This window comes from Eublepharis macularius, chromosome 10 (assembly GCF_028583425.1).
Source record: "Eublepharis macularius isolate TG4126 chromosome 10, MPM_Emac_v1.0, whole genome shotgun sequence".
In the NCBI taxonomy this organism is placed as follows: Eukaryota; Metazoa; Chordata; class Lepidosauria; order Squamata; family Eublepharidae; genus Eublepharis; species Eublepharis macularius.
The window spans coordinates 11618979-11744842 of record NC_072799.1 but is presented as its reverse complement, the minus strand read 5'-3'; the positions used below and the strand labels follow the sequence as shown (position 1 = coordinate 11744842).

Here is a 125864-nt window from a genome sequence, read left to right as displayed (position 1 = left end):
CAGGCTGAAATATTTTCCCACCCATTTTAAGAGTGTGAGCACTGTACCATTCCAATGACAGCATTCCTGTAACCTTTAAAATCTGAAGTAGGAGGAAGGGGACCATAAGAATTGGCCAGCTGAATCCTCCCTAAGGCTTGTTGGGCTGTCACACCCAATGGTTGGGTTAGATGACAATCTGCCTATAGAGACAGCCTCTTAATTGGGAGGTTTCGTTTTGGCATGGTGATAGCCATTGATAGAACCGTCTTCCATTTATTTATTTGACCCTCTTTTTAAAAACCTCGTGTCCAATCAACCTTCCACAAACATTTCCTTGTATTTGTCCTGAATTTACATCCAATCAGTTTAAAGGGATGATCTCTCCACCACCACTGCCGCTTCTTGGCATCTCTCCAAACCAGCGCCATGTCCGCAGCAATTATGGAATCAGGAACTGCGACTGTTTGATAATACTACCATATAAACTGGGTCGAAGCAAAGCTCGCTTAACTCCAGATAAAGCAGCGTGTCTAGGTAAGTACTAGTGACACTTAGGGTGAGATCCTGATCTCATTAAAGCCCTTGGCAACGTTTTTGTTGTTGGCTTCAAAACAAACGCTTCTACTTTTTTTTTGCAGAGGAGGAGGAACTCCTTCACCCCACCCCCACCCTGCAACAGGTCTTAATATTTCTACAGTTGCTGTTTGTATAGGACTAGTTTTATAGCACAGGTTAAAGATATGGACTGAGGATTGACTGGACATCAAACAATTTTTTTAAAGAAATGGTCCTCATCATAATTGCTACCAATGTTTTTCATTATTTTTATATATGTATTTATATGTTGTTAATCCACTCTGATCCCTCTTGCGGGGAGAACAGACTATAAATAAATAAATAAATAAATAAATAAATAAATAAATAAATAAATAAATAAATAAATAGTCTAAACATGCACCAGGGACAGGTCCAAAGGAAGGGAAGAGATGTGAAGAACTGGAACCCTGCCCCATATATTGAAACACCCTGTCTGAGTTCTGGTTAGAGATGGGCACGAACTGGAAAAAACTCAAACCATGTGGTTCGTGGTTCATCAAATTTCATGAACCACGAACTTTCACAAACCTATCCCTGGTTCGCGAACCGGTTCATTTGGTTTGTGAAAACGGCACATCCACGGCAGAAAATCATCACTGCCAGGTCAGCAGGTCACTTCCGGGTTAGCAGAAGGTCTGCAGGAAATCCATCCCTGTTGCCTAGGAAACTGATTGATTGGCACCAGGCTGTCTGCAGTCACAAACCAAACAAACCAGCCTAAAGTTCGTGGTGGTTCCATCAGAAATGGGATCTGACGAACCGTGGTTCATGAACCACGAACTGGCCTGATTCATGCTTAATTTTGGTTCGTATTTCAGTTTGTGCCCATCTCTAGTTCTGGTAATTTGGACGAAAGAAAAACATGAAGACAATGCAAAAACTGCAGGGAGGTGGTAGACTGGCTCAGCGGTAGAGCATCAGCTTAGCTTGTGGAGGTTTAAATAGTACTAGGTGGGCCCTTACTCATGCTTTTTCCTTGGATTGTAGCTATGGGTACATTTAACTCCCTTCTGACTTGCTATAGCTCTCCAGGGTCTTCTTCAACTGCTGTGTGTGTGAGCTTTGGACTGGAGATGGTAGTGGCTGAACCTGGAACTTTCTGCATGCAAAGCAGGAGCCACGGACCTTCTCCTGGCATGACAGGACTATGTCCTATCTCACCCTCATGGATTGCTAGGAGTTTGAGACCATTCATTATGTGTCTACCCATCTTTATTCCTACAAGGAGCACAAGGCGGCCTTACGGTTGAGCCTGGCAACCAGTGCGAGGGCCGAGGGCAGGGACATGGAGGGTGCAATGTTACTAACATCACTATGTCACTTTCAGGTAAAACCCAGAAGTAACAAAGGATACCTCTAGGAATCAGTGAAAACTCCATGGCAAAACCTTTTTCCAGTGATTCCTAGAGCTATCTTTTGTCACTTCTGGGTTTTACCGAAAAGTAACCTAGCAACATCAGTGATGTTGTTTTTGTTCAAAATTTTCTACCACTGCCATTTGGAACAGTGGCCTGTGATTCCACAGCCATAGAAGGAGGCTTGGCAAGCTTAGATGGCAAATATGGTTCTTGCCTCGTCTGTTTTATCCTCATAACAATCTCTGTGAGGTGAGTTAATATTAACAGTGTGTGCATATACTGCCCTTCTGCACAGATTAGTGCTCACTCAGAGCGGTGAACAAAGTCAGTGTTATTATTATCCCCACAATACAACTGGGGAGCTGGCGCTGAGAGGAGTGGCTTACCCAAGGCCACCTGCTGAACTCAGGGCAGTAGTGGGAGTCGAACTAGCAGAGTGCTGAGTCACAGCCCAGCCATTTAACCATTGTGTTATAGCAGGGCGAGTGAGAGTCTCTGTACACAAGACATCTTACACGGGGACACTCAAGTGAAAGATCTTATACTTGTTCTCCCGTTGTGGATACACGTGCACTGCTAGGGATACTTGAATATAAGACCACACAGAAAATAAGTCACTTGAGCATCCCCGTGTAAGAAGTCTTGTGTAGAGAGACTCTGAGCGTGACTTAAAAAAGGTCAGCCAATGAGTGTGGATTTGAACCTGAGTCCAACATCTTGAACACTACACTCACAATGGCTCTGTGATACGTATGAGAGACCGCATGCCTCTGTAGATCCCAGGGAGTAAATAAATCCATAACACAGCAATACCTCTGGTGTTAGACAAGTTTATTTCCAGATCCATCCAGTACAGGAGTATTCACTTTATCCTAACAACAATATAAAAATAATAAAACTCTGATTTCTTAAAAACTCTGCTCCAAAGCTAAGATTGAAAGGAATAAAACTATCAGTATTATTACTAAAGCCTTTTGCCATGGTTATAAAAGCTGCCTATCACACTGACCCAGAGTTCAAAGCCTCGAATACCCTGCATTCTGCAACCTGTACAGATTATGAGCAATTGACTATTTAAGCATAATTTATGCTCTGTTTGCCCTGCCTCTCTTGGTAGTCAGAAGTCCTGCTCTGGCTCACCACTCCCCTTTTCTCCTCCTTTCTGAGATATCATCAGAGAACTCCCATACGTTTTGATTCCTATTGTCACATCCACAGGGTCTCGGAATTTCTGTATCAGTTTGCCTGAGTGATCTGTGGGTGGAACTTTCCTACAGGAACTCGGATTGTCTGTGATTAGGTTGGCAAGGAATTGCCGGAGGCTATTTCTCAACCACTCCCCCCACCTCTGGGGCTATGGAACCCCCTCCCTTAAGAGGCAGAGCTAGTGCAACCTTTGGACTAGTTTCCCAGAAGGCCTTTGAATTGCCTTGATGATTGTTTTTACTGCTTTTAAACTGGTGTTGCATTATTATAAGTGCTTTTATGATAATATTTTATACCTTGGCAGCCACTCTGGATGTATCACTTAGAGGCAGAAAGGTAGCATGACAATTTTCTAAATAAGTACTCCCACACCTTTAGGACGATGAACTCTGAACACAACACACATTTTCTGTGTCTGTATTTTGCAGCTATGTTGCAGACACTGCCCAGTATTCATTGCGTTTTCAAAAGAAGTATTTGGTTTCCTTCTTCTTTTTCTGGTTTAAAAAGAGAGAGCAAGGGAGAGAGAGGGAGAGAATTAAGTAACACGTGCATCTTCTTTAGCTAAGTGCCAAACACAGTCAAACTCCCACTGCCAGAAAAGCACTTCTAAAAATGCATTGAAGGCCTTTTGAATTAACCGCAGCGTGCGCTTGCTTGCCTCCGGTGTATGCCAAATTTGACAGATGCTTGAGGAAATGTACATCCCCACCTGAGATCATTGGGCAAACTCAACACAATGTGGTAGGTCGATGAGTTTAAAAACCAGGCTATTATTACTAATTCATCTCAAAATCAATAGGAAAACTCCCGCCCAACGCAACAGAATCAGTATTCCATCACTTCCAACCCCCCTCCCTTCGCCCCAAGTTAGTACCACAATTGTTGTAAGCCAAGAGCTTTAATATAGCTGTTTGGCAAGATACTTGCTGGGATTTGAGGGGGGAGGGTAGAATAAACAACAACAACAACAACAACAACATTTGATTTATATACCGCCCTTCAGGACAATTTAATGCCCCCTTAGAGCCAGGCTACAAGTGACGAATGACGAACAGTCTCACGTGTATTCCTCCCTGTTCACTTGCCATTCACTTGCTCTCCCCTTGATCAAGTGGAGTGCAAGTGAATGGCAAGTGAACAGGGAGGAATACACGTGAGTCTGTTCACTTGCCAGGCAAGTGTCATTCGCCACTTGTAGCTTGGCTCTTAGAGTGGTCTACAAAGTATGTTGTGATTATTATTATCCCCACAACAATCACTCTGTGAGGTGGTGCATGGGGCTGAGAGAGCTCTGAGAGAGCTGTGACTGACCCAAGGTCACCCTGCTGGCTTCAAGCAGAGGAGTGAGGAATCAAACCCGGCTGTCCATACTATAGCCCTGCCACTCTTAACCACTACACCAAATTGGCTCTCCAATTTGGGGGAGTGGTTAAAACAAAAGTTTCTGGTCAATACAGAGCACGTAGACGGCACGCAAGCAGAGCTTTTCCCACTCGAATTTGTATGATTCTCCTTCTCACTATAGCCCCAAATTCCATGCTTGTGTCTTTTGTCCAGTTACAGCCCAAAATCTTGGGCAGTTTGCAGTAGTCAAAATGGGCTCCCTCCTTCGTCTATCAGTAGGTTTTATGCTAGTGACAGACAGCATTTCTGGGTATTTGGATGGAATTACAAGAGCCCAACTTGTCGAAACGGTTCACACGCAATAGTATCATAACTTACACATTTTCACGCCAGGAACCTGATTTGTGTCATGTACTTGTCTGGCGCTCCAGCACTCATTACAGTGGTGTAAATTGTGCGGCTGGAAAAGAATATGACAGACATAATGAGATAAATGGCATGCACAACTTTCTCACTCAGATCTATGTAATAGGACAAAATAAACTGCAACAGAAGGTCTCTGGTACAGCTTTCCTTGCTGGTTTAAGGATCTGCATGCAACAAGCAACAAAGATTTTTAAAAGTTCCATAGTAGAGATATATCCCTAGTGAGAATGCACAGGTAGGTGGTTTTATGCATCTAACTTGACGACAAAACCATTATGGTTAGCAATAAAACTTACTTGTTCAAGACAGGATACATTGACAGTATCTGAAATTAAAAGACAAAGGAATCATTTTTCTCCCTCACCATTTATATTTCACTCTCCTTCCAAGGAGATAGGGGTAATATTTTTTTCACTTTTTAAAAAATTAATAACAAATAATAAATAACAAACCAACTGTGGTTGTTGGGGGTTTTCCGGGCTGTATTGCCGTGGTCTTGGCATTGTAGTTCCTGACGTTTCGCCAGCAGCTGTGGCTGGCATCTTCAGAGGTGTAGCACCAAAAGACAGAGATCTCTCAGTGTCACAGTGTGGAAAAGGTGTAGGTCATTTGTATCTACTCAGGAGGGGTGGGGTTGAGCTGAGTCATTCTGTAAGAGTTTCCCAGGGTGTGGAATGCTAATGGCGGGAGGCTTCACTGTAACCTGAGGAGGTTCTTTTGCATATGGATTGGTGCTTGATGTGCTAATCTTCTCTGCAGGGCTATTGTCGGGTGTGGAGTGTTTTGTTGGCCTGGTGTTTTTCAGAACTGGAGCCCATGCTCTGTTCATTCTTAAGGTTTCTTCTTTCCTGTTGAAGTTTTGCTTATGCTTGTGAATTTCAATGGCTTCCCTGTGCAGTCTGACAAAGTAGTTGGAAGTGTTGTCCAGTATTTTGGTGTCCTGGAATAAGATACTGTGCCCTGTTTGAGTTAGGCTATGTTCAGCCACTGCTGATTTTTCAGGCTGTCCAAGTCTGCAGTGTCTTTCATGTTCTTTTATTCTTGTCTGGATGCTACGCTTTGTGGTCCCGATGTAAACTTGTCCACAGCTGCAGGGTATACGGTATACTCCTGCAGAGGTGAGGGGGTCTCTGCTGTCTTTTGCTGATCGTAGCATCTGTTGTATTTTTCGGGTGGGTCTGAATACTGCTTCAAGGTTATGCTTTTCCATAAGCTTTCCCATCTGATCAGTAATTCCTTTGATATATGGCAAAAACACTTTTCCTGTAGGTGACTGTTTTTCCTTGGTTGTTTGATTCATCCTGGGTTTGATTGCTCTTCGGATTTCATTTCTGGAGTAGCCATTTGCCTGAAGTGCGTGGTTTAGATGATTAATTTCCTCATTGAGAAAGCGCGGCTCACATATCCGTCTTGCACGATCCACTAATGTTTTCATTATGCCTCTTTTCTGTCGGGGGTGGTGATTGGAGTTTTTGTGTAAGTACCGATCAGTGTGAGTTGGTTTCCTGTAGACCTTGTGACCTAACTGAAAGTTAGGTCTTTCAGTTAGGTCACAAGGTCTACAGGAAACCAACTCACACTGATCGGTACTTACACAAAAACTCCAATCACCTGAAAGTTAGGACTTTCAGTTAGGTCACAAGGTCTACAGGAAACCAACTCACACTGATCGGTACTTACACAAAAACTCCAATCACCACCCCCGACAGAAAAGAGGCATAATGAAAACATTAGTGGATCGTGCAAGACGGATATGTGAGCCGCGCTTTCTCAATGAGGAAATTAATCATCTAAACCACGCACTTCAGGCAAATGGCTACTCCAGAAATGAAATCCGAAGAGCAATCAAACCCAGGATGAATCAAACAACCAAGGAAAAACAGTCACCTACAGGAAAAGTGTTTTTGCCATATATCAAAGGAATTACTGATCAGATGGGAAAGCTTATGGAAAAGCATAACCTTGAAGCAGTATTCAGACCCACCCGAAAAATACAACAGATGCTACGATCAGCAAAAGACAGCAGAGACCCCCTCACCTCTGCAGGAGTATACCGTATACCCTGCAGCTGTGGACAAGTTTACATCGGGACCACAAAGCGTAGCATCCAGACAAGAATAAAAGAACATGAAAGACACTGCAGACTTGGACAGCCTGAAAAATCAGCAGTGGCTGAACATAGCCTAACTCAAACAGGGCACAGTATCTTATTCCAGGACACCAAAATACTGGACAACACTTCCAACTACTTTGTCAGACTGCACAGGGAAGCCATTGAAATTCACAAGCATAAGCAAAACTTCAACAGGAAAGAAGAAACCTTAAGAATGAACAGAGCATGGGCTCCAGTTCTGAAAAACACCAGGCCAACAAAACACTCCACACCCGACAATAGCCCTGCAGAGAAGATTAGCACATCAAGCACCAATCCATATGCAAAAGAACCTCCTCAGGTTACAGTGAAGCCTCCCGCCATTAGCATTCCACACCCTGGGAAACTCTTACAGAATGACTCAGCTCAACCCCACCCCTCCTGAGTAGATACAAATGACCTACACCTTTTCCACACTGTGACACTGAGAGATCTCTGTCTTTTGGTGCTACACCTCTGAAGATGCCAGCCACAGCTGCTGGCGAAACGTCAGGAACTACAATGCCAAGACCACGGCAATACAGCCCGGAAAACCCCCAACAACCATCGTTCTCCGGCCGTGAAAGCCTTCGACAATACAACAAACCAACTATTTACATAGAATGTAAAAGCTTGACTACAGATACAAATTTGGCAATAGTCCTTACATGAGGGATTAGGTACATATGCAATTAGTAGTAAAGATGAGAAATAAATACATTGCTCGTTCAAAGAAGTTTCAAAAGATTATTTGCAGATATCAAAAGTACTCTACAGTGTGCCCTTGTATTCATCTCCAGGTAGGTATTTTACTAATCATAGGTTTTGTTAGGTAACAGCTGTATGAATGCAGTCTAATTTTACTCATTATCAGATGGTTGTAATAAGTTATCTCTAGACATATATTCAATAATTGGGTCCCATTTGGTTGCAAAGTCCCTAGAGAGAAAGGGGTAATATATACGGATGGGGGTTGTCCTACCCCCCTCCCAATCACAGTAATCCTGTGGGTTAGAGTAGACTAACAGACAGCAACTGGCCCAAGATCACACTTCATGGCCAAAACAGGGATTCGAACCCAAGTCTCCCTAGTTTAAAATCCATTACTCTAACATCTGCTGCACATCCTGCTGGCTCTCATTTTAAAAAGGCCTCAGACAGGTAATGCTGAAGACCCTGTTTGGCTCATGATTTAACCTGAACTGAAGGCCACCAGAGTTTTGCTCTGGACAAAACCCTCACGGCTCAGAACTCAACCCCAGAAAACCTGCAGCTAGTTGTAATTCAGGCTTGCAATTAACGGCTTATTTGGTTGCTAGTGGGAATCCCCCGTAACACCCAATTCTCCTAGCCAAATGCATGTCTAGTTAGAAAGGGTAATATTTAATGCAATAAAAGTGAACACACACTCACTCACTCACACTCACACATACATAAAATCATACCATTATAAACACTAAATTGGATCCCACCAACTTTTTCATTTAATCTCACTCAGTTCCCTCCCCCACCTCCAAATCCCTCAAGGTTTTTCTTCATGCAGGTCCCAGATCCCCAGCATAGCCATTTCAAAGAGGACCCTTTTTTTCCATCAGCAGGAAAGCTGGCTGGATCCAGCCATTAACTAGAAGGTTGAGCATGTGTAGAAAACATTGTTGCTTGAATTGCATTTAACATTTTGCATTTTATATCTGTTGTGCCTCTATGCACACACACACCGATTTTATATTTAAATTTATATTTTAAAAAAGGTAAAGCACTGAGTCATTACTGACCCATGGGGGGACGTCGCATCACAACGTTTTCGCATCACAATGTTTTCTTGCCAGACTTTTTGTTATGGGGTGGTTTGCCACTGCCTTCCCCAGTCATCTACCCGTTACCCCCAGGAAACTGGGTACTCATTTTACCGACCTCGGAAGGATGGGAGGCTGAGTCAACCTTGAGCCAGCTACCTGAACCCGGCTTCTGCCAGGATCGAACTCAAGTTATGACTCATGAGCAGAGCTTGGGCTGCAGTACTGCAGCTTACCACTCTTTTATATTTATTGTCCAGGGTCTGAGGCTCAGCCCCTGGACTTGCTGGGAGGAGGGGATGGGAGGCAGCAAGGAGACAGGTTCCCAGCCACCCCAACAGACACCCAGGGCCAGAGCCCACCAACACCAGAGGGAGGGAAAGAAGCACCCAAGCCTCAGAGGGTTAGACAGGGCAGGTGGAAGCCGGCAAGCCCCATCCCTCCGGTGGGAGGCTAAGGGCCCAGGCAGAGAGAGTGGGGGCAGCCAGGAGGGGATCAGACCAAAGGGAGAAAGCCCAGGAAGCAGGGACAGCCAGCTAGCAGCAAGACAGCCAGCAACCTTACCTGCAGTAGAGGAAGGGCAGCACAGGGCCACGCCCCAGCCTGCAGGCAGGCTAGAAGGAATCAGCCAGAACCAGGTGGGGCTGAAAGCAAAACAGCTACAGGTGGGACTGCCTGAGGCCCTTAGTAGACAGAGCTTGGCAGCCAGCCAAGGAGGCACAAGTGTGACAGCTCAGGGCAGCCAACAGAGTAACCCCAGGTGCGACAGCCTGATCCAGCCGGGGTCATGGCTAGAGTGCAGGAAGGGGGCATGGCTGACAGGTGGAGCAGGGAATGGGTGAAGGGATAAAAGGGAAGTCCACCCACAGGGCAGGGTGGGTTGTTGTGTAGGAGTGTGGGGGGGGGGAAGGAGTGAGAGCGAGAAGGGGAGAGGAGGAGGAGGAGGAGGAGGAGGAGGAGGAGGAGGAGGACCGACAGCTGGATGGGGACAGCTTTCATGGAAGACAGCCGGGACAAGGTCAGGTTGAAGGGACCTGTGAGTGGACTGAGAGGGTGTGAGGGCGAGGTATATCCCCCCCCCCTCCTTCCACAGATCGGGATCCCGCATATTCCCTGAAGGTCCTTTAAGGCTGAAGTCAGGCAGGACGGCATCTCACAGGACGGCGCCCTTGGCAGAACCTGACATTTATATTAAATACTTACATTTTATATTTAAATACTTCCAAGTGTGGTTTCTTGTCATATTTTTGTAGATACTGTAACTAGAACTTTAAAAAAAGCATGGAAGTACCACCAATCAACATTCCCATTTGGAAATGTATACCTGAGGCCATAGGGAATTCCAGCTCCATGTTCTGGTTTGTTGCTTGCGCTTGTGTGTATGGGCACACACATGCGCACATGTTTTTACAGAGTGCTAAATCTCTGGAAAATGTACATGTGGTTTACACACTACTTTTCTCTCTAGATATTCAATTTCTGTTTGGTGTTGCTATAGAAATTCCACCGGAAGTCTCTCATAGCAGAAACCTCTCAAAAGTATAGCACTTTAAATTTAAAAGAGAGAGAGAGAGATGAATACATAGAAGAAATAGACCATACATTGTAAAGGGACTCAAGATTAATATTTTTTTGTCCGGTAGCATTCATTGCTCTGATGGCTGGAGTTCTGTAGAATAAAACAAAATATTTAACCATTAATACAGCTGATCTCACAAAAATCGAGAACACAGAACCCTGAAAAAGCTCCCGACAAGACTACATCTGGATTCACAGGTTGTTTTTTTTTTTAGCAAAATCTACACTTTCAGATATAACATTGTTCCTGAGACAGTATTGTAGCACACTGTAGGTAGGGGATGTTGGAATATTCCCTCCTGCCACCAGAATCTCCTTTCCTATTGAAAAAGTTAGCATGTTAGGGTGGAGGTGCCAATCTAACCTCTTCACTGATGTGCTAGCTTTTAAAAGCATGAGCTTGCCAGAGGTTTTTTTTTAAAAAAATTATATATTTAGATATGTGTACCCTTCTTCTCAGCAAGTTTCTCAGAGAAACCGTTAAAAGCAACAAAAAATTAATTGCTAACATAAAAATATTGCCAAATTAACACTTCAGTGATAACAGCAGCAACAATATTTAATAGCAGCAGCAAAAACATAACATTAAAAACATAACAGTATAAAAAGAGAAATTTGCAGTGCAGTCCTTTTTTTTTTTTTTTTTTTTTTTGAAAAAATTTTATTGGGTTAGAATCCATTATTTCCACATTTACATTCAATTTTCCCCAATTTTTTCATCTCTAACCCCCTCCCTTTCCCCCCCCTTTTTGTTGACTTCCAACAGCTTTCCAACCCTTTGTCCCCTTTCCCTTACTTTTATTAGCTTCCTCTATCTAAAACAAATATATATTCTCCATTATTCTAAGCAGTACATCCTTAACTATTTTTAACATTATATGCCCAAACTGTAAGCCTTTGTTTCTATCTTAGATAAACAATTTATCCCAATTTTTCAATTTCAGGTATTTCTATATATCATAAACCATATAGATCATACATTCGTTTATATCAAACAATTTGACTTATTCTCTATATATATTACTCATTCTATCTTTTTATAATAGTTCTATATATCTCTCCTCACATAGTCAATCAATTTGACCCATCTATATCTTCAGACATTCAGTTTGGTACAAAACTTGTCAGAAAAAAAAGAAAATATTGTTAGTTAATCGCTCCTTATATTTAGTCCTTATAATTAATTATTTTCTCTATGTTCTGTTTGTTAACCTATATATATCTATATATATGTCAATCTATTAATCTGACTGCTTATTAATTCACATTTATCTCTTCTCCCCCCGGTAAAGTCTCCCCCCTCTACTTCAATACTTCAGTAGTTCTCAAACTGCCACAGTTTTCCTCCCACCTCCCATTTCTTCTCCAGGTATTGTTTCAGCTTCTCCCAGTCTGTGTTGAACTGCCCTGAGTCCAGATCTCTCAATTTTCTTGTCATCTTGTCCATTTCAGCCATATACAGCAATTTGTAAGTCCAATCTTCAATAGTTGGCACTTCTTGTACTTTCCATTTTTGCGCATACAAAAGTCTAGCTGCTGCTGTCATATAAAATATCAACGTCCTGTGTTGGGCTGGAATTCCCTCCATTCCCAAGTTCAGTAGCAGGAGTTCTGGGTTCTTATTAGTTTGAAATTGTAAAATTTCACTCATTTCTCTTATTATTTCCCCCCAGTACTGCCTGGCTACCTCACACGACCACCACATATGATAGAGGGAGCCCTCATGCTTCTTACATTTCCAGCATTTATTAGAAGTATTCAAATTCCCTAGCGCAATCTTCTTTGGTGTCATGTACCAACGATAGATCATTTTATGAATGTTCTCTTTGATATTAATACATGTCGTTGTCTTCATTGTAGTTTTCCACAAGTATTCCCATGCCTCCATTGTTATTTCTTTATTAAAGTTTATAGCCCATTTCACCATTTGTGTTTTAACTATCTCATCCTCGGTATACCACTTCAACAGTACTTGGTATACCTTGGATATTCTTTTCTTATCTTCTTTAAGAAGGGTCTGCTCTAGTTCCGAATTCTCTATTCGTATACCTCCCTTTACAGAGTCCGAATTATATAAGTCTCTGATCTGTCTATACTGGAACCAATCGTAGTTAGGTGATAGTTCCTCTTGTGTCTTTATTCTAAGTTTGGATGCTTCAGTTTTAGTTATTTCTTTATACGTTAAACATTGTTGTTCATTATCAACAGCTCTCGGGTCTATCACCTCATATGGAACCACCCACAAAGGGGTTCCTTCTTGTAGATAAATTCTGTACTTCTTCCAGATTATGTATAGACTTCTCCGAACAAAGTGATGCAGGAACATCGAGTTGACCTTTACTTTGTCATGCCATAAATATGCGTGCCATCCAAATATTTTTTTATATCCCTCTAGGGCTAATAGTTTCTTGTTCTTTAATGTCATCCATTCTTTCAACCAAACTAGGCAGATTGCATCATGATAAAGTCTCAGATTGGGCAGTTGCATTCCGCCTCTTTCCTTTGCATCTTGTAAAACTTTCACTTTCACTCGAGGCTTCTTGCCTGCCCAAACAAAATCTGATATTTTCCTCTGCCATTTTTCAAATTGTTTGGAGTCTCTGATGATTGGTATTGTCTGTAGCAAAAACATTACTCTTGGTAACACATTCATCTTAACTGCTGCAATCCTACCCAACCATGACAAATTCAATCTATTCCATTTAATCAAGTCTCTCTCTATCTGAGTCCATAGTTTTTCATAATTGTTTTTGAATAGATCTATGTTCTTTGCAGTTAATTCGACTCCCAAATATTTCACTTTACTTGTTACTTCACAATCCGTTGTTTCCATTAACAATTGTTGTTTCTGCTTAGTCATATTTTTGCATAATATCTTTGACTTCTTTTTGTTAATGAAGAAACCTGCCAAGTCTCCAAACTCCTTGATCTTATCTATCACTCTTGGCATGTTCTCCAATGGGTCCTCTACAATTAACATTATGTCATCCGCAAATGCATTTGCAGTGCAGTCCTAAACACAGTTACACCCTTCTAAGCCTGTAGACATCAATGGGTTTAGAACTGCATAACTCTGCTTAGGATTGCATTATGAAAGGGTCAGATTAATTAGCCATGGGGGAAAAAATAATAACTAGCAGTGAACAACAATTACTATCTAGCAGAAACTTAAAAATATGAAAAGCTGAAGAGAAAGTTCTAAGAGATGTCAAAAGAGCAGGTCAAATGATAATGAAGACAAAAACTGAAACTTAAGCTCGGGATTAGTTAAACATGCTTGGAGGAGGGGTTCTTCTGCAGGCAAGGAGCCACCACAGAAAAGACTCTACCTTGTGTGAGCCTCCAGCTTATTTCAGATAATGGTGTAAGGGACAGCTTGGCTGCAGAATATTTTTTTTAACACAGACCTTTCCCCAGGCAGACATCATGCTCCCATCCCCATTCTGTCCTCACCACATTCCTACAAGATTGTTTGGGCTGAGAGTTTGCGTCTGGTCACTTACTGAGCTTCATAGCAGAGTGGAGATTCGAACCTCGGCCGCCCACTTCATAGCCCAACGCTCTAACCACTATACAAAAGAGTCAGAAGATGACCATTGGCTCTCGTAGTTGACAAAGCACATCTAGAGGGTCTTCTTTTCACCCTATTAAAAAGCCATCTTGATACAGTCGCTTCCAACAACACGTACCTTCGATCATCAAAAGGTGGAGGGGATTTCCAGTGATCGTAGTTTGTTTCTACTCGGTACCACCTACAACAGAAAAACAATTAAATACAAGCACTTAATCTGGTACAAGGTACTCTATTTAAGGAGGAAGAAGGGAATGTATTTATATTTATTTACGTCATTTATACCTCACGTTTCTTCCCATTCAGGACCCAAAGCAGCTTACATCATTCTTCTCTCCTTCAATGTATCCTCACAACCACCCTGTGAGGTAAGTTGGGCTGAACATATGTGACTGGCCCTCAGTTATCTAGCAAGTTTCCTTGGCAGACCGGGGATTTGAACCTGAGACTCCGAGATCCGGTTCCAACAATCTAACCACTACACTTCTTCTTTGTGTGGAACTTAGCCTGTCAGAGAGCAAACCCCACAAATATCCTTTGGGGCTACAAACTTTGGCATTAATCCTGGGAAGTAAGGCATTTCACTATAGCTGCCTCTATGTATTACAATCCACAAAACTGAATCCATGGCTACCTCCAGGTTGGAGCAGACTTGCAAAGAGTGTTGTCTACCTAGTCTTCTTCTGACAGACACATGCCCTTCCTCGATTAAAAGCCACCAAGGAACAGAAAGGCATGCTCCTCTGTCAATTAATTCCCCCATATAGCTTCTTCCTGACCTGGATAGCCCAGATGAGCCTGATCTTGTAAGATCTCAGAAGCTAAGCAGGGTCGGCCTTGGTTGGTAGTTGGATGGGAGACTTCCAACAAAGGCCAGGGTTGCAGAGACAGGCAACAGCAAACCATCTCTGTTCGTCTCTTGCCATGAAAACCCCACCAGGGGTCGCTGTAAGTCAGCTACGACTCGAGGGCACTCTCTACCACTCCACCATACAGCTTCTTACCCTCCAGATGCAGGGTCCAAGGGCCAAATATCAACCGCTCTTCTTCTGCTCCTTGTGATGACCATGCCTTCCTTGGGCCTTGCGCCTCCAATGATGTAATAGACATCGGCGATTATGGGTATCTCGGCCAGCATACGGGCGGCAACCTGGAAACTTTCAGCTTCAGCCAGAACCTAGACAGCAGCAAAAATAGAGGGGGTGGAGGGAAATCACATGTAACTTTAGTGGACCCTCTTGCTTTGGTGGGTGGATAACACAAAAAGCATCTTGTATTTTTTTTCTATTTTTTTGTGAATTTTTTTATTAAAACTGTAAAACTCACGAAAATACAGTAAGATAACAGTGTAAAACAACAAACAATACAACATAGCTTTCTGAAGTACAAGAAGATACAGCTGGTTGTATAAGTACATGTTCAGAGAGAATATTAGCAGTATCCAACTTGGTAGCACAAAGTTATCTATCTATCTATCTATCTATCTATCTATCTATCTATCTATCTATCTATCTATCTATCTATCTATCTATCTATCTATCTATCTATCTATCTATCTATCTATCTATCTATCTATCTATCTATCTATCTATCTATCTATCTATCTATCTATCTATCTATCTATCTATCTTGAAAGCCTAAATGAAACATATATTTATATACATGTTAAAAGATTTTCAATCCAGGTAAGGAACTATTATTTTCTATATGATCAAAGAACAGAAACCATTTCTCAATAAAGTTCGTGGTGTTCGGAAAATGCTCTATATGATATATTTTGTCCTATAGTTTTTCAGAAATGAAATGATCCCAGATTTCAGAATACCAATTATCAACTTAGGGGACAGATTTTGTTTTCCGTAATGTAGCTATTGCACTTTTCGCAGCTACTAGCAAAGTGCCTATAAGATCTTATCTGGGGAATCGGGGTCTGGATTTTGTCCCATTGGTCCAGGAAAAGAATCTCTGGTGCAAGAGGAATCTCATACCCTGTTATATGCTTGATTTCTATTTTTCTTGTATTTTTAATAGTTTCTCAGAAGGTGGAATCTCATCAAAGGCAGCTGATCAAAATCACACTACTTCAAAATTGGTAGGGATTTTTCCTCCCACCGAATTCATAGAGGTGCAAAGGCCTGTTTGGGGTCTGAAGGCAGCAAGTGTATGTGCCAGGCAAAAGCCTATTAAAAGCCTGGCAGCCTGTTAGAATCCAGAAAACGCAGGAAATTTCTAGCCCTCAATGTTGCACAGGTAAGGCCAATTTAGACCTAAAAACAATTGTTTTTCACTGACACAGATTTACCAATTTGAAGAGACTTCACAACACAAAGTTGACTATGAGGAAATTGAAATTATTCAAGATTTTCTATTCCTTGGCTCAATCATCAGCCCAAAGGGAGTCTGTACTGAAGAAATCAGAAGACGACTGAGACTTAAGAGCAGCTGTGAGGGAGCTAGAAAAGATCCTAAAGTTAAAGGTGTCTCGCTGGGAACCAAGATTAAGATAGTCCAAACTGTGGTATTGCTACAAATGGATGTGAAAGTTGAACGGTGAAGAAAGCTGACAGGAAGAAAATTGATTCATTCAGTTTGGTGTGTGGTTAAGAGGGCGGGGACTCTAATCTAGAGAGCCAGATTTGATTCCCCACTCCTCCGCTTGAAACCAGCTGGGTGACCTTGGGTCAGTCACAGCTCTCTCAGAACTCTCTCAGTCTCACCCACCTCACAGGGTGTTTTGTTGTGGGGATAATAATGGCATACTTTGTAAACCACTCTGAGTGGGCATTAAGTTGTCCCGAAGGGCGGGATATAAATCGAACGTTGTTGATGTTATTGTTATTTAGTGCCAATAGCGCAGCATTGTCATCACACTTTGAATAATGACACATACGTCATCCACCTAACAAACATCAAATGGCCAAATCTGCCCATTTTGAAACCTGATGTCCCAATTTAGCCAGTCTGAGTTTTAACATTAGATTTCAGCTGTTTCAGCACGGTTTCTGCTACGTATCAGATTTCTGCTTTTCAGATCTCTGCATATTTGCATCTGCATTCCCTTTTGCATTGTTTATTGACTGTTGAACATATTGACTTACATTGTGTAACCTGCTTTGAGTCTCAGGGCCAAGCTACAAGTGACGAATGACACTTGAATGGCAAGTGGATTGAGTGGAGGGCAAGTGAACAGGGAGAAATACACTTGCCGTTCAAGTGTCATTCGTCACTTGTAGCTTGGCCCTACGTGAGAGACTAGATAACATAAATATATAAATACATACAAATAGTAGTTCTCATTCCCTACTGAAATGAAGCCTAAATACATTACGTTTCCTCTATTTACAGGCCATTTTCACACGGCCACGTGCCCGGATCACGGGAAACTCACGTCTTCCTAGCATGATTTCCCGGCACAATCCCGTTTAATGGCCTTTTTTCTGACGTCATTGGGCCATTAAAGGGGATCGTGCCAGGAGATCGTGTTAGGAAGACGCTTCATGCTGTGAGTTTGCACAATCTCCTGGGGAGTGTGTGAAAATGGCCACATTCATCTGTCTCCCTTGAACTCCATACTGTCTCCCCGTGTTCAATTTTAGATTGCAAATTCCTGGGGCATGGCCCTATCTTCTTATTTCTCGGTCAGTCCAGCACCATGCACACTAATGGTGCTAAACAGAGGAGTGAATTAATATCTCAAAATTTCCTCCCCAGTAACACCGCCGGAACTGCTTCAGATATCAATACAGCAGTCACACGGTAACAGCCAGACTAGACTACTGTAAAATGATTTACGTAAGGCTCCCCTCAAGACTGCCCAACATTTTCCAGTAGTTTGGAATGCAGCAGCTGCAATGCTAATGGGAGCTTACTGCAACGAACACACAACACTTATTTTGTAACAACTACACTGGTTCCTAGTCTACTTCCACACTCAACATCAAGTGCTGGTTTTGATCTTTAAAGCTTGAAATGGGTTCAAAGCCCCTGAAAGACTGCTGCCACTTGTAGATACCTGCTCAAACAGGACACTTAGGTGGTGGCCCCTCTCAAGACCCCCAAGATTTTTTGGAACTCCCTCCTGTAGGATGGACACCTGGCCACTTTGTCCTCTCAATGTTCTTTGAAGACTTTATTTTAGGAGGCCTTTGAATTAGAAGCTAACCCTTTCTTTTAAATTATCATTAAATTATCATTTTTATTGCTTTAACTTTTTTTACTGCATTACATTTATGCTGCTGTTACTGTGAGCTGCCTTAAGAATTTTTTTTCTGGGAAGGTGACAATATTCTAAATAGAGTAACTTCATTCATGGTATCAAGGGGGGAAATACAGAATAATTCAAGATTGGAGTGAGCTTGTGATAGAGATCAACGATTATTTTAACAAAAGGATGAAAATGTGCCCATGTACCGTCCTAACAAGCCAGCTGACAGGTGTGTCTCGATTTAAGAAAGCCGCTATGGCGTTCTCCCACCATTTCCCATTATCTACAAAAACGGAAAAGAAAAAAAATACAAGAATCAACAAACCATCATGAATTCTGAATCATTTCGGCACAATAGGTCTCATCTTAAAGGGTCAAAATGATTACCAACAGTTTAAACAAAACAGTAACTCATGAAATGGCCTGCTCAAGAAAACAAAATATTTTATATCATATTCAAACGATGCCATCTCAGAGTTTCTGGCTATCCATAGATTTTTATCCCACCCTTCTTCAAAAAAGCTCAGGGTGGTGCATATGTTTCTTCCCTCTCCATCCTTTTGTCCTCTCAAAAACTCTGAGGTTGGAGAAGCTGCAAAAAAGAGTGTCTAGCTGAGGATTGCCCAGTGAGCATCACAGCTGAGTGGGAATTCGAACTCAGCTCCTATTACTGACACGTTAACCAATACCCTACCATGGCCACCAAACACAGCTTCAATAAGCAGACCTTACAAAAAGGAAACCAAGGCCGTTTCCAGACGGCCCCCCGCCTCGCGAAATGTCGCACGTCGTTGCGCAGAAAACGCGCAAAACTCTCGCGAGAAAACGTGATATTTCGCGTTTTCTGCGCAACGACGCGCGACGACGCGCGACGTTTCGCGAGGCGGGGGGCCGTCTGGAAACGGCCCATGTGAAAAGCTGATATAAGTGAACTGTACAGATAGAAAGACTGGTACGAATACAATATTTACTTTTTCAGGTTTCTAACCCTCATTGACATGGAGAAAAATCTGTAAATTGTACAGTCAGCATCTGCTTTGAGAAAAATGTGTGTCTCACTGTACAATCCTAAACAGATTTACGCCCTTCTAAGACCATTGATTTCAACAGACTTGCATGGGTGTTAACTGTTTAGGATTGCACCGTCCGCCTCCTGGGGCAAAATTTTTTTTTATAACATATCAGAGCATCCATCCCTTTAAATTTTCATCATAAAGTCCTGGCACACAGATGGAAGATAACTCAATCTCACCTGGTAGATATTACTGAGATAGCAGCTTGGCTGAAACCACTTAGCTTTTTCCTGACAGCATTCACTTTGAAAGAGGGTACTTTTATCGATGGATAGTTTTTGCTGCCCCTGCTAGAACACTTTTTATCACTGCTGTGGTGCTCCATTGAAATTATTCTCAGTTGCTGACAGCTGATTTTTACTTATTTACGTGACCCACTCTTCTTATGCCTATTGAGGTTGATAGCATTGATCGGTCTTGCTTTTAAGACTATAGTACATAGTCCTACAATTAACACCTGGTTCAACAAGATATGGGATTTTCTAATAATGGAAAAAATAACAGAAAAGCTATACCTACAGAAAAACCCCACTGGTACTTCGAATTTTTATGTTAAGTGGGAGCCTTTCCTCGAATTTCTTTCTAAAAATGATCTACTTTTGACAAAGCTACCTTACCAAGAAGTTATTGATATGGAAACGTGGGGATTGTGGTGACCTTTTGTGCAGATTGTTATATTACTATTCATATCTCTACTGTTAAGATTGTTCTGTTTGTTACATACTTAAAATAAGTATTAATGGTTTCTTGTATTGATACTGACAAACTTGTATCCATCTTTGGTTTTAATTTGAGTATATTGTTGTTTAGTTTGATGATAGCTGTTAATGTTATTAAAATTATTTTAATTTTTTTTTAAAAAAAGGAGAGCCATATATATTGGCTAGGTTCCAGCTGATGTTATCTTCATTAACAGAAGGATGATTAGAATATTCCATACATGTCTTGCTTCCATTACTGTAGCAACAGCTGAGGATTTTTCTACTTATTAGTTGCTCATGGAAAGATTACAAGAATAAATATCTTTCAGATATATGAAAAAAAAGACGATAGTACATAGCAGTGGTTCCCAACGTGGGGGCAGGGAATCTGGGGGGGGGGGGCACAGAGTTATTGCGAATACATATGCATGCAAAATGTTGTCATTTTGATCTTTTTGTCATTATGCATTTTCTCACTCCATGAACACTTAATAGTACAACTACGATCATGTGGGTGGCCCGGAAAATTTTTTGATGTTAAAAAAGGGTCCTCATGCTCAAAAAAGGTTAGGAGCCATTGTGATGCTACTAAATGGATTTAGTTTTGACGTGGGCAAGCAGCAACATGGGCCAGAATAGCATGTCAGTCTCCTCCTGCGCTGCTGACAGCTAAGAACTAGCCCACCCTCCGCAGTTCATCGGCCCCCTCCTCACTGCACCACCCAGAACTAGGCCTTGCTCCAACTGTCTCCTCAGCCCGAGACACCCCCATAGAACCTTCCTTCTGGGTCCTTTGCCATACCAATTCTTACAGAAATCCAAAAGGATTACAATCAACGCGCGTTATAACACAGTTCACAAAACAAAGAGAAATTGGAGTGTCAGATTTCAGTGTCTGTAACACAGAACTTGTATTTCTTGAACCAAATTAGACCCCGCCCTGGTCAGAAAGAAGAACCTTGCCTTACCTCGCTCATCCCCAGAGATTGTAAACTTGTATGGACTTTGTCCTGTCCATAAACCTATGTAACCGAAAAATGTAGTACCCTGGTACAATACCTGTAAAGTAGAGAGGAAGTAAGAGCCTGCCGTTAATCACAATATTTTAAATGCAAAACAAATTCCAAGACAGCATCAGGCCTGTGTAATTTAACTTCATGAAACATACAGCTTTGAAAGATTAATTAAGAACTCAATGCTTGCCTCAGGATTTAGGGAGAGGAAATTAGACGTGAGAAGTTACTCTAGTTCATCTACGAGTGCTAAAAGAATAAGGGGCAAATGTGGCAGGTCAAAGCACAGGCATTTATTAAATAGAATTTTGTATCCAAAATTGTTTCCTTTTATCCTTACATCAACCTCACATGCTAGCTGAGAAACCTTCCCTGACACATCGCAATTGCCTCCAAACAAACCGCTGTTTTCCATTATATACAAACTCTGATTTGTGCTTGCCTTTTAAAAACCAGGCTCAGAAAACTTGGTACACTCACAGTTCTTGCTTGGAGGTGAATGCAAACCGGAGCTTGATAGTTTGTATATAATTACAAATCGGTTTGCTGCAAAGGGAGGGAACTGGAATGTGAGCCCAAGGCCCATTCCTGTCATATCACCTTTGCTTAAGGAAATCCACCAAACCTTGAGCTCAAGGGGGAATAACTAGCCAAACCACTCTATCAAAGTCCAGCTGAACTACCCACGATATCACCCAAACCTTTTTTTTAATTTTTATTTTTAATGGCATGATTCCAACCGTTTAATGTTGGCTTTGTTTAGGCTGGTAACATATGAGCAATCAATATTGTTGTGAGTACCTGGGACTGAAAGCCAAATGTGCACATTTAGAATTATTATATTGTGCAATGTAACATATATAATAAAAAATTGCCTTCTGCCAGTAGGTGAAGGCTTTTCTATTTCATTTGGTGTATCTCCAGTAAACTTTTAATGGCCCTCTGTCCTGTTTGTGTTTGTAGGTCTATATGTTTTTATTGTATTGCTAAATATTTATATATTTATTTTAAATGCTGTTTTAACATTTTAAATATCCCCCACGCACAATATACCTCCAAAAATCCTGCATAAAACACTGCCAAGGAGAAATCTCGGCTAGATCTCTCATTCCTGATGGGCTAGCTTTCTGAAATACGAGAACATTTAAATATACAGTCCTCTACCTACACTTTGAAGTAGGAAAGGTGGTGTTGTGTGATACGCCTAAGCGTGTTGTCTGTTGCTCAGATTTAGAAGCATCATTAAACTTTGCTCCTGAGTGACTTTTCATGGGCCTGATCAAATATTTCAAGTGTTAAAAAGAACAGTATTAAATTTCTAGGCAGCTGAGCCGTGGGAACTTTTCCAGAGAGTAAAATATTGGTAGACAGTGCTATAGAAACCGAGGTGGAGAGATTATGGATTTTTAAACAATTATGCAATTTTTAAACAGTGTTCTTCACCAGGCTCATTACTAAACGTACAGAAACCAAGGAAGGGAACACCCTGGGAACCCCAAAAAACACTACAAGGTGTCAATAAACTTATTTACCAATGTAATCAAGTGAAATATAAATATTTATAACTTGATAAACCACAATAAATACACCATTACAAAATTACATGAATCATGATACATCTACACAGTCCACCATATCTTCAATGGAACTACTCCTTTGCTTCTTCACTGGGGTCAACCCGTCAAAACTCCACATCGATGTTCTAAGCTCAATGGCTGTAATAAGAACCAAAGCCCAATAGCTATAGTGGCACAAAGTCTGCAAAACGGCTTTGCCCCAAATGTATTTATATTTCCAAAGCTCAATGGCTTAGATGGCTGGGAATCACCAGGAGGCTGGCAACGAGTCTGCTAGCTTCTTGCTCCACTTCTTCACTTCTTCTTCACAGCCAGTAATTGTGCTCAGCCAGCATTTACAATTCCCAAAACGGATTGTATGTCCTGTCATAATCAGTCAATGTAATTCAAATGCGGGTCTATCCAGGTGTGGAAGTTTCCCTGCATTCCTCTCTGTTCCTCTGCCCCTTCTAAAAATCATTCTGGGGAGCAAAAGATCAGTGCAGAGAAACAGCCACGTAGGGAGGCAGACAACAGGTAGGATGGTGGATGGGGAGAAGGAAGCAGGGAAAGGTGAGGATATGGGGGTTGCCAGGAGCAGGGAAAGAGAAAATAATGTGGGGGGTGGGAAACAGGGAAAAGTGGGATTCTCCCTGTCAAGTTGTTGCAGGTTCCTCAGTGTGCAGCTGGGCCCAGCCCAGTGGCCAGCCCTGTGCACCTCTGGCAGACATTTCCCATGGAGATGTTACCAGGAGTAGAGGAGGGAAAACTTGGCAGCTTGGCAGAGGCCCCCACGTGAATTAACGGCAGAGAGGAGATCTGAACCAAGGACTTCCAAGATGACAGCTCATTTCCTTAGACATTATGCGATACCATCAGTGATTCTCAGCCAAGACCACGGCCCTCTATGTACCTTCCCATTCTTTAAGAAGTCTACATCAATGGTAACCTTGCGCAGAACATCTCCAAAAGGGTAATCCAGATTTCGACCATGGTATATGTTTCCATTATTATCTTGGGCAACGATGCTGGTGCAATATCTGTGGGAGAAGAACAGAAAGAAGAACTGGGGGTGGGAAATTGATATAAACACCCACATGCTTTTCTAGTCTAGAAGTCTCATGTCTCTGAGGAAACAAGATGGCTGCCTGTCTCTTGGAGGACACATCTCGAGAGCAGCTCCTTGTAGGCAAAGCAGTTCTGATATGTAAAAGAAACTCTTCCACCTTGGCGGAGGGGCCATGCCGCAGTGGTAGAGCAGGCCAAAAATCCCAAGTTCAACCCACAGCATCTCCAGTTAAAAGAATCAGGCAGCAGGTGATGTGAAAGGTGATACCCTTCCACTTGATACCCTGCCAGTTTGAGTAGACAGTACTAAACTTGATAGACCAGCATAAGGCAAGCGTCACTTGTGTGTTTATGTGTTCACCTACAAGATCTTCCCCACTCACCAGTGGAAGGAGTAGCTTCATACCCACATCAAAGGAGGCACGTACAGAGCTCCCTCACTACTGAAAGTTAATAAGGAAGCTTCTTTGCACAAGAGCATTACCCACACATCAAAGCTCACACAGAACTCTAGTCCCAAACAGTGTAATTTTATTGGCATATTAATTTGGTGGAACCATTTGTCTCATCACAAAGAAATTACCGGATTACATAACCACTATGCTCAGAATTCAGCACTGTAAAGCTGCATCCTCATGTCGTTGGGCTCCAGCAATTATTTGCCACTGGGTTTTCCTAGGTGAAACCAGTTGCAAACGATTGCTATAGCAGAACAATAGTGCAATATCCGAGAATGTGTATCTAGAGCTGTGGCTGGGGACATGAGTAAATAGGGTTGCCAACCTCCAGGCAGGATAAACACAGATATCACTGTGCTAGGCTAAACTTCAAAATATTTGTAGTAATCTCTGTCTTATACTTATGTTTACAATTATGTTTACGATTACATCAGTACACAATTTCTCAACAGAATAATACAAATTTCCACAGACAAGTATAAAGGTAGTTGGAGTCTCTAACTGGTGTCTGAGATCCAGAGGAGTTAGTCTGTAGTAGCAAAATCAAAAAGAGTCCAGTAGCACCTTTAAGACTAACCAACTTTACTGTAGCATAAGCTTTCGAGAATCACAGTTCTCTTCATCAGATGCATGGAGGGTAAGAAGAAACTGGTCAGATATATAGGTGTCTGGTATTCTTCCAAATTCTGGACAAGAACTTCCAACTCCTCAGTGACCAATGAGCCACTGGTATGTGCACATTTTCATGTGTTTCCTCAAGGCTTATCATACGAGAATATTTTACAGAACTATAAATACAATAGTGTTAACACAACACTATATACACAAAATCCATGTTTAAAACCCCTTATAACAACCTGTGTTGTAAGTCTAAAGCTTTGACTATTGTTTCCTAACAGCAATTTGCTCTTCAGAGGAATAATTCTTCCAAAAATAAAAGAAACTGTCTACTTCCTTCTGCACCGGCCAAAAGGTTCTTAGGCTGAACGGCCACTAGCTAATTTTTAAAGGTACAGCTGTCCGTAATGGAAAACATTCTATGTTACAGACCTTGTTGTGTTTGAAGTGATAGGCTGATTCCGCACACGTTGGATAATGCACTTCCAATCTTCTTTAGAGATCATTTGGAACTGAATTTTTCGAGTGTGGAACAAAAAATCCGCTTCCAAACGATAGCTAAAGTGCATTGAAAGTGCATTATCCAACGTGTGTGGAATCAGCCATAGTCTCATAATTTAGAACCTTGCCATTTTTCCAGAATGTCAGTTACATTCAAACTCCAGGTAAGGCCAGGAACCCTCCCAGAATTACAACTGATCTCCAGTCTACAGAGATCAATTCTACTTTCAAAGCAGGAGTCCCCAGTAACCTTGAATAGTGCCGATCATCTGGTTGGAGTGTGGGGAGGGAAAGGGAGTTATAGGGCAGTGATGCTCTGTATTCTTGGTGTTTGCGGGGGGCAATCAGTGGGAGGGCTTCTAGTGTCCCTTCCCCCCTGGCAGACCTCCTCAGGACACCTGGGTTTTTGGCCACCGTGTGACACAGAGTGTTGGACTGGATGAGCCATTGGCCTGATCCAACATGGCTTCTCTTATATTCTTACTGGAGAAATTGACTACTTTGGAGGGTGGACGCTATAGCATTATACCCTGCTGAGGCCCCTCCTCAGGCTGCACCCCCAAATCTCCACAAATTTCCCAACCCAGATTTGGCAACTCTAGGAGTAAATAACAGAGGAGGAGAGTTACTCTCCGTTGCAGCTTGTGAGATTCTTAGCAAGACGCACCTTAGCAGGTGCTCTTGGGAGATAGAATGCTGAACAAGTAAAGTGGGTTTCAGCCTGCAAAGCACTTTGTGTTGTCTCATGCTTAGGGTTTTAAATCTTGCTTCTTCCTGTGACTATTTAGCATAAGTGCTTTAATTGCCAGAATACTGCTGCATATACATTCTAGGGGAGCTGTAAGTTGCGACTTGCTTTGAGTCTTCAAGGCAAGAAGAAGCAAGACCAACAGATATGTGGGCCTGTATATAGCAATGCAGAACAGCCAGTTCAATCCCACAAGGTAGCTAATTGGGCAATACTGTACTGTGCTTGCAGCAGTGAAGCCCTGGACACCAACTGGGGTGACAAAATAGAATATTCACAAAAATTCCAACTTCCAGGGAAAGAAGGAAGTCAGAATGTTTGCAGCACAGTTGCTGCAAGGGAAAGGAAAGAGGTCAGTTTACCCGGCCTGCAGAATTCACACAAGAGCTTTCAGAGAAAGGATTACTTTTGTGAAGCAGGGAGGCTGATGGCACAGAGGCTGAAGGAAAGGGCAGGATCGGTGAAAGGTGGCAGTGGGGCGGGGGAACTTGAGAAAGAGGAAATGAGGCAGCTGAGACAAGAAGCAGAATTTTCATAGGCTGATTTGAGCTACTTAGCCAATTTGTTGGCTGCAGCATTCAGGCAACAAGCATATTAGAGCAGAAATGTCAAGAAAAGAAGTGAGAAAACTTCTGTTTCCACTAATATATTACAGAGTCATCCTGAAAGTTAACCCAAGCAGGGTTAAGAAAGTTTCTTTCAAGATCCTCTGCAGAGAATCCCATGATCACACAGGTGGCAATGTGTATACATTTTTTCAAAGCAGGCGTCCCCAGTAACTTTGAATAGAGCTGATCATCTGGTTGGAGGGAGGGGAGGGAAAGGGAGTTATAACACAACCATTTTTAGCATTTTATGGCTTTTTCAGTGTTCAAGAGCCTTCGTCTGTCATCAATATAATCCTTACAAAGAGCCCTATACAGCAAAGTCTCTCCTGAAGAGGTCTTTCAAATCGTCTTCTATCCAATCCTTTTTTTGGAGATGCCAGAAATCGAACCTGGAACCTTCTGTATGCAAGCCAGATGCCCCACCAATGAACAACAGCCCCTCTCCCAGAACACTCTCTTTTCTGAAATGCTCATTTCCAGGGCTTTTTTTCTGGGAAAAGAGGTGGTGGAACTCAGTGGGTTGCCCTCGGAGAAAATGGTCACATGGCTGGTGGCTCCGCCCCCTGATCTCCAGCCAGAGGGGAGTTTAGATTGCCCTCTGCGCTGGCACAGAGGGCAATCTAAACTCCCCTCTGTCTGGAGATCAGGGGGCGGGGCCACCAGCCATGTGACCATTTTCAAGAGGTTCCAGAACTACATTCCACCGCATTCCCGCTGAAAAAAAGCCCTGCTCATTTCTAAAAGTTTATATACTTACGCAGTGGATTCATAAGCCATATTGAGTAGCACCCCATCCCCGACATTAACTCCGAGTGCTTGGCACAGTCCCCGTATCTCTCCAGCAAACGGTTGAGGGATGTACAATTCGATTTCTTCAGCAATAGGCCGAATAACAGCGTGGACCCACTTGGGGACAGCTGCACTGGAAGAGAAAACAGAACATAGAAAGGGTCACTGACTTTGAAGGGACCCACAGTTCAGTGACAGAACATTTGCTGCTCATGTTGAACAGCTTCAGAGTGTCAAAGGAAGCACAGAACCGCTTACCCACAGAACGATCATTTTTGCAAGGGGACATTTTTCCCGCTTTTGGCCCCATACCTCTTCGGGTTTTCTTCCGAATTCCAGACACTTAGCTCCCCTTTTTGAGCAGGCAGAAAATTTGGAAGAGAACCCTTGAAATGTCACATTGAAATCTGAAGGGGTTGCTGAGCATCCAGAATTTGGAAGAAAAAACCCAAAGAAGCAGGGGACCAAAAGCGGAAAAAATCGCACGTGCAAAAAAGGAGAACCTGCGTATAGACCAAGATTTTTTTTTTAAAAAATAACTGTTTTAAACTAACCAAAACGACAACAGCCATAAGACAGAGGTTTAATTTATTTTGATACTGACACCTCGCTTTCCTCCCCAGAGGGGACCCAAATCAGCTGACAATATCATTTTCCCTCCTTTATGTTAGCTTCACGACAATCCTGAGAGGTAGGCTAAGCTGAAAGAGAGATCACCCAGTTTGCTGCTCTGACAGCGTAGGGGTTTAAACCTGGGTTTCCCAGATCTTAGTCAGAGAGGAAAAGCCACAATATACACAAAATCCCTAGTAAAGATTTTTCACCCACCCTCTGCAGCTGAATAATCAGAGCTAGGCACACTGATGCACCAAATAAGCCATGGTTTCTGGTTTCCATATACCTTACCTCTGAAGGCAGAGAGAGGAACATACTGAAAAGGGCAGTCTTCTCGATAGATGGGCTAAAAACGAGGACTTCCGGCACATGCACAATGTCCTCACAACTGACTAAGTACAGTCCATGCATGCAAATCTAGAATCAGGTGTGAGGTGCACATGTGCATGCACGCGCACACGTACGCATGGCGCCTAAACTGTCATTAGTTTCTCATTTATAAGATTCAGCTGTTAGAAGCGCCTCTCTCCTTCATTCCAAAAATCTTCCCGTTAACACCTGGGGAGGAACTCTCTGCAAATGAAAACATGCATTCTGTACCTTCTCAGGGGAGCTTTACCCTTTCCCCCACAAGTTCCAAAGTTTGGCCTTGCTAAACTAACAGGACACTTATATTTTACATTTAGTGCTTAGCTCATTCTTAATTTATTTACTTCATTCATATCCCACCTTTCATCCCAGTGGGGGACCCCAAGCGGTTTACATCATTCTCCTCTCCTCCATTTTATCCTCACAACAACCCTGCGAGGCAGGCTAGGCTGAGGGAGTGACTGGCCCAGGGTCACCCAGTAAGCTTTCATGGCAGAGCGGAGATTCGAACCTGGGACTCCCAGATCCTAGTCTGACATTCTAACCACTACACCACACTGGCTCTCTCATTTCTACGCTTTTTGTTTTTTTAAGTCTGGTATTTCTGGCTACAGAGCTGCTTCTTGGTACGTTTAATAAAAAAAAAACCCTGTAGCCAACCTTTTAAAATTTTAAAAACTGAGTCACGACGGATTCATGGAGACTCCAGGACGATGGGGTTTTCAAGTCAAGAGATGAGCAGAGGTGGCTTGCCATTTCCTGTCTCTGCAAAGCCACCCCATTCGTCCTTGGCGGTCTCAATCCAAGTATTAACCCTGGTCAACCCGTCTTATATTCCTGGGCTTACTGGTAGCAAACAGTGAAGACATGAAATGAAGACTGGTGAAAGTTAAAGGAGAATGTGACAAAGTAGGATCACAGCTGAACATCCAGACGACAGAAGTAATGACTACTGAGGAATTACACTGTTTTAAGGTTGACAGTGAAGAGATTGAAACGGTTACAGATTTCCTACTCCTTGGCTCAATCATCAACCAAAAGGGAGACTGCAACCAAGAACTCAGAAGGAGATTGAGACCTGGAAGGGCAGCCATGAAGAAACCACAAAAGACCCTTCAGAATATGGATGTGTCATTGGGAACCAAGATAATCCACACAATGGTATCCCCCATTTCTATGGATGGATGGGAGAGTTGGACAGCGACAAAAGCTGATGTAAACCCCATGAACTAGTTGGTTTAGCCTAGTAGGGGCAGAGGGCCAAGCTACAAGTGACGAATGACACTTGAACGGCAAGTGGATTGAGTGGAGGGCAAGTGAACAGGGAGAAATACACTTGCCGTTCAAGTGTCATTCGTCACTTTTAGCTTGGCCCAAAGTCGCCATCCGGAGCCAGGCAGCTGAGGAAGAGGCAAGGTTGGGGAGCTAGATAAAATTTTACGTGCTCTTATCACCTTGAATAAGGTAACTGGAAACACGGTATGTGAAAACTATTGAGTGAAAGTATGTCTCTGTGTGTGATATTTACTTTGGAGTTATTACTGGAATCGTATTATTATTGCACGGCTGCAATTTCTAAGCTGAAGACTGAACCCTGGGATCTAGTTCATTCCTATAATCACCTCTAGCAAAAAAACTCTAGCACTTGGCGGGCCTGAAAAGTTGGACTTTTCTCACCCCAAAGTGGTGCCAAGAGACGAGTTACTTCGTTGACCTCAAATACATTATTGGCTACAAGTTTCTGTTCTCTGTTGCTTATAAAAATCTAGTCATATGGTTCTGGCTATTGAAAGGTTTTGATTGAAAGAAATTTCTTAGCTTGTCTTGCAAGGTTGGTTTCTAACTTAGCCCTGTAGAACCCATACATACAGAGGTTATACCAACAGGAAGAAAACGGATTCATTTGAAATGTGGTGTTGGAGGAGAGTTTTACAGATACCATGGATGGTCCAAAAGACAAATAAGTGGGTTCTAGATCAAATCAAGTCTGAATTCTCCCTAGAAGCTAAAATGACTGAACTGAGAGTCTCTTTACACAAGATCCAGAGGAGTTAGCCGTGTTAGTCTGTAGTAGCAAAATCAAAAAGAGTCCAGTAGCACCTTTAAGACTAACCAATTTTATTGTATTGTATTTTATTGTATTTGACCAGTTTCTGTACCATGCATCTGACGAAGAGAACTTGATTCTCGAAAGCTTATGCTACAATAAAATTGGTTAGTCTTAAAGGTGCTACTGGACTCTTTTTGTTTTTTCTTTACACAAGATATCTTACATTTGTTCTTCCATTTATAGATACACATACACTGCTAGAGAGACATAGTACACTTGAATATAAAACCACACAGAAGTAAGTCTCTTGAGAGACCCCATCTAAGATGTCAAGCTACAAGTGACGAATGACACTTGCCTGGCAAGTGAACACTCACGTGTATTCCAAGTGGAGCGCAAGTGAATGGCAAGTGAACAGGGAGGAATACACGTGAGTCTGTTCACTTGCCAGGCAAGTGTCATTCGTCACTTGTAGCTTGGCCTGTACTTTGGTCATATCACAAGACAAGATTCACTAGAAAAGATGATGCTGCGAAAGGTGGAAGGTGTAGGAAAAGAGGAAGACCCAAAATGAGATGGCTTGACTCAATAAAGGATGCCGCAGCCTCCAGTTTGCAAGATACGGGCAAGTCTGTTAATGATAGGATGTTTTGAAGTTCACTATAGGGTCACCAAAAGTCAGAAGTAACTTGACAGCACATAACACATGCACACAGTGAGGGCTGGGAGTCTGCTAGCCGACCCTTTTAAGAACCTTTTAGTTTGCAGCAATGAGCAGACGTCCATCTTTAGAGCTTGGCTTTGGAAAGCTTCGCTAGCTGATTTCTGTAGATCCCAAACTCTGAAAGGCACAGGCCAGTGGGCAACTGTCACTGAGCCCACCCCACCACCCCCAGCCCCACTAAAAGCCAGTTTACGATCCTGCTCTGTTTTCTTACAACAGGATTAGAGTCCAGTGGCACTTTAGAGACCAACAAGATTTTCAGTACATAAGTTTTCAATAGTCAGAGCTCCCTTCTTCAGATACAAGTAGCTTCTTCACATCTGAAGAAGGGAGCTCTGACTCTCCAAACCTTCTACCCTGAAAATGTTGTGGGTTTCTAAGATGCCACTGGACTCAAATCCCATCTGAAGATGGGAGCTGTGACTCTCCAAAGCTTCTGCATCTGACCAAGAGAACTGTGGTTCTCGAAAGTTTATGCTACAGTAAAGTTGGTTAGTCTTTTCTATTCTCCAAAGCGTGTGTCGGTCTCTAAAGTGCCACCGGACTCAAATCCTGCTGTTCAACTGCAGACCAACACAGCTACCCACCTAAAACCTCTTCCTTCCAGCCCACGATTGGTGAACAAGGCGCCAGCAATCGAGGGACCCCCTCCCCTCCCCAACACACCAGCAGCCCCCATCGCAGTCCCAAGCGAGCACCGATCCCGCATCTCCCCCGGCACCGAGTCCTGCAGCCCCGACACTCACTCAATGACTTGCGCGAGGGCTGAGCGCAGGAACGCCGGGTCGAAGTGGCGCATCACCTGCACCCAGCGCTGCTCCGGCGCGACGTCCAGGCTCACGTTGCAATGGAAAGGGGCTCCGGGCCTCCAGGCGGCCGCCCTGGGGTCGCACAGCAGCGGCAGCAGCAACAGCAGCGTCGCAGCGCTCCAAGCCGCTCCTCGCAGCCGCCCCATGGCTGCTGCCTGCCTGCTAGCCGAGCGGCTGTCGGCTGCGAGAGCCCGGAACCGACACTGGGGGGGAAAGTGCAGGGGAGGAGCAGAAGGGGAGGAGAGCGAGCCGAGGGCGGGGAGAGGAAGCGCTGCAGCGAGAGAGAAGCCCTCTGGGCCTGCCCTGGAGCCTCAAGGCTGGTCAGCAGGCGCTGGAGATCACGCTTGGAAAAAATGTTTTTTTGTGTGCTCTTTAGAAACTGCAAAGCAGGCGGCGGCCCGACAGGGTTGGTGGCGCTGCTCCGGTTGGGTTTCTACCTGACACACACCCCTTAAAGGCACTGGCGCCCTAGCTGTCTAGCTGCTGTACTTTTTATCCAGTCCTTCCTTAAAGGACAGTCTAGGCAGTGTCCAAGGATTCCCTATGCATTTTTTGCATTTATTTATTTATATCCCGCTTTCCTTCAATTGGGAATTCAAAGCAGCTTAGAACATCGTTATCCCTCCTTTCCTACAACTCAATGAGGTAGTAGTAGAAAAGAGCAAGAATCCTGTAGCACCTCTAGGGGCCAAACTACAACTTGAATGGCAAGTGGATTGAGTGGAGGGCAAGTGAACAGGGAGAAATACACTTGCCCTTCAAGTGTCATTCGTCACTTGTAGCTTGGCCCTAAGACTAACAAAATGTGTAGTAGATCCAGAGGAGTTAGCCGTGTTAGTCTGTAGTAGCAAAATCAAAAAAAGTCCAGTAGCACCTTTAAGACTAACCAATTTTATTGTAGCATAAGCTTTCGAGAATCAAGTTCTCTTTGTCAGATGCATAGTACAGAAACTGGTCTTCTCTCTCCTCCCCTCCTCTTCTATATTTGACCAGTTTCTGTACTATGCATCTGACGAAGAGAACTTGATTCTCAAAAGCTTATGCTACAATAAAATTGGTTAGTCTTAAAGGTGCTACTGGACTCTTTTTGAAAATGTGTAGTAGGGTATGAGCGAAAGCAAAAGCTCATACCCTACCATAAATTTTGTTAGAGGTGCTACCAGACTCTTGCTCCTTTATTTATTTATTTAACTTATACTCTGCTCACCCCACCAGCGGGCTCAGAGCAGATAACACCGTAAATAATAACAACATTCGATTTATATATCGCCCTTCAGGACAACTTAACATACCCACTCAGAGCGGTTTACAAAGTGTGTTGTTACTATTATCCTCACAATAAAACACCTTGTGAGGTGAGTGGGGCTGAGAGAGCTAGAAACTGTGACTGACCCACAGTCACCCAGGTGGCTTCAAGTGGAGGAGTGGGGAATTAAACCCAGTTCTCTAGATTAGAGTCCTGCCACTTTTAACCCAGCACCAAACTTGCCGTCTGCTACTGGGAGACTAACAGGGCTATCCATCTTGACCTGTGAAGTAGGCCAGGCTGAGAGTTGCAATGGGCCTAAGGTCACCCAGTGAGCTTCCGTGGTAGAAGTGAGGATTCGAACTCCAGTCTCTCCAGATCCTAGCACTACACTCTATCTACTATGCCAGTGCTGACCAACAACAAAAACCTTGTGAGGTAACCTGGGCCAAGAGTCTGAGTGGCCCAAGGTCACCAACCAAGCTTCCATGGTAGTGGTAGGGATTCGAACTCTGGTCTCCCCAGTTCCTAGTCCACACTCCATCCCATCCACCACTGCCAGCTCTATATTACGCCAACCTTATGAGGTAGGTGTGGCTGAGAGAAGTTAATTGGTCCAGGATCGCCCAGATCCAAGCACATCACTACACTAACCTGCTCCTACCAGAAAAAAAAAATTAAGTGAAAAGGGGAAATCCCATTTTAGTAGGGAACATGTGTTCCGCAGTTCCAACGGCAGTGCTGTAAGGGCACACTAAAAATGAGTGAAAGGTGTATTTGCATTGCACGTTTATTGCTAGTTGTAAAAGTGTTCTACAAAGTACAAATTTAATTTCCATCCTACTTTCCTTGAAGGTTCAAATGAAGGCGGCTTAACAAGCAATAACAACAACATAGCCAAAAGTAGCTCTGTCTCATAGTCAAGTATGGTGGCCAGGAAGGGCGTACACTGGTTTGGAACCTCTCAGACTTCAGCCCTGTTCATCAGTTGTAATGAACACACAATCTGTGTACCGTGTACACTTGACTGTTCTTTGTATGTGTTGCATAATTCTCACGTTACATTCAACACATGTATAGCTGAAGCCCACATTTATTGAGGTCTCCGTTCTTATTTGTAAAAGCCCTATTCACATGTGTGTGATCACACATACTTCTGGCTTGTACGTGAATACATCTGTTTGTAAGAAAAAGCCAACCAGTGTTCAGTTTATAAATGAAACTGGGAGCCAGTGCCTGGATAAATGCATGGTTTGTATCACACGCTGCGTTGACAGTAATATGAGAATTATTCAATGTGCATACAAAGAACAATTACGTATGTGTGTTCAGTATAACTTCAGGGCTACTGTGAATGCACATTGGCTCTTTCTTACAAACAGGTGTACACAAATACATGCAGGTTGTATGGGTGTTCATCGTAATGTGAACAGGGCTTTGGTATTCCTGGGTAGAGGACATCTAAGCCACAGACTGAGGTCTGAGTAGTAAAAGCTCCAGAAATACTAAACTAAGGGCTAAGCTAGAAGTGATGAATTACACTTGAATGGCAAGTGAACAGACTCACATGTATTCCTCCCTGTTCACTTGCGCTCCACTTGATCACATAGTGATCCATAGTGACCCACATAGTGATCGAGTGGAGCACAAGTGGAGCGCAAGTGAACAAGGAGGAATACATGCGAGTCTGTTCACTTGCCATTCAAGTGTAATTCGTCACGTCTAGCTTGGCCCTAAATTGAAAGACCTGAGGGAATCTTGTGTGTTTTACCCTCATACAGTAGACTGGCAGTTTCCGGTTGGCTCTTATCTCGTAACGTCTTAGCCTTTAGTGAAACTCTTCCCCAGGTTAAGTCTTGCACCTGCTACGATTATGTATTGCTTATTCTTCAATACCAAAACCTTTCCTCCCCCTATAGGGAAATAAAGTTTATTTTTGTTCATTGCTGGATTCTTCCTTAGTATGTCAGAGTGGACAAGGTTCCATACTAAGCCAAGGGGGAGAGTACGCCAGAGGCAGATATGTACAGCATCAATTACTTATCTCACTAGTGGCTACTGTCAGGGCTTGCCGCCGCTGCCGCTGGGCGTGGCACTGGGCGGTCTGCTCCTGACGTCACAGGGGGGCCAGGGATTCTGCAGGACCCTGCTCTGTGGAAGGAGGGGCGGTATACCTCACCCAGACTCCCTCTCAGTCCACTCGCTGGCCTGCTCAACCTGGCCTGCTTACCCTCTGCGTCCTCCTTCATCTCCTCCTTCCAGAACTCTCCTCCAAACCTCCACCCTTGCATCTTACTGCTCTCACTCCACATCATCACTCCTCACTCACACCCACCACCACAGGGCTCTTCCCAGCCAGCTTTTATAGGGCTTCCTTCTACTGCCCCACCCCTCTTCCAGCCTGGCCTTGGGCTGCACCAAGCAGTTGCAGCTGGGGTAGCTGATCTGGCCCCACTGACCAGCACCAGCTGTGCCTTGTTCTCTGGCTGCCCAGCCTCCCTGCCTTGGCTGATTGCTGAAGGCATGTCCAGCTGCAGTCCCCTGGCTAGCAGCCCAGCCTCCCTGGCAGAGCTGATGGCTGAAGGTGGGTCCAGCTGCGGCTCCTTGGCTGGTTGCCCAGGGCTTCCTGCAGAGTGCCTCCAATAGCCCCACCTGGAGTGGCTTGGCTTTTGGCAACTCCTGGGCCAGGCTACTATTTTCTAGCTGGGGCATGGCTTTGGGTTGTTGGGGCTGCTGCTGCTTCTCCTCCTCAGGTAAGGTCTTTGGGTGGGTGACTGCTGGGCTCCCAATCCCTCTGCCCTTGCCCCCTTCCGCCTTGCCTAGCCCCCTTTCCCTCCCTAGGGGAGTGGGACTCGCTGGCCTCTCTCTGTCTCCCCCTGCCTCCTGAGGCCCTGGGCTTTTGCTCCTTGCCCCTGGCACCGGCAGGTTCTGGCTCCATTTGCCTGTGGGAGGGGTTGACCTGCTGTCCCCCAGCTGCCCCCTCTGCCTGCCAGTCAGACCGGTTGACCTGCTGTCAGCTGGCTGACCAGTTGACCTGCTGTCTGCTGGCTGCCCCCTCTGTTTGCCCATCAGCCCGGCTGACCTGCTGTTCCCTCCTACCAAGTCTGGGGGCTGGGACCCAGACCCCGGACACACACCCCCGCTTAGCTTTGAGTTGTGGGGGTCAGGGTCAGACTCAAACATGCGGGACATGAAGTCCGCATCCACATGCTGCGCCCCCTTGCGGTACTTGATGGTGAACCGGAAGGGGAGGAGGGAGAGGTACCACCGCAGCACACGGGGGTTGTGTGCCTTCATGTGGTGGAGCCACTGCAGGGGCGCATGGTCCGTTAGTAGGACAAAGGGATTATTGGCCAGGTAGTATTGCAGGGCCCCCACTGCCCACTTGACCGCTAGGGCCTCCCGCTCCACTGTTGCATAGCGCCTCTCTGCGGGCTGCAGCTTCCGACTCAGGAAGAGGATGGGGACGTCGGTTCCGTCACGTTCCTGAGTCAGGACTGCCCCAAGGCCGGTGTCAGAAGCGTCTGTGGCCAGCGTAAAGGGTCGGTCAAAGTCCGGGTTCCACAGGGCTGTGGTATTAGAGAGGGCTGACCGCAGGTCCTTGAAAGCTGCTTCTAGTGCTGGGGTCCACCGGACTTGGTTGGGCAGCCCCTTCTTTAAGCAGTCTGTCAGGGGGGCGGCTCGGGAGGCAAAGTGGGGGATGAACCGCCCGTAATACCCCAGTAGTCCCAGGAAACGTCGGACCTGCTTCTTGGTCCGGGGCTGGGGGGCATCAGCTATTGAGGCCACCTTGTCTGGTGGTGGGCGAACTCGGCCTCCCCCGACCACAAAGCCCAGGTACTGGAGTTCCTGGAACCCCAGGTGGCTCTTCTTTGGGTTAGCCCGTAGTCCGGCTCGCTGGAGGGCCCTCATGACAGCTTCCAAGTGTTGGAGGTGGGTGGGCCAGTCCGGGCTGAAGATGATGATGTCATCTATGTACGCCATTGCATACGCCCGGCACTCTCCCAGCACTTGGTCCACCAGCCGCTGAAACGTGGCAGCTGCCCCGTGTAGACCAAACGGCATCTTCTTGAACTGGAAGAGGCCTCGTGGGGTGGCAAAGGCTGTCTTCTCCCGGTCCGCTGGCCGCACGGGCACTTGCCAGTAGCCCTTCGTCAAGTCTAGGGCCGACAGGTAGCGGGCGGACCCTAGGTGGTCTACCAACACATCTGCTCGGGGCATGGGGTATGCATCGAACTGGGCCACCTTATTCAGTTCGCGATAGTCGATGCAGAATCGGGTGGTCCCATCCGGCTTGGGCACCAAGACTATCGGGCTCCTCCAAGCGCTTCGCGAGGGCTCGATTACCCCAAGCCTGAGCATCTCGTCGGTCTCCTTCTCCACTGCCTCCCACCGCTTCCTGGGGATGGGGCGCCAGGTAGCCCGGGCTGTCTGCCCCGGGTCCGTTGGAATGGCATGTTGGATCAGGCTCGTGCTGCCCGGCCTGCGGGAGAAGACCCCGGGAATCCGAGCCCAGAGGTCTTGTAGCTGGGCCCTTTGAGCTGGGTTGAGCTGAGGGTCCACCTTGGGCTCCTCAAACTCCGGGGCATCAGTGGTCCAAGGCAGCACACTGTCAGGGAGCTCTAGCGGGTCCTCAGCCACGCCGCACTCCTCTTTTGGGCGCTCGTGCCACTGCTTTAGGAGGTTCACATGCAGGGTCTTCCGCCGACGCCGGCCGACCCCACACTGGACTTCGTAGGTGGTGGGGCCCAGCACCCTTCGAATCTGGTAGGGACCCCTCCATGGGTCCCCTTCCTCTCTTGGGAACACCGAGTGGTGCACGAGGACCTTCTCTCCGGCCTGGAAAGTCCTCATCCGCGCACCCCGGTCATAGGCGGCCTTTTGCTTTGACTGGGTGCGAGTCAGTCTGCGATTTGCCTCCGCTTGGGACTGTTGCACCCGGTCACGGAGCCGGCTCACGTACTCCTGTATGGGGGGCGCGGGGCTGCTGGCCCGGGGCCCCCAGCGTTCCGTCAGCCGGGAGAGCATCCCCCTTGGCTTGCGCCCATATAGCAGCTCGAATGGGCTGAAGCCAGTGGAGGCCTGCGTGGTCTCCCGGAGGGCGAACATGAGCGGGTCGATGTACAAGTCCCACTGGTGAGGCTTGTCCCGCGTCATCTTCTTCAGAGCCTCCTTGACGGTCTGGTTCAGCCGCTCTGCCAACCCGTCTGTTTGAGGGTGGTACGCCGAGGTGAACACCTGCCGGATCCCCAAATTCCGGCAGAGCTGACGCATGGCTGTGGCACGGAACGGGCCCCCCCGATCCGTCAAAATTTCATCTGGCAGCCCCACCATCGCGAAAAACTTGGACAGGGCCCGTACCATCCCCGGGGTCTGCATGGTCTTCAGCGGGATGACCTCGGGGAACCGCGTGGCATAGTCCACAATCACCAGGGCAAAGCGATGGCCCCGGGGTGTGCGTGGCAGCGGTCCGATGAAGTCCATTGCGATGCGTTGGAAGGGCGTCTCCATGACGGGCAGCGGGGAGAGGGGGGCCTTCGGCGGGCGGCGGGCTGCCACTCGCTGGCAGGTGGGACACGAGCGGCAGTGGGCCTTCACGTCTGCATTCACGGAGGGCCAGAAGAATTGCTCAAGAACCTTCCTCAGGGTCTTGTGGTGCCCGAGGTGCCCGGCCCAAGCATGCTCATGGGCCGTGCGGAGGACTTCCGCCCGATAGGCTGCTGGCACAAGTAGTTGGCGGACCTCCCCCTGGCCATTTGGGGCACGAGCTATGCGAACCCAGACCCCTCCTTGCTTCTCGATGCGAGGGAGCCGTTGGGACCTCCGTTCATCCCGCACTTGCTCCTCCTCACGAGCGGCTGTCTCTCGCAAGCGCTGCAAGGACTCATCTGCCCCTTGGGCATCACGGAATGGGCGGTCTGCAAGGGTTCCAGCTGGGCCTCCAGCCCGTGGTTCTGCCCCTGGCCTGGTGGAGGGACCCTCTCCCGGGTCGTTGGCCTCCTCCACTTGCAGAGCGGTGGCAACTTGTGGGTCTGTCACTTCCCCTGCCGCCTTCAGCCGAGACCCGGCAGTCCCTGGGGTGTCTCTTCCCAATTTCTTCGCTGCCTGCTGGAGGAGCCTGAAGAACCCTGGGGCATCTCTTCCCAGCAGTATTGGTACGGGTAGGTGAGCTAACTGGGCAACTTCCATTTGGTGGCGGACCCCTAGGTACTCTATCGTGATTAGGGCCGTAGGGTACGGCTGGGTGCGGCCCATCACATCCGTCACTGGGATCCAGCGGTACACTGGGGTGGCAGCTGGGAGGAGCTGGGGCCGAATTGCTGAGACTGCACTCCCAGAGTCCAACAGGGCTTGTAGGATCAGCCGGCCTATCTTCACAGTGGCACATAGACTCTGCACCTGCTTGCCAGGCGGTGGGTTATTTTCCCAAACGAAGGCGCAAACCCTTGGCAAGGCCTCAGTGAGCACGCCGGCTTGCCTCTGCAGCTCCGCTGTCTGTGCTAGTTCTACTGGAGCGGCTGGGTAGGCTGCCTCCAGCTTTCCCCACATCCTATCCTGGCGTTCCTCCAGCCACGGTCCAAGCTCCGCTGGGGCGGCGGCCTTGGGAGGCCGCCCCTTGACTGGTGCCTGCGTTGGAACGTCTCTCCCCGTACGGGCCACCAACTTGTCAGGGCTTGCCGCCGCTGCCGCTGGGCGTGGCACTGGGCGGTCTGCTCCTGACGTCACAGGGGGGCCAGGGATTCTGCAGGACCCTGCTCTGTGGAAGGAGGGGCGGTATACCTCACCCAGACTCCCTCTCAGTCCACTCGCTGGCCTGCTCAACCTGGCCTGCTTACCCTCTGCGTCCTCCTTCATCTCCTCCTTCCAGAACTCTCCTCCAAACCTCCACCCTTGCATCTTACTGCTCTCACTCCACATCATCACTCCTCACTCACACCCACCACCACAGGGCTCTTCCCAGCCAGCTTTTATAGGGCTTCCTTCTACTGCCCCACCCCTCTTCCAGCCTGGCCTTGGGCTGCACCAAGCAGTTGCAGCTGGGGTAGCTGATCTGGCCCCACTGACCAGCACCAGCTGTGCCTTGTTCTCTGGCTGCCCAGCCTCCCTGCCTTGGCTGATTGCTGAAGGCATGTCCAGCTGCAGTCCCCTGGCTAGCAGCCCAGCCTCCCTGGCAGAGCTGATGGCTGAAGGTGGGTCCAGCTGCGGCTCCTTGGCTGGTTGCCCAGGGCTTCCTGCAGAGTGCCTCCAATAGCCCCACCTGGAGTGGCTTGGCTTTTGGCAACTCCTGGGCCAGGCTACTATTTTCTAGCTGGGGCATGGCTTTGGGTTGTTGGGGCTGCTGCTGCTTCTCCTCCTCAGGTAAGGTCTTTGGGTGGGTGACTGCTGGGCTCCCAATCCCTCTGCCCTTGCCCCCTTCCGCCTTGCCTAGCCCCCTTTCCCTCCCTAGGGGAGTGGGACTCGCTGGCCTCTCTCTGTCTCCCCCTGCCTCCTGAGGCCCTGGGCTTTTGCTCCTTGCCCCTGGCACCGGCAGGTTCTGGCTCCATTTGCCTGTGGGAGGGGTTGACCTGCTGTCCCCCAGCTGCCCCCTCTGCCTGCCAGTCAGACCGGTTGACCTGCTGTCAGCTGGCTGACCAGTTGACCTGCTGTCTGCTGGCTGCCCCCTCTGTTTGCCCATCAGCCCGGCTGACCTGCTGTTCCCTCCTACCAAGTCTGGGGGCTGGGACCCAGACCCCGGACACACCCCCCCGCTTAGCTTTGAGTTGTGGGGGTCAGGGTCAGACTCAAACATGCGGGACATGAAGTCCGCATCCACATGCTGCGCCCCCTTGCGGTACTTGATGGTGAACCGGAAGGGGAGGAGGGAGAGGTACCACCGCAGCACACGGGGGTTGTGTGCCTTCATGTGGTGGAGCCACTGCAGGGGCGCATGGTCCGTTAGTAGGACAAAGGGATTATTGGCCAGGTAGTATTGCAGGGCCCCCACTGCCCACTTGACCGCTAGGGCCTCCCGCTCCACTGTTGCATAGCGCCTCTCTGCGGGCTGCAGCTTCCGACTCAGGAAGAGGATGGGGACGTCGGTTCCGTCACGTTCCTGAGTCAGGACTGCCCCAAGGCCGGTGTCAGAAGCGTCTGTGGCCAGCGTAAAGGGTCGGTCAAAGTCCGGGTTCCACAGGGCTGTGGTATTAGAGAGGGCTGACCGCAGGTCCTTGAAAGCTGCTTCTAGTGCTGGGGTCCACCGGACTTGGTTGGGCAGCCCCTTCTTTAAGCAGTCTGTCAGGGGGGCGGCTCGGGAGGCAAAGTGGGGGATGAACCGCCCGTAATACCCCAGTAGTCCCAGGAAACGTCGGACCTGCTTCTTGGTCCGGGGCTGGGGGGCATCAGCTATTGAGGCCACCTTGTCTGGTGGTGGGCGAACTCGGCCTCCCCCGACCACAAAGCCCAGGTACTGGAGTTCCTGGAACCCCAGGTGGCTCTTCTTTGGGTTAGCCCGTAGTCCGGCTCGCTGGAGGGCCCTCATGACAGCTTCCAAGTGTTGGAGGTGGGTGGGCCAGTCCGGGCTGAAGATGATGATGTCATCTATGTACGCCATTGCATACGCCCGGCACTCTCCCAGCACTTGGTCCACCAGCCGCTGAAACGTGGCAGCTGCCCCGTGTAGACCAAACGGCATCTTCTTGAACTGGAAGAGGCCTCGTGGGGTGGCAAAGGCTGTCTTCTCCCGGTCCGCTGGCCGCACGGGCACTTGCCAGTAGCCCTTCGTCAAGTCTAGGGCCGACAGGTAGCGGGCGGACCCTAGGTGGTCTACCAACACATCTGCTCGGGGCATGGGGTATGCATCGAACTGGGCCACCTTATTCAGTTCGCGATAGTCGATGCAGAATCGGGTGGTCCCATCCGGCTTGGGCACCAAGACTATCGGGCTCCTCCAAGCGCTTCGCGAGGGCTCGATTACCCCAAGCCTGAGCATCTCGTCGGTCTCCTTCTCCACTGCCTCCCACCGCTTCCTGGGGATGGGGCGCCAGGTAGCCCGGGCTGTCTGCCCCGGGTCCGTTGGAATGGCATGTTGGATCAGGCTCGTGCTGCCCGGCCTGCGGGAGAAGACCCCGGGAATCCGAGCCCAGAGGTCTTGTAGCTGGGCCCTTTGAGCTGGGTTGAGCTGAGGGTCCACCTTGGGCTCCTCAAACTCCGGGGCATCAGTGGTCCAAGGCAGCACACTGTCAGGGAGCTCTAGCGGGTCCTCAGCCACGCCGCACTCCTCTTTTGGGCGCTCGTGCCACTGCTTTAGGAGGTTCACATGCAGGGTCTTCCGCCGACGCCGGCCGACCCCACACTGGACTTCGTAGGTGGTGGGGCCCAGCACCCTTCGAATCTGGTAGGGACCCCTCCATGGGTCCCCTTCCTCTCTTGGGAACACCGAGTGGTGCACGAGGACCTTCTCTCCGGCCTGGAAAGTCCTCATCCGCGCACCCCGGTCATAGGCGGCCTTTTGCTTTGACTGGGTGCGAGTCAGTCTGCGATTTGCCTCCGCTTGGGACTGTTGCACCCGGTCACGGAGCCGGCTCACGTACTCCTGTATGGGGGGCGCGGGGCTGCTGGCCCGGGGCCCCCAGCGTTCCGTCAGCCGGGAGAGCATCCCCCTTGGCTTGCGCCCATATAGCAGCTCGAATGGGCTGAAGCCAGTGGAGGCCTGCGTGGTCTCCCGGAGGGCGAACATGAGCGGGTCGATGTACAAGTCCCACTGGTGAGGCTTGTCCCGCGTCATCTTCTTCAGAGCCTCCTTGACGGTCTGGTTCAGCCGCTCTGCCAACCCGTCTGTTTGAGGGTGGTACGCCGAGGTGAACACCTGCCGGATCCCCAAATTCCGGCAGAGCTGACGCATGGCTGTGGCACGGAACGGGCCCCCCCGATCCGTCAAAATTTCATCTGGCAGCCCCACCATCGCGAAAAACTTGGACAGGGCCCGTACCATCCCCGGGGTCTGCATGGTCTTCAGCGGGATGACCTCGGGGAACCGCGTGGCATAGTCCACAATCACCAGGGCAAAGCGATGGCCCCGGGGTGTGCGTGGCAGCGGTCCGATGAAGTCCATTGCGATGCGTTGGAAGGGCGTCTCCATGACGGGCAGCGGGGAGAGGGGGGCCTTCGGCGGGCGGCGGGCTGCCACTCGCTGGCAGGTGGGACACGAGCGGCAGTGGGCCTTCACGTCTGCATTCACGGAGGGCCAGAAGAATTGCTCAAGAACCTTCCTCAGGGTCTTGTGGTGCCCGAGGTGCCCGGCCCAAGCATGCTCATGGGCCGTGCGGAGGACTTCCGCCCGATAGGCTGCTGGCACAAGTAGTTGGCGGACCTCCCCCTGGCCATTTGGGGCACGAGCTATGCGAACCCAGACCCCTCCTTGCTTCTCGATGCGAGGGAGCCGTTGGGACCTCCGTTCATCCCGCACTTGCTCCTCCTCACGAGCGGCTGTCTCTCGCAAGCGCTGCAAGGACTCATCTGCCCCTTGGGCATCACGGAATGGGCGGTCTGCAAGGGTTCCAGCTGGGCCTCCAGCCCGTGGTTCTGCCCCTGGCCTGGTGGAGGGACCCTCTCCCGGGTCGTTGGCCTCCTCCACTTGCAGAGCGGTGGCAACTTGTGGGTCTGTCACTTCCCCTGCCGCCTTCAGCCGAGACCCGGCAGTCCCTGGGGTGTCTCTTCCCAATTTCTTCGCTGCCTGCTGGAGGAGCCTGAAGAACCCTGGGGCATCTCTTCCCAGCAGTATTGGTACGGGTAGGTGAGCTAACTGGGCAACTTCCATTTGGTGGCGGACCCCTAGGTACTCTATCGTGATTAGGGCCGTAGGGTACGGCTGGGTGCGGCCCATCACATCCGTCACTGGGATCCAGCGGTACACTGGGGTGGCAGCTGGGAGGAGCTGGGGCCGAATTGCTGAGACTGCACTCCCAGAGTCCAACAGGGCTTGTAGGATCAGCCGGCCTATCTTCACAGTGGCACATAGACTCTGCACCTGCTTGCCAGGCGGTGGGTTATTTTCCCAAACGAAGGCGCAAACCCTTGGCAAGGCCTCAGTGAGCACGCCGGCTTGCCTCTGCAGCTCCGCTGTCTGTGCTAGTTCTACTGGAGCGGCTGGGTAGGCTGCCTCCAGCTTTCCCCACATCCTATCCTGGCGTTCCTCCAGCCACGGTCCAAGCTCCGCTGGGGCGGCGGCCTTGGGAGGCCGCCCCTTGACTGGTGCCTGCGTTGGAACGTCTCTCCCCGTACGGGCCACCAACTTGTCAGGGCTTGCCGCCGCTGCCGCTGGGCGTGGCACTGGGCGGTCTGCTCCTGACGTCACAGGGGGGCCAGGGATTCTGCAGGACCCTGCTCTGTGGAAGGAGGGGCGGTATACCTCACCCAGACTCCCTCTCAGTCCACTCGCTGGCCTGCTCAACCTGGCCTGCTTACCCTCTGCGTCCTCCTTCATCTCCTCCTTCCAGAACTCTCCTCCAAACCTCCACCCTTGCATCTTACTGCTCTCACTCCACATCATCACTCCTCACTCACACCCACCACCACAGGGCTCTTCCCAGCCAGCTTTTATAGGGCTTCCTTCTACTGCCCCACCCCTCTTCCAGCCTGGCCTTGGGCTGCACCAAGCAGTTGCAGCTGGGGTAGCTGATCTGGCCCCACTGACCAGCACCAGCTGTGCCTTGTTCTCTGGCTGCCCAGCCTCCCTGCCTTGGCTGATTGCTGAAGGCATGTCCAGCTGCAGTCCCCTGGCTAGCAGCCCAGCCTCCCTGGCAGAGCTGATGGCTGAAGGTGGGTCCAGCTGCGGCTCCTTGGCTGGTTGCCCAGGGCTTCCTGCAGAGTGCCTCCAATAGCCCCACCTGGAGTGGCTTGGCTTTTGGCAACTCCTGGGCCAGGCTACTATTTTCTAGCTGGGGCATGGCTTTGGGTTGTTGGGGCTGCTGCTGCTTCTCCTCCTCAGGTAAGGTCTTTGGGTGGGTGACTGCTGGGCTCCCAATCCCTCTGCCCTTGCCCCCTTCCGCCTTGCCTAGCCCCCTTTCCCTCCCTAGGGGAGTGGGACTCGCTGGCCTCTCTCTGTCTCCCCCTGCCTCCTGAGGCCCTGGGCTTTTGCTCCTTGCCCCTGGCACCGGCAGGTTCTGGCTCCATTTGCCTGTGGGAGGGGTTGACCTGCTGTCCCCCAGCTGCCCCCTCTGCCTGCCAGTCAGACCGGTTGACCTGCTGTCAGCTGGCTGACCAGTTGACCTGCTGTCTGCTGGCTGCCCCCTCTGTTTGCCCATCAGCCCGGCTGACCTGCTGTTCCCTCCTACCAAGTCTGGGGGCTGGGACCCAGACCCCGGACAGCTACCATCTAGTGAATTACAACATATTAACAAGCAGGTTATTCCACCAACTCTCTGGCTGTCTTATCGGTCTGGTAACAGGACAGAGTGGTGTGGATGTTAGTTTTTTAGAATTCACAAAGTAACGTGCTACCAAATAGCGTTATATTCAGTGTGAACTTTCCCCACCAAAACAGAAAAGCCCTCAAGGTTTGTGCTCCCTCATACTCTATACAGATATAACAAGACTCACTTGAATCACAGCAGATGTCACAAGGACTCTTCCCTAGCTTTGGTTGGTGAAACAGCTGCAGCTTTCCTGGGGGGCAGGGGGGGAGATACCTGGCCACGGTCCTGTATGCCCTGGTAACAGATTAGACTACTACAATGGAGCTGTCCTTGAAGACTATCCACAGGATACAGTTAGTACAGAATGCAGCTGCAAGATTGCTGACTCGAGTGGGTTGCAGGGACCATTATCACTTGCATTTTGTTCCATCTACACAGGCTTCTAACTTGGTTTCTGGCCCAATTCGAGGTACTGGTATTGACTAGAAAGCCCTATAGGGCTTGGAAGCAACCATTGTGGCCAACCTGGCAACTAAAGTCCTCTTTGATGGCCTTGCTTCAAGAGAGACAGGTGGCAACCTGACAATTTGTTGTGACACCAAACACTGGCAGGTGAAGACCTTTTTGTTTGGCTTAGTTTCCCTTACTGACCTCCTTCCCATTTATATTTGTAATTCTCTTATCACATATGACACATATTTATTTTAAGTTGGTTTTTAATGTTTTTTTTTAAACTGTTCACCGCTTGAGGGCCCAAATTAGGTGGAAAACAAGCATTAAGATGTTTTAAATAAATAAAATCAAAATAAAGGGCCCTGTTAAGTCAGAGCTGTGTATCCCATTTGCACCTGCATTTTTCAGCCACTCCTTCAAACTATTGTTTGGCCTTCCAGCGGCATCAGGTTAGGCTTTCTTCAACCTCTAGTTACTGAACTGCAGAATCACTCAGACCAGAGAAGAACGGAGAAAATCTCTTTCCACAGCTGCTGTAGAAATGTTTCTTCTAGGCAGCTAGATAACTGTGGACTGTAAAGCTAATTTTCAAGTCATAAAGCCAGCTCAAGATCACCAAGTATTGCTACATCAGGCACTGGCATAAAACAGCAGCTAATCATGGAGAAATGAGCTATAGAAGTCCAGGTTTCAATCTCAAGCAAGCTGATTATTCTTTCTCTATTCTCTACTGTCTTCCTAGCTTTGGTACCCAAGTTCACACTTACTTATCTTTGCAAGAAACTGGAGCAGAGTAGTGGCTGATGCTGAACACTTAACTTGGGTGTAAATCCCAACAAATGCCAAAGGCTTCCAGCATGTAAAAGAAACCATTCAAATACCGTCTTGGCTACCAAGTCACAAATCAATGGTCTGTGTATCCTAGTACACCACTCAGTGAAGGCTGAAACTTTCCTTCCAATGGCTTTTCTGCTAAGAGAACCAGGCACAAGTTGGAGCAAGATTTGAGTTCTGGCAACATCTTGCACAAACGGTGAGTCTGCTGTGCTCATATGTTCCCCTAAATTCTCTGAGTCCAGTAGCACCTTATCAATCAACTAGATTTCCAAGGTATGAGCTTTTGAGTCAGAGTTCTCTTCATCAGATATTTTCAAAAACTTTTGTCACATATCTGACGAAAGGAGCTATGACTCTTGGAAAGCTCATACCTTGGAAATCTAGTTAGTCTTTAAGGGGCTACCAGGCCCAAATCTTGCTCTTCTAGTACAAACTGACCTGGCTAGCCACCTGAAACTAAGTTGAAGTTTCCTTAGGCTGGAGAGAAGTTTCAAATTTTGCTGAGTGGGGTAGTAGGATATATGTTGATCCTCCCCCCCGCCCCTATTAATGGGAGCCATACAGCTGACTCTACAAGATGGTTGTAAGTATGAAATATTTTTGCACCAGTTATTATGAGATCAGCCATACATTAGAGCAGGATTAGAGTTCTCTTGCATCCAGTTGTCATGGCTTGCTCTGAATCAGAAACAAGTTAAAAAGTTACCCAATGAAACAGCCAAATCAACCACTGTAATTTCCAATATGGACGAAATCTGTAAACATGTAAGATAGAAGGATGTATTTAAAATATATTTTATAACAACAGCAGAGTATTGCTTTCCTTCTCACATGTAGGTAGAACATTTACAAATATATGCAATGATCCAACATTGATTTACTTAGAAGTCTATCCCACTGTGGTCTGCTCCTCAGGAAGCAGCTTGACAGGTGATATTACATTTTTTTGCAAAGGTAATTATAGTCCTAATCTGCCACAAACTGGAAATGCATTTCAAATAGATTGTATTAAATGAAAAGGTGAGTCTCTTCCTCAAGCTATATCCCCAGCTTGTAAAATCTTTAAATAATCGTTCAGGGATTTTTATACACAGGTGATGGTGGGGTGAGTCAGTGTTCAATTAGCCAGGTGGAGTTTTCATGCTTCTGTCTTGGGAGCGTAAGCATTGCCCGAATGAAAGGTGGCTTCTAGATATCCAAATCACGAATGACCCCAAAAACGGTCTCTTTCTCTCTGGTAACGTCAGCAGTTATTTTACCAGCCTTTTCCTCTGCTTCAGGAGTGCATCCCGCAAAGCCAGCTGCAATACCAAAAAAACACGCATCACTACGCAGAATGGGGAAGGAGAGTTTTAAAGACTTTTGCATTGCACAATGTTGAAAATTCCCTGCCCCAAGAACAGAGAAATCCCCCTGTTGTATGATCAGAATTCGGCAAGTTGGGCATTCCAAAATTTCTTCTAAGACTCAGGTTTTCAGTGATTCCCCCACCCCACCCCCCAAACTGGCAACTACTAGGTTGTACAGCGCTTAGAGCAGTATTCCCCAATATGGCACCACTAGGTTTCCCAATTCCAGTTTACTACTCCTCTGCAGCGTCTCTTACCCAGAGCAAACAGCCAGTCCTGGCTTTCCCCCACCTCCCTGGACCAAGAGGTACTTCAGAAAAGCTGAGGAGGCCGCACCTTTGTAATTCGGCAGTGGAATCGGCCACCTAGGGATGTGGTGGGCTCCCTCTTATTGGTAGCCTTCAAGGAGTCAGGCAAAGAAATCTCCCAATAAATATTAAATTATTTTTTATATATAAAGTTTTATATACAGTGAGAAAGTGCTCTGTGCAGAACAGTCATAAATACAATAAATAATTCACATACAAAATTCATCTACCCCATCCATATATTTACAGCATAATAGTTCATATTCAATGATAGTACAATCCGTGTTGATGGCAAGTCCTTTGTGTGGTAAATAGAACAGTCAGTGCACAATTACAGAATCGTATAACCGTCCGGAATGCTCCCGAGGCTCCCACCGTAACCTCAATATATAAAGTGCAAAGTGCAAGAACAATCTTCAATTCATTCTTTAGGATGCCTTCTGTATAGGTGTGGGACGCCTATACATCCTCTTGTACATTTACATGTTGTAAATGTATGGATGGGATAGATGAATTTTGTATGTGATTTATTGTATTTCTTACTGTTTATTATCTGCACACAGCACTTTCTTACTGTATATAAAACCTTTTACACACACACACACACAGTCTTTAATATTTTTTTTTTGGTCTGGCTTGTTATTGTGTCTCTCAATAGAGCTTCTCTCTTCTTGTTGTTGTGTAGCCTACAAGGAGTGGCTGGCTGAATACAAGTCGGGGATGCTTTAGGCTGTTCCTGCATTGGGCAGAGGGTTGGACTAGATGATCTGTAAGACCATTTCCAACTCTATGATTCTATAAATACCCATTTGAACAGGCTCAGAATGAGCTGCCTCCATAATGGGAGGATGTTTGGCCTCCAAACTCCCCAGACTTTTGTGAATGTCCACAGGCCTCAACGGCAGTCATTTTGCGATGGCGACCACTTCCCATTCATAGAATTCCCCATTCATAAAAATCCAGAAGTACCCAGACTCCACAAGCTTGGGGAAGCAAAGTGAGAGTGTCAGATTGGGAAGACCTGGGTTCAACTCCCCACTCATCCTTGAACCTCATGAGCCATTCACACAAACACTTGGCCAGACCAACCCCAGAAGGCTGGAGGAAAGATAAACTGGGGATGGGTGGCAAGAATCTGAGCTTTAGAAAGGAATAAAAAATCTGATTAACTGCTAAGTACTAGAATTCCATCCCATAACCACTGGAAATCCCACCTGCTATTATTATTAATTTATAGTCCACCTTTCTCATTGAGGTACAAGGTAGATTACACAGTGCAAGTGAAAATGCAATATAGTCAACAGCTAGGACATTCACTGAGCAAAGTACAATAATGAACCGCAGTTGGGCATTCAGTGAAAGAGATACCATAGGGTATAGTAGCAGAATATTTGAAAAATAAGCATAAAGCCAAGCACAGAGATGAAGTCTAAACAAAGCATAACTAATTTACATGGCACGTTTAGCAATGTGGAAAAGTCCCTAGAAGGTGCATGTCTATCAGCAGACAGTACCCAATAGTGTAGCGTATAGCCTCTGTCCCTACCAAAGCATATCTCTGAGCTACTTCTCACTAGACAGCCCTATAATCTGAGTCGAAAACTCTACTGAAAATTCACTTTTGCATAGTTTATAGAAAGCCAGGAGAGTGGGAGCTTTTCTGATGTCCTGAGTTTTTCACCGCTCACTTCCTGTGTGTGTGTGTGTGTGTGTGTGTGTGTGTGTGTGAGAGAGAGGGAGGGAGGGAGCGAGCGAGCGAGCGAGAGAGAGAGAGAGAGAGAGAGAGAGAGAGAGAGAGAGAGAGCAGTCAGAGATTCAGAGTGCCAGCTGTATTGTGGGTAATAACACTAGCTTGTTCACCGCTCTGGGTGAGGCACTAATCTGTCTAGAAGAGTGGTATATAAGGGGTATATTATTGTTGTTGTTGCTGTTATTGTTGGTGTTATACACATCACCCAAGTGCATCCTGGGCTGGAATTCCAAAGAATTAAAAAAAACCCATCCTGACTGAGCAGACATACATTGTGAAACAATCGTTCGTAGTCTGGAAGACTCCAGTAAACATATCAGTGTAATTAAACAGGAAACAACTGATCTAAATAAAAAGGTGAGTGGAATTTTGAGGTAGATGAGGTGGATAAAACAAATGAAATTGTGCCTAACCTTCGGGACAAGGTACAGCCCTGAGTCAGGTCAATTATGTCTTCCCTGGAAGACATTTAGCTGGCTTGCAAAGAGGGAGTACGTTAAAATTGAAAAGCAGCCAGAGTAAAATTAACACCTGCCCTACCATTTGGAAACCTGATTTTGCATCTCATTTAATCATAAACAACTTCTTTGCCGAGGGCCGGAGTGGAGTTCCATTTGCAAAACGCAGGGTTGGACCAAGATATTGTCACCCCAAACAGGAGCAATTTTGCCACCCCACTAGTTCCTGAGCCCAAACAACACTGACTCAAGGGAAACAACCTAGTTTCCTGGGATATAAATCCCTATTTTAAAAAAAAATCTTTAGCCTTGCATACAAAATACAAATTAGTTCATTGCACAGATTTGTAACTGTATGGCAGAATGCATCTTACAAATATTTACCCCGCCTTTCTGCCCTCACAGGGCCACCAAGGTGGCTCACAAATTAAAACAAATTAAAATCTCATCATTAAAATGAGTACACAAACGGGCATTACAATTGTTCTCCTTCCTGAATGACAATCAAGAAAATTTATTTGTAAAAGTTCTGCTCTCTGTCTAAATAGAGGTAGCTTACATAAGCTTAATAATGGCAGTATTTCAAGGGATGTTTGGAATTTTTCATAGTATTTCAATTTATTTATTTATTCTACGATTTCTCGAGGACCCCTGACAATTTCTTGAAGACCTCTGATGTACAGTATCAGGCTGTAGCTGCATGCATGAGAGAGAAGGAAAGAAACAAGCACATGGAGAAACTAAATTGAAAGGGATATTGGGGAGGGGGGGGAAGGTGTGGCGAAACGGGGCCTTTCCTCCCACTGGTAGACTCCGCTCTGCCTACCCCTCCCTTTTCACCTCTGCCCAGGCACCTGAAGGCCAAAAGATAAGGCTGTTCCCGATTACAGTCACTAAATAAAGGTGGTCAAAAGACCATCGGGAAGGAAAATTCTACAATACTATAGTGCAACAGTTTATAAATCTTTTCAAGTGATTTTAACAATAATACATAATTACATCATATTACATATCATTTTTCAACATTTTTCAGCAATCTTATGAATAAGCAATCTTATGAATAAGCAATCTTATGAATAAGCAATCTGATATAAACTGTTGCACTATAGTATTGTAGAATTTTCCTTCCCGATGGTCTTTTGACCACCTTTATTCAGGCACCTGAAGGGGCTGCCTCCCTTCCCCGTCTCCGGGTAGTTGCTGCCACCACTGTCCCTGTACGGGGTCCTGGTCAGGCGGGACAGCCTCCTAACCTCCCTCCTCTGCTAGTGGGCCCAAGCAGTTGGGGGACTACGTGGGACAGAAGAGCTTTCTTCCTTCATAAATTCCAAAACTCATTTATTGAACTGCTAACTATACACAGGCAAATAAACAGTGAACGGAAGGACTAATAAAACCTAAACAGAATCCCCTACGCTATCTCCCTCATGCCCTAATTAGATGGTGTGTAGGGCAGGCACGATACTTTGATACCTGGGGTTACATTAGATCTACCTCTCCCCCCAGAGCCATCTCTCCCTCCACTCTCCAGCCACCAACTGTACACTTTCAACTCCCCTCCACCAACTGACTCGCTCTCCCTCCAATCACATTCCACTCCAGAACAGGCCCCTCCCCTCCACAGCCCATAGAAAGTTAACTCCCCAAACAAAATGGCGTTTCTCCACAGAAGGCATAAACCTTTGTTGGCCTTTCCTTGGGTAAACAGAGGGGCAGCGCAATGGTGTAAATAACTGCCGAGGCACAGGTGGCAAGGCGGGTGGGCTGCCTCGGCTTCAGGCTGCATAAGGGCTGCAAAAATTCAAAGTTATAAGGGGCAGATCAGGAAGAAACCTCTCCAGGAGTACAGAATCTTTCACTTTAACCATTTGCTTCTATAGCAATCGCTGCCTTGCTAAGGCGCGCCTTCCCCCAAGCAGTACTGTAGCTTTTCAGTCAAGGGAAGGCTTTTACAGTGATTTTGGATTTCCGAAGAGGCCGGCTCCTTCCTTGGACTTGCGTCGACCCCTCCTGTGCCTTCTGCTCACCCGAGTGCCTCCCTGCCTATGTAGCCCTAAGATGCCACTTAGGGAGCTTGGGCTGCTTCCACATATGTTGGATAATGCACTTTCAATGCTCTCTAGCGATCATTTGGAACTGGGTTTTCATGTGTGAAACAAAAAATCCACTTCCAAAGGATTGCTAAAGTGCACTGAAAGTATATTATTCAACATGTGTGGAAACTGCCTTGGTCAGAGAACTGGTCCTGGAGGAACGGACTGGAGGAACTGATTGCCTGTCTCCTCCCAAAGCAGATTCCCAAAATGTTGCCCCTGGGGTCCGGCGGGGTGAGAGGCAAGAATTACGCTGAGCACAAAGCAGGCAGTCTGCAATGAGAAGGAAGAAAGGCCCCTTCTGATGACAAAAATGACCCTACAATAAAAGGTAAAGGTGCAAGCACCAAGCACCAGTGCAAACACCAAGTCATTACTGACCCATGGTGGGGGGACATCGCATCACAGTGTTTTCTTGGCAGAATTTTGTTACGGGGTAGTTTGCCATTGCCTTCCCCAGTCATCTACACTTTACCCCCAGGAAACTGGGTGCTCGTTTTACCGACCTCAGAAAGATGGAAGGCAGAGTCAACCTTGAGACAGCTACCTGAACCCGGCTTCCGCCAGGATTGAATTCAGGTCGTGAGCAGAGCTTGGGCTGCAGTACTGCAGCTTACCACTCTGCGCTACGGGGCTTTTCAACCCTAGGATACAACCCAGTATACATAACTACAATTGCACAGAGAATAATACAGTACAGGAAACCCAGTCCCTTCCTTAGGTGAAACAGCAAGGCAAGCACAGCCACGGGCCACTTGCCTGCTTCTCCCTGAAGGAACGCTTGTTTTTGGACCGCACGTTGTGGCTGTATCTCATCATCATGAAGTTCTTCTGCTTCTTCTTCTGTTTGTTAGTGGAGCTGGCAAACGGATTCAGCTTAGTTTTCTTTTTCACAAATTCTTTTCGGTCCGTCCTGCCAGCCTAAAAGGAAACAAACAAACAAACAAAAGTTTACACTGGCAAAGCTAACAGATTATACTGAACAACATGAGAGCCCAGAATATAAATCACAATTCACTGAGCTTTGGTACCCGATTTTGGAATTCTTGACAACAGATGACTATATCAGAAAACTTGTTAAGCCTAAAGATTATTTTGATGTATTGCTCAATTTGTAATGTCACTTTCAATCGGTACGTTTGTTTAAGCCTCCAAGTTAATGGTAGGATACTCTTTGTCTGTATTCTCAAAATTATCTGGATGGATGTTGACTAGTTATTTATATGCTTATGTGTTGTTTGGTACTGTATTACTTAAAAAAAATAAATAATTAAAAAAAATTCCCCCTCAAGCAGCTGAAAATTCATCATCACACAAAAGCACCTTTTTGTGATAAAGGAAAACCATGGGACACAATTGAGCTCGTGACTGAATCACAAGCACCGGGGGCGGAACTGAAATTTTCCAACAGCCCACAAGCAAGCAGAGGTAAGCAGCCCTGAAGAGGCGGCTTGACTCAATCTGGACTGTGGGGCCATGAGGGCAGAAGGCCGTTGCTTCCACCTGTGGTGCCGCCCCCCAGCTGGGTTTGAGCCAAGCAGCCACAGGGCCCTTGGCTTGGACCCAACTGGCAGCAAAGCATCAGGAAGCAACGGGCAAGCATGTACCCACCATTGCCGCCGGCCAAATCCAAGCCAAGCAGTCACAGGCTAAGCCCTTTTGGGGGGGAAGACCCCCCCACTGTTATGACTAAGGACCCCTGGATGTCTGATCATATTTCTGTTGAAAGCCTTTTTTTTTCCACCGAAAGGAAAGATGCTTATTATGAAAATATTGCCCGAATAAAAATAAGGTCCAAGCAACATGCAAGTCTTCTTAAAAATATACATTGGAATGCAGCAGAAAAAAGGGGGGTTTACAGGAAAGAACTGAGGATGGGAAAGCAAGAGTTCATTTCACTCGGTGACCCAAACTGCACGTTACAGCGGCCATGTGTCCAATCCATGGCCACCGACGCCAATTCAGAGGAGAATTTAGCTGTTTAAAAATTGTCACGCAGGCCCAATCCTGAGCCATTTTCAAATGGCTAAATCCTTCTCTAAAACGGCGTTGGCAGCCACGGGTTGGACCTGTGGCCACCATAATGTGTAGTTTGGCTCTGTGTGTTTCTCTGTTGTAGGGGAAAAAGGCAAAACTTTCCATAACACTGCAACACAGTTTTGGCTTTAGGTTGTTCCACTAAAAAGATACAATCCCAATTAGAAAGACTTAAGCCCTGGGCAGGCATCCTTGACTTATACACAGAGAGATCCCACCTCTGCTCCCAGTATTAAGCTGAATGGTGATATGCAGTCTGGGGTCAGACACAAGAGAAAATCTATCAGATATCACAATGGGAAACTTTAGTTGCAGCCTATCTGTCACTGTGTGGCTCTTGCAATACCACTAGCATTGTTGGGGCTCAGCTCTGCTTCCCCCCGATTGTCCTCCAGCACTGTGGTCCCACCAAGAACTTTCCTGGGAAGTTAAAGGGCCAAACCGTCCCTACACAGGGGAATTCCCCTGCAAGGGTTTCAGAAAGAAAAGACATTTACATCCTTCAGCTCTCCATCCAAACTGGCTCTCAAGGCATCCTGGAACTGGGACACCACATAGGATACAGATAAGAAAGCAGCGCCAAGTAGATTAGCTCCACAGCTCCTTGCCTGATCAGATCTGTGCTGATGGGGGGGCCTGAAGCCAGGGGACAGCTGTGAGGTGACACCCTGGGCAGTAAAGAGGACCCCCCCCCCCAAAGAAGAAGATGAAAGTGGGGCTGGAGGGAAAAATTATGGAGGGGAATGCTCTGTGCTGTTGGAAGGAACACATGCCAGTGGGGAGGCAGGATGGTTGGGGGGTGGAATTGAGAAATAGGGACTTAAAGAAAGGCATGAGAGGCAGATGGGAGGAACTGACGGCCCAGGATTGAATGGGCCTGGGGGGTGGGCTTCACAGACAGTCAAAGATATGATTCAGTGGGCAAGAAAGACTGGATAGGAAAAAGAAAGCTGGGAGGTTCTGGCCGTGGGACACCAAGGAAGCAACAGACGTGCCGGCAGCTGAAATCCACGCACTTGTTTCAATGCTGGGATAATGACTTTTTAAAGATTATGATTGATTTTATGGTTTTGTGATTAAATCGCTGTGTTTTATGGGTGTTGTTAGCCGCCCTGAGCCCATTTGTGGGGAGGACGGGGTATAAATCAAATCAGTAAATAAAATAAACTAACCCAACGTTTTTGGTGAAAAACAGTGAAACCCAGTACAAGCTTTTGAGACTGATCTTCTCCCCACCCCAACACGCACACACACAAAACCCCCCACAGAGTTACGATCAACTTCCCTTTGGGGCTGATCCAGGAAAGAGACCTTCATATATCTGTCCAGCATAGCCCAACACCCCTTTCCCAAACAGAAACGTGCTGATTTCATTTTTTCAACAGCATGTTTTGTTTTACAAATGTTGCAAGATGATTTGGGAAATCCTCTCACAGTAAGAGGGCGGCTGTAGCATACAGGTTAAGTGGTTGGGCTGCGAATCAGCACTCTGCTGGTTCAACTCCCACGAATGCCACAAGCTCGGCAGGTGACCTTGAGTAAGCCACTCCTCTCAGCCCCAGTTCCCCAGCTGCATTGTGGGGATTATAACACAGAATTTGTTCTCCGCTCTGAGTGTGGCACTAATCTGTCTAAAAGTGTGGAATATAAGCACAGTTATTATTACAGGAACTGCTATAACATAGTGGTTAAGTGGTTGGGCTGTGAATCGGCACTCTGCTGGTTTGACTTCCACGATTGCCAGGAGCTCAGCAGATGGCCATGGGTCAGCCACTCCTCTCAGCCCCAGCTGTATTGGGGGAATAACAACAATGCTGGGGATAATAATTGCTGGGGATAATAATTGCAGGGATAATAATAATGCTGACTTGTGGAGATAATAATTGTGGGGATAATAATAACACTGTAGGGATGATAATAACACTGACTTTGTTCACCGCTCTGAGTAGGCACTAATTTGTTCAGAAGGACGGTTTATAAGCACAATGTTATTATTATCATTATCATTATTTAATAAATCCCTTTGCATCCAGCACAATTAAAAACACACAACATGTTACCATCGCAGTGGCCAATCTTGTCTCTTTGTCTGACTTGGGCTTCTTATGAAGATGCTCGATGTCCCTAAGGGAAAGCAGTTCTCCTCTGGAAGAAACAGCCAAAAGAAACAATACTACAGTATCACATCACAGCAGAGATTCTTCTCCACTATTATAAGGGTGTGTGCAATATATCCTGAAAGGCATGAAGTCAATCAAGAGACAGAGGCCAATAAACTGTCCACTGTGAATATACACGACTGGCAAAACAAGGGAATAAAATGGTGGCCACAACTGTTGAAGGACGAACATTTCCACTGTCTGGGAGAGCAACTAGGTCTTCTCCTTGCCCCAGAAAGACATCAGATCCAGTGCCAAGCGGGTCTCCAAGGGGAGGGCATTCCAAAGTTGGCGTGTCACGACTGAGAAGGCCCTACTTTTTGCCACAATCTACCTCCCCTCTTAAAAAAACCTGAAGACAGAAGAAGACCTCAGATGACAATTTGGTTATACCCCACTATTCTCACCAGAGTGGACTCAAAGCAGCTTACGTTGCTCTCCTCTCTTCCATTTTATCCTCACCACAACAGTCCTATGAGGTAGGTTAAGCTGAGAGTGTGTAACTAGTCCCCCTCCCAAGCTTTTATGGCAGAGTGGAGATTTGAACCTGGGACTCTCAAATCACTCTGAGTATTACATTAAAATAATAATAATAATAATAATAACATTCGATTTATATACCGCCCTTCAGGACAACTTAATGCCCACTCAGAGCGGTTTACAAAGTGTTATTATTACCCCACAACAATCACCCTGTGAGGTGGGTGGGGCTAAGAGAGCTCAAGAGAACTGTGACTCGCCCAAGGTCACCCAGCTGGCTTTGTGGAGGAGTGGGGAATCAAACCCGGCTCTCCAGATTAGAGTCCCGTGCTCTTAACCACTACACCAAACTGGCTCTCAGTTATTATATATTAATAAAATATATTATATATATTTTATTAATATATATTTTTATTAATATATATTAATATATATTTTTATTAATATATATTTTATAATAAAATAATATATTTTATTATATATTAATAAAATATTAAAAGACAAGCAGGTACATTTGGAAGGCTGCACATCGGTATAGAAGGGCGAGTTCTAGGTCTTTTACCTTGCTTCATCTTCGCTGTCTATGTCGATATTTTTCCTTTTTGCAGCTTTGCCAGGTGCAGAGTTGAGTTCTTTTCTCAGTTGGGCAAGGCGTATTTTCTGGAATTCTTCTTGGGTGAGAAGCCTGCTTGTGCTGACAGCTGCTGCTTTGGCCTTCCTCTCCTCTGCAGGCATGCTTTTGACTTTCTCAGCCTTTAATACACAGATGCAAACAGGAGAATGGTGTGTTGTATGGGCATTAAGGCTTTGCATTTTTACAGAGGTGTTTGAACATTCTCCTAGACTAGCTCAGTCTTTACAACAATCTTTTAAGGCAGGCCAATATTCACCCATCTGCAAAATGGGTGGAGGGGAGCTGGGAAAACAGTGGCTTGACTAGCAACGCCTAGAAATAAATGTATGACAGAGCTGTGATTTGAACTCAGGGCTTCCTGATTCATAGCTCAGTAAGCCATTATACCACACCACCCCAACTATAAACTGTGTAATACTGCCCAATTTCCCCCCTCACTGCTAAGCATGTCTTTGCGATTTCTTTTTTAACTGGTTCTACAACTTTCCCCCATACTGCTGAAACCGGGAGGGCAGTGTATAAACAACACTTCCCCCCCCCCCCCCGCAACATGGCCCTACTGTGCACACTTTTTGATCCACAGAACTAGGGTCAATTTGGAAATTAGATATGATAAATTGCCACGTTACTGATGGGGAGGACAAAAGATAGAAAAAGTAACTCGTCAAATAGTTCTTACAACAACTCAACCTTATAAACAATTTAATCTAGGTAGGGCTGCTTCTTACATCCCTCCAGATTCTTTGAGAAATTTAAAATTTTACAGATATAACTGGACATGCATAGCAGCCGACTCAACACTTCATTAAGAATATGTTAAATAAATGTAAAGAATGTGGTTCCCTTTCAACTGGGCCTGCTTTGGCTTCTAAAGGCAAGCACATTTTTTTTAAAGTTTCACACACCTAAAGGAGAAAGCGCCATCGAAACAAAACAAACAACCACAAAAAAAAAAACTAGATCAAAACAGGTTTTGAAAAACCTATCTTCATTAACTGCGGAAGAAAAATAGTAAAGAGTCCAGTAGCACCTTTAAGACTAACCAACTTTATTGTAGCATAAGCTTTCGAGAACCACAGCTCTCTTCATCAGAGAAGATGCATCTGATGAAAAGAACTGTGGCTCTCGAAAGCTTATGCTACAATAAAGTTGGTTAGTCTTAAAGATGCTACAGGGCTCTATTATTTTACTATTTTGCAGCTACAAACTAACACGGCTAACTCCTCTGGATCTGCGGAAGAAAAGTGTTTTACCCTTAGGGTGTGTGAAACATTTTTTAAAAATCTATTCGCTTTCAGAAGCCAATGTGACTTAAAGAGCCCATGCGAAAAAAGGACCTGAAGATAGATAAGAGTGTAAAAGTTACCAGCTCTTGCTGTTCCTCATCTGAGGAATGAGGCACGTCGATCCATTCCCCGTCTTCGTCCTCCCCACTCAAACTGGCACTCTCCCAGCCATCTGCAAGGTGGGGGGGGGGGGGAAGATGCAAAGTAAGGGGAGAGGGAAGAAAGGTTTCAGCACCTTGATTTCACACCAGAGGAGCAAGCTCATCCACAAAATCTACAAATGACAGCCGCTTTATACCGCAGCAGCTCTCCAGGGTCTCAAGTAGGCGTCATTCACACCACCTCCTACCCCATCCGTTCAACTGGAGACGCCATGGACTGACCCCAGATGCTCTAGCACTGAGTCACGGCCCCTTTTTTTCTTTACACCTCAGCTGCATATTGGATTCTCGCAGGGCTTTTTTTTTCAGCGGGAACACGGTGGAACGGAGTTCCGGAACCTCTTGAAAATGGTCACATGGCTGGTGGCCCCACCCCCTGATCGCCAGACAGAGGGGAGTTGAGATTGCCCTCCGCATGGAGGGCAATCTCAACTCCCCTCAGGGGGCGGGGCCACCAGCCATGTGACCATTTTCTCTGAGGCCAACCCACTGAGTTCCACCACCTTTTCCCAGAAAAAAAATCCCTGGATTCGCGTATCTTTCATAGCAGATGCATACCGCGCCTGAAAGGACAACTCCTTGAACATTAAAGAATGCCCACCCCAAGAACTGATAATGTACAGAACTGTGCATCCTTAGGGGTCTTTCAGGGCATCTTGTCCACCACTGCTGTGTTGTGTTCGCTGGAACACAGTAAATCATTGTCCTGAGTTGCTGGACATAATAAGAATATCATACGTAAAGGGTTGCCAGGTCCCTATACCATCCCAGCAGGAGTGGGGGGACCTGGCACTTACCTTGCACCTTGTTTGTGTTCTTTTTCGCATGCGAGGGCTCCTGATACTTATACGATGACGTCACTTCCGGGAAATGCTATCATCATGCTGGCTACAAGCATGCTCCCACACTTTGTGCGGGGCTAATTCTGGCTTGTTTCGAGCCAAAACTGGCCCCAACAAAGCGTGGGAGTATGCTCACATCCAGTGCAGTGGTATCACTTCAGAAAGTGATGTCATCACGCCCCATCGGGAGCACGCCTCACGAGTGCTTTCCCAGGTTGCCTGCCAGTGGAAAGTGACCTCTGGGGGGCAACAGGGCAAACCCCTAGGAGATTGCCCGCCACTACCAGGCAATTGAGCAGCTTAAGCAAAGACCATCTAACCTGAAACGTCCCTTTCATAATGAAATATTGAGCTGCCCCCTTCCTCACTACTCCTCAAGCTTATTCACTTCCTGTCCATTCCTAAACTCTTCTTCTCCTAGTCTAACATCAGAAGTTGTGTTATACTGAGTCAGGCTAAGTGTCTAACTTGCTCAGAATTCTTTACTTTGATGAGCAAGAGCTTCTTCAGCAGGGCCGCATTAACCCATGGCCGGGCCCCTGGGCTTTCAGGTACTTCGGGCCCCCTCCCGCACTTCAATCTTTCACCCCACTACAGCTGACAGCCTGACCCTGGTACAGTAGGTACTAGACTGCAGTACATAGCCCTATATCCTTTTCGAGAGTCTCCTGAAGAATTCTATTCACAATTTTAAAATATTTTTATTGGGCAAGTAGAACTCTTCAGTAAAGCACATTTTGGAGGTATAATTGTTCAATACTGTAATATTTGATTAATTTTAAAAATACTGTAATATTTTGAAGTGAATAAATTTTTTATTATTTATTAAAATATATATAATTTATGGATAATTGTTTTAATAGAAGAGATAATTTGTTTCACTTCAATAAGGAAACCGTTAATTATCTTAATAATAGAGGTTATATAAGAGAATCAATTAATTGTAATTTATGTTGGGGTGTGCCTCAGCAAAAAAAATGACAGGCCCCTAGTCCCTGTGGGGCCCCGAGGCTTCGGCCTAGTCAGGTTTAGGAATAATACGGCCCTATTCTTAAGGTCTCTGACAGAGAAGGGTCTTTCACAGCTGTAGCTTCAAGCAAAGAACAGGCCACACCTGAAGCTTAGCAGAACACTTAGCACGTAAGCAGCTCAGGCAGGTCTCTGGAGAAGCAGCAACAGAATTGTTTTAAGTAAAGTAAATGGCTGTAGCATCCCCAGCTGCCTTTATCTCACATAGCCATTTCATTCCAATGAGGACTAGTAACTTTTTTTTTACTCCACAGCTGCAGTTTTCAGGAACCTAAAGCCCTTACAGTCCCTGGCTTAGATCTATACTGCAAATGACAGGAGACAAAGATCTGGTCCCAAGTGAACTTCCAACCTCCACACATGCTAAACCACAAGTCTTGGTTTAGAAAATTAATCCAACCCTTGGAGACGCGGATGGCAGCACATCAACTGTTTGCAAGACTCAGGACGCTGATCCTGAAACGGGTCAGACAGGCTCTCCACCCCATTTTGTACTCTAACTCAAATTTCACCGTCACGAGGATTTAGCAAAAAGCAAAGAACCTTCTTCAAGTGTTCCATCTTCCGCCTTGGCCTCAAGCTCCAAGACTTCGGCTCCTGGAATATAGTCTTTGGCATTCAACTCCCCGTATTCATGAATTTTAGCTTCTGATGTGGCTTCTGTTGGTTTACCCTACAAGCAATGCAGACATTTATTTTTAAAGAATCAATGTTCCCCTGCCTTCATAACCACAGAATTCTTTCAGTGATGTTTCATGCCAGGCAGAATATGGCACTTGTAGACGTTCTCTCTCTCTGACCAGGTAAGCAGTCACTACCAGTATAAATCTTATGTCTTCACATCAGAAAAGAACAGTTCCATCTTAAGCTTGTAATCGTAGTTTTATACAGTGTAAGTATATGTTCTCATGCAAGTAAGATTCACATTTATGGCCTCTCGATACGGGCTTCTTCACAAGCAACTCTCTGATGCATCCAGCTCTTAAATCCACAGGCTTTGAAAAAGAAATCTTTATATCTTAAGCTGAGTCAGGTTCAAGGACAAACGCCCAAGCTCAGTTAGCCGCAAAGCTCTCTTTTAGATTGACAAGAGGCCTCTATGCAGGCCACACTCAACCCTGAAAAGTGAAATGACTAAAGCTGATTTCCAACATGAGATGCTACCCAGGAAATTACCCCACCCTTGTTCCAAGGAGTTCAGGGTTGCACAAGTTATGTTCCCTGCCTCCATTTTCTCCTCGCAACAACCCTGTGAGGTAGGTTAGGTTGAGTGCAACTGGCTCAAGATCTCCCAGCAATAACAATAATAATACCAACATCATCAACAGTGTGCTTATATACTGCCCTTCTGGATAAATGACTGCCCCAGTCAGAGCAGTAAACAAAGTCCATGTTATTATCGTCCCCACAACACAATTGCGGGGCTGAGAGGAGTGGCTTACCCAAGGCCACCTGCAGGGTTCATGGCAGTAATGGGAGTCAAACTAGCAGAGTGCTGAGTCGCAGCCCAGCCACTTAACCATTATGCTACAGCAGCTCTCCGTGGCAGCACGGGGGTTTGAACCTGGGTCTCCTAGATCCTAGTCCGGCACTAACCACTACACCACACTGGCCTCTCCCCCTTTGATGCTACTTCCATACCCCAGCATGAAAATTCAACAATTAGTTACCCGGAATTTTTTCTGCAACATCTGTGGATTCAGCGACCGGAACAACTGTATCAGAGTTCTTGCTGACATCATTACATCTGGAGAGAAACATGGCTATAATTAAAGGTGCTCTGAAAAGCAGGGGTGTGTGTTTGTGTGACTGGTTTATAAAGTGCACTGTTGTCTTCTTTTAAATTATCTTTTTAAAGGGCGCACCCCAATTGCCTAGAAATCCAGGACCAGCGCCAAACATTCCATGCATCTGGAATCAAAGAAAACAGCCGCCCTGCGTAACAGAAATGTTAACAGGTTTCCAGTCTTCAATAGGTAGAATAATAATGACCCACACACAAAAAGGAACCTGAAGAAAGGTGTGCTCATGCAAAGAAGTGAACTTACTTTTGTTTTTATGAGATCTGTACTGTGCCAAGTCCTGAAGCAAGTCTTCTGTCATGGCAAGGGGGCACCTAGCCGACACTTCTTTAATAGCATTAATCCTGGAAAGTGAGAAGTCAATTACAAATAATGAAATTTCTTTTTATACCTACTATGCACCTTTAAAAAAAATTAACAGTGCAATCCTAAGCAAAGGTACTCCAGTCTAAATCCACTGAAATCAATGGGAGTAGACTGGCCTAACTCTGCTTAGGACTGCACTGTAAATCTTGCTCCAGAGCAGTCCAAATAATGCCACCCCCCCTTATTTCTGAATAAGTCATGCAAATCAGGCATAGTTTCATATAACTGCTTATTTTACTTGATGTATTCTTTTTCTGACAATCGCAGGGGAAATGGAAGTCCTGCTTGCTTGCAGACACCCCCCCCCTTTCCCATGTTTTTGAGATTTCACCAGGTGCTCCTCAAAACCTAGCTCTTAAGGGCTGCTCTTGAAGCCCATGAACTTGGTTTCTTCCCCTTCTGTTGCCCCCCAGATCTTACCAAGCACATGCTTAGTGCATTAAACTCAGTGACCTGGACTACAGAACCAGCAGCTATACTAAGCAGTGTATACACAGGCCAGGTGCTAAACAAAGGAATGTGCAAACCTAACCACCTCCCCACATCTGAGTAACATTTGCGCAGGAAAGTTAGGCCCATCTACACAGCCTATAGTGGATGCTTTATTTCACAGGGATTGGGGCCAAATTCTTGATACGCACCACACTTCTTTCCAGAAAGTTTCTGGATCTTAACGTTCATTATGACTTTTGATATGCAAGCAGAGTTACTTGTGAGCTGTGTCTTTTCCATGCAAGGTAATGTTCCGTGTCCACTATGGGATGCGCGCAAAAAGGGTTTTTTTTTTTAATATGGAGGAGAACACGGGAAAGCCGTCACTCATGCCAGGGCCCTATGAAGATTGCAGCTGAAAAGGGTTTTTAAAAATGTATATTCTGTAGCTTGCAAAAACTACCAAATCCTTATGAAAGGTAAAATACGGGGCAGGATTAATAGCTAAAACACATAATCTAAACAGAAGAGGAAAGTACTTCAAATTGCTAAAGGAAGCAAGCTTTATCCCCTTTACCAAATCTCTGCAGGGGGTTCTATAAGCAACTCATTCCAGAAGGCCGGGGCTATAACTGAAAAGGCCCTGCTACCACTATAACCTCACATATAGAGCATCCAAGAAACCTGGCTTTCCGCCACATCCTCATAGAATCACAGAGTTGGAAGGGGCCATACAGACCATCTAGTTCAACTCCCTGCCCAGTGCAGGATCAGCCTAAGCATCTCTGACAAGTATTCATCCAGCCTCTTCTTGAAAACTGCCAGTGAGGGAGAGCTCACCACCTCCGTAGGCAGCTGATTCCACTTTTGAACTACTCTGTGAAAAAGTTCTTCCTAATATCCAGCCGGTACCTTTGTGCATGTAATTTAAGCCCATTGTTTCGGGTCCTACCCTCTGCTGCCAACTGGAACAGCTCCCTGCCCTCCTCCAAATGACAGCCTCCTACTCACAACACACATTGTAATGAGCTATTGAGTTCTTGCACTTTCTTGAGGTCTAGTTACTTACCCAACAGTCATCACTTCCCCAGAATTTTTGTCTGTGACAAAGTTGTTGGCTATTGTCATCAGCACAGACTGGATAATCTGACAAAGGAAATATGTAAAGCTAGATTTGCATACTGGCATTCTAATTACATTCAGCGCCTTCTGTAACTTTTCTTTTTATCTTTTATAAGTGTGCTCAAGCTTGGGTATATCTCTTTCTGCTCTCCTTCCACCCCAGGCTAAGGATGAAATGTTTATGGGATGAACTTGTGCCAGGATAATACATAAACTTCTAAATTAAACAGAACTCATTGGATGCTCTGTCCCTGTGAACAATTTCCCCTTTAGCCTTGGGCCACTTCATAGACGATTAAATTCATTTCCTAAGAAGATGTTTTCAGGTGTTGGTCTGCAAGCAAAAAGCAAGTTCCGGGTACAACAGCACCTTAAAGACTAACTACATTTCCAAGGTATGAGTTTTCGAGAGTCAAAACTTCTCGGGTCAGATACCAGATATCTGACAAAGGCAGCTTCAACTCTTGAAAGTTCTTATCTTGGAAATCTAGTTGGTCTTTAAGGCGCTATTGGACCTGTATCTTGCTCTTTGTTTTCTAAAACACACTTCAAAAAAGGGAGAGTGGACACACTTCAGGTAGAAATTCCTGTACATATAGAATCACAGTGGACAACCACCAGAGCATATGTTGCAGTGGTTTTCAAACTGCACCATCAGGGAATTCCTTCCCCACTATCCTGGTTTTTGGAGGAATACCTGAGCATCTGCCAGGGCACTCCTGCATACTGGGTAAGATCCAGGGCATGTTCCAAGGTTCAAATTCCGTTCAGGTGGGGCCAGACCAGGCCCTTCTAGCCATCAACTTAAATATTCAAATATTCAACATTCCCTTTTTAGTGAGACATTGTAGGGGAGGATCGATAGTGGAAGAAAAACTGCCTCTCAAAGAAACTTGCTTGCTATCTCTTATCTTCTTTCTAAGGAACAACTAACAAGCTTTCAAAGAATCGACCAGGGTTCCCCGGAACAGAGTTTCAAAGCTACTGAGCTGAAAGCTGGAATTGCCTGCAGCTTCGCCGCACGTGCATGCTATCATGCAAATGCGGAACAAGGCATGCTTGTATGACTGTCACATGCAACGTTCTATGTCCAGGTTTTTAAAAAAAAAAATACTTCTGGGAAGGAAGCCAGAAAGCTTAGCAATTACTTTGCTGCGTTATTCCCCAACCTTTCCCCCAGTCAATAATATTTTGAACAGTTCTCACCTCAGGAGGTACCAGTTGATGAGACGCTTGTGCGGCAAACAACAGGATCTTGGTAACTTCTAAAATGTTTTAGGCCCAAAAGAGCAGAAGATAATTAAGAAATTGTACATTTTTTTTTCAAAATAAGAATAAATAAAAACAATCAAATGTTTGGACTTTTTGAAAAGGTATACTGTTTATAAGGTCAGCCCTGAAAACCTGGATTTTTGTGCAAAACTCAATTGCTTTTGACTGTTCACAGATTTAACCAGGGCTGTTTCTCATACATCCACGGGAGCACAGCAAGACACAGAATGTTATGTTGGATGCACCAGGGGGCATTTCGTAGAAAAAGAGCTGGAGGAACTCATTAGCATAACTCATTAGCATATGCCACACCCCCTGACATCACCTATCCTGGCTGTTTTGGACCCAATCCTGGCCATTCAGGGCCGAAACTGGGCGCAAAATAGCAAAAAGGGGCCGAAAATGGCCAAAAAGGCGCCCAAAATGGTCAGGATCAGGCTGCTACTGAGTGGGAGAGTGATCCACCACCCGTCAGAGGCCCAATCTGGGCCCTTTCGGACCCAATCCAGGCTGAAACTGGCCCAAAATGGCCGAGAGTCAGGTAGGCATGGCCACCTGACATGTGACTTCTTTGGGGAACTGCTGGAACTGTGTTCCTGCGCGGTCCCCCTTGAAATGAGCCCTGGGATGCACTGGTTAACTTCCGGAAAATCTTAGCTTGAACTGAAAATACAACAGCAAGTTTCTAACCCTCATGTACGTAACAGACTACTGAAATCTCAAAAGGAGCCATATGGGTGGACAAGATTTCTCGTGATTAGGAAGGCTTGTCCCTCGAAGAGCAACAGCAGAATAATGCAAAATAGTTAAAAACGGCAGGGCAAATTATCAAGCTGCCTTAATTTGTATACATTTAGTCATGTTACAAAACCCGAACGTTTTTCTTAGGGAAGGATTTAAATTACTTGATGGTGGCAAACGCAGAGCACAGACTTTAAACACAAAGGTATGAAACGCGTTCATTATGTGTAAAATGTTGCTCTTACAGGTAACTTGCAACTGGTAAACATACGAAACGCTAATTCAAATGTTACTGACTCTTCCATCAGACAATTTTTGTTAATGAATAGTTTCATACTTCAATTAAATAACGTTGGAGGGGAAAGGCAGATCAGTAAGAGTGCGCAGCTAGCAAAATCCAAATGCTGATTCTCGACAGGATGCAGGAAGACAATTATTATGTTGAAAAGAAACTACGGGCTTAGATGAAATGTTTCAGGTCCATCAATAAAACACAGATTGCAAGGACTGTAACATCCTCCATTTGCCTTGGGGTTGTGCAGGGAAGGGAGATGAGGTTTAATCCTTCAACCTTCACTTAGTCCTCTGTCCAAAAGTGGCACCCCCTCCTCAGCTCTAAGAATTTTAAAGACAAAAAATGATAACAGAGTGGGGAAGTGGGCTTTTACTATACTGAGTGGCAACTGTAGGGTTAAATGCCCCTTCCCTTCTCTGCACAGCCCTAAGGAAAAATTGAGGCCACAAAAGCATGCAGTTTTAAAGCACGTGCTTGTATGGACAAACCAGGACTCAAGGCTGCATTCCTATTGGGAGTAAGATCCATTGCACTCATTCTGAATAAACATGCACAGGCTCATGTTTCATATAATAACAACAGTTCATTTGTATGCCACACTTCTGGGCAGATTAATGCCCACCCAGAGTAGTGAGCAGTGTTCTTATTACCCCCACAAAGCAGCTGGGGAGCTGGGCTAAAAGGAGGGGCTGACCCAAGGCCACCTGCTGAGCTCATGGCAGTAGTGGGAATCAAACCAGAAGAGTGCTGCATCGCAGTCCAATTACTTAACCACTGCGCTACGACAGACCACAGACTTCACCCAGGGGTGAAGCAACGGCCTTCAGAAGGCTTCAATAAACTAAGAAGATACAGTGGAATGAATGCTATGTACATTTTTGTTTGGAATCTAACTGCCTAATCATAACCATGCATGTCCCATTTAATCTGAAGTACAACGCTAAGCACGCTTCCGTGGAAGAAAGTAATCGTGCATACAGTGTAACTTCTGATGAAACATGCATACGTTTGTGCTTCTAGGAAAGTGTTAGGAACTTTTTTGGGCTGTGGCTCACTGGAAGAGTATTTGCTTGACATGCAGAAGGTCCCAGGCTCAATCTCCAGCACCTGCAGTTAAAAGGAACAGGCAAGGTTTGAGTCCTGTAGCATTTTAGAGACCAAGTAGATTTCCAGGGTACAGGCTTTTGAGAGTCAAAGCTCCCTTCATCAGATACAATGCTAATTTCTGCACTTCGCACCCCTGCTCTATCAACCTGATTACAACATGTATTACAGCTAGCTTTCTGGCTCTCTAATTTGCAGTAACCCACCTTCCGCCTGCATTTAAAAGACTCCTGCCTTTTCCCACTCCCATCTGATGAATGGAGCTCTGATTCTTGAAAGCTCATACTCTGGAAATCAAGTTAGTCTCTAAGGTGCTCCCGGATTCAAATCCTGCTATCGCATTCATTGGTATCTGATGAAGGGAGCTTGGCTCTCGAAACTCATACATTGGAAATCTAGTCAGTCTCTAAGGCACCACTGGACTCTAATCCTGCTGTTGCATTCATTGGTCTCTAAGGTGCTACTAGACTCGAATCTTGCTCTTCTACTGCAGACCAAAACAGCTACCCACCTCAATCTGAGGACCAGGCAACAGGTGATGCGAACGACCTTTACTTACAGACCCTGGAGAGTGGCTGCCATTCTGAGCAGACAAAACTGATCTTGATGGACCAAAAAGGCTGATTCAGTATAAGGCAGTTTCATGTGAAGAGCAACGCTGCCTGTGAGCCAATGCTCCCTTTGCCCCATTCCTTCCTTTTCCAATTGACAAGTAAGTGCAGTCTTGCACACACCTGGTGTGTGGTATTTTTGGAAACTCTAATGATGTGGCACACACCCCACAGGACCAGGGGGAGCAGACACAAAACACCTCAGGCTGGCCTTTGAAAGACGTATGCATATATATATCCCAGCACCTGCTGATTTCGTACCACACACCCATGCAGGCTGTAAGTTAGGGAGATGCTGGGGGAGAGAGGTTAGCAGGGACGTCAACATTTCAGGACTTTGAGAGTTTTATTGGGAGTTGTGCCACTCAGAATTCATTTTAATCCCCTGAAGTGCTGCACTATACTGGGAGCCTTCAGGACGGAGTGAAATGAAAAGGTATTTTTATCCCACGCTTCTCCCAAGAAAGCTCAGGGGTTCTCTGTTCCCCATTTCCCCCCCTCACAACAATGCAGTGAGACAGATTAGGCTAGGAGAGTGACTGTTGGCCTAGGGTCACCCACTGAGCTCCATGGCCGAACGGGGATTTCAGCCTGGGCCTCCCAGAGCCTACGCCAACTCTCTAACCGCGGCACCACGCCGGTTCTCACAGCATCTGGCACAAAACCCACCTCAGCAAATGCTAACAGAATGGATCAGATAACAACAACATCAATATTCGATTTATATACCGCCCTTCAAGACACTCAGAGCAGTTTACAGTACACTACTACCACCGCTCTTAACCACTACATCAAGCTGGCATCAGAGGAGGTCTCCACTCCTCTCCCCTACAGAAAAAGCAAAAAAATTAAACCAAGAAATGACTATATCCCTACCTCTCTGATGTGGTTGCAGGAATCTTTGCACAAAAGGATAAAAGTTGAAGAGGAAAAGCTGAGGAGACATACATTTGCAAGGTTAGTTGCTGGATAATACTGTGGCTGCTGGTTTTACAGTTTTTCTGATCTGTTTCATTGATTTTATGAGGTGGGTTTCACTGGGTTGTGTTTCTAGGTTGCCTTGAGAACCTTCTTTTGGAGGGATGGGTGATAAACACCCCATATAACTAACCAACTTTCACTTACAACCAGAAATAGACATTTTACAGGGTGGGGCAGGGGGACAGACCGTCAGAAGAGCAATCTTGGGTGAGACCAATGTGAATTATGTCTTCACAGAAAACTGAGCAAAAAGGGGCAACTTCTTCCCCTCAGGCTCGTGCAGGAGAAGCTGCGTTTCTAAGGGGAGAGAATTTTTGTGACTAGAACTTTCTGAACTGCAGCTCTCCAAAAGTGTAAAGACCATCAATGTTATGCCCAGAGACTACGAAAAAGCAATCTTCCCTCATGACTAGAAGTGAACACTAATCGAGGACACATCTTCGGGGGTCAGGGGGAGAAGGAAGCACATCTTGAGGGGTGGGACAATTTAGGCTACGGCAAGACCCAACACAAACAATGCACATTTGATTTATATCAGCCAAACATACATTGTTCAAATAAAAGGGCTACCAACTTAAAAAGGATTTTTGGTGGGGGCTCCCATATTTGACAATGCTCCAAATGGTAAGCCCGTACGTTCACTCATACCTCATGGATCCCGACGAGTCTAGATATAAGCTCCATCAGCATCATCTTCACTTCAAATCTTTCCTTTGAGGTCTCCAGTTGCTTTAGCAGTTTCTCCGCAAAGTCTGTACACGGAAGAACCCCCGGGGCAGAGTGCAGGGATTGGAGAGAAAAAGGACCCAGATGTATAAACGATAAAACAAAATCAGCTGAAGCATAAAGTGGGAGGTTGGAGGTCCGGGGGGACGGGGGGTCTCTCCCAGAATTTCTGCTCGCTAACCTTAGAGACATGATTCTGATACCAGGGCTATCGTTGGGCATGGATTGAAGAGAATAGATTTATTATGGCCTTGGGGAAGCTAGTCCAAGCATGCAAGAGGCCTTCCTAACAGTTATAATTGCAACAGCACTGCCTTACAGGAACACCATGCTGTGATCCAATGACTGAATTGTTCCCACAGGCATCTAAAGCTCTGTTATCCTCCCCACACACAGTTCTTTTTGAACATAATCCCTTAGCAGGAAAGAATGGGCAACTGGGACCAAGTGCGCTTGCCTTGTGGGTCGTGGATTAAGTGAATCGCTGAGAAGTTGAACACTTCTGGCTTCCTCTTCTTCTTGTGTTTCTGTGCAACGGGGAAAGAGACAAAGGATACATTTTTCAGTGGAACGGGAGAACAAAATTAAGTGAAACATCTAGCGAGCGGGATGGGTTTGTGCAATCGCACCTGCCCCCAGGGCTTGTTTTCTGGGAAAAGAGGTGGTGGAACTCGGTGGGTTGCCCTCGGAGAAAATGGTCACATGGCTGGTGGCCCCGCCCCCTGATCTCCAGACAGAGGGGAGTTGAGATTGCCCTCTGCGCCGCTCAGCGACACAGAGGGCAATCTCAACTCCCCTCTGTCTGGAGATCAGGGGGCGGGGCCACCAGCCACGTGACCACTTTCAAGAGGTTCCGGAACTCCGTTCCAGCTGAAAAAAGGCCCTGCCTGCCCCAAACCGCAGAGCGTCTGCTGCGCCATGAGTTCAGGTGCCTCACATGGTAGCTCGAGAACGGCCGTTGACATGTGCCCAAATGAAAGATTCTCCACCCACACCACCGCCTGGGCTGCACATGGTGGTTATTCATGGGCCACCTAGGGCCAAGCTACACATGACGTATGACACTTGAACGGCAAGTGGATTGAGTGGAGGGCAAGTGAACAGGGAGAAATACACTTGCCGTTCAAGTGTCATTTGTCATGTGTAGCTTGGCCCATAGTTTCAACTGCAGCAAAACTACATCATCCCAATTAGGGTTGCCAAGCTGAGACGTGGAGGATATTGCAGTCACTAACACCCTTGAAGTAAACAGGATGCAGACGTGTCTTCCTTCTTGCCCCACTGAGTAACACTGGGCAAGGCAGCTTGACCCAGCCTAGAAGGCAGCATGACAAACCTATGTATGTTGTTCTGAGTCCCCTGAAGGAAGGGTGGAATGCATTATTTAGGTATTTATCCCCCACTTTTCTTTCCTCCGTTTTATCCTCATAACCACCCCGCAAAGGGTAGGCCAGGCTCAGTGTGTGTGGCCTAAGAACACATAGCAAACTTCCAGGGTGGCATGAGGATTCAAACTGGGGTCTCCCAGATTCTAGTCTGATGCTCAAACCCTCCACACCAGACTAGTTTGTCAGGCAACCGTTTTTAGAAGAGCTCCACAAAAGATGTCGACCTTTAGCCACAACCATGTGGTCTAACAAACGGATTTGAACCAAGGGCACAGTCATTTTTTAATAGGAATCGCGTGCGCACATCCCATCCTGCATATGCAGAACTGCCTTACACCAACCATATAATATTTGCATATAATATTTACAAATTGCCTTTGGGATATGAGTAACGTCGTTGTCCTTGAAACCACATGGCTTCCTACAAGTGTAAAGTCGTTCATGACAGATGAAGACTGAAACCAGGACATTTATCTTTTGAAGTGACAACATACCACATACCACCTATTACCTTTTGAATTTTTGTCTTCAAAATTACTTGCCCAAGGTTGTTTATGACTGATGAAGGTTTACACATTGAAACAAGAATGTAGCAGGGATCCTGTCTTGTGTTATGTCCTTTGTAGTTTGTCAGTTCTTCATGGTATATGTTCTGATGCAGTAATTTTGTTGTTAATGTCTTTTATAGCTTGTCAATTCCTTATTCTAGATATCTTATTATAACATGATGTTTTTATAAATTTGTAAATATATCATTGTGCTATTTTGCATAAGCATATTCCTTTTCTGACCTCTGGTATTCAGTACCACAATTTTCCCTATCCATTTGAGATTTTTACCCCTTCTGTCTATACCAGGGGTGGCCAAACTGTGGCTCGGGAGCCACATGTGGCTCTTCTAGACATATTGTGTGGCTCCTGGAGGTCTCTGAGTATCGCTGTGGCCATACAGTTTAGTTTATTTCCTTTCCATGTCTTTCTCTCCCTTTTCCTTTTTTCCTTCCTTCCTTCTTTCTTTCCATATCTGTCATATGTGCAATAAAAATGCTGGGGTTGCCAGGTCTGACTCAGAAAATACTTGGGGACTTTGGGGGTGAAGCCTAGCAAGGATGTGATACCACTTTTGTGATGTCACTTCCAAGTCAACGGTCAGGTGATGACTCTTCCCAAGCCCCACCCCTTCCAATGACATCACTTCCAGCATACTGACCAAAACCCCACCCTTTCCTGTGATACCACTTTCAAGACACTCCCCCAAACTCGCCTCTTCATCTGAAGTCACTTCAACGCATCATGTCTTGTGGCTCTCGAACATCTGACGTTTATTCTATGTGGCTCTCACATTAAACAAGTTTGGCCACCCCTGGTCTATACCAACCACTGCCACGTTTACCTCCATCCTGTCTTCTATTGGTAACGGCTCTCCGAGCTGCAATCTTTCCTAGCTTTGTTACTTTATGTTCTAAACTGAACCGGAGTTCTTTGGCACACAAAAAGACATGCCCCACCACCGAGATAAGGCCTTTCCGATGAACTTAGGGGCAGCATCAACATGTGAGGCATAAAGAGCGACCCAAGGTCCCCTTGTGAGTTTCATAGCAGAGTGGGGACCTCAGCCCAGGTCTCTTCCTACCACACCACACCAGCTCTCGCTGTTCACCTTTAAGACTCGCATGGCCTTCTCCAGTTTCTTCTTGTTTTTGGTGGTCTTTCTTCCAGTGGAGTATCGCACCATTAAGTCTCTTGCTGTGGGGCCGTCGTCCTTGGGAAGAAATGTTATTGAAAGAACAATTTAAGGGGCCAAATATGAACTGGGAAGGAGGAATGCAGGCAGTTAACACCCCCACCTCCATTCACTTTTGGCTAAATACAAAATCATTGTGTAATTCTTTCCAACAAAAGGGCTATTGTGTGCCTGGAAGCCTTACAGATTCATAGGCGTGTATAATCCAAATAAAATGGAATTAAACAGAAGGGATGCAAACCCATTAACCTGCCCAAGTTCAGAGATCACTAGATAGTGCCTTTGTGCAGGAACTAGCATCAAATGAAATTAGGCTGGGTGGTTCCAGGAGAGTTTCTTCAGAAGATGCCCCAAAATTCTGGAATTTCCTCTTCCAGGAGGTGAGAGTTGTAGTGTCATTTCCACAGACCTTTTCGAACCAGATCTCGTATTTTAAAAGACCTTCATGTTACATAAATGAATTGGACGGTACTTCCAGCTGTATGGTTCCTAAGGTTGCTTTTGGGTCAGATCTGATGGTTTTAACACAGTTTGTTACCCTTTTTTATTTAAATTTCGATGCTTATGTTTAAATTAAATGTGTCAGCTGTCTTGAGGATTCATACGGATTAAAAAGGAGCATATAAGCATCCTGAAAAAAAGTCTACGGGTGAGGTAGGAGCATGGGACTCCCTTGTTCTTCTGTCCTTCTTCTTGTATGTATTATTGTAAAGATAAGCCATAGATCAGACAAATCCTTAGAACTGTGGATCAATGGCTATCAGTTTTTTTAAAAAACGTATAAAACTTTTCAACTACAAACTGTAAAAGATGCTTAAAAATTAATAACAAAAGCAATTCAGTACTTAGGTAGCAGAATAATTTATCATGTTGGAATGGAAAAAAAATTAGAATGCTTTGGCGGGGTGGGGGAGGGAATAATGTTTCCTAAAAATTGCAAGGGTTCATAGCTGGCAAATTTCCTCAGCTACCTGGAACCTCCATGTTCAGAAGCAGTATACCTCTGTACACTTAGCTCTTGAGACCCTTATTTTCATGCTCTGCTTGGGAACTTCCAAGGGATATCTGGAAAGAGCCAGTTTGGTGTAGTGGTTAAGAGTGGTGGGACTCTAATCTGGAAAGCCGGGTTTGATTCCGCCCTCCTCCCCTTGAAGCCAGCTGGGTGACCTTAGGTCAATCACAGCTCTCTCAGAGCTCTCTCAGCCCCACCCACCTCACAGGGTGTTTTGTTGCGGGGATAATAGTAACATACTTTGTAAACCGCTCTGAGTGGGCATTAAGTTGTCTGGAAGGGCGGTATATAAATCGAACGTTGTTGTTATTTTAAGATGGGGACAGGATACAGAGCACTGCCTGATCCATCAAGAGACTCTGGGGCACATTTCAGCTTCCCCTGGCCAATCTTTGCACCTTGCTTTGGAAACAAGGTCTTGTCCCGAAAGCAGTCATATTCTGCTTAGCTGTGTTAATGTTATTCTTCAACAAACCAAAAAGGTTCGTTCAAGAGTAACATCAATTATGGAAGCCCCATGGTGATCTGATCACTGAGAACCTCTGCTTCTCAAAATACTTATTTCCTGAAAAAAAAAATTAGTTTTCTGGACTCAGATTTGGATCTACTACTACAGACTGACATGGTTGCCTGCCTCAGACCAAAGCCTTCTTATTAAAATCATCTCAACGGAACAGAAGATGTACTAACCTCTGATTCCGAATCGCTGTCTTGCTTTTCGTCTTCATCTTTGCCAAGGAAAAATTTCAAGGCGGCAACTAGTATCTGAACAGCCGTGAGATGTTTGGACAAAGAAAAAAAATAAATAGAAGTAAAACTTTTCAGACAACCTCCTGGGCGCTCTCAAACTAACTAGACTCTCAAAGACAGGACTGCCCCAAATCTATCCAGGGAGCTTTACGGCAGACTGGGAACTGCACCCCTATTTCCCAGGTCCAAGCCCAACACTCTAACCACTACAGCTCCCCCGCTGCCTTTTCCAGCTTCACATCAGTTACAGTTGCCTTTATTTCCACTGTAACCGGTCAATGTTGTTACCCCGCAGGAATGCAAAAGGAGCAAGTCTGATAGGACACTTGGATAACAAAGCCAAGCCTGCAGGAACGTCGAAAGCACCAATATATTTTTCGATTTTCTCACCTTAGTAACTTTGGAAAAGCAGGCTGTGGTGATGACATTCACCGTTTTCGCATCATTCCTGTAGAGAGCGAAACAGAGATCATTTAGGCTTCTTAAAAGGGAAGAATTACTGTCTGGAATGCACATTTTGCTCTCACAAACTGCTCTCTCCATTCTTGTGTCAACGCCACCACCGCGAGGCTTCCCTGCAACCTACCAGATGTTCCTCCTGTAGAGCTCGATCATCACATCCAGAGATATCTTGGCTGCAGTTGGGTTGCTGTCTTGCAGCATCGTGTACATAAAACTCTGGAGTGTCTGAAGGACAAGAAAAAGATTGTTTTTGAAAAGAATTAGGGTGGGGCTCTTTACCTGACGACTGCCACCCTCTATGCCAGGACAACCCATGACAAGTGAACAGCAGGACCCAAAGAACAGGCCAAGAAGTTGCCCCGATGATAGATGTGTCCTCCCAGCCTGGACTCACACAAAGTATGTGTCAGCATGTTGCTGCAGCACAGTGGCTAAGTGGTTCGGCTGCAAATCAGCACTCTACTGGTTCAAATCCCACTACTGCCATGGGCTCAGTAGGTGGCCTTGGGTAATCCACTCCTCTTAACTCCAGCTCCCCAGCTGTATTGTGGGGATAATAACAGCACTAACGTTCACCACTCTGGGTGAGGACTAATATGTCTAGAAGAGTGGTATGTAAACACAGTTATTATGATTATGTTGCACGGCTGACAGGGCTCTTAAGGGGTTTGCTAGTAGGGCATGGGTGGGATGGGGCGGGGGGGGGAATTCATGTAAGGTTGCCAGCCTCCAGTAGTTACTGGAGATCTCTTGGAACTATGATCTTCAGGTTACAGAGATCAATTCTCCTGGAGAAAATGGCTGTTTTCTAGAGGGACTCTCTGGTATTATACTCTGCTGAAGTCCATCCCCTCCCCAAACACTGCCCTCTCCAGGTTCCACCCCCCCCCCCCAACATCTTCAGGGCAGCTCTAGACAGAAGGCCCCTAACATAGCTAAGAAGGACTCCCAGCTACACTTATGGTGAGACAAAGAGTGGCAAAAGGGAAAAGCAGACCGAGGCTTAAGGGGACTGCGGAGGTGGCTGCACCTCATGACAGAGTGTTAATACACAGTCGCAGCTGACTGAAAAAAAAGAGTCCACAACTTACTGTGTTCATTTTGTTATTCTTGTGTTTTGCATTGATGTTCTTGATGTCAGTCACAATGTGACTGTACAACGTCTGCAAAAAAAAATTAAACAAAATCAAGGTTCTGTGGTTTATGGAACTTCACTGCTGGAATCTCTTTGAGTAAAATGAACCAGATCAGAAATGGACAAACAAACCAGCAGGCAGGTATGATTCTGTGGGCTCTGCAACCTGGAGTCACATCAAGCCAAATTCACAAGTAAGCTGAATGGGAAGTGCCTTGGATTTGCTTGCCAATCAGCCCTGCCAAGACAAACTGGTAAAGTCCCAGATGCAAGTAGCCTTGAAAGAGCGAGCTTTAAACAAGTCCTTCTTTCTCAATCCCATCCATATGGGTGCTATACTAACTACACAGAACCCATGTGGTGTAAGAGTCCGAGTGGCAGACTAGGATTTGAGGGACCCAGGTTCGAATCCCCGCTCTGCCATGGAAGCTTGCTGGGTGACCTTGGGCCAGTCACACACACTCAGCCTAACCCACCTCACAGGGTTGCTGTGAGGATAAAACGGAAGAGGGAAGAACTATGAATGCTCCCCTGAACTCCTTGGAGAAAAGGCAGGGTTAAAATATACTAAATAAAATGATTAATAATTATAGTGTGAACAGTATACAAGGCACTTTACAGAGTGATAAAAAACCCATCCCAAGAAGCTTCCATTCTAAGATTTGACATGTGGGAAGGAGGAAGAAGACAGAAGGAAGAGGAAGGGCAAAACTGACAAGAACATAAGCAAATGAAGTTATCTGATATACCACACAGGTATGTCAACTGCCTGGGGAACAATATCCTGTCTCTTTAATGAAGGCTCAATCAGATGTTATTTATCAGGTAATGTTCTTTCGCCCCATGCCATGAAAATTTCAGCTGCCTATTTCCACATGTTAAGCCTCAATGAAAAGGACAAGATGTTTTTCTCCCACAATCTTGGCAACTCTGCTACCAAACAGTTTAAAGACAGCCGAGATAACGCTTCAAGGAAAAGCATCACCATGTATATTAAGGATGAATTCTGGTTTACTCTCCCTCCTTCTCTTTTCCTTCCTTAAAACCAGAGGGAAACTTTTATTGACTGAAGCCACTGTTTAATCTATTAACAAGGTTGCAGCTGCACCGACTCTCTGCATGCCTTAGTTTGGGCAGAAATTTGGCATATTCAAACAGGCGTTATTAACCCAAGCAAGTCAGCGTGGTAGATTTACGGAGCAATCCTAGGCAGAGATATTCCAGGCCAGGTTATAAGACTGCACTGTTACTCTCTTAAGGATGGGCTCCAAACCACTTTGCGAAAATGCAAGTGAATGCACCTATTGTCACTCTGTTACTTAGAGCGAAACTACACAAGACGAATTACATGAGGACGTTCAAGTAAAGGGAGGTGCAATGTTAACTGGGAAGCGTAGTTTGAATTTCACCTCTCTCTACACAGCTAGCAAAGATCGTTTCTCAGAGAGTTTGTTAATAATTGACAGAGCCTTCTGGGAGGCAAAGAGGAAACTAACAAACCCTCTGAGGAGTGATCTTTGCTGGCTCTGTTGAGAGAGGTGAAATTTAAACTACACTTCCTGGATAAAATTGCATCTCCCTTCACTTGAGCATCCCGTGTAATTGGCCTCGTGTAGTTTAGCTCTTAAACCTCCTTATTAGAGTGAAAGCAAATGGATGAGGACTGAGTGATACAAGAACTTAGCAACTCACTTTTCGTAAAAGCTTATCATGACAGCGAAGGAGTTCAAAGAAAAGTTCCAGCAGGCTTGTGGGGTTAATCAGGTTCTTGTTTCGCAAGAGAATCAGAGCTTTGCAAAACGTCTGGAAAACAAAGGAAAGAAAGAAGTTACTACAGCCATGTGATCACAAACATGAGAGTACCACAAAACACAAGAAGTTATACTGCATTGTGCATTAAAGTTATGGGGCCTGGAGAAAAGCGTCTTGACCTTTTAACAGAGGCTACATGTGTGGAAATAAACAGCTGCAGCTTTCACGGCAGGGAGGTGAATAACATCTCCTGGATACCTCTGTTAAAGGCTTAGGACATTTTTTTCTCCAGGCAGTGAGCAACCCTATTTGTGATCTTTATGCAAGTCAACATTGTATGTTTTCTTTTTTAAAATCCCATACAAGTTTCTAGTCCTTATAGTTGAAATGTTGGTGGCAGCATCTGTTGCAGTTTCAGAATGGCACAAGGTATTGCCAGGGCATCTAGTAATCACACAGCAGGACTTGAATACTTTGGGTTAGATCTTACAAGCTTTACCACTGGTAAAAAGGAGAGGGAGACCCTTTCAACAACCCAAAAAGGGATCATGAAAGCTGAATGGATAAGAAGCCATGTGGGACGGGGGCGATACTAAGGAGAGGAATGAGGTAAGATCGAGTAGGGAAACTGTCTAGATCCTACCACCTGCATGGCCCTGCCCCTCAGAGTAACAAAACGATGCAAATTTAGCAAATATATGGTACTACATTTAAGTTGCACGTTTTGTTGCACTCACAAAACTGGACAGAATAAAAGCTGTACCTGACAGCCCTGTGTTTTTGCCTTTGAAAACTCTACAGTGTTCTGAGATTTCTCCTTGAATGATTCTTTGCAAAATTTCAGTTGTTTAGATCGTGGCTTAAGAAGAGTTACCCACAAATGACAATATTATGCCAGTCTAAGCCCCCGGAATTCAGTGGCCATAGACTGGAGTAACTCTACACAGGACTGCACTGTGTGAGTTAAAGAGTGTCCAGCAAAAACAATTTCTTTACAACACTTTGTGACTATTAAAATTTGCAGAAACAAGAATAACTTTTGTGTATTTTACAACATGATAGTCTCCGTTCGATTTTTATTGACATCTTTGCAAAAAAGCATAGTAGACTCTGTGTAAGATTGCATTTCAAGATTTCATACTCAAAGCCTGTTATCTATAGCTTACTAACAGATCCAGATGAGTTAACCGTGTTAGTCTGTAGTAGCAAAACAGAAAAGAGTCCAGTAGCACCTTTAAGACTAACCAACTTTACTGTAGCATAAGCTTTCGAGAAGCATAAGCTTTCTGATGAAGAGAGCTGTGGTTCTCGAAAGCTTATGCTACAGTAAAGTTGGTTAGTCTTAAAGGTGCTTCTGGACTCTTTACTAACAGATAACATTGCATGGTTGCAGAGAGTGGAAGCAAGCGTATGCACACTGTCCCGGCAGATGCACAATTACCAGCTTGTGAGCACAGAGTGGGAACGGTATGGCTTGGATACAGTGCAGCATTTCAGTGGGAGGAAAGATTTCTGCCCACCGAGTGCACCTTTCTTGAGTCCCCCACTCTTGCTGCAACTCCAAATGTCACTCCTGGGAGATAGGGGACCATGTCAAAAAACATCCTGCCATGGAGGGAAAAGTAGGGAATGTATTCCTTAATATGACGTGTTGGGGAACTGAAGACAGGTGCTAGCCTTTACAGGTACAGCCACAGAAGGAGACATGGCTTAGTAGCAGAACATCCGCTTTGCAGTCAGAACGTCTCAGGTTCAGTCCATTTAAAAGGGTCAGGTGGCAAGCAATGCAAGATACCTCCACCTGTGATCCTGGAGAGCTGCGGAGTAGACGATACTGACCAAGGTTGTCTGTCACTAGAAGGCAGCTCCATGCATTCAACGGCTGATGTTATTTTGCTCCTGTTCACCTTGAACTGAAGGTTCATTGAGAGAGGGGCAACGCAGGCTACCTTGTTTGGCAATACAGATGCCGCCAATGGTTGGTACATGTTCTCCAACTGTATTGGAGATCTAACCTCTTGCAGAATTCCCCTAACAAAACCCATTTTTTTAAAAAAAGTATAAACATCAGACTCACCATCCGAAGATCAGCATCCAAATTTGTGTGATGGTAGGAGAGAAGATCCTTCAACTGCTGGGGAAAGTCCACCAGGTGATCACGATAGCAATGGCCAACCTGTTTCAAAAGGGGGGGGGGAGGTTCAACAAAATACATCTCCATAAAGAGGTACATTTTTGAAAAGCAGCACTATGAAATCTTCACCCCAAAGAATAGAATTAACCTCAAGCACATCACAGTGGTGTATCACATTTGTATCTTCAACAAGCACAGCATGCTCTCAATTTAACTTCACAATAGCCCTGCAAGGTAGGTAAGGTAAAGATTTGGTGAGTGGCCCGATATCAATCAATCAGCTTCACAGCTATGTGACGATCTGACACCAAACCTCCCCAGTCCTGGTTCAGCATTCAATCCATTAAATTTATCAGTGGTTCCCAACCTACTGTATCTTACATTCCACTATTCCCACTATCAAAGAACCCATGTCCCACCATGACAGAAAAAGCCCATTTTCCCCGAGAAGAACATATATATGTTTACAGATACTGAGGACAGGTTTTAAGGCCATAAAAACTGTGGTAGCATTTCTGGAATAAATTTTATTGCTATAACTTTAAAAGATCAGCAAACAACAACAACATTCGATTTATATACCGCCCTTCAGGATGACTTAACACCCACTCAGAGCAGTTTACAAAGTATGTTGTTATTATCCCCACAACAAAACACCCTGTGAGGTGGGTGGGGCTGAGAGAGCTCTGAGAGAGCTGTGACTGACCCAAGGTCACCCAGCTGACTTCAAGCTGAGGAGTGGGGAATCAAACCTGGCTCTCTAGATTAGAGTCCCGCGCTCTTAACCACTACACCAAACTGGCTCTAACTCCATTAATTGACTAAAATATATTTAGGGATCCTATATAAAATGTTCTTTCAGTGCTATGATGACTAGGACAATGTATTCACTTCATTTATACCTTGCCTTTATCCCCAGTGGGGAACCCAAGTAGCATACAAATTTTGGCCCCTCCTCCCTTTTATCCTCACAACAACCCTGAGCGGTAAACTCGGCTAAGAATACGTGACTAGTCCAAGGTCATCCAGCAAGTTTCCATGCCAGACTGGGGATCTGAACCTGCGTTTCACAGATCGTTGTCTGACACTCTACAGGTTGGGAGCAGTGGAGGGGCAGAAGCCCCATAAGCCATCCATGGTAGGTAAGGTTGGCAAGAAGTTAAAGATGCTTGTTGGTAAGCAGGGGAAACTGGGGGATTAGAAGACACACTTGAATGCCCAAGGTTAATATTAGCACACCAAAAGATCACAAATGGTTAACTGGGGACAGGTATTGAGTCCAGTGGTATCTTAGAGAAATGTGAAGGTAGGGTCAGCAAGAGACAGCACATCACTCTTGCATGCGGACTTGGGGATTGAAGGATAATGAATTCTTAGTAATTGTTATGAAAACCTAGTATCCTACCTAGATTATTTGGGCATCCCACTGGAGGTGCACACAGTATTTGAAGAAAACCACTGATATAAATGATATCTGAGGTAGCAACCTGGATAGTCAAAGCAATCCTGAGTTGATTTGCTATTGTGAAATTTTTGCAGGAAAATGAAATTGTTTCTTCTAACATGCATTGTCAAGAGCTATTGAATTTCTAGATGTACGGAACTCTTTAGGAATTGTTGTATTTTGGGTTTTGTATGGTTATGTTTTAAGTTAATGTGTACAAAGGAGAAGTTTGTATATACACTGGTGTTGGCTTGGTATTGTCATATTTTTTTAAAGAAAAAACTTAATAAAGTAAACAAATTTTTTTTAAAAAAAAGCAGCCTGGCCCATAGTTACTAGTTGGATGGGAGACCACAAAGATTTCTATCAATCTTTTAGAAAAGAGTCCAGTAGCACCTTTAAGACTAACCAACTTTACTGTAGCATAAGCTTTTGAGAATCACAGTTCTTTTCATCAGATGCATCTCTTCGTCAGATGCATCTTACAAAGAGAGCCATAATTCCCAAAAGCTCATGCTACAGTAAAGTTGGTTAGTCTTAAAGGTGCTACTGGACTCCCTTCTATTTTGCTACTACAGAATAACATGGCTAACTCCTCTGGATCTATGTCAATCTTTCATAAGCAACATTTTTCCTTTTGTTATAAGAGCAGATTCATAGCATTTTAACCCACCTTTCTCCCAAAGGGATCAAGGCAGTTAAGATCGCAAAAATGATCTAATTTAACTGAACTGAGACTTTCCCTCCCTGGTACAACAGACTAGGATTGTTTTACCTGTGCCATGAACATCACCAATTCAGCCAGTTCTTTACTGGGTTTATTTGGCTGCAGTTTGAATATCTCCACATTGGACTGGTAATGGCGATACTGCTGAAGAAACTAGAACAGGCAAATAAAAACAAAAGATAAAAAGAATTATCTCCATCATTGCTTGCTCCTCAAAAAGAACATTTAGATCTGACACTCCACTAGAACCTGGAAGGATACTGGAAGCAAAGATGGGACAGTTCCAGTGTCCAGTACAACTGTAGAATTATACACTTGTGCAATGAAAGATTTTTATTATGTTATACGCTAGACAAATTTAACCATCTGCTATATCCCAAGGCCTGTACAAAAGGATGTGTGCTTGACACAGGACACAACTAAACAAGGCAGGCATCACTATTTTATAGAGTTATTTCCAGTAAGGGGGGCTCCATTTAACTGCAACACGGAACCTAATTCTGATCGGACCACCACAATACAGAGAAAGGAGGGGCTCCTCTCTCCACTCTCTCTACATCCTTGTCTCCATTTGCATATGGGCAAATAATGCCCCTGATCTTATTTACAGTTGGAAAAACATCATGAGGAGAATTACAGGAGTCCCTCCTCCCCTTACACCAATCCTGATCAGAATTTGGTCTCTGAGGCACGATTAAAAGGAGCTCCCTAGAACTTGCTCTTTGCTTTGTTTCAGAGAGATTCCATCCCTGCGCTCAGCTTTATGCTTGTTTTCAAATTTTCTGCTACCGTGCCTTATTGTATCTCTTTTGCTGAATGTCTAAACTGTTGTTCACTACTGTACTTTCCTCAGTGAGTGTCTTAGTCCTAGTTGTTGATTACAGAGTAATTTCCTTGCTCTGTGTAATCTGCCTTGGGTCTCAGTGAGAAAGGCGGACTATAAATAAACCAATAACATAAAAACGGTGATGTGTCCTCAGGGACACTGTCTCGTTTTGTTCAGCTCACTGCCCTTGAAATAAATGGAGAGGTGAAACATTGGGTTTCCAATCTCCAGGTGAGGACTAGAGATCTCCCAAAATTACAACTGATCTCCAGACTATAGTGATCAGTTGCCTTGGAGAAAACAGAATAATTTACAGGAGGGCGTAACACCCCACTAAGGTCCCGCCCCTCCTCAAATCCCACCCACCCCAGGCTCCACCCCCAAATCTCCAGGAAATTTCCCAACCCAGAGTTGGCAACTCTAAGGCATGTCCAGCGTCGGGATTGATCGCTCATACTTGGACCTGGTGCTTATAAAGCGGAGCGTAAAAGTAAAAGCTGGCATCTGAGCACCGGCAGCGGCTGGGTGAAAGGGAAATAGCGCAATCCTAAACAGAGTTACTCCATCCAAAACCTACTGAAATCAATGGGCTTACACGGGAGTAACTCTTCTTAGTAACTCTTCAGAGCGCCTCTGAGCGCATGCAGAGTTCCCAGCCAACGTCCCTGCAGGCTTCTTTAGTCGCGACCCTTGGAACTTTTCTTAGCCGGACCCCGAAAGCCTCAACTCAGACCGGCTCGACTCCCCTCCGCCCTTCTCCTCTTCTCACCTCCTCGAGGTAAGCGGGCGGGTCCCGCTTGATCAGGTTCTGTAGCTGTGGCAGGCTGCTGGGCAGCTTGTTGTTGTTGCGGCCGGCCATGGCTGCGGAGGATCCACCCGGCCAACCGACGCAGCCAGCCGCTTCCCTGCCCGGAAGACTCACGTGGAGGTGTCACCTGGGCGCCGCCATCTTCGATCACGTGACTACGGCTCCCTCGAAGGGTTCTTCCTTCAAACGCGAGCGTTTCAGCGTTTATGTTCGTCACAGCCGTGCTGTGACTTAAAATTAAGTGAATTGCGATTATACTTAGATGCATGCAAGGCCATTGGGTGCCTTTAAGGCTTAGTGTTAAATCACGGTTAGGTGTTGGAGGGGCTGCCTGTCACTAGGGAAAGCATACAAGCGACGGTAGCCAACCTCCAGGTAGTGGCTGGAGATCTCTTGGAGTTCTTCAAACTACAGAAATTAGCTCGCCTGGAGAAACTGGCTGCTTTGGAGGGTGGATCTTATGGCATTGTACCCCGCTGAAGTTCCTCCCCTCCCCAAACCCTGCCCTCCCCCGGGCCTCACCCCCAAATCTCCAGCAATCTCCTAGCCTAGAGTTGGCAACTCTAATAATGCCATAGAGTCCATCTTCCAAAGCAGCCATTTTCTCCAGGAGGATTGATTAGCTGCAATTCTGGTAGATCTCCGTGCCCCACCTGGAAATTGGCAGCCCAACTGACAAATATTACTGCATTTTCCTATTTTGAGTAAATACCAACTTGCTATTGAACCTCAAGTAGTATCTGTTTTGCTGGCTGACATGAACCCTGCAGTTATGCCACGTGCTGCCAAATTTTTATCATCATATTTGAGACATTTTGTGCTATGCATTAATGACATAATTATGCATCGCTGGTATACCTTCACTTTTTTGTTACTCTTTGTTCATTATTGTATGATTTTTGATTTTATAATATTGTACTGTTTGGTTCAAAACCTCAGGTAGAAGGAACTTATTGTTAATAAATGAAAGGAAATATCGTTGCATTTTCTCACAGGAAGAACACTGTATCGGAGGGAGAGAATACACCTTGGCTGAGTCATCAGCCAGAAATGAAGCAGCTTCAGGGATATTACATTTAAATTTATTAACATTTTTCTAGCTCACTTTTCCTTGTGTCTTTAATTTTCCTCCTCCCTGCCAGAATTTAACTGTACCAGCTGCCCTGATGCTGCAGAAACGATGGGAAGGAAATCGCGAGCTCATATTTCATACAATGGCCAACCAGCTTCTTTTGATGTTTCCAGAAACATCAAAAGAAGTGCTTCCAATAGGCAGAGCTTCTTTTCGTGTGTGGCAGTCAGGGCTTTTTTTCTGGGAAAAAAGGTGATGGATCTCAGCGGGCTGCCCTCGGAGAAAATGGTCACATGACTGGTGGCCCCGGCCCCTGATCTCCAGACAGAGGGGAGTTTCGAATCTCAACTCCCCTCTGTCTGGAGATCAGGGGGCGGGGCCACCAGCCATGTGACCATTTTCAAGAGGTTCCGGAACTCCGTTCCCCCGCGTTCCCCTGAAAAAAAGCCCTGGTGGCAGTACTCGCTGGTACTGAATACAAGCACTTTTGTTGGGATGGGGGATCTCTCATAAGTCCCGAGCGGGGAATTAGTGGAAACCGCTGCCACTTTATAGATGAGCAACAATTTGCACCTTTGTGTGTGTTATATGCCATCAAGTCGCCTCCAACCTATGGCAACCCTATGAATGAAAGACCTCCAAAACGTCCTATCATTAACAGACTTGCTTGAATCCTGCAAACGGGGGGACGTGGCTTCTTTTATTGAGTCAAGCCCTCTTGTTTTAGGTCTTCCTCTTTTCCTACTGCCTTCCACTTTTCCTAGCATGTTGTCTTCTCATGATGTGACCGAAGTACAATAGCCTCAGTTTTGTCATTTTAGCTTTTAGGGAGAATTCAGGCTTGATTTGATCTAGTGCGCACTTATTTTTGGCTGTCCGTGGTAACCGCAAAACTCTCCTCCAGCACCACATTTCAAATGAATCAATTTTCTTCCTGTCAGCTTTCTTCGCCATCCAACTTTCACATCTTTACATAGTAATGGGGAATATCATTGTTTGAATTATCTTGATCTTGGTTCCCAGAAAGAAATCTTTATCTTTGAGGATCTTTTCTAGCTCCCTCACAGCTGCTCTTCCAAGTCTCAATCTTCTTTCTGATTTCTTCATTGCAGTGTCCCTACCGACTGTTTTCTAATGTCTGAGAACCAGACATGTTAATAGTGCCTCTGAAACTAGAGGTCCTATTCAGCTCTCATAGGCCTATCTGCTGTATATCTGTTCAAATCACTTTTAAATCTATCTACACCTGTGGTCAGCATCACCTCTTGTCTCAGGTAGTTCCACAAGTCCACTAGTCATTGACCTTCAAAATCTACAGCCTACTAGTTTCATAAGGTTTGAATGTACAGCCTCACAGATCACTCTCCTAGATGCTGGGCCTGCTTTCTGTTTAATTATCTGTTGCCTGCTTATTTTGATGGTCTTGTGAGTGTTTAGGGTTCCCCCCCTCCATTTATGTGGGTTTTATTTAATGTTTAGTTTACATGGTAGAAATGTAAAAGAAAAGCTGGTACGTTAAGTTTACCTACCTCCAGGTGGGGTCTGGATATCTCCTGGAATTACAACTCCAGACTACAGAGATCAGCTCCCCTAGAGAAAATGGCTGCCTTGGAAGGTGGACTCTCTGGCATCATATCCTGTTGAGGTCCCTCCCCTTCCCAAAGTCAGCCTCCAGGCTCCACCCCTACATCTTCAAGAATTTCCCACCCCTAAGCTGGCGACTGTGTGATGCATTAGACCGAAAGTCCAGCATGTTCTTTCTCATAGTGGCCAAGAAGGTGCTTCCAAGAAGCCCGCAAGCAGGGATTAAAAGTCGTACCCTGGCCCCTACTGTTTTTCCACAGAGGTACGCTATGGTATACCTCCAATCATGCCCTTTAGCCATCTTAGCTAATAGCCACTGATGAACCTGTCCTTCACTCCACGGATTACTCCAAAGCCATCTAAACTACTGGCCTTCATTACATCCTGGGGCAGTGAATTCCATTAGTTAATTAGGGTTACCAACCTCTAGGTGGTGCCTGGTGTTCTCCCAGAATTACAACTGATCTCCCAATTGTAGACATCAGTTCCCTTGGAGGAAATAGTAAAGAGTTTAGTAGCACCTTTAAGACTAACCCACTTTATTGTAGCATAAGCTTTTGAGAGCTACAGCTCTTTTCGTCAGATGCAACTTTAGTGTAATGTAAGATTTTGAGAGCTACAGCTCTTTTCGTCAGATGCAACTTTATTGTAACATGAGCTTTTGAGAACCACAGCTGTCTTCGTCAGATGCAACTTTATTGTAGCATAAGCTTTCAAGAACCACAGATGCATCTGACGAAGAGAGCTGTGGTTAGCTTATGCTACAATAAAGTTGCATCTGACGAAAAGAGCTGTAGCTCTCGAAAGCTTATGCTACAATAAAGTGGGTTAGTCTTAAAGGTGCTACTGGTCTCTTTACTATTTTGCTACTACAGACTAACACGGCTAACTCCCCTGGATCTTGGAGGAAATAGCTGTGGAAGGTAGACTCTATGGTATCACATCCCTGCTGAAGAAGGGAGCTCTGAAAGCTTGCACCGTGAAAATCTTGTTGGTTTCTAAGGTGCCACTGCACATTCCCTCTGGGTTGCCTGCAGCAGCAACCTTACTGCCCTTGCTGTCCGCCCTCACTCAATGGAACAATAGTAACAAAACTGGGAGGGAATGGCATTTCAAGGCGCCATTCCTCCATTCTTCACCCCCAAATGTGCCTGTCAGTCATACCACCTGGCTGGCAACCCAAGCTCCCTCCCCTCCCCAAACTCAACCCTCCCCAGGCAATGCTTCCAAATCTCCAGGAATTCCCCAAACTGAAGATGGCAGCCCTAGAGTGAATTATGTGTTATGTAAAGGACGGTTTTCTTTTTGTCTGTCTACTGCTCATCTACTTTATCGCTTCTAGTATTATGGGAGAAAGAGAAAAGTTCTCTCTACCCACTTTTTCCATACCGCACATTACAGTCCCCTATAATATCTCTTTTTTCTGAACGAGGAAAAACAAACGCTGATTGCTAAAGCAGAAACCATTTAATAATGAAAATAAAAGACTATAAAAACGTATAAAAAGCTTGTATTTCTACAACAGAGTCATTTTATAATAAAAAGGCTTCATTTGTACATTTTCAGTCCATCATGAGCTCTACGTTACAAACATTCTAATAACTTTTAGAGATATTATGAAGCAAAACTATATTTACAATAGAGAATAGTGGCCATTACATCCTGGGGCAGGCAACATTATGTATCCTAAAACGCAGACTCCTAAACACAATATTTAATGGGTACAGGTTTTTAAGAGACAATGGAGTTTATTCATGTACCAAAAGGGAGAGGGAGGGAAATGAGATGAATACGGTAATCAGATATGGCCTCGAGGGGGCGAAAGAGGCTGCCTTAAAATCCCTACCGAAGCCGAGCAGACAGATACAGTGGTTTACATTGTTCAAAGGCACTTTTAAGACTAACCAACTTTACTGTAGCATAAGCTTTTGAGAACCACAGTTCTCTTTCATCAGATGACGAAGAGAACTGTGGTTCTCGAAAGCTTATGTTACAGTAAAATTGGTTAGTCTTAAAGGTGCTACTGGACTCTTTTTTATTTTGCTACTACAGGCTAACACGGCTAACTCCTCTGGATCATAGTTCAAAGGGGCTCAGCAATGCCGTAATACCCCAGTGAAAACAGTACTGTCATCTGCAAACTGCAGATTGTGATCGAAGCGCAAGCCCCCACAATGGGTTCTAAGCAAGAAACTTTCAGTCTCACAGTACGTTACTCTCTTAGCCACTTTACCAGCCCAGCTGTTTTATCAAGAACAAGCAGATGTTATCGATTCAATAAAGTGACTTTGCTAGATCAGGGCAAGCCCAGCATACACAAAGATGCAGGTACAGCAACTGTGTTTTTTAAAAGGAACACAGTCGTATCAAGAGATATTCATCTGATGGCTCTTCATCTGTGTTTGACCTTTGCCAGTCAAGAAATCCAGCGGGCGACCAAATTCACGCCTCCGTCCATTGCTCTACTGTGGGGACCTCCCACCAGCCTTTGCTTTTCCTCTCCTGCCAGTATTTCCTGAAGCCCTGAAAGCAGAAACAGAAGCTGTCAGGATCATTCTCAGCAATACTCAGTGGCTCAGCAAAATCCCTGTTGCAGAAAGCTGTTTAGAGTGGGTTTCGTGTCACTACTGTACAGTACATCTGTATAGTACATGTCAACGATAACTGAGGGGTGACATGATAGAGGTTTACAAGATTATGCATAGGATAGAGAAAGAAGTATGTTTCTCCCTTTCTCACAATACAAGAACCCATGGGCACTCTATGAAATTGCTGAGCGGTCGGATTAGAATGGATAAAAGGAAGTACTTCTTCACCCAAAGGGTGATTAACACATGGAATTCACTGCCTCAGGAGGTGGTGGCAGCTTCAAGCATAGACAGCTTCAAGAGGGGATTGGATAAACATATGGAGCCGAGGTCCATCAGTGGCTATTAGCCACAAGGTATAGTTGGAACTCTCTGTCTAGAGCAGTGATGCTCTCTATTCTTGGTGTTTGGGGGGGCAATCAGTGGGAGGGCTTCTAGTGTCCCTTCCCCACTGGCAGACCTCCTGAGGACACCTGGTTTTTGGCCACTGTGTGACACAGAGTGTTGGACTGGATGGGCCATTTGCCTGATCCAACATGGCTTCTCTTATGTTCTTATCTTTGGCAACCCACATATAGAGTGGCCAGGTTTGAAGGTACCAGATTTGCTAGCACAAATGAAACATCTGGACTGTTGCTGTCTGGAAGTGTCTTCTCACACCATGGTAAGTGGAAGACACCGCCACTGGTCAGGAAAGAAGCAGATGCAGAGAGTATTGTTCCCTTCATTCTGCCAGAAAGAGCACTGTTCCTAGTGCCAATTGCCCTGAGACTGCAGAATTGGAAGGAACGGGACACAGTCACTCACCAGGGGGATAAAGGCCACAAGACAGTCACATACTTTCATACAAGGAAGTGCACCAAGGAGGGAAGATCTTCTTGGCCCAATTCTCACCATTACGCTACTCTCCTTCCCCTGCCCTCCCCTTGTGTTTCTTGTCTTTTTACATGGGCCATTTCCACATGGCTTACCTGATTCTGCAAAATAGCAAAATCTCGCGAGAAGATGCTGTTATCGCGCGAAAAGGCGCGATAACAGCGTCTTCTCACGAGATTTCGTGCGAGATTTCGCTATTTTGCAGAATAAGGTAAGCCGTGTGGAAACGGCCATTGTAAACTTTAGGGACATAGCACTTTTCTTTTGATAGTCAAAAGCTGCTTTGGGAGATAATTATTGGAAATGTGGAATATAAATATAAGAAATAAATAATATCCTTTTAACGGGAGATACCGGGGAAGGAATTTGTGCAAAACCACAGATATACGGCTCGCTGCTTAACTGCTTCAGATGCAACCCTTAACTTTACTAGCTGTTTCCACGGAATCTTTACCCACCTCATTAAAAAAATCCCATGTAGTTTGGCTCTATGCCCTCAGCTGGAAACAATAAAGGAAATAGTACCATTTTAAACATTTAACAGTGGTGGAAATCTGCGGCCAGCATGGGGATTTCCCATATCTGCATACCTGCTTTGTGCAATCCTTGCCAACATAGCTTGCACTACTTTAGAACCCGGATTCAGGCATTGCTGTTCTCCAGTTTGCTTTAGCGTAACACTGGAAGGGAATGAACAAAGTCCACGTGATTACATCTCACTCTCATAAATTAAAAGAAGATATTTTTTTTAATCTCTAAGAACCGTCCAAAGACATTTTGATCACTGAGCATGGACACAAAAGTATGGTCACAGCAGGATTACCAGGTCTGGGAAATTTAATTTGGAGGTGGAGCCTGGAGAGGGTGGAGTTGGGGGAAGGGAGGGAGCTCAGCGTGGATGTAAGGCAATAGCGTCCTTACCTACCTGCCAGTCTCCAGGTAGTGGATGGAGATCTCCCGGAATTACAACTGGGCCATTTCCACATGGCTTACTTTCCCTCAGAACGACCCGGAACATCGTGCAAAAAATGCGGAAGATCGCATTTCCTTGCATGAGATTTGCGCGACGTTGCTCAAATCTTGCACGAGAAAACGCGATCTTCCACGTTTTTTGTGCAACGTTCCAGGCCGTTCCAAGGGAAGGTAAGCTGTGTGGAAACAGCCCTGGTCTCCAGGCCACAGAGATCAGTTCACTTGGAGAAAATGGCTGTTTTGGGAGGTGGACTCTATGGAATTATGCCATGCCAAGGTCCTTTCCCTCCCCAAACCCCACTTTCTCCAGATTTCTCCCCCCCCCCCCAAATCTCCAGGAATTTCCCAACTTGGAGCTGGCAACCCTAGTCCATCCTACAAACCTGCCTTTGTCCCCAGGTAACCTGATCTTTGTGGCCTGGACAGCAGTTGTAATTCCAGGAAGATGGCCCACCAGGAGGTTGGCAACCCTAGATCACAGGGACGTAACTTGGCAAGGAGGGACAATGGCTGCCTGACAGTCATAAAACTGGCTTTTCTCCCATGACAATATCTGTAGGCGAGAAAAAGCTTCACCCACCAAAGTTCTGTTTATTAAAGGAACAGGATCACTGCTAGAGCAAAAAATGGCCGGCTGATCATGTGATAGTTTCTCAAGTTCAGGGTAAACAAATCTGTAATTTCTTTCCTCACCCATTATTAGCCTAGCCCAGCTGATAAATCCGCACATCAGTGATCCCCAGTGTGTTGATCATGGGCCCAACAACGTGGCAAAGAGCCAATCTTGGCTTGCCTCCACTTTGTTGGAGTAGGAATTGCTTCAGAAGAGCCCAAGAACCACCATCTTTGTATCTGCAAGGAGCACCCATTGAGAAACACCCAACTCCATCCGGAGAGTGCTTGGTTAACGTTTTGCGGATCTTTCCACCATGTTATGATTGGACACAGCCCTCATGGAAGTCATTGTGGAATTAGTCCCGCCCCCAGAAGCCATTTTGTTGTGGCGTCTACTATTTGTTCTCAACATTGAAAAAGTGCTCATAGGGTTTTGAAAAAGGGTCTCCTGACTTACATGATCTCGACACGGTCACAAGAAGCACTCACAGCATACACTTCCACTTTTTCCAAAGGCTTCCTTGGAATAAAATTAGAACCTGGGGATGGGCATATGCAACGTCCCCTTCCTGAGGTTAGGATTCCTAAAAATAAAATGGATAAAGGAAAAAATTGAGAAGTCATTGGAGGTTTGTGAGATAAATTATTTGTAATAGATTCTTGAGGCTGATTCACGTATGCATGTTCACCATTTGTGAACTGGTAGTGTTCAGTGATAGCCTGCACATGTGAATGTGTCATTTTTCTTCAGTGGAGTTACCTCATACATTCTATTGAGAGAGCTAGAAGAGTTAGCTGTGTTAGTCTGTAGTTGCAAAATAATAAAGAGTCCAGTAGCACCTTTAAGACTAACCAACTTTATTGTAGCATAAGGTTTCAAGAACCACTGCTCTCTTCGTCAGATGCATCTGACAAAGAGAGCTGTGGTTCTCAAAAGCTTACGCTACAATAAATGTAGTTAGTCTTAAAGGTGCTACTGGACTTTTTACTATTTCTATTGAGAGTCATCAACATTTCATTTTTCAGTCAGAAGCTCACTTCTGTAAATAATCTATATACCTACAAGAATAAATGGATTGCTTCTTTTCCAGAGTACTATTTGGAGGTTTATTGTGAGTGCCAGTTTGGTGTAGTGGTTAAGAGCATGGGACTCTAATCTAGAGAGCTGGATTTGATTCCCCACTCCTCCACTTGAAGCCGGCTGGGTGACCTTGGGTCAATCACAGCTCTCTCTGAACTCTCTCAGCCTCATCCACCTCACAGGGTGTTTTGTTGTGGGAATAATAATAACATACTTTGCAAACCACTCTGAGTAGGCATTAAGTTGCCCTGAAGGGCAGTATATAAATCGAACTTTGTTGTTGTTGTTATTAAAAGCTCCCGCATGCAATCAGAAATAGGTTAGAATTTTGTATATGTTGTTTATTTGAAAATATATATCCTAAATGCTGTAAGATCTTTGTACTCTGATAGCCATAAAACACAGTTTCTGTATTGTTTTTCTTTTCTTTCTTAAAAAATTTGTCCCTCTTTCCTTTTCTGTACCTCTTTTCTATTTTAAAAGAAAGAAAGAAAGGAAGGAAGGAAGGAAGGAAGGAAGGAAGGAAGGAAGGAAGGAAGGAAGGAAGGAAGGAAGGAAGGAAGGAAGAAAGAAAGAAAGAAAGAAAGATATGGATTCCTTCTTTTCCAGAGTGCTTTTTGGAGGTTTTAAAAGCCCCCTCGCACAATCATTTTATTTCAAGGAAATCTCGAGCACGCCCAAACTTGTGGCAGTAGCAGACAGTTGTGTATCTCTGCTGCCACCCACCCACGTGCAGGGTTCAGCTTGTGGTAAGCTTCTGGAAGTGTTTGAACAGAGATACTTACGGCAACAGGCTGAAAACCAAATGCTACATGACAGCAGACGCATGGAGCCAGCTAACTTGGCAGCCAGCGTACGTGAAGTTTAAAACATTTTTACCCTGTTGTGGTTCAAGGCTGCTTACAATTGTACATTAAAAATATTTACAGTTAAAACCAAAATAAAATAACAGATCCGAAATTCTTCTCTCCTCCCCGAAAGATGTCTGCCATTTTAAGCCCCCTCAAAAGCCCTAGCAAAGAGGCAAGCCTTGTAGAGCCTCTTGAAGCGCTACAAAGTGGGGGCTCCTGTTGTATCTTCAGGGACCGCATTCCATGGAGTAGGGGCCAAAATGGAAAAGCCCCAACCTCTGGTCAATGCCAGGCACCCACCCTAAGAAGAGTGACAGCCAACAGATGGCTTCCTGAAGACCAACAGATGGCTGCTTGGAGATGGCTGGTTGCCAACATTTTTTTAAAAGTATAAACAGTCATACGGAGAAAAATATTTCAATTGTTCTGTGACAGTATTCTGGTCAATATTGTGGCCAGTCATGCAAAATGGCTCTCTGTTGTTTTGATTGGGTAATTGATCAAGGATAATATATACTAATGGATAATTAGATTTACCCTTTGTCTAAATCCACACTGTTATGCACCTTTCATTTCTAATTAAACCCATTTTGCCTGGCACAGTACGACAGAGATTTAAAATAACAATTCTGGAGGGGTGGAAGGCGGGGAGCTAATTTGATTGATCAGGCCTGGAATCAGTACATCCTTACTTCTGTGTCGTCGTCCCCCACCCTCAAGCTTTCTGCTCAGAGAAACTCCAATACTCTCTCCGTCAGGACATCTTTAGGCCACTCTTTTCTTCTCCAGAAAAGGCAAGCACAAAACCAAACCAGGTTTTTAGAGGCTCATACAACCATGTTCCTGGCTGGAATTTATTCACTGGAAATTATCTTTGTTTCCCAAATGTATGGTCTCCAGTCAGAACAGGTGACAAGACCTTACTTGAGACAAAGCAGTGACCAGTATAAGTGACTGCAGCTGGAAGAAATTTGTTTCTTAAATCAGCAACTGAATATAGGTATTACTTTATGACATTCTGTCTAGCTTTCATGTTTTATTTTTAAAAATTAAGTCTCTAGCCCCTTTTGTTGCAGAGCTATGCCTTTCCCCTTATATCTCCACAATGAAAGGGGCTACAGGCTTACTTTTAACAAAAATGAAAGCTGGGCATTCAGAGAACCTGATAGACAGATTGTTACAATACTATAACTATAGTCAACTGCTGATTTTTTTAAAAAACTGAAAAAATCCTTGGTGGTGTTGAGATGGGTAAAGGCCACTGCCCGGGGATTTGGGCAGGCAATGCAAAGAAATCTACCACTTGGAATCCCTGTTGCCCTTAATCTATATCGGAATCTGCAGCTGCAACGGGAAAATTACAAAAGCCCATCTAGGGCAAGCCCTATATCCTTTGGTTAGCATTACTCACCTTGAATGCCTGTTCCAAGCAAGACAGCTGTACAAAGGAAGACAACAAAGGCTTTGTTCATGGTGCTAATGGTGGCAGTTCCTTTGGGATGTCCTGTCATTTGCTGTCTGGTGAATGTTCGAATTCCAGGGGAGAATTTATACTTGACAAGTCTTTCCCTCCTCAAACTTGATTGGTCAGAAGCTGAGTCAGCTGTTCTCAGTAGGTTTTGGGGATTCCCAACTGGACTGGGGAAAGGTACTCCCTTTGGAGGGAAATCTCAAGTTTCTCATAAAGAAACTAAACAGGTTTCATTTTCTGATAAAAGGAAGTGAGTAGGCAGCACAATCAATGTTGGATGGAAAAGAGCCAAGCAGAACACTGGAGATAGGCTTGGAGAATGATTAGATAGAATGGCTGCACTTAGCCAGATAGGATAAAACCTGAAACCTTTCTTGAAAGGTAGAAAAGGAGCGCAGGAGAACACTTGAGGTTTTTATTTTTATTTTTACTTTGGCAATAGTATCCTGAGGATGTAAAACTCATGATGAACACAGTACAAAAGTTTTAAATACATAGTATGGCTTAGAGCCAAGCTACAAGTGATGAATTACACTTGCCTGGCAAGTGAACAGACTCATGTGTATTCCTCCCTGTTCACTTGCCATTCACTTGTGCTCCACTTGATCACACTGGGCAAGTGTAATCCGTCACTTGTAGCTTTTTTAGATGGCCAGATGTCTCCTTTTTTCAGAGGGCATTCCTATTTTGGGAGGCCTGTCCTCTGAAATGTCTGACTTCTGCTTCTGTTCAGCAAAACAGAACAGTAAAACTGAACAATTGTAGGGGACCAGAGCAACCAGCCATTGGAAGAATGGCTGCTCAAATTAGGCTAAAATCCCTGGCAGTAAGCTCTACCAAATAACATGGGATTTATTTCTGATTAGACTTGTTTAGGATTGCTCCCCTAATCCAGGTGACCACTCCCGAGCACATCCTAGTTGCTCCAGGAAGGACTTCATTCCCGGCATGACACATAGTGATGGGTCCCGCACAGGGCCGATTTGATAAAAATCAGCTCCCAGTCTAGTGCTGGGGGCCAATTTTTATTACATTAGTCCCAAGCACGACCTACCGCTTCCACATTGTGTTGGGAATGACATCATTCCTGGTGCAATGAGGAAGTAAAGTCCTTCCGGCACCCCCCCCCCCCCACCTGTCCCCTGGATTCAAGTCCAGGAGACCAGGCAGCCCTATTGGTAAGACATGTGAGCCGAGTTATGCACACCCATCAGAGCAATCATCCCAGATGTGTGCTCTGATAATTTAATGAGATGGAATGCAGAGGACAAACTGAAGATGGCCAACCTCCAGGCGGTGGATGGAGATCTCCAGAATTACAAGTAGGGATTCCAGTCCCCCACCAGAGGCAGAGGATTCCCCGCTCCCACCCTCCACCCCCACTTACCTGGCTGGCAGGGGAGGAATACACCTCCTGCACAGTGTGCTTCTGGGCAGCAGCGTGCACTCCCATGTGCCGTAGCGGCCTGATTTGGGCCAAGTTCCCCAGAGGCCGAATTGTGCCAAATCAAATGGGATTCAGCCTGCTGGAAAGTGCAGGAGCACTTCCAGGGCAATTTGGGACCCAAATTGGCCCCAGCAAACTGTGGGAGCACATTTGTGGATGGAGTGACTATGAGTCTTTCTACATGTTATTAAGTATCTAGGGACGCTCAAGTTCAGGCTTGTATGTTTAGCCCTCAATTCACATGCAGGCTGTTCTTGCTTGGTGTACGTGAATGCCTGCCATTTTCACGGGAGCTCTTTTTGTGTGACTGCATCTGCAAGTGATTCAGGAGGAGGGCAACCCGTCAATTCTGCTCTGTTTTTGCTGTGAGAACAAGTACTGTAGGCTCCTTTGACTTTCCAATTTGCATTTCTTTAAGGTATGAGAAAGAGTCAAGATCTGCATTTCAATGAATGGATGTGAGGGAAACTGGGATACTTTTAGCAGATGAGGAGGAACTGATATCAAACACGTGACACAGAGCAAATTGAAGTGTGACTGTGTGATCGAGCACATGGAAAGTTGGAGGGAGGACATGTGAAATGAGGTTCATTTGAGCATCCCTAGGTACTTATTAACATGTAGAGAGACTCTGTCACTTCAAGAAGTAACGTCATCTTGCTCCCTGGAAGCGCATGCGCCACCCGTGTTCCCAAGCTGTCTGCTGGTGGTGGGCAACCTCTGGGGAGCTTGCCACTTCTTGCCAATTGCTGGTGGATCGGCGGGTAATGGGGCAAGCCCCCAGGAGTTTGCCTGCGACTAGTGGGTACCTGGGAACCCTAACTTGGGGGCTTTATTCGCAATGAATGCTTGTACATGGAGCCACATCAGGAGGCAAATAATGTTCCCCTCGTACCATTTCTGCTCAGGAAAATGATGCAGATGGGAGGCAGGGGCCTCTCCCATGCTGCATTGCTAAGCTAAATTGGCCCCATTGCACTTTTTATTATTATTATTATCATCATCATTTATTTATTATATTTATATCCCACCCTCCCCGCATGCGGGCTCAGAACGGGTCACTTTTAAAAGGAGTCCCCACCAAGAACTCCCAGTTATAATATGGCTGCAAGTCCCCATAGTGGACTCATAGACATCGTAATTCGTAATGTCTATTTTAGTCCACAGGGTCCTATCAAAAAGCTGGGAAATTTAGGGAAGTTTGCTTGCACTTGTGAGAACAAGTCAATGAAAATGAAATGGAATTTGGCTCTGTAGAGGAAATGAGTTGTTTCAAGGAAAAGAAAACAACCACACTGCTAAAAATACAGGCACCAGGCCAATTTCTTGTCTACAGTCCTTCATCGGTGCTAAAAAATAAGATTGCCAACTGCCTACTGTCCTGTCCTGTTAACAGAGGCCTGTGTGTGTATGTGCTATCAAATCACAACAAAGGACTGATGGTGACCCCAGTAAAGTGCTTTCATGGCAAGTGAGAAGCAGAGGTGGTTTTGCCTTTGCCTTCCTCCGAAGAGTCTTCCTTGGTGGTCTCCCATCCAATTACCAACTCTGCTTAGCTTCTGAGATTTGACGAGATTGGGCTATACCATGCCTCTTTCTCTCCCTAACAGAGGCCTAATGATAAGTTATTTCCCAGGCAATTTCATTTCCTTCCAGGTAGAGTTGCCAGTGCCTGGTTGGGAAATTCCTGGAGATTTGAGGGTGGAGCCTAGAAAGGCTCTGAATGAATTGTAACTGTAATCATTGTATTAATTGTATAAGTATTAGTGATTAACAGGGCTTTTTTTCAGCAGGAACGCAGTGGAACGGAGTTCCGGAACCTCATGAAAATGGTCACATGGCTGGTGGCCCCGCCCCCTGATCTCCAGACAGAGGGGAGTTTAGATTGCCCTCTGTGCCATGCATGCGGAGGGCAATCTAAACTCCCCTCTGTCTGGAGATCAGGGGGCGGGGCCACCAGCCATGTGACTATTTTCTCCGAGGGCAACCCACTGAGTTCCACCACCTCTTTTCCCAGAAAAAAAGCCCTGGTGATTAATATTGTATAGTGTGTACTTGAAGCACTGAGCACTTTAGACACTGGAGAATATACTATTTAATATTGTTTTTGAGAGAGCTTTCGTTGCAGTCTTAGCTGTGTTTGCTCTCCGATTATAAAGCCTCTGTGTTTAGGGTCCACTTTCTCTCCAGACCTGCTGGTAACGCTAAGTCTGGAAGGCCTTAATTGTTCTCCAGCTGCAAATGCCTCTGGCCAAGTTACTCACACTCTAAGATATGCTACTGAGAAAGACCCAAAGTCTCAATACGAGTGAAAGAATTCGACCCCATTGCACATATAAACCACCCACTGTTTACTAGGGTGGCCAACTGCAGAGGAGGAATGGGCTCCCGTAACCATCAGAGTTGCGTAGAAGAGGAAACTGAGGCACCTGTGGCTTGTCAAGCAGGGGCGAGACAAATCCCTCTTGCAGATGGTTAAAGGCACTATAAGAATGCTGTTTTCTATTACATCTTGCTGGCCACCCTAACCACACCTACAATTTCTGATTAAGTCCCTTTACTCCAAAAGGGCAAATTTAAAAACATTTGGCGTTTGGAAATGTGTGCTGCAAATTTTCTCCCATACTTATTTGAGAACAAGGCTCCAATTATATTATGGAGAGTTTTGTGCTTCTTTCCTTGATTTTTTAAAACCAAAATATCCTAGGCAGGCTGCATGTCTGAAGGAAAGGTAAACGGGGGCCATTTCCACACTACTCACCTTCATCCGGGACGCTGCGGAACATTGCGAAAAAACTGCGGAAGAGAGTGTCTTCCCGCGTGAGTTTTGCACGACATCGCGCAAAACTCATGCGAGAAGACACTCTCTTCCGCGGTTTCTTCGCGACGTTCCGCAGCGTTCCGGATGAAGGTGAGTAGTGTGGAAACGGCCATGGAGAGGCGTCTAAACTCGCAGCACCTGCCCCGCCATGAGTCAATCAAGTTTCACCAGGGAACTCAAAGCACATGCCTGCTCGACAAGACCCAGGGAAGATTTGGGATCTTATTAGTAGCTAGGCCTTCAGCAACTGGCTTAGAGTCATCTAGTGAGCGACTCACCTGAGTGGGGATTTGACCTCAAGTCTTCCTAGTCCAACACTCGAGTCACTATACTACTGCTCTCTTTTCAACGGGAAGATTTAAGAACTGAATTTTTTTTGATGCAGAGCTTGCACTCCAACCCTTCCATCATGGTAGCACTGTAACACACAGCACACCGTAACTGTAACACACAATCATGATTCCCAATGAAAGCAGCCATGGGTGACTAAATATGTTCAGCTGAATTGCGTGTGTGTGAGAGAGTGAGTGAGTAAAAGAGAGAGATGAACACCCATGAAGCTACTTTCTACTGTGTGAAACCTTTGGTCTATTGAGACGATCTGCTATGCAGCTTCCTAGGGTCTCGGGTTGGGGTCTTTCACATGTGCTACCACCTGATCCTTTAACTGGGGTCTGAACTTTTTGTGTGGAAAGCAAGAGCTGTATCACAGAGTCACAACCGTGCCACTAACATTTTCTTAAATCTTCCCCTACTGGTCATTTTAGAGACTGGTGGGGAAGGGGCTTATTCTAACAGTGTCCCATGATGTTGCAACATGGCTTTCAGCTGTGATGTCACCACATTGCAGGATGCTCTAGTAGTCACCTGAAACTCTATGATAAAAATTTTGGGAGAATCCTAGAGCATCTCCTTCCTCTTCTTCTTATTATTAATTACTGTTTTCACAACCAAAGTCATACACAAACAGCTATCACCTACTAAAAGGGAAACCTAGAGTTTACTGCCAGAGTTACAACGTGATTTTACTACAGCTGCCAAAAATTGCACCACACACAAAGTTACTTGTTTATCTTCTTCTTAATAGCCAAGAAGATTTAGCTTCAAGAGAAATAAAATCCTCCTTAAACAGAGGAAGAATAAGTTTAGCTCTCCGATCTAAAAATTCAGGACATTCCAAAAGAATGTAATCTGTAGTATCAATTTGGTTAGTGCCACATCCACATAGTCTGTTAGAGTATGAAATTCCACAAAACCTTCCCAACAGCATCACCAAATGGCAAGGCATTCAAACATGCAAGCAAAAATGCCATTTTATACTTTGGAAGAGTTAACTCAAATATTTTTATCAGAGAAGGGATGGTAACTGTAAGAGAAGAGCATTCTCTACAAGATGGTTGTTGGGGGTTTTCCGGGCTGTATTGCCGTGGTCTTGGCATTGTAGTTCCTGACGTTTCGCCAGCAGCTGTGGCTGGCATCTTCAGAGGTGTAGCACCAAAAGACAGAGATCTCTCAGTGTCTGACACTGAGAGATCTCTGTCTTTTGGTGCTACACCTCTGAAGATGCCAGCCACAGCTGCTGGCGAAACGTCAGGAACTACAATGCCAAGACCACGGCAATACAGCCCGGAAAACCCCCAACAACCATCGTTCTCCGGCCGTGAAAGCCTTCGACAATACATTCTCTACAAGCTCCAAGCAACATGCTATAATAATCAAGATCCCTCAAACGTCATTTGATTAACTTAATCAATTCATTACTCCTCATAGTTTCTATCATATCATAGGTGATGTCCATAAATCATAAGTTTTATTCCAAATATTTATCCCAATTACTCAAATGATGATCCAGCATAACTAATCCAAGAAGACCTGGGCCGATTCCAGACGACTAACCTTAAGTCGCCTCATGCCGCCCTCTTCCGGATCGCGACGGGGAAAATGCGAAATATCGCGTTTCCTCGCGCGAGTTTTGCGCGTCGTCGCGCAAAACTCGCGCGAGGAAACGCGATATTTCGCATTTTCCCCGTCGCGATCCGGAAGAGGGCGGCATGAGGCGACTTAAGGTTAGTCGTCTGGAATCGGCCCTGGTTCTAAGTTTAATTTCAAACTTCTAATTTTTAAGTTAAATGCTCTCCAGCAGGCCTTTGCTTCATAAAACATTTCCCCGATCTTGGCTCTCAAAGTTATTCCTGACACATATCTCAGAGTTCCCAAGATATTGTAAAGGAACCTTAATAACGCTCCATCAATATTATCTGTTACCATACTGATCCATACCTCTACAGCATAGAGCAGTTGCCCAGAAACTTTTGCGCTGAATGCTTTAACTGCTGCAGGAACATATTGACCTCCTGAGGAGTAATAGAATTTCAAAATAGCCTTCCCAGTACTCATGGTTGAACTTACAACAGAATTTGAAAGTACTTTCCAAGAAAGATTAGCTTGAAATACAACCCCTAGAAACTTAAATTACTCTACTTGCTCCATTGTTTGGTGTAGTGGTTAAGAGCGACGGGACTCTAATCTGGAGAGCTGAGTTTGATTCCCCACTCCTCCACTTGAAGCCAGGTGGGTGACCTGGGGTCAGTCACAGCTTCTAGGAGCTCTCTCAGCCCCACCCACCTCACAGGGTGATTGTTGTGAGGATAATAATAACATACTTTGTAAACCGCTCTGAGTGGTTGTTAAGTTGTCCTGAAGGGCAGTATATAAATTGAATGTTGTTGTTGTTGATGCTATTGTTATCCAAATTTCATACAACACAATCAATAATAAATAAATATCACCTGTTATCATTGACTGGCCTTGCTGAGCTGATACAAGTTTCCACCAGAGACCCAAGTATCAGCCAGGTATTGGTATAAAATGTACGCTGTTCCAAGTAACGCCATCTTTTGCAGTTCTGTAGGTGTTATATCAGAAAGCTGCAGTTTTTCCATATAAGTTGAGAAGTTTTTTTAAATATTATTATTATTATTATTATTATTGATTGCCCTGCTACTGTCTACTTATACTTCCTCATTCATCACTTTTTGCTAAAAAGAAGAACCTTTTACTTAGAAATATTAATAGTTTGAGCAATACTATGTGAAGGAGCTTATAACGGAGGGCTGTGTCATCCGTGTATGGAAGATATGGCAATTTAACATGAGCTAGGTAAGGCAAATAGAATTTATCTCTGGAAATATAGGCACGTAAATCATTGATATCCAAATTAATTTGAAAGTTGAAATTGTTCATGATTTTCTATTCTTTGGTTCAATCATCAACTGAAAGGGAGACGGCAACCAACTAATAATTTGAGACTTGGAAGAGCAGCTGCGGGGGAACTAGAAAAGATCCTTAAAGATAAAAATGTCTCTCTGGGGACCAAGATCAAAACAATCCAAACTATGGTATTCCCCATTACTGTGTATGAATGTGAAAGTTGGACAGTAAAGATGTCTCTGTGGGGACCAAGAACAAGATAATCCAGACTATGGTATTCCCCATCACCATGTATGGAAATGAAAGTTGGCTGATTATATAGTTGTTGAAAAATAAAAGACACTTGTCAATATACAATTTCTTCATCTTGTCCAGTAATCTCTGCCTAGGCAGCCCTAAAACATAGTGACATGGTAATGCCACATCTGATTACATCTAGAAGTAACACATGGCATTGTGGGCTGCCATTCCACCCACCCACCCTCATTTTGTTTCCAATGCCCTATCAAATGATGGCAGGGGATGAAGTTCGAGGGTGGGAGATTGCCCGTCAAAGAGGGCAACCTGGCTGCCATCCTCAGCGAGGTTCCAGCTATGGATTTTCACTTATAATTATCCTATATTGCTTCAGCAAATGCCAGGAGAATTCGGCCAGGAGAGGATAGAGTTTGGAGCGGATGTGACCTGCCTCTCCTATAGGGGAAGTTCCTAGAGCATTAGTATGCGGAGCCATTTTTTCCCTCCTGCTTCTTCATTCTTTGAGGGTGGGAAATTGGGGCTGGGGGTTGGTAAACGAGAGGCTTATAGCATTCCCTATATGGCTCATATTGCCCTACACATTTTGTCTCAGGGCCAAGCTACACATGACGAATGACACTTGAACGGCAAGTGGATTGAGTGGAGGGCAAGTGAACAGGGAGAAATACACTTGCTGTTCAAGTGTCATTCGTCATGTGTAGCTTGGCCCTCAGTGAATTCTTGTGAATTGTCCATAATTTGCCAGTATTAAAAAGGGGGCAAGTCGACCTAAAGGAAAAGTCAGATAATATTCAGGGTGAATAATAATATGACAGTGAATGGCAACTGGGGCTGTTTTCACACTGCTTACCTTCCCTCGGAACGACTCGGAACGTTGCGCAAAAAACCACGGAAGATCGCATTTTCTCATGCGAGATTTGTGTGATGTCGCGCAAATCTCGCGTGAGAAAACGTGATCTTCCACGGTTTTTGCATGACGTTCCGGGTCATTCCGAGGGAAGGTAATCAGTGTGAAAACGGCCCAGATTGGCGTAGATGTTGAACAGAAGAAAGAACTCAGAGATGAGGAGCCAATTCTTACTTTCACATCCTTGTCCCCATAGCTGTATAGCTGGCCATGAGGGGGAGTGAGACTCCAGGAAACATGTGGATAAAACAGTTTCTACTTCCTCCTCTCTCGTCGGGCAACTTCCTCTTTCCTTTAACACTGTGAAGAGGATGTAGCTGTGACTAAAGTATTTCAGTGCAAGGGAGCATCAGAATGGGGGACTTTAGTCCATCCAATAATTTCTCTGGTACAGGTTGGCTTCTTAGATCTACACAGAGGGTGGTGCTCTAGGAATCTTAGTCATACTCTACTGCTTAGAGGATGACAGGGCCTAGGGTTGCCAGCTCCAAATTGGGAAATTCCTGGAGATCTGGGGAGTGAAACCTGAAGAAACCCGGAGAAAGTGGGGTTTGGGGAGGGAAAGGACCCTGACATGGCATAATTCCGTAGAGTCCACCCCCCAAAAGTAGCCATTTTCTCCAGGTGAACTGATCTCTGTGGCCTGGAGACCAGTTTTAATTCTGGGAGATCTCCAGCCACTGCCTGGAGGCTGGCAACCCTAACAGGGCACCTCCCATATGTTAAATGTAAACGGGAGGCTTCCTGCATTCCCTATATGTGTTTGCATTGCCCTGGCCTACACGTTTTGTCCCAGTGAAGTGGTGAATTGCCAGATTGTCCATAATTTGCCAGCATAGGAATCAGCTTTGCCCCAAACTTGCCTATGATTCCAATATAATTTAATGCAGAAGAAAATTCTTCCTGCCTCCAAGTATAGCAGCTTGTGTGTAAGACCGAATCAAGTGTACAAAATGCATTTACACACACACACACACACACACAGACACACACACAAGCACACTTTTCTTTATTTCCTAAGAAAAAAAGGTGAGTTCTGAGCCTAGGGAAATCCCACACAGAAGGCAGTATTTTTAGAGTTCCTTTTCAGAACCATCATTTCTGTGAAAGAGAAACAAGTTTTAACAAGATCCATACAGCCAAGCCCTAATTAGGTCTGGCAGTTGTGGAAGTGGGCCCTGTAGCTTTCCCTTCACGAACATTTTGGTCTGTAGTAATGAACAGATTGTCCTGTTTAGCGTTATGCCATGAAAAGCTTCCTGATTTTGTTATAGCAAAGCCGAAGCAGACTAGTTGGCAACCTGAAACTGATGTTTAAACGGCTACTTATTTTAAATATGCACAGCTCCTTGAGTACTCTGTAGAAGTGTAGGATATAACAAAGTGGGTATTTTAAGAACATCCAGGGCTTTTTTTTTTCTGGGAAAAGAGGTGGTGGAACTCAGTGGGTTGCCAGCACAGGGGGCAACTCTTGGCGGGAGGTGGTGCCCCTGGTACCACATGTGCACGCGCAAAGTGCACGCATGGTCCCACAGCCAATGACAAGACGGGAACGGGGGGGGGGAGTTTTTAAAAGTTAAAATTGCCCTTGGCAAAAATGGTCATGTGGCAGGTAGCCCCGCCACCAATCTCCAGACAGAGGGGAGTTTAGATTGCCCTCTGTGCCGTGCGGAGGGCAATCTAAACTCCCCTCTGCCTGGAGATCAGGGGGCGGGGCCACCTGCCACGTGACCATTTTCAAGAGGTGCCGGAACTCCGTTCCACCGCGTTTCAGCTGAAAAAAAGCCATGAGAACATCTGTTGTAAATATTTAATTTCTTTTATACTTCAAAGAAAAGCTTTACCAACAGGAATGAATGTTTGAAGTTTTGTATGCAGAAGAAATGTTGATTGGTACCTTCCGTGCAACGATTCATTTTTTTCCTGATTGTGTTGTTTGATATATGTATGGTTTACAAGTATTTACTCCTCTTCCAAGGAAGGCTTCGAAATGAGGGTTAATCTGGAAAAGTAAAGATTAAAGAAAAACTGTTGTACTTGTTTAGAATGTTTGGACTCAACATGAAGTGTATTTGATTTTATATGAGTAATAATTACTTTGTTACAATATTTATTGGTTACTTGTTAGTAACTGAACACATTTGTGGATTGTATTGGGAGTATTGCATGTGGGATCTATATATGAATATACATACTTCTAACTGGATAAGAATGAATTTAAATTGTGTTTAGCGACCCTTATTTCAGTGTTTTTGTAGTTGTTTATTTCAAACACTGTGATTCTTCTTGACTGTTTTCCTGTATACTTCATAATAGTATGCTACCACTCCATGTGCAGAAGTTGTTGTTTTCCCTCTTAATGGCTGCAACTTTCTGACCCAATTCTCTAAAAAGAAGCACCAAATATAGTGTGTGGAGACAATCTGTAAAAAATCACTCCCTGGTGCAACCTGTAGCTTCTGCTTCCTGCCAGAAATGATATCATTTGCCGGTGCCACAGATGGGTGCGCATGTGCTTTATGCACATGCATACACCCTGCCTCCCCCATTTCCCAGTTATTTTCTCCCCCACTGGCCAAGTGAGTGATGGAGGGGGCCAGCGGCGGGAGGCAGGGGATTCCCGGCAGAGGGCTGTCAACCCTACCATAGAGTGTCCCCATAGAGTTTCTGGCAATTCCTAGAGCTACCCATTGTTGTTTCTGGGTGTGGTGTGATTTTGTGTTTTTTTGGTAGGTATGGGTATTTCTGCTGGATTGGGGTGAATTTTATTGGGACCAGGTGTTGATTTTCACACCCCCACTTGACAAGCGGACACCACCAACCCACACACCTCAGCCGGCCGGTTTGGTTCGTTCCGTGGCTCCCCCGCCGGGCAACCAGTAATGGGAGCACTTAACTCTCCTTCCCTTAAGAAAGTTAACACTATACCATTAATATGATGCTTAAAGGATAGAGTTTATTTTCTACAGAGACTAAGAACACAAAGCAATTCTCTACAAAGAAGACACACTTAACATTACACTTTAAATAATAATACAGCTTAATTTCTATACTCTAAGTCAGGATACAGCTTAACACTTTAAACTTATGGATAGCAGGCAATCTTAACACTCTAAATACTTAACCTAAGTCATGACAATAAAAAAGGCAAGGGTCCCTCAGACTGAGCCTTAGCCAAGCAGAGGGGCTTCCTAGCTGGAACCTCTCTAGCCACTTGGCCAGGGCATCAGCCAAGTTCTAATGGCAAGTATCCTCTTTTTAAAGGAGCCCATTGGGCTCTGTGTCGTCACTGCTAGAAGATTCCCATTGGCTATTAGTCCTAGCCCAGGGACTTCTAGAAGCCTACCTTTTTGCTTATCTGATCTGTTTCTTTGCGGGGCAGAGACCATCAGCATTCCTTTCAGCGCTCTCGGCAAAAAGGCAAAGGCTTATAGGCTGAAAGAACACTTGATGAGCTCTGCAGGCAAAGGCAGAGGACCTTGAGTGTCACGAGGTCCTAGTGTGCTACATTCTTTTACTAACTTGCTTGTGTGGGAGATAAAGGAAGCGAAAGTTAAGAGAAAGGGAGGACAGAGGAAAAAAAGAAGCCTCTGCTTTTGGAGTTTTAAAACCTTTTTCACATAGGTCTGAATGCAAAGATGTTAATGGCCTGGGATTTTCAGAGCCAAACTCCATAATTCCCATGACACTGGGTTGTACCCCAAAGTGATATATCAGCACAGAGGCCTACAGCATCTTTATGTTTATTGTTCTCTTGCTGATGCTTGGAGCAGTGGCAAGCAACAGAGACCATTAGCAGAAGACCTCCTGCCATTGTTGGAGGCTGGTAAGCCCATACAGTCTTTCAACCAAATATACGGCCGTTTGCAAACTACCTTAAAAAAGTGGCAGGCTCCCAAAACACTGGCGGATTTCTTTAAGATGGATGCAGGGTGTTTTTTCAGCTCATATCACGCGAAGAAGCCAACAGCGTTCCAGGAGCCTGCTGCTATTTTAAGGCAGCGTGGAAATGGCCATACAACCCCCCATCCCAACTTCAGTGGATGGCTGTATTCTGTTGCCTTGCAGATAGTCAAGTTCATTATTAGAAGGAGTGGCAAAAGTTGGGCATATGGGGATTATGAGATAAATAATTGGGAAATCAACCCTTCCTAGGGTTGCCTGGTCCCCTTACCCTCCTGGTGTGTGTGTGTGGGGGGGAACCCAGCACTCACCTTACTTGACCTCTTTGCATGCGCACAAAGTGCACGCTCCTAGGCCAGTGCAATGACATCACTGCTTGGAAGTGACATCAGTGCTCAGGTCCAGGAGTGTATGTGCCTGTTTGGGCCCAAATCGGGCCCAAATCAGACTGTTGCAAAGTGTGGGAGCACTCTTGGGGTGGTGATATGACATCACTCTCAAAAATGATGTTATCATGCCACCCTGGGAGGGCACTCGGGAGTCCTGTGTCAGAGTGTGAAAATAACTCTGGCAAGATTCAGACATTGTCAGATCATTCTAATCTAAATGACAGCTAAGTCATATGATCATCCAAGGTTGTAAGGTTGCATCAGCCAGATGTGCTGAGTGCAAAGGTAAAAGCTGATTGGATGTAAGTTATATAAATGTACTCTGTGTACAGTGTATTGGGTGCCTGCATAGGTATCAGAGTTTGGCGAAGCACTTTGTCGCTCTGATTTGTAAAGGCTGTTGGACTGTGTATATATATCTCTGTAAATAAATCTGTATATAGTTCACCTTACCTGGGCCGATTCCAGATGGGCAGAAATCGCGTTTCTTTAGCGGTTATATTCGCTTACCGGCCATCCGTTTCGTTTCGCGTTGCAGCGTTTGGTCCCATCGTGTTCCGTGTAGTCCCGTGTAGTCTCGCTCCCGGCTGCTCGCACGGGCAACTGCAGTCGCCGGGCATTGGTTGCTTTTTTCCCGTCACAGTTGACGTCGGGGGCCCTCGTTGGCCCGTGTTTTTTTTTATTTTTTTTGTTACGTATTTTGCGCAGCTGCGCAATTGCGCAGCTTTGCGACCACGCTACGTCAACTGGCTGGCGATTGGCCGGTCAACTCGACCCGCGAAGTTCTTAGGAAGAGTATTGGTTGCCGATTCTCTTCTGGATTCTCTATCATTGTCTTAGTGCGTCGTGAGCAGTAGAAGCTGACATGGCGCCCGAGAGAGAAATTTTTCTCATGATGGCTCAGCTGGTGATTCTCCTGCTCCAGAGCTCGACGGCGCTGTGCCAAGCGCATCTGTGGCACATCATGCGGAGAAGAAGGGCTGCCACACTACTTTTCCATTGTGGCAACCCGGCCAGAACCGCTCGAAGGGCCGCTTTGCGAAGATATCGGCTTCACCAGCGGTGGTATGCACTTGCGCACATTAGAGAACCGCGGGACTGTTGGGTCTATCCCCGCAGCTGGGACTGGTGGGAGCGCATAGTGTTGCGTGTTTGGGACGACCAACATTGGATCCAGTGCTTCAGAATGAGCAGGGGGACCTTCATGGAGCTTGTGGGTGTGCTTCGACCAACCTTGGAATGGCAGAGTACCAACATGCGTGAGCCCGTCTCCGTGGAGAAGAGGGTGGCCGTGGCAGTATGGTGCCTTGCCACTGGAGCATGTTACCGCGTCGCGGGGGACAACTTCGGTTTGGGGTTATCGACTGTTTCGGACGCTGTGCTGGAGGTCTGCTTCGCCATTGAGAAGGAGCTGCTCTCTAAGCTGGTTTGCCTTGGGGAGGAGGTCGGAAAGGTGAGTGTCATTGCCAAGTAGACTGTTCCCTAATGAAATTTTTTTTATTTATATCTGCATTTGCGCACTAGCGATATTTAGAATTTCGAGCCATCGCAACAATGATTGGCCAGTCCACGACCGCAGTGATTTTTTGTGTGTGTGTGGTTTGGTCATGTCGTGCGTGGCCGACTCGGGGTCTAGACTGATCCTCTTTTCCTTGCGTTTCAGATCATGGACGGGTATTCCGCGCTGGGGTTCCCCCACTGTGTCGGGGCGATAGATGGAACTCACATTCGCATCGGTCAGACCCGGGGGAGGCCGGACCAATATGGAAATCGCAAGAACTTCTCTTCCATCTTGCTCCAGGGGACAGTTGACCACACCGGACGTTTTGTGGACGCGGAGGTGGGCTGGAGTGGCAAGAATCACGATGCCTTTGTCTTCCGCAACTCGGCCATCTGTGCGGCAATGGACACTGGCGTTTTTGTCCCTGGAAATCCGACCCTGACTGTGAACGGTGTATCTGTGCCACCACTGATGATCACTGACGGTGCGTATCCAATGCGGCGATGGCTTATGAAACCTTATGGGAAATTCGCAATCACGCAACAGCAGAAGTACTTTGACCGGTGTCTGGCACGGGCCAGGAATAAGGTGGAATGCAGTTTCGGTCGTCTGAAGGGACGCTGGCAATGTCTCCTGCATCGCCTGAGGGCCAGAGAGGAGAACGTGGTGACAATTGTGACTGCATGCGTGATCCTGCACAATTTGTGTGAGGCCAAAGGCCATGGCGTGCTGGGTTCATTGCGGGATCCCACGCCTTTGACAATGCCCGGCGATGGTCTGGAGTTCGGGGAGAACGACCGGGGAGTGTTGGAGGAGGGGAAGGAGGTCCGTGATGCGATGGCGGCATTCATGTATGCAAGGGACAGGCGGTGATGCTCTGGTTTTCCTTGTGGGCCCCGGGAATGCGTGACCAGCAACGGTATCTTTTGCAATGCAGACTCTTTGGTGACAATAAAGATTTGATTTATGAAATGATGGTGGCCTCGCAGTTATTACCAGTGACCAACTGAGTGTGTGTGGGCAGCGGCATTCTGGGGTTTGAAGGGGACCCCGTTGCGGGGATCGTTTCTGAAGCGGGAAAAGGGGGGGCATTTCATCCATCTCTCGCAATTGTATTATTCGCACAGACCAGGGGGTAAGCGGTCTCGTTTGGTGTTGTTAAGCGTGCGGGAGAATATTTGCGGCTCCTGCGACTTTTGAGTTCAGAGGAGTGATGGGCGGCCGTATATTGTGGGGCTGTTGGGCTGACGCATTTGCGCAGATACGAAAATGTGGTCAATGCCAGCGGCACGTTTCGACCCCGCTATATGTCTGAACAAAGTTTCAGCATTGGCGAAGGGTGTTCTACCCCCCCCCCCATCGCAGGATGGAGAGTGTCGATTGCATGATGTGTGGGTTGGTCGAACGGTAATGTGAGACAACCAAATGTTAACCTTAAAAGAGTGTGTATGGGTTATGCAGGGATGGCCGTGTGCCGCCTGATTTTCGCCACTTCGATCATCCACAAAATGGCGCCGGATCATTTCCGCTCCCCGTGAGATGGCGGCATTCGATCTCCGCATAATAACCCCCCCCCCCCCGCCCATGGCCTACAGGGCGATCCGGTGCCTGCACGATATCTTTGTTTTCTGTATGGCGTTATCGGACAAAAAGCAGTTCTGGGATAAAAGGATGTGGTCGAATTGTGCACGGTTGGCTGTGCTACTATATGTTCGCCGGTGCGAAAAGGTGCAAAATGAGAGCCAGTACTTCTGCAAACCCTAAAATGGCCGCTCTCAACTGTCCAATCGCAGGCCTCCTAGCAAAAACCAGTTTGAATTTCGGGCATGCCCAGTCGCGTTCCCGCGCATTTACGCAGCCCCGCAAAAGCCAGAGCAAAAATGGCGGCGATCAAGGGGCGCTTCTGGAAAGACCGGGAGGTTGAGGCGCTCCTTGACCTACTTCTGGAGAGTGGCAAGGCGGCTCGCATCATGTGCAGCAGCCACCTTCCCACAAAAAGCCTCTTCTCCAGGGTCGCCAGACAGCTTGGCGCGAGGGGTTACCCTCGATCCGCAGACCAATGCCGCTCAAAATTCAAGCGGATCAAGGCGGACTTTTTCGGGGCCCTGGAACACTGGCAGGGGATCCCTCGGATGACTGCGCGGCCGCCCTACTTTGCGCAGATGCGGCGCCTTTGGGAGCAGGCAGGCCGGCCGAGTTGGGAGGACCGGAGACACGCCGGTAAGCAAGAAGTGGAGGCGTGCAAGGCCTGGGGAAAGGAGAGGCTTGTGTGGCTGTGCGTATCATCGCACTCGCGAGATGTCACCAACCCCTCCCGACATCCATGAAGGCACGAGCCTATCTCACAATGGGTCTCCATAAGATGGTGCCACCACCCACCCCCTTTTGGCAGTGTTTCCCATGGGTGAAAACAGACAGGCTGGTGTGACTGGGAGTGGCATGTTGGATGCACACTGCACCCAGACTTCAAGGTGTGTTGCTACACCTGTCATCCCACCCCACCCCTAGGCTGAAACTGGTCCCTGTTCGAGGGGCCATTTCATGGACTGCTGAACATGCTGGTTTCAGCCCACCATGTTACCACTGTTCCCAAGAAGTCACGCGAGACGGGGCTCTCTGCCCAGGGGTGGCATCTGGCAAGAGAACTGCCCCGACCTTCGAAGCCACATCCCCATGAAAAGAATATTGGGTTGAATCCAGCCACTTCCAGCCCCCTTCCCTCAGTCTCACCCATTTCCCTTACATCCAACATTGGCCATGCCGCATGGCTGCAGAATCCCCTGGAAACCCATTTTTGCGTCCAAAAATGACCCGGTCTCCCTTTTTCTGCAAGCAGAGAAGCTGCTTGAATCCACTCTATAACGTGGAAGAGCACTCCCATGCAACAAAAGATGTGGTCAGGAATGTATCACCGCATTTATATCTCACCGTGTCCACACCCCACTACTAGTCCGCCACGACAAGGACCAAAGTTTGTAAGGGTCCATTATAGGTCAGTGTGGCTTGAGATTGCTATTCTTGCATTGTCCATTCAGTGCATAGTGTGTGAATGTTGCACCAAAGCACTCATAAGTTACAGGCCCCAGAAGCCATCCATTAGCCTTACAAGGAAAAACATACACGCTGGCCTGCATAGGGTTGACAACTCCATCTCCAACCTGTGCCCCGACACTCCACCACGGCCAAAGCTGATCCCACCGTGTGAGACATGATGGACCTCTCGTTCCGAGGGCAATTGTGCACAGTCTGTGGGCAATATATTGGTGGGCACACACGCACCCCTCTGATCTCCCACGCCCACAGAGATGGCTGCCAAGAGTAACCACCTCCCCGCCTATTGCACTTGCAGCAGTCCAGAGGGGGATAGAGCGCGCAAGGCCACAGGTGCGCGAGGAGGAGGAGGAGGAGGAGGTAGAGGAAGCGAGGCCTGCGCCAGAGGAACTTCCCCCACCTGCTGTCGAGGAGCAAGAGGAGGGTGTGCCCGAGGGATTGGAGGCACCACCAGAGCCACCGGCCGAGCAGCCCCAAGGTAGGTGCTGGCGTGGGCACAACAGCAGCCACCGGAGGCCGCTTCTGGAAACCCCCGGGGAGCGCAGGACACGCGCCACTCCATGCGATGGCATGAGTGGGCACACCTGCACAGCGAGCGGTGTCGGCTGGACTGCCAACATTGGAAAGATTAACTCCTGCGGTGTGTTGTGCCCTACTGTGTTGCAGATGCTGGGATGGGCAGAGACCTGGCCATTCGGGAGGCAGCTCTGGGGGAAGACCCTGGCGGTAGGCGTGGGCCACAACAGAGCCGGCTGCGCCGACCTGTGGTGGAGGCACCACCAGAGCCACCGGCCGAGCAGCCCCAAGGTAGATGCGGGCGTGGGCACAACAGCAGCCACCGGAGGCCGCTTCTGGAACCCCCCGGGGAGCGCAGGACACGCGCCACTCCATGCGATGGCATGAGTGGGCACACCTGCACAGCGAGCGGTGTCGGCTGGACTGCCAACATTGGAAAGATTAACTCCTGCGGTGTGTTGTGTCCTACTGTGTTGCAGATGCTGGGATGGGCAGAGACCTGGCCATTCGGGAGGCAGCTCTGGGGGAAGACCCTGGCGGCAGGCGTGGGCCACAACAGAGCCGGCTGCGCCGACCTGTAGTGGAGGCACCACCAGAGCCACCGGCCGAGCAGCCCCAAGGTAGGTGCAGGCCTGACGTGCATCCGCCACTCAATGAACAGGCAGTATGTGTCTCACCGATCAATATAACTTTATTTTCTGAACACCCAACATTTGAAGGACAACTTCAAGAGTCACAGGCCACAGGCGTGGGCCACCCGGGCACCACCAACCCTCATAACTTGAACCGCATAACTGTTAACCAAACGTGACCTCAAACCAAACAGCATAACTCTAACCAGATCAAAATTGCATGAATTCTCAACCGACAGGTCATCCCATGCTTTGACTGCACACTTATGACCAGCCCCAATTTGTTCACAGTTTCTAGCGTTGGCGAGGCTCCACCAACAAGCGCGCCCCATGAAGGCCCCTCTACCAGCAGTATGTCAGGGCCACCAGCGAGCAACCCTCAGGGGACGGACAACGTCCTGAACGCCATTGAGGCACTGGAGGGCCGAATCATGAACACCCGTGAGTGAGTTGGGCTTCGGGTTCGGGCGGGAGTGTGGTGAGGCCGAGGTGTTCATCATCTGCTTGGTTTTTTTCCAGTGAACAATGTGCAGAGCAGACTTGACACCGTGGAGCGCCTGCTCCTCTACCAGGGAAGGAAGCACAGGGCACTTGAGAGGCGTGTTCGGGCACTGGAGCAGCAGTTGTCCGCACAGCAGTCGACTGCAAGGGAGCAGTGAGATGACGGGGGGTGGGGGTGTTTCCATTCGATGCCCGTTGCAGCACTTATTTGTTGAAAAATAAAGTTTTTGGGTTTGTTGAACGCCTCGTTGTCCCTGTTTTGGTGCATTGGTGGGAGCCGGGAGTGGGAATTCATGCTTTTGAGAAGGGCGCCTACAAGGTGAGGCGATCCCTGGACCTGCCAACACAGGAGCGTCTTGGCACACCTTGCCTCGGCTGAGGAGGAGGGGCAGGAGGCTGGCTGATTGTTCCCTCGTCCAATTCTCCCTGAGCTGGCGTCGCAGGCTGGGTGTTGGTCACTACCGGTACAAGGGGTGGCCTTTCTGGAGCGGGCGCCACCGGTTCCTGTCGCCGGAGCATGGCCTCTCCAAGTGTTTGCAGCGTGCTGACGGCTGCACGCATCACTTCCAGGTTCTGGTTCCAAGCGCTCTGGAACATTGCCTGCTCCTGACGAGTGGCCTCCATGAACTCAGCCCGCCACATCTGAGCCTCGGACTGCTCCCTTCTCCGCTCGGCAATCTCCTCGCGGTGCAGATCGGCTGCCTGGCTCATCATTTTCTCGGCCACCTCGGTGCTTCCCTGGGTCCTCCGCTTACGGTGCCTGATTGCTGAAAGACGTGTGCCAGGAGACAGCTGGGCAGCGGCAGCGGGAAGGCCTCCTGAAGGGGAGAGAACAGCAGCAAGGTCAAGGCACCAATCAAGTCGAGGCCTCCCCATTTCCCAGTCTGGGGGGGGCACAGACCTTGGTCGGCCAGCCGTAGGGACTGATGCCTCCAAGGCCCGGCCTCACAATGGGGGTCACTGGGGTACCTGGTGAGCCGCTGCTCGGGGAGGGTGGGCTGTTCTCCTTTCCAGAAGTGTCCTCCGCACCGCTGGCAGTGCCCGCCTCAGTCTCATCTGCGCAGAAGGCAACATTATCAGCGGACTGGGGAAATACTACAATGGCTGCCCCACAGAGTGCCTCTGTCCCTGAGCCCACACCACCCTCTGCCCAGGCCAGCCTGGGCAGCGCTTGCAGGGGATTCTCTCAGGGGCAGTGGGCCCGAGAATCACAGTTTGGCCGGGGGAGGGGGGCCTGGCCTGTGCCCAGGGCGGGGGGGGGGTTTCAGTCATGGCTGCCAGGAAGAGAGCCATGCAGCCCCAGAGAATCACGGCATGGCCTGGGGAGGGGAGAGTCTGGCCCGCCCCACAGAGTGCCTATGTCCCTGAGCCCACGCCACCCTCTGCCCAGGCCAGCCTGGGCAGCGCTTGCAGGGGATTCTCTCAGGGGCAGTGGGCCCGAGAATCACAGTTTGGCCGGGGGAGGGGGGCCTGGCCTGTGCCCAGGGCGGGGGGGGGGGGTTTCAGTCATGGCTGCCAGGAAGAGAGCCATGCAGCCCCAGAGAATCACGGCATGGCCTGGGGAGGGGAGAGTCTGGCCCGCCCCACAGAGTGCCTATGTCCCTGAGCCCACGCCACCCTCTGCCCAGGCCAGCCTGGGCAGCGCTTGCAGGGGATTCTCTCAGGGGCAGTGGGCCCGAGAATCACAGTTTGGCCGGGGGAGGGGGGCCTGGCCTGTGCCCAGGGCGGGGGGGGGTTTCAGTCATGGCTGCCAGGAAGAGAGCCATGCAGCCCCAGAGAATCACGGCATGGCCTGGGGAGGGGAGAGTCTGGCCCGCCCCACAGAGTGCCTATGTCCCTGAGCCCACACCACCCTCTGCCCAGGCCAGCCTGGGCAGCGCTTGCAGGGGATTCTCTCAGGGGCAGTGGGCCCGAGAATCACAGTTTGGCCGGGGGAGGGGGGCCTGGCCCGTGCCCAGGGCGGGGGGGGGGGGTTTCAGTCATGGCTGCCAGGAAGAGAGCCATGCAGCCCCAGAGAATCACGGCATGGCCTGGGGAGGGGAGAGTCTGGCCCGCCCCACAGAGTGCCTATGTCCCTGAGCCCACGCCACCCTCTGCCCAGGCCAGCCTGGGCAGCGCTTGCAGGGGATTCTCTCAGGGGCAGTGGGCCCGAGAATCACAGTTTGGCCGGGGGAGGGGGGCCTGGCCTGTGCCCAGGGCGGGGGGGGGGTTTCAGTCATGGCTGCCAGGAAGAGAGCCATGCAGCCCCAGAGAATCACGGCATGGCCTGGGGAGGGGAGAGTCTGGCCCGCCCCACAGAGTGCCTATGTCCCTGAGCCCACGCCACCCTCTGCCCAGGCCAGCCTGGGCAGCGCTTGCAGGGGATTCTCTCAGGGGCAGTGGGCCCGAGAATCACAGTTTGGCCGGGGGAGGGGGGCCTGGCCTGTGCCCAGGGCGGGGGGGGGTTTCAGTCATGGCTGCCAGGAAGAGAGCCATGCAGCCCCAGAGAATCACGGCATGGCCTGGGGAGGGGAGAGTCTGGCCCGCCCCACAGAGTGCCTATGTCCCTGAGCCCACACCACCCTCTGCCCAGGCCAGCCTGGGCAGCGCTTGCAGGGGATTCTCTCAGGGGCAGTGGGCCCGAGAATCACAGTTTGGCCGGGGGAGGGGGGCCTGGCCTGTGCCCAGGGCGGGGGGGGGGGGTTCAGTCATGGCTGCCAGGAAGAGAGCCATGCAGCCCCAGAGAATCACGGCATGGCCTGGGGAGGGGAGAGTCTGGCCCGCCCCACAGAGTGCCTATGTCCCTGAGCCCACACCACCCTCTGCCCAGGCCAGCCTGGGCAGCGCTTGCAGGGGATTCTCTCAGGGGCAGTGGGCCCGAGAATCACAGTTTGGCCGGGGGAGGGGGGCCTGGCCTGTGCCCAGGGCGGGGGGGGGGGGTTTCAGTCATGGCTGCCAGGAAGAGAGCCATGCAGCCCCAGAGAATCACGGCATGGCCTGGGGAGGGGAGAGTCTGGCCCGCCCCACAGAGTGCCTATGTCCCTGAGCCCACACCACCCTCTGCCCAGGCCAGCCTGGGCAGCGCTTGCAGGGGATTCTCTCAGGGGCAGTGGGCCCGAGAATCACAGTTTGGCCGGGGGAGGGGGGCCTGGCCTGTGCGCAGGGCGGGGGGGGGTTTCAGTCATGGCTGCCAGGAAGAGAGCCATGCAGCCCCAGAGAATCACGGCATGGCCTGGGGAGGGGAGAGTCTGGCCCGCCCCACAGAGTGCCTATGTCCCTGAGCCCACGCCACCCTCTGCCCAGGCCAGCCTGGGCAGCGCTTGCAGGGGATTCTCTCAGGGGCAGTGGGCCCGAGAATCACAGTTTGGCCGGGGGAGGGGGGCCTGGCCTGTGCCCAGGGCGGGGGGGGGTTTCAGTCATGGCTGCCAGGAAGAGAGCCATGCAGCCCCAGAGAATCACGGCATGGCCTGGGGAGGGGAGAGTCTGGCCCGCCCCACAGAGTGCCTATGTCCCTGAGCCCACACCACCCTCTGCCCAGGCCAGCCTGGGCAGCGCTTGCAGGGGATTCTCTCAGGGGCAGTGGGCCCGAGAATCACAGTTTGGCCGGGGGAGGGGGGCCTGGCCTGTGCCCAGGGCGGGGGGGGGTTCAGTCATGGCTGCCAGGAAGAGAGCCATGCAGCCCCAGAGAATCACGGCATGGCCTGGGGAGGGGAGAGTCTGGCCCGCCCCACAGAGTGCCTATGTCCCTGAGCCCACACCACCCTCTGCCCAGGCCCGCTTGGGTAGCCCCCACCCGGCCCCTCACCTGTTCCTGCCAGTCCACTTAAGGTCGCGTCAGGATCATCCCCGTGCTCCAGGAGGTCTTCTTCCTCGAAGCCAATGTGCCCTGTTAATGGAAACAGGCCAGCATCGTCAGAACGGATCTCCTCTCCCCAAGCCCGAATGGCCCCCCAACACCGGAATCCCTCACTCCACCCTGCCCCCACCTACCGCTTGGGAAAGGGGTCGACGTCCTAAGATGGTCCGCATTGATGGTGACCAGGTCATGGCTGAAAAGCTCCTCAGAGCCCTCCAGAAGGTCCATTGGGTCTGGCCTCGTCCTGCCCTCCACCTCCAGCACAATACTTCTTGCAAGCCGCTTTGGGTTAACACTCGCATCCCCCCTCAGAATGCTGTCGAGCTCCCTGAAGTAGGGGCAGGTTGTAGGCGCGTTCCCAGATCGACCATTGTGTGCCATCACCTTCTTGTACTCCAGGCGCATGTTTTTGGTCTTCGAGCGGCACTCTGTAGCCGACCGCTTGTGGCCCCGCTCAGCCATCTGCCTCGAGATTTTCTCGAAGTAGTCCAAGTTCCGGTGGGTGTTTCTCAGAGCTTCCTGGATCTTCTCCTCACCCCAGAAGTGTAGGAGATCCATAATCTCTCTGTGTCGCCAGGATACTCCCCGCTTCCCAGCAACTGCCCCCCCGCTGGCCATGCTGCTCCAAATACCCACGTATGCAACAAACACCGGCGTTGGCTACTGTGCTTGCGAGTTGGGAATTCTCTCGTCCCTAGGATGGGGCCCCTCAAAGCTCCTCAAATCAGCGTGCAAGGGAGTTCAGGTCAAAGGTCGACAATACGTGGCGTTGCGGGATTCTTTGAGAGGAACAAAATGGCGACCGCACTAAAAAGGAAGAAGAGGCAAAGAAGCGCAAGTGCGCCTTTTGAGATGTTTCGCAACATCGATAAATGTTTTCTGGGAAACAAAAAAAAATTTCCAGCCGCACGGAGAAAGGCAAGAATGGCAATTCCTTGCCGTTCTTTGCCGAAGTGCGCATTTTCGCACGTCGATCAACGCATTCCCGTTCTTGCGCAAATTGCGCCCGGTTTTTTAAAAAAAAAATGGCCTCGCCATCGGCCGGCGGGGGGGAAAGGGGCAGGCCTCTGAGCGGTGACGGGGCGTCGCGAACAGTACAAACCCGTACTCGGATGTTCACACCGGCAGCCTATATCACGGAACAAGGCGCCATGAAGCGCAGGTAAGATGGGACGGGATATAACGGGTGTGAACGGGTTTGAACGGTGAAAAAGCGAAAGCACTCGCTTTATTAGTGCCCATCTGGAATCGGCCTTGGTGTGGTCTCTGCTGCATCTAACCTGCTAGCCAGTAAGCTGCTAGAAAGCTTTGCGCCATCCTGTTCCCTCACCATATCCCCCCCGGCCAGGTGAGTGGTGGTGGGTGGGAGTGGGGATCCCTCACCCCCACTGGGGGAACAGAAATCCTAACCCCTCCACAATAATATAAGCTCTTAGAGGCCCTCTGATGTTTCCTGGTACCCAGTTGCATCTTCCCCCTCAGAAAAAGAAGCAGCCCTGGAATTCCTCCACTGGACTGGGCGATCCTTCACAAGAGCCCTTCGTGTCTGCAGGGAACACTCATTCAGAAATAGCTGCCTCAATCACAAGAGGACACTTGGCTTGCAGCCTCCTAATATTTTGTGCTTACAGCTAATCTCCATGGCAGCCATTTTATGACTGGTCTCCCCCATGGCAGCCATTTTGTTGTGACCTAATATTTTGTGCTTAGAGCTAATCTACATGGCAGCCATTTTGTTGTGACCTAATATTTTGTGCTTAGAGCTAATCTACATGGCAGCCATTTTATTGTGGTCTAATATTTTGTGATTAGAGCTAACCTTCATGGCAGCCATTTTGTGACTGGTCTCCCCCATGGCAGCCATTTTGTTGCAGTAACCACTGCCTTTTCTCAATACATTAAACGTGTCCAGACATCCTTCACGGTGAGAACACTTGTTTTAACTGCTATCAACATTATGAAGGCAATGAGCACGCTTGTTCGGTTGTTATTTTTGGAATCTGTTTGTCGTTATAAATTTACATATTATTATTATTATTTCTGCATGTTTTTGGGAATCCCTCAGACATCTAGGAATCCTGACCTTGTCTCTGAGAGGGCTCCGTCTTTGCCGTTGTCATGGGCATTCAGCCATGTAGTTGGTATTAAAGGGAACAAACCAGAGGCCTATGAGGAATCATGGGCAGGGGGAAATAACTGATTTGGAATTTCCCCCATCCACCTCTAGAATTCTATAAACTTTCAAGAGCCCAAGCAAGCCCATTTCCCCATCTGCTTCTTTATCTGTGTTTTGCTTTTGTTCTTTAACAGATTTTCAATTTCTATCAATTTTCTGCACGCAAAAGCAGTCCTTATTAAGGAGGGAGACCTTTTTATTTTGGTATATTTACATATTCGCTACTGAGTTAGAAACCATAGATTTCACCATTACGTTGCCTTTCATATTACCTGTCGCTTTAAATATGTACTCCTATATCCTACCTGTGCTTTATGTTGTTCAATGTAAGTCCTAGACATGATTATGTTTTGTTTCAGCAATTCCTGAACCCCATACTGGATCCTTGCTAATACTATATCTTTGTAAACTTAGATTCTTTTACCCCATGACATTGGCTGTCGTCACACGGGCATCTCTTCCGTTAAATTTACAGCATATAGCGTCCTACATGTTATCGGCACAGTAACGTTTCTTTGGGTCACCTAACGGCTCTTTGCGCCACCAGCTGTCCACACCGAAGCACTCTGTTCTGTTCTCTCTAACCGCGCAGAAGCAGCTCCTCCTCCCCTTTTTTAAAATTATTCTGGCGTTTAATTCCGCTATAACGGAATAACAGCATATAAACATTCCGTTAGAGCAAAACATTACGACCCTTTTGTTTTTCCAACTTTGAAATTATATAAATAGCCCTTTGCCCGCAGAAAACTCCCTGTCTGACATGATCCCCATCGCTGAAGACTCTACCATGGCGATTGAGTCATTTTTACTTCAGCAGAAAGTTTACATTGTGTTATGTCGTTATGGCATTATAAGGACATAATAAAATTTTAAAAAGGGGAATCGCAGGAAGAAATGGATTCTGGGATTGAAGGGAGGACATAGGACGTTGCGAGGCGAAATACGTCGATGTGAGGCATTCACACTGAGGCACAAAATAGCGCGACTATCAAGCACAAAGCAGAAGAGAGAAAATCGCTACAGTGTTGGAATAAGGTGGGTGTTTGCCGGGAAATAGCACCATTTTAGCGCTAAATAAAAGCCCATGTGATGACGGCCATTGTTTATGGAAATGTTCTTGACACTGTATGGAAATGCCTGCCCTTGTCCTTGCCACTAATTGTACTAATCTCACACTATGTAATCCGCCTGGAGTCTCAGTGAGAAAGGCAGAATATAAATAACATAATAAATAAATATTTCTGTATACCTGGGGATCCCTAGGGCATTCAGAAATCTTTGTCTGCGGGTGACCTCATTTTTTTGCTTTCATTCTTGGCATAGAGGGAGCCATTTTAACAGTGCTGCCAACCTTCCGACGGGTTTGGGAATCTCCTAGAATTACAACTGATCTCCACTTTACAGAGACCAGTTCCCTTGGAGAAAATGGCAGCTTTGGATGGTGCATTTTATGGCATTATACCCCACTAAAGTCCCTCCCCTCCCCAAACCCCACCCTCTCCAGGCTCCACTCCCAAATCTCCAGGAATCTCCTGACCCTCAGTTGGCAACCCTAGTTACATGGGGTAACCCTACTTAGAACATGAGCCCATTTACTTGTTTATATGAATAGTCACAAGTTGCTCAGTTTTACCTGGAGACTTACACTTGAGCAAGTAAGCATAGCATAGAATTGTTTTCTCAATGTATGGAATTAATGAACTGAACAGAAATATAGATGCTCTTATATTGTCTAAAATGAGGGGTGGGGGGGACTTTCTCCCCTGCCCCTCCCTCCCAAATGCAATTCTGGTTCCTGTAGCTGTAGGACACATAACTAGTCAACAGTGTCCTTTTAAAGCTAAAATCAGTTCTTTCTTGAGGAGTTAGCCAGAAAAGTTGTGTTTCCTTTGGTGTAGAGAACACAGGAGACATATTACCAAAAAATATGTTTATTTACAATTATATACATGTTGGGTAGATAGGAAACCGGTACAAAGGTCATGCACTGGTCCAAAGCTATCCCAGTGGAATTCTCAAAGCTGTTTCTGACAGCTAAAACCAAACTCTAGAACCGTTGTTGGGTTTTTTTGCTCTCACTCACCAAAAACAAACTGCTCTTAACTTTCCACATTTTTAGACAGACTAGGAAACCCAGTTTTACATAACTACGCCACCTTACATCTGGTAGGTAGGCTTGGCTTCAGGAGAACATGCTAAAGACTTTGGCCAGAGAATAGCCAGATGGCCCTTAAAAAAAACCTGTTTTTTTTTTACCATCAGTTAGCATCCTGTACAAAATCTGGCAGAAAAATAAAACTATTATCTTTTGGCATGACATAATAGTGTGGCTGTGATAATAACAGTGTCAAACAGGCATTCCAGTTCAAGGTATTTCCATTCAGGGCTTTCAAGATTTTAGAGGATACGCATTGCAAAATTCTTTTTGTTTAATTTCCTATCTCACCCTCTTACTATTAACCAAGTTCTTTGCCTTAAAAGGAAAAAGAAACTAAAGGAAGGAATTCCTTTCAATTATTTATTAATCTCTTTTTCCAATGGAGAGGCTGTGGTTTTATGTAGAAGTTGGCTTACTCAATAGTTGAAGGCCTCAATCTTTTCTAATATTTAAGAAACAAGTCTCTGACTAGCTTGGGAGAGCTACCAAAAACCAACAGGAAAAGGCTTTGGTTTAATTATTAATGTACTACTGAAGCTTAGGGTTGCCAGCCTCCAGAAGTGGCTGGAGATCTCCTGGAATTACAACTGGTCTGTAGACCACAGACATCAGTTCACCTGGAGAAAACGACTACTTTGGGGGTGGACTCTAAGGAATTATGCCATGCCAAGGTCATTTCCCTCTCCAAACCCCACTTTCTCCAGGTTTCTCCAGGTTTCACCCCCCCAGATCTCCAGGAATTTCCCAACTTGGAGCTGGCAACCCTAGGTCCTTGAGAAGCTTATTGGGAGTTCCTGGATGAGAAATTCAGAAAAGATAGGCATTTCCCCCCCGAAAGACAACTTGAACTCAATGTGCAATTCTGAAAATCCAAAGAGTAGGGAAATGTGGAATGTGCCCTAATTCATGCAGAATGATACGGCCTGGGCCAAGGGACCTGTGTGAACTGAGTGTGAAATCTACTACTTGATTTAGTGTTTCTTGGCAGAGGGAGCAGCCTGGAATGGGTTCCCTAGAGGTAGTAAACTAGAAAAACACTGGCCTGGATAATTTTAGAATGGTTAAGAAAAGTTCCTATAGCAACCTTAATAGGCTAGATCTCATCAGAGTTTAGAAGTTAAGCAGGGTTGGCTCTTGGATGGGAGACGACCAAGGAAGACTGAAGCTGCTATGCCGAGCAAGGCAACAACAGACCACTTAGGCTGGTCTCTTGCCTCGAAAACCCCATCGTCCTGGAGTTGCCGTGAGTCAATTGTGACTTGACAGCACACAATTATTATTATTGCTATAAAAACGAGTAAAAAAGGATAACCCTAAGGAGGCCTGAGCCGTATTGTACTTGGTGTTCCTTTCCTGACTGTCTAGAATCGCTGACGGGGTAGACTTTGAAACACAGTGGCTGCTTCCATACACGCTGGATAATGCACTTTCAATGCAATCATTTGGAACTGGGTTTTCGTGTGTGAAACAAAAAATCCACTTCCAAAGGATTGCTCAAGTGCATTGAAAGTGCATTATCCAGTGTGTGTGGAAACGGCAAGTGTGTGCTTGGTTGGAAACATCAACCTACATGTAATTAGAGACTAGACTGAGCTTGTCAGAACTTGGAAGTTAAGCAGGGTTGCCCACACTCTGTACTTAGATGGGAGAGGACCAAGGAAGTTTAGGGCTGCTATGCAGAGGCAGGCAATGGCAAACCACCCCAGCTTGTCTCTCGCCTTGATAACCCCACAAGGAGAAAGCTTGTTGAGTCACCATGAGTTGGTTGTGACTTGATGGTACACTTTACCTTTCTAAGAACAGGCCATAGGGCTGCTCTGCTCATGGGCAGATGCCAGTGTGTGAGTTCTAAAAAGAGGTACTGGAGTTCCTACATATTTGGAAGTCAGGCTTCCATAAATGTATACAGAGATTTTTCAAATGTTACTTTTGAGACTGATTTATTGGCCATGGGTGGGGGTGGAGAATGAAGATGACACGGAATGCAGATATTATCTAGGGCTGCCAGCCTCCTGGTGGGATCTGGATTTCTCCTGGAATTACAACTGACCTCCAGTCTACTGAGATAACTTGGGAGGATAGCGTCTATGGCATTATTTTGCCACTGAACTCCCTCCTCTCCCCAAATTCTGCCCTCCCCATGCACAGCACCCAAATTTCCAGGAATTTCCCAAGCTGAAGCTGGCAACCCTAACTCATCGTTCATGATTAAATCTCATTTTCCCTTTCAGCTATTGTTTCATGAAACCATCACAGCCACCTATTGGCTAGTGCCTATGCCATCACTGATAACAAGGGACATATTCTTTACCACCGTGACTATACCTTTTTTAAGAAAAGGTATTATTTGCTTTTTAAAGTTTTTTATTAGTTCATGGATATGCATTTGTCTGCTGGACTGTAGTA

General features: G+C 46.6%; 6 protein-coding genes across 7 annotated transcripts in view; 1 reads left to right on the top strand and 5 right to left on the bottom strand.

Annotated features, from left to right (window-relative positions):
- Nucleotides 1-4868: 4868 nt before the first annotated feature.
- On the bottom strand, nt 4869-32100 carry NAAA (N-acylethanolamine acid amidase). Its single transcript, XM_054989822.1, has 10 exons — nt 31834-32100; nt 27298-27462; nt 23453-23579; nt 20939-21029; nt 18403-18479; nt 14997-15169; nt 14111-14173; nt 10446-10512; nt 5213-5241; nt 4869-4950 (listed from the first exon to the last, which is right to left on the bottom strand). Exons 1-10 carry the CDS (start codon nt 32040-32042, stop codon nt 4875-4877), a joined length of 1077 nt encoding a protein of 358 aa, XP_054845797.1. The 5' UTR covers nt 32043-32100; the 3' UTR covers nt 4869-4874.
- Nucleotides 32101-33706: 1606 nt separating this feature from the next.
- On the bottom strand, nt 33707-42095 carry LOC129336951 (uncharacterized protein K02A2.6-like; the record flags this gene model as incomplete). The annotated part of the gene is made up of 3 exons (XM_054990379.1): nt 33707-33802; nt 37163-37489; nt 41769-42095. Coding segments are annotated over 3 exons (750 nt in total), but the record flags the coding sequence as incomplete, so codon positions are not given.
- Nucleotides 42096-47523: 5428 nt separating this feature from the next.
- SDAD1 (SDA1 domain containing 1) lies at nt 47524-85166 on the bottom strand. 2 transcript variants are annotated; one of them, XM_054989907.1, is made up of 22 exons: nt 85005-85166; nt 83458-83562; nt 81182-81280; nt 79045-79155; nt 77309-77380; nt 76342-76442; nt 76146-76203; nt 75696-75770; nt 73910-74011; nt 71320-71389; nt 70785-70888; nt 70032-70089; nt 66339-66397; nt 65080-65156; nt 63459-63556; nt 63081-63157; nt 61954-62083; nt 59459-59550; nt 58021-58211; nt 56880-56964; nt 53542-53703; nt 47524-48125 (listed from the first exon to the last, which is right to left on the bottom strand). In XM_054989907.1, the coding sequence occupies exons 1-22, from the start codon at nt 85092-85094 to the stop codon at nt 48075-48077; spliced, it is 2067 nt and encodes a 688-aa protein (XP_054845882.1). In that variant the 5' UTR covers nt 85095-85166; the 3' UTR covers nt 47524-48074. The 2 variants fall into 2 exon arrangements, with proteins under 2 accessions (XP_054845882.1, XP_054845883.1); XM_054989908.1 differs by lacking the exon at nt 85005-85166 and adding an exon at nt 84831-84968 and having other exon boundaries at nt 47525-48125.
- A 3981-nt stretch (nt 85167-89147) lies between these two features.
- LOC129336950 (C-X-C motif chemokine 10-like) lies at nt 89148-97606 on the bottom strand. Its single transcript, XM_054990378.1, has 5 exons — nt 97541-97606; nt 96094-96337; nt 93208-93334; nt 91754-91843; nt 89148-90222 (listed from the first exon to the last, which is right to left on the bottom strand). Exons 1-5 carry the CDS (start codon nt 97604-97606, stop codon nt 90162-90164), a joined length of 588 nt encoding a protein of 195 aa, XP_054846353.1. The 3' UTR covers nt 89148-90161.
- A 12347-nt stretch (nt 97607-109953) lies between these two features.
- On the top strand, nt 109954-111610 carry LOC129336948 (uncharacterized). Its single transcript, XM_054990377.1, has 2 exons — nt 109954-110541; nt 110752-111610. The coding sequence occupies exons 1-2, from the start codon at nt 109954-109956 to the stop codon at nt 111460-111462; spliced, it is 1299 nt and encodes a 432-aa protein (XP_054846352.1). The 3' UTR covers nt 111463-111610.
- Nucleotides 111611-123239: 11629 nt separating this feature from the next.
- Nucleotides 123240-125864, bottom strand: part of LOC129336820 (C-X-C motif chemokine 11-like) — a 10257-nt gene continuing 7632 nt past the window's right edge. Inside the window, exon 4 of the mRNA XM_054990183.1 lies at nt 123240-125864. This exon is cut by the window's right edge and continues 403 nt beyond it. The gene's annotated coding sequence lies outside the window, so the exon portion shown is untranslated.

Bases quoted from the DNA above. Each gene is read 5' to 3' on its own strand.
- NAAA (XM_054989822.1), bottom strand. From the start codon at position 32,042: ATGGGGCGGCTGCGAGGAGCGGCTTGGAGCGCTGCGACGCTGCTGTTG. The intron at 15,170-18,402 runs GTACATGGGCAC...GCTGCTGTCTAG, and splicing joins TCAGCTGGCTTGTTAGGACG to GTTCTGGCTGAAGCTGAAAG. The intron at 4,951-5,212 runs GTAAGTTTTATT...ATTCTTTTCCAG, and splicing joins ATGTATCCTGTCTTGAACAA to CCGCACAATTTACACCACTG.
- SDAD1 (XM_054989907.1), bottom strand. From the start codon at position 85,094: ATGGCCGGCCGCAACAACAACAAGCTGCCCAGCAGCCTGCCACAGCTA. The intron at 75,771-76,145 runs GTGAGAAAATCG...ACGGCTGTTCAG, and splicing joins GCTTTTCCAAAGTTACTAAG to ATACTAGTTGCCGCCTTGAA. The intron at 71,390-73,909 runs GTGAACAGCGAG...CCCGTTGCACAG, and splicing joins AGGCCATGCGAGTCTTAAAG to AAACACAAGAAGAAGAGGAA.
- LOC129336950 (XM_054990378.1), bottom strand. From the start codon at position 97,606: ATGGGAGTGCACGCTGCTGCCCAGAAGCACACTGTGCAGGAGGTGTAT. The intron at 93,335-96,093 runs GTGAGTAATGCT...TTTTATTTTTAG, and splicing joins GCTTGGAACAGGCATTCAAG to GAATCCTAACCTCAGGAAGG. The intron at 91,844-93,207 runs GTAAGTCAGGAG...ATTCCCTTCCAG, and splicing joins TGTGACCGTGTCGAGATCAT to TGTTACGCTAAAGCAAACTG.
- LOC129336948 (XM_054990377.1), top strand. From the start codon at position 109,954: ATGGCGCCCGAGAGAGAAATTTTTCTCATGATGGCTCAGCTGGTGATT. The intron at 110,542-110,751 runs GTGAGTGTCATT...CTTGCGTTTCAG, and splicing joins TTGGGGAGGAGGTCGGAAAG to ATCATGGACGGGTATTCCGC.